At 36.5% G+C, this 144179-nt stretch overlaps 1 pseudogene; it reads right to left on the reverse strand.

Moving 5' to 3' along the window:
- Positions 1–60824: 60824 nt before the first annotated feature.
- LOC136380061 (cytokine receptor-like factor 3) lies at positions 60825–113371 on the reverse strand (annotated as a pseudogene).
- Between the last annotated feature and the right edge of the window lie 30808 nt (positions 113372–144179).

Below are 144179 nucleotides of genomic sequence, written 5' to 3' on the forward strand. Positions count from 1 at the left end.
TTTCAACATTGCTTTTAGTCATACACATACATAAATATGTAAGGTCATAACAGAGACTAGAGTGATAAAAATGTATAAGAATTGAATAGTTCTGCATGTGCCATTTTAGTTATTATTATTATTATTTTAATATGAATTTATTCTAGATTCTTAACATAATTGTCTTAGTTCTGGCTATAAAATCAAAAGCCCTATTTTATCATTTCTCTTGGAGAACCTATTTACTCTAATGTAATAGTATTTTGTGTACACTAACCTGACATTTTAGAGGTGATACATAAAACTATTATCTTCCCATATAGTTACAGTAGGTTTGATAAATTATCTTCATAGCAGTATGTATAAAACACAGCTGTTAATCACATAAATGTCCATATCGCAGATATAGTATCAAATACCACCTTAAGAACAATACTTACCCTCTCTAAATTTCATTCTTCTTATGTATATAATAGTCATACTAAGTGACATAAATGATGAGAACATTAGCAAATGTAATGCATCTAAATCATATGTACATAATTAATACTTAATAAATGCATCATTTACAATATTAGGAATTATTTTCTAGAAAAAATGTCATTACTAATAGATGCATAAATTTACCAGAAATTACAACTGCTCTTTTGCTATTCCTCTTGGCTGCCTAACCCCACCTTTAATTACTAACAATCGCCCCTGGGGCAGAGGGGTTCCAGGAAGCTGGTCAATCACCCCAAAGAAGAGTATTCCAGAAAGTCGAACATACCAGCACACCCTTGCTCAAGGCTATCCCCAACCCTATAAAGTTTTACCTCAGTCTGTTTTGGGGGACCTTCTTTTGGAGAAGTGCCCTGGCCTGTCTTTCTAATCTAATAAAGCCTGCACACTTGGAGTTTGAGAGCCATCTCATTCTTACATCTGGTGCCAAAACCTGGGACAGGGGACTAACTGCTTGGATGATTTCCTTGCCAGCTGAACTTACAACCAGGGAAGCAGTGGACTGCTGAGTGCAGTTAAGTGACCGGCAATCTGTCCCTGTACCTACCCACTTCCAGATCAGGAGGTAAGGAGTTTCTCCCTTCCCTCTCCCAGTTGGCTTTAATTCAGTCTATAAGTCCCTGATCCATTGTCAAATGGCTTTCTTCAGTCAGCTTCACATTTTGAGGGGTTTCCCATTTTTTTGTCTCAGGAGACGGCACATTCCAAAAGTCTAAGCACTTAGTCAACTCCCTCCACATTCACTTTGAGCTCCTTCTTAGGTGGTGACAACCCCAAGCAGGATGACTCCACATTCCCAGGAAAGCTTTCTCCTTTGAGATTGTGATTGGAGGTGGGGAAGCCCTCTCTAAATCACTAATCTCCACATTGGGCTCTTTGGAGTCAAAGCTGTCTGACCAAACCCCATTGGGCTGTCTTCTACTCATTTTATTTTGCAATACTGCCTGGCCATAATATACAGTAGACAATGACTCCCATGGGCCTGAAAACGAGACATTCGATTACTATATTCTGCAAGACCTTGACAACTTTTGCCACCGAATGGGGAGGGCACCTGAGATTTCTTACATGCAGGCCTTTCTTCTCCCTTCTCTCCTGTCCTTAATTTCTGTACTGCTTATTCTACACGCAGGCCATTTTTTTGGCCAAAGAAATCTCACCTAAAGCATCCGCCCCTAATCTTTCCTTCTCCATGGACTCTCAACTCTCTCTCCCTTTTGCCTGACCCCCAGGGGCACCCCTCTATCGAGACCCCTCTCTGGTTCCTCTGCAAATCTCTTCCACTTGAGTCTCTTCCCTCCAGATAGCTCCCTCCCCTCTCTTCACTGAATTCTGTTTCTCATTCACTTGCAAATACCAGTCTCTCTCTCTCTTTCTCATTCCCTGCTGGCCAGGGGCCCTTCACTTCTCCACTGTATTCTTAAACCCACCCTTCACAGGCTGCAGTTCTGCCTGTGTCTCCTTGGTCCCCTTCCCGCTCCTTAAAAGCTGCTGTTCCAACAGTAGTGCCTGTCTCTTTGTCCCAAACTCCCTCTGTCCTCTCCAATCCCTCCTCCCTTCTTACAAACTGTGACTGTGCCTCTTTCCTCCTTGCCCCCTCACCTCTCCTCAGAGTTCTAAATCTTCTTGACTCCTCTAACCACATGGCGCCACCACCCACACTTCAACCTCCTCCTCTTCCTGCAGATTCTAACCCTCTTTCTTTTCATCCAGCTGCTCACACTGTCCATCCATCTGCTTTCTCTCTTTCTCCTCTCTATGGTGGCAACTTCCTGCTATGTCAAAAAACATTAAAAAGCAGAATTGTATATTAAATTATGTGAGTAAGTAATCTGTCTTGTCTCTTTGTTTGTCAGAAAATATCTCTATTATAATTTGAATTGAAACACATAAAGTGTGCTCATTTAAATTCCTAAATTTATAATTTATTTGTGAAATCTTTGTTTAATGTGTAACTGTGTCTGTTTCTAAGGCCTAAAAGCAATAATTACCCATCTCTTAAATCAAGGCTTACTCATCCCCTGCAATACCCCTTCCTTCCTGTTCAAAAACCTTCAAAGGCTTATTGCTTCATACAAGCCTTACACCTAATCAATGAGGCAGTAGTTCCCCTCCATCCAGTAATCCCTAATCTCTAAAAGTAACTGTCACACATTCCCTCAAGCACCACTCACTTCATGGTCCTAGACCTCAAGAATGTCTTCTTTGCCATTCCTCTACACCCTGACTTTTAATTTTTGTTTGCCTTTACCCAGACATTAATGCAGCCTAGCATTTATGTGGACTGTCTTACCCCAGGGGTTCAGAAACAGCCCACACCTGTTTGGGCAGGCACTAGCTCAGGATTTAGCAACATGCAATCTCAAAACTAGTACTCTCTTACAATACATAAATAACCTACTCCTCTGCAGCCCCTCCCTGCCTGCCTCAAAGAGACACACCACCACCCTTCTTAATTTCCTCACCATAAAGGTATATTATGTCTTCTCTAATAAGGCTCAACTTCACTCTTAGTCCGTAGTCTATCTGGGCATTGCCTTAACCCCCACCACCTGAGGTCTCACCCTAAATCAAACTCAGACCCTCCACAGTCTCCAACCACCTACCACCACAAATCAAATTCTTCCTTTTCTTGGTAATAGGCTTCTTTAAACACTGAATTCATAATTTTCCTCTTAGTCAAGCCCCTCAGTGAGATCTTCTGAGCATGGCTTTTAAGGTCTATAATGGCCAAGGAAGTAACAGAAAAGGCAAATAAGGCCCAAAAGGAGCCAGGAAATACCAGCTTTTGACATACGCTCTTAAAGGCTCCAGTGCTCTAAAGGACTTTATAGAATTCCATCAGGGCCCTGCTCCAGAGTGGAAAGAAAGGTCATTAAACTGAAGCCTGCCAGGCTTCCCGGCCCCATCAAGGGACACATCATTACTGTGGAAAGAGGGACACGAGAAGGTAAGTTGCCTCCTTGCTCCATGGAGGGAGGGTTTAGTCTCTTCTAGCCCTGCTCCAGCTACCTGTGACCTGACCTTGCCTAGCATGCTGAAAATGACCACTGAATGCCCAAGGACATTGTTAACGAGCCTAAGGTATTTCTTCCAAGTAACAGATAAGCTGATCTCATTTCCTGTAAATACAGAGGCCATCTACTATGCCTTGCCTAAATATTTAAATTTTATTTATTCCTCAAAGATCTCTACTATGGGTATTGACAGTCTACTTTTATTACTTTATTTAATGTATAGTGTCTCCTTTATTCTTCTTGTCTCAATGCCCCATGCCTATTGTAGGCTGAGACCTGCAGCTAATTCCAGCTAGAAGCAGTGGTCACTAGGACTTAAACTCTAACTATAAAGTGTAAAAATGTAACCATCCTTTCCCCAAGTACTTGCAGAATTTACAGGTTACTCAACAAACTGTTCAAAGACTGTCCAAGAGGCATTTGCAGCATTACATCACCCAAGGACTGACTTTCATGTGGACAGGTCCATGCACCATGATCCTGACCACTCTCACTGCTGCTAAGGTAGAAAAACGGTGTGCCTTACCCAAACCACAAACCAGAAGCTAGTTAGTCTACGTATGGTGAAGGTATAAAAAACTCACTAAGGACTTCTTTTTTTTTTTTTTTTTTTGTATTTCTGTGAAGCTGGAAACAGGGAGAGACAGACAGACTCCCACATGCACCCGACTGGGATCCACCCAGCACGCCCACCAGGGGGTGACGCTCTGCCCACCAGGGGGCAATGCTCTGCCCCTCTGGGGCGTCGCTCTGTCACGACCAGAGCCACTCTAGCACCTGGGGCAGAGACCAAGGAGCAATCCTCAGCGCCCGGGCCATCTTTGCTCCAATGGAGCCTCGGCTACGGGAGGGGAAGAGAGAGACAGAGAGGAAGGAGAGGGGGAGGGGTGGAGAAGCAGATGGGCGCTTCTCCTGTGTGCCCTAGCCGGGAATTGAACCCGGGACTTCTGCATGCCAGGCTGATGCTCTACCACTGAGCCAACCGGCCAGGGTCACTAAGGACTTCTTTTTATAGCCAACTTAATTGTCACTAAAGGTTAAAGATTTTTAAATCAAGAATTCTGACTAGAAAGGAATTGTATGGTTTTGATAATAGAAGATATAAGGTATGGAAATACTTTTGAAAGAAAAAAGAAAAAGCAAGTTGTCATGAAGGCCAGTTATTTCTGGATAAGAAAGTTTATGTAAGTTGTAGAAGGTTTATGAAAGTTGTAGGAGGTTTGTACAGAGAAAAAAGAATTTGTACAGTCAGAAAACTGGTTTTCAAAGAATGTTTAATTAATCACCATAACTAACAATCCTTTACTCTCTGTATTTATTGGGGTGACTCTTTCCTCCACCCTGATCATCTGGAGCTCAGAAACAGAGAAACAAAACTGACCCCTTGTCCTTCTATTCTCTATTCACCTCTCATCCTGTATCAACCAATCAGGGGCTTTCTACTTGTGTGGGACCAACACCCATATGTGTCTCCCTACTAATTGGAAAAAAACCTGTATCCTGATCTATCTTACCTCAAATATCAACCTAATCCCACCCCCTGAGCCTCTTCCAGTTCCTAGTACACTACCCGTCAATCTAAGGACCAAATGAACTATACAGGTAATTCCTCTTCTTGTTGCTTTAAGAATTTCTATAAAAATAGGTCTAGGGGTAGGGAGACTGGCCACTGCCCTGTATTACTCTCTCTCTCTCTCTCTCTTTCTCTGAAGCACAGCAAATTTGTAAACATGAAATCAGTGGTTTTGCACAAACTGGGTGTCTTGACTATTGCCTTTCATTGTTCCACTCACTCTTATTTATTTATCTAACTTTTGGACCCCACCTCTTACATTTATTCACTTGTTTTTTAAAGAACCACATGCAGACCTTCACCAATCAGAAAATTGGAAAAATCTACCTAACCCTACACACCAACCCTAAAACCTGCCCTCATGAAACAGAAAAATTTGGAACCCTGTAAATACACCCCTACTCTCAACCTTTCTGGCTAGGACTCATCAAGCAGGGCATCCAAGTTCTCAACTTCACTTCTGTATATAATATTTCTCACTGCTTTCTCTGTGCCTTTTTAAACAAGCCTCCCATTACTGCAGTTTTTTTACCCTACCCACTCAACACCACCACAATTGAAGAACATTTTTCTCTCTCTGGAGTTTCTCTCTTCCAAAAAGACCTTCTCAATTTGTTACACCAACTGGCCTATGCCATTATGTAGTAAGACTATCCCAATCAAAACTTCTCTAACCAGCCCTAACGGAACTCATTTTTTTATTTTAATGGAACTCATTTTTGGTGCAATGGAACCATTCTAAAATCCTTAAACACCTGTTTCCCCCTCCCTTATGTCCCGGTAATAGTTGCACCACAACTAACATATTATGGAGAGGATAAATTTTCAAACCAGCTAAGAACAAGCAGGAATAAATGGGCTGCCTTCCTCCTGGTCCTCCTTGTCCTTACCCTTGCCACCTCTATATCGGCTATAGGGATAGGCGGGGCTGGCTTAGGCCATAGTATATGGACTACTAACCAACTAAAGGCAGACCTGGAACAGGCCCTTGATAACTCAGCCATCTCTCTAGACTCCCTCCAGAGACAACTGACCTCTCTAGTTCAGGTCACCCTATAAAACTGGAGGGCTTTAGACCTACTAACAGCAGAGAAGGGCGGTACTTGCCTCTTTTTACAGGAACAGTGTTGCTACTACATTAATGAGTCTGGCCTTGTTGAGGAGAATATCAACTCTCTCCAAAAACTTCAAGAACAAATCCACAGTGGCCAGGCCAGTACTGAACCCTACTCTGAACAATGGTGGAAAAACCCCTTGTTCTCCATGCTAGCACCAATTATAGGACCAATCCTAATTTTATGCCTAATTTTAATGCTTTCCCCCTTCTTTATCAAGTTCCTACAGGCCAGGATGCGAGAAATCTCTAGGATGACCTACAATCAAATGCTCCTACACTCCAATTTCTCAATATCCCAAGGAGAACTTCACAAGAAAAATATCAAATAGGTAAAGATGACAGCAGGAAGAAGCCACCCTTCAGCCTGAGAAGTTCCCTCTTGAATGTTCTCCAAACCCCCTTCCTTTTAAACCACACATAGTCAGTCCTTCTAAAACTTACACCAACAGGTTCCCTGTCTCTAAAAATCTCCACATGTCCTCCCATTTGAGAGGAACCAGAGCAGCACATCTCATGAGGCTCATCCAGGAGACCATGTATCACCATGTCACCCTGTTCAATCGACACTCGCAGCAAGCAACTAACAATTATTACCTCCCGAATTTTTTTACTTCCTCACTCAGGTTTTCAAAAACATTGCCTGGTTGTTTGACAAGGTTCTCTTCTTGAGTTCTCTCCAGAAGAAACAATAATTTTTCAATTTTTTTCTCCTCTTTCTCCTCATCACCCCTCACCATATATTATAAAATTAATAACTGCTTTTCTTTTATATGTAACCACAGAGTTGAGAAATGATAGATGCATGAATTTACCAGGAATTAAAACTGCCCTTTTGCTGTTCCGCTTGGCTGCCTGACCCCACCCTTAATTACTGGACAATCGCCCCTGGGACAAAGGAATTCCAGGAAGAATTCAATCACCCCAAAGAGGAGTATTCCAGAAAGCTGAACATACCAGCACACCCTTGCTCGAGGCTATCCCCAACCTTATAAAGTTTTACCTCAGTCTGTTTTGGGGGCCCTTCTTTTGGAGAAGTGCCCTGGTAGGTCTTTCTCCTCTAATGAAGCCTGTACACCTGGAGTTCGAGTGCCATCGCATTCTTACAATTACAAATAAAGAATTAAGCCTCTACAAAGTAAGCAAATTAAGTAAGAGCTTTGCTCTGGTTCATTGATTGATTGTTTGATTGATTGGTTGATTTTAAAGAGTGAGAAGAAAAAGAGAGAGAGAGAAACATCAATTTGTTGTTCTACTGATTTATGTATTCATTGGTTGATTCTTGCATGTGTCCTGATCAGGGATTGAATTCACAACCTCAGGTGTCAGGATGATGCTCTAACCATGTGAGTCACCATGTCAGGACTTTGCTTCATTTTCAGTGAGTGATACTCCCTTCAGAGAGACTAGACTCCGAGTGAGATGAGATTCCAATCATGTACTCTCTGGTATAAGAAAGAAGTCACAATATTATATAAAAAAAAATTTTCTTGACTATCCAAAAAGAAAAACTTGGGAAATACCAAATGTTAAGTAGTAACTATGTCAAAAAGACCAATACAGATCACAACTGAAAGGAAAATGTGAACCATACAAGAATTAAAATCATTTTTATAAATTAGTCTGTAAAATCATTTCTATAAATGTAGCTCTTATTAAAAGTCTTTTTTATTAAAAAATTAATACTGAGGCTAATAATTATTAGAATTAATACAGTGTTTACTTAAAGAATAAATTATTAATAACAATAGAGGCATCTATGTTAAACCTAAAATATGTAAAACCTTACAGATCAAATGAAAAAAATTCAAAAAGTTTAAAGATAATGTAATTATATGGCCCTTATTAATTTAGGTTTTCTCTGGTATTTTTGCTAAAAGATGTGACTCTTTCATGTAATTCTCAAAAGTTCAACAATAATAATTTCAGTATTCTTCACCTGTTCATATATGAGAGTAACATTTTTAAACCACTTTTATTATTTAGGAGACATTTAAAGAAAAATAACATACAGTTGTCTTTTCCTTAGATCATTAAGATTTTCTTTTCTGCTCTGGCCAGTGGTGCACTAGATAGAAAATAGTCCCTGAGCACTGAGGTCTTTAATTTGGTCCTGGGCTCACTGGCATAAGTCTGGGGTCACCAGCTCAATCCTGGGGTCTGCTGGCTGGATCCAGAGGTCACTGGCTTCACCAACAAGGCACTGGTTTGAGCCTTGGTCAAGACACATTTAAGAAGCAGTCAATGGTACAAATAAGTGGAACAGCAAATAATGCCTCTCTCTCCTACCAACCCAAATAAAAAAAAACAATTAAGAATCTTAAAAAATATATGTATTTGCTTTTTATTTTCCTGAACAGGTTTTGTTACACACAGAAGGGATGAGGATCATCTCATTTTGGCTGCTGCTCTCCTCATGGTTACAAGGACATTGCTCAGGTCTTGTCTCTTCTTAGCAAGGTATTTGCCCCTACCCATTTCTTGATCAATTTCAGAGTTTCCTTGTCCTTGGAGACCTGGAGCAGCAACATGGCACACAGTGTATGGAGGTCAAACCTTTCAGATCATGTCTTGCACCAACTTGGTGTGCTTGATGAGGCCCCATGGTGGTGGCTATGCCTAAACTTGCTTACGTTTTTGGTTACCTTTTGGCCTTTGTTGAGGCCCATACCATGAGGCAGCACAGAGCCATGCCTCTTAATGGTTGTTGCAGTAGAAACTTTAAGGTTTTCTAAAGCAAATTATCTAATAAAATTTCTTTTTCTGTTTCTTCTTCAGCATATCTTTTCCAATTTTTTTTCTTTAAAACAGGTATATTTTCTAAAAAGCCTTAATTAATCAACTCATTTTACCTCCTTGTGGTTAATTTGGCATGCTTGGCAAACTAATTTTATTGCGGTTTAAGGAGCAAAATATTTTAAAATTATTTTTCAATAATGTTATCCAATCATATGTTATATATAAAGAAAGAAGTAGATTTATGCACAGTAATACTCTATATTTCAAGTTATTTTTGTCAACTTGACAAATGAGAATATAGTAATTGAGACTGTTTTATAGTGAGCGAACTTATTAGTCAAAAGAACCATAAAGATCAAGTAAATGAATATAAATTATCCAAATAATGTTTTCTAGTTTCAAAATAGATCATAATCAGCATTGAATTATCCTTAGCTTTTAAAACCAATTAATTTCAAGAATTTCATATTAATTATTTTTCTGAGAAAAAAAAAATCTCTTTTAAATTTGGAAATATCTGTTCAAGCAACTTCAATAACCATAGAGAAGAAATCAGTAACACAGCTAATTAACTGTACAAAATTTCTCGATAAAAATACCTTTCTCTCACAACTAAAGAACAGATGCACTGCACATTAGGAGCATTGGTAATTGTATTGCTGGTATAATTAACCAATATGTTAATCTCCGATGATAAGGGAAAAGGAAGGTAAAGCCATCAATCTTGTTACTAAAGATCAATGTTCTAAAAACTGTGATAATTAATAGATGCATTAGTACTGCTTTCTTCACATCCTAAAATATTAAGACTAATAATGTCAAAATGCAATGCCATACAATAAAATCATAGAGAAAAAACACATGAAAAAGCAAATAAGACTAGAGAAGAAATCACAACAACTAGAATTTATAGAAACTACTCATAGATATTTCTTTGAAATAAGACAAATATAATTATTTATTACACACATACTAGTTTAAATGTAATAATTGTTAAATGTGCTTTAAGCACTTATAAAGTGTGGAAAAAGCACTAGCAATGATTAAATATATATTTTTATGTAGTCTCAGCCTTTACAATGTTGAGAACATGCTCAGAAATCCTCTGAGTTAAATTTTGGAATTTAAGGCATCAGACCCATTACAATAGATGGCAGTTATATTGTACAATGTTTATGCTTCAGCTATCTTGAAATTACCTTGATCACCAGCTCTACGGAAAGCTGGTTATTATCCCATTCACTCTCAATCCCATTTCTACACTGAAATAAGCACCAAATTCCTTCTCTCAAATCCTCCCACTTCTTCCTGTCTCTATAACTAATACCCAGTTTCAGGCCACCATAACTTCACTGACGTTCAAATGAATTTCTGTGTCAAACTCTTAATCTAAGTACTATAGTCTAATCTAACAAAACCCAATCTATTTTCCACACTTCAGTTAATATACTCTTTCTAAAATACAAATGTGATGAACTCACTACTGCTTAAAACCCTTCAGTAGTCACTTCAGTATCCTTGTGGGGTAAATTCTAAAGCATCTTATAATTCCCCAGTGATTTCCTTACAATCTGATCTCAACTGATGTACAGAACCTCTTTTCTTCCCAGATACGTTTATGCTCTAGTCAGAGCAAAATGCTCTCAATTTTTCAAATGCACAGTGTTCAGCAACCACATTTCTTCTTTCTCTAAGTCATTACACTTGCTTTTTTATCTACGATCTTATTCTTCCCTTGCCCACTCTTTATTTGGCTGATCATGACTCATTCAGTTCACACTTTTTCTAGCCAGCTTGATCTGACCTCTTGAGAGCTTTAGAACACTTTTATGCTCCTGTCTAATCTCAAATTTACTCTTTTCCTAGCACATATTTGAAAATTTGAAAGAATTGTATACTAAGATTTGAGTTTACTAATCTTGGAGACTGTGTTTGTTTTCTTAATTATTTATTAGTTCTATCTTTGATATATTCACTGTAGCAAACTCAGAACTTTGTATTCAGTCAGAACTCAATGCATATTTATTGAAACAATCTGAGCAGTGGCAAGCTACTTAACCATAGAGCATGTGTAAGAAAAGAGGGTGAGATAACTGTCAATTCACACTGCATTGTTGTCTAAATGAATCCATACATTTTTCTCCTCAAAACTTCTAAAAATATTTCTCTCCTAAATGCAGAGAAGGATGTATCTAAATAAACATCTTAGAGTCATGGTTTTCATTGATTTGTTGGTGCCAGGGCAAGGGGTTATTAGTCCATGAAACTAGGGGTTTTTTTTTTGTATTTTTCTGAAGTTGGAAACAGGGGTGGGGGCAGTCAGACAGACTCCCACATGCACCTGTCTGGGATCCACCCGGCACGCCTGCCAGGGGGCGATGCTCTGCCCATCTGGGGTATCGCTTTGTTGCAACCAGAGCCATTCTAGTGCCTGAGGCAGAGGACACAGAGCCATCCTCAGCACCCAGGCCAACTTTGCTCCAATGGAGCCTTGGCTGCGGGAGGGGAAGAGAGAGAGAGAGAGGAAGGAGAGGGGGAGAGGTGGAGAAGCAGATGGGTGCTTCTCCTGTGTGCCCTGGCTGGGAATCAAACCCGGGACTCCTGCAAGCCAGGCTGATGCTCTACCACTGAACCAACCTGCCAGGCCCATGAAACTAGTTTTGATTTCAGCTGTGTCATCGTTTGTCTGGTTTTGCTGCTTTTTTGGGCCTGGAGGTGAAACATAACTGAGACCTAGATGTATCTCTAGGGCTTAATGCTTAAGAGAGAGGTCATGCAAGGGCTTGTAAAGGTTTTATGTGAGGTTATTTTCCTGTCCCTTGTTCCAAATTGCATGACCAGTGATATGAAAGACCAAAGGGTTTATACTGCATGACCAGCTAAAAAAGGAAAGGTCGCATTGGAGGGTAAAATCTTTGTTTTCCCAGTTTTGCTTATTGCTAGGCCTTGAGACTTTCTGCCCTGGTGATGTTCTGTCTTTGCTCTGTTTATGTCTAACTGCCTACCACACTACCAAGTTGTAGGTGAGAAAATTGTTGCTTGGAAATGTTAGATTATCATATCATGCTCCTAACTAAATGCTGATAAAATGTGAAGTGTTATTTCAAAATTATGTCTAAGTATAATTACATTTTATAGGTATATTAAAATACAAACAAATAAATACTTATGTTGCTTCATACAAGTGATAGACAATAGTAAAACAAGTAAATTTGTGTTTATAAATTTTATGGTAAGAATATCCACATCTAAATTGGAAACAGTATTTGAAAGGTAAGTCATAGCATCATGACATTTTAGTGACTGTCCATAAGCTTCTTTTCACCCAATCAAGACATGTCAGGATAGGTTTCACCACAGGAAATTGAGTAGTTGATTAGGTTGAGCCAGGTCTAGCCAATTCCTGTTTTACAATAAAAGAAAACACTGTGATTTTCTTAACTTAAGTGGATATTGACTTCTGCTATGGTGAAGATCAAGATTTATTATCTCAAATGATAGCCAACAGACTGGCTGACAACTATTGGCTTGGGATAAATCACAGCAAGCCACTGAACCAATGAACCTGAAGAAAGATCTTCTATGTCTCTCACAGCAGGATAAGGCCAGTCTTATTTCAAGAAGATAGACCTCTCTAGAGATAGAGGTCATTAAAATATATATTTTTATTAATTTGGTTTGTGATGTTTCTTTAATATTTCTCTGCACATTTAAGACTGAGAGCAGTTAATTGTAGCATTAATGAGTCAAAGATAAAAATGTCTACAATGGTAAGTCTTATTTCTTTAGTAAACATAGTGCTTTATCAGTCATTCAAAATGTTCTTAGTTAATATTGATATCCCAATTTCTAAAACTTGGAGATTCAATCATACATCTTTTAAAGCATTCAATTACCAATATTATCATACTGCTTCATAAAAATATCAGATAAAAAGCTATTTTAAATGAAAACAATTGTTTAAAATTCTGTTTTAGAAAAATAACAAATTATTTATATTTTATTTCAAAATATTTTGGAGATAGAATATAAAGTAATAAATAACATGTAAACCTCTTGTTGTAAGTCAGCTTATGTACAGAAGCTGTCAAAATTTAGGCAAAAAATAAGCCACAATGAAGCAAGATTAAGTAAACACTTTCAGCCTATTCTGTCTTTTGCTGAAGGAAAACAAAAGCACAAATTAAAAAATACCAGAAAGTAATCCATAAACTGTATGACAAAAATTGTAAAATGAATAAGTACATGAGCACCAGATAGAGAAAGTGTAAAACAAAATGGGTATGGTAGGCAGAATCCTAAGATATCCACCAAGCTTCCTTCTTATTGATATACACTCACCTTCTTCCAGTCACTCAGTCAAATACTATTGTGCTGTTGTGAATAGATTTTTATATAATTAAGACAGTGATTTTCAACCTTTTTTGAGCCATGACACATTTTTTACATTTACAAAATCCTGGGGCACACCACCTACCAAAATGACACTCTAACACAGTACATATTATATATATAGTTAATAATATAGTTTCTAAATGTATTTATACTCAGTGTGAAACCTGGGCCTGTTTCAATGAACACAAAAGGGATATCTTGGCAGGAATGGTAGAAAGACACACACTCTTCCTCAACAGTTCTCAGTCTCTCTCTGTTTTTAGTTTTTATCGCAGTCAAGCTTGAGAAGCTCAGCTCACATAGATAATGTGGTTGAAAATGGGAGCAATGTCAAAATAGCTTTGTTGGCCAGAATGGGGAACTCCTTGGCAACAGATAATCAAAAACTGTCCAAAGGAAGATCAGCAAACTTTAGCTTTAAAGTTAGATAACATTGTGATGCATTGTATATCCCCCTCTGCGGGGGCCTCTTTTAAAAAGAAAAGGGTCAAATATCTATATACACCATCAGGATAGACATAACCAGCTGAGGCTGAAGCTTCATCTAGTGGTGGCAACATTTACATCTAGTCCTGACCAGGATTAGAAATCGGGACCATGGGGAGGAGTAGCAGCTTCAACTACTTGCTGCGGCCACACAATGACAAGTGCGCGGCAGCCTGAGTGGGGACCTTCCTGGGTGTGGATGAGAGGCAGCCTACTATTGGTTCATTGCTAGTGGTCGGGATGAATCCTAGAAGGTGATTGGTCAGTGAGCGTTCCCTGTGCCTCCACTCTTCCTGTCGCTGATAGCTGGAGGGATTGTGAGGGGAATGTTTATGTTCAGATGGAGGCGACTGGCAGTGGGCCGGATAAATAGCCTCCGCGGGCCATATCCAGCATGCAGGCCATAGTTTGGGGACCCATGTTTAATTTCCCCACGGCACACCCGACCATGTCTCATGGCACACTGGTTGAAAAACACTGAATTAAGATATTAAGATCCCAACTCGGTTGACTTTAAAATAGAGAGAAGAGTCTCAGTGGAACTGTGATAGGCAGTTAGACAAACTTGAGCAGAGCAAGGACTATAAGCAAGCCAGGAACAAAAGGCCATCAGGGAAGAGAGTCCTAGGTGCCTAGAACTGGGGAAAACTGGGAAAATAAGGACTTTGCTATCAGGGTGAACTTTTCTCTCATAGCTGGTCGTGTGGTTTAAACAATCTGATTTCATATCACTAGTCATGTAGTGATGATGCTCCCTTGAGCTTTCCTCCTCTGGGTTATAGTTAACCATGCAGGTTAGACCCCCTAAGACGGGTAAGTAAACAGAGGACCTGAGTTTGGAGAATTGCTCTTGAGCTTTAAGCCCTAGATTTAATATATAGGTCTCAGGTCTAGAAAAGCAGCAAAAGGAGGTTAAGGGAAGCCACAGATGACCCTAGGATCAACTGCATTGACTAATGACTCTCTTCCCTGGTTCTGACCAATCAGTGGGGACCATATTCTAAAAGGACACACCTGGAAAGCTGATAAATATATTATTGAGATCCTCCCCTGGGACTTCACATAAGATCTCCACCCAAAAGACCTTAGGATGGAGAAACCAATATTTTTTCTCTTTCAGGAGCATACCAGTGCCTTTCCCATTCTCCTTTTTCTCCTCTTCTTCATCTCAGGCAAATTATCACTACTGCTGTGTTTTTCCAAAGCTCTAAGGGACCCTATAAGACTTGAAAGCAGGGGAGCAGTGAGTAGTGGCAGCTTGTCTTGACTAATACCCTGAATCTGTGTCCAAGGACCCCTTTTCCCTGACTTCCTTCTTGCACAGCCAATAAATTCTTACTTTACTTGCTGCTCTTTGTTTCTTGATTAAATTCCTTCTCTCAAGAAGATAAGAATTAAGGTCTTGTTGTTTCACTGAGTATAGTAGTAATAATTATGCTATTGTTGTGGAATTAAATGTTATATAAGTTCTAAATAATTTTAGGCAAAGGACTTTATAAGAGGCATATAATAAAAATAAATATTTGTTTAATGGGGTTTAAATTCCTCATTCACTTAGTATGCATAGATGGAGTTGACAGGAGTATCACTTACCTGACATTCCAGATTGATAAATAATCAGGATGTCTTATCAAAGTATTTTATAGTAACCATTATCTTTTTAATTCCTAGTTCCAAACCAACCATATATTATAGTAATTGATTTTTTTAATTTAAATTATCTCATTGTTAATGTAAGAAACATCTAAACCCTGTAGAGTATTTTTATGAGTATTTGAGACAAATGGCCAACAATAGCCATGAAGCAAAATCTCAATTCTCTGAATAGACTGCTCCAGAGAATAACAGTTTTGTACCTTATTTTATACATTACAATCAAAGAAGAAGACATAAGGGGTTACTTAAAATTCATTAGTGGTAGGTTAGGAAAGCAGGGAAAAACAAATCAAGAAAATTTCTGAGATTGGATAAAAAGTAAAATGAGGAGACAAATACTTCTTTTACATTGGTGGGTATAAGATAGCTAACAATTAACATATACAGCACATAGAGATGATATGCCTGTCAGGATAACAAGATAATAATAGGATTCTGTGGTCTCCAGAAGTAACAGGAGTTTGTGCCCTTGAAGGGTCTAATTTCTTGGAAAGTCCAATCGTATGTTATTGTAGATGTAAAATGACAATAGACAGCTCAGTTAAAGTAAAGATTGACCTTTGTCAAGAAAAATAATGGCCTAGGACATGACTACCCATTATGACACACTTTTAGATAGACAATTTTAATGTAAGACCATCCTATGTGCTTATTTTAGGTCTCTCAGTTTGTAGGGTCTACCATGCAGGCCTCTCCTGAGCTTGTCAGGCTTAGTATTTGTCCCATTTTATATCCACATTATTAGAGACATCTTTGTACATTATAGACAGTTATTTTTATTTCTGTAATTGTTGTAATATATTTAAACTTTTACTCTGCTACTCACACCTTTCATTTTATATGTCTAGGTTTAGCCAAAACAATATTTCAAGAACAAGTATTTAGATTTTTATAGACTAATGGTAGCATCTGAGACCCATATTTCTTCACTCTCAAAAAACACACACATCAAGGAAAAATGTAAAAAAAAACTATTCATGTCTTATACCTATTGATAGTAGGAGGATATTATAAAATAATAAAGAATACTTTAGAGATCATTTCAGAAATGGGTTAAGAAGAAATTACATAAAAAATAGAAAGATTGATTTAGCATGATATTATAAGTGTTGAGATCTATAATAAAACATTGAGAAAAGAGAATCCCATATTATATAAGAAAATATTCAAAATAGGTATACTACCTAGAGGTTCAATATTGGCAACTAAGGAATCAAAATGAAGAGTTGAATTTGAAGAGATATCCTTTGGAGGTTTGATGGCAAAAGAAAAATAGAAAACAAAAGATGAAAATAAAATATCTGAAACAAAATAAAATCACAAAAAATCAAAAGACATACAAATTCTACTAATCAAAATGGCACAGCTCTTTAAAGAAACTGCACTTTACCCACAAAAGGAAGTATTTTGAAACTAAGAAATATAGTAAGCAAATTTACTAGTAATCCTGTTATTGTTACTTTTGAAAATACTACATGTCTCCATCAGATTTTGACTATTTCTTCATTTATTTATTTATTTTGGTGGAACAAGATGTTCCAGATTAATCATGTCCTTTTCCTGCCCAAGGTCAAGAATCACCCATTTCTCCCTAGATGAAAATCATCTTTAAAGACCAACAAAGAGAAGAGAAACACTGAAAGAATATATTGTAACCTAAATTATTAAGTGAGAAAGAGAAAGAGATAGACAGACAGATAGGAAGGGAGAAAGATAAGATGCATCAATTCTTTGTTGTGGCACCTTAGTTGTTCATTGATTGCTTTGTCATATGTGCCTTACTGGTGAACTCCAGCTGAGCCAGTGACCCCTTGCTCCAGCCAGCAACTTTGGGTTGAAGCCAGCAACCTTGGGCTTCAAGCCAGAGACCTTTGGGCTCAAGGCCAGTGACCGTGGGGTCATGTCTGTGATTCCACAATTAAACCAGTTACTCTGCATTCAAGATGGTGAGCGCATGTTCAAGCCGAATGAGCCCACACTTAAGCCAGCAACCTAGGTGTTTTGAACCTGGGTCCCTTGGGTCCCTGGTCAATGTTCTATCCACTGCACTACTACCTGTTCAGTCTAAATTATAAATTCTTGAACAACTATTTACAGATATTCAATAATAAAGCAAATTAGAAGTCTAAAAAGTCAGAAAAGATATGTACACACACAACATACAGATACACACATACAAAAATAAAACAAGCTTAATGTAGAATAAGTGTTAAATTAATCTGTAAAATAAATTATAAAGAACATAAGTAAACCTGGAATGAAGACTAAATTACAAGTTTCTCAAGAAATAATACATCAGACTAGAATTATAAAAATCAAAATTTTCCAAAAAGTGAAAATAAAATTAAGAAATAAAAGATGCCAGATAGAAAATGAAAAATAAGTCACATAAAAATACCTCATATATGTAAAATTGGAGTACTGATAAAATATTTTTTAAAGTTACTGTTTATCATAATATTGGCTTGGAATGATCAACTGTCAGACTAGCTGAACTATTAAATGTTAAAGATAAAAATAAAATATTTTGGTCTTGGACTCCAGGTAAAATAGATTAAGTCTAATGAGGAAAATACTATCAATTTATCCTCAGCTTTCTCTTCAACAAGCAAGGATTGTTTGAATGAATATTTTTTAAGAAACACAAGGAAGAAATGGTAATAAATCATTTTATACTCACTAAACTGTTCTATAAGTATAACGACTATACAGAAGCAAACAAACATTTATAAGTGTGTATGAATTCAGGAGAAACTATTGATAAATTTATAAATCCTTTCTGAATACAACCAGAAAAAATTCTTCACTAACTAGAGTGGTGTAATTTGGCAAAAAGACTGAAAATGAAGATTAAGTAGGTTTTATAATAAATTTAACACTACAGAAAGAAATTTCCTGGAATAGAAAAGGAAGAAATGGGACAGATCTTATATCCAAGGTCAAATAACTAAGGATAATAAAACACTTTTTAAGAAGTGAATAAAATTTATCTCAGTATTTGACTTGAAAAAAAAGAAGAAAACATAAATCACTAGAGAAAAAAAGGTGGGGAGGGATGCTCATCAACAAGAGATTCTATATGAAGGATCAGAAACACTGATATTTTTTGCTTCTGAATAATCAATCAAAAATCCAATGTGCCATTGGTTTCACAGGTCAGAGAACTGATATAAAAATTGTCCAGCCCAGGGGCTAAATCGGTTACAGCATGCTCCTAGTACACCAAAGTTGTGGACTCAATCCCCAGTCTGGGTACAAATAAGGAAATCAACCAGTTGATGTATGGATAAGTGGAACAATGAATCAGTGTTTCTCAACCTTTCTTAAATCAATACATGTTAAAAAATAATTTAAAACTTGCTTTATTAAACACAAGAAAGTCTGTCCCTGATAGTGAATAATAGTTATCCATGTACCAAAGAACTATTCTAATATTTTAAGTCAGGGGGCTCATTGATAGAAGAGTATTTGTCTTTTCCAACTATTTGTGTGCTTTAAACTTTAAATTTTTTAATTTGTTCTCTATAATAAAGATGTGGGAAGGGGGTTTAGGCAGATAAAGATAAAATTCTTATTTTACACAGAAGAAAACAATTAAGATTCATGAATCAGGCAGCATTCCATATAGAGAGTAGATGGGAATGGCCAGAGGTTGTACAATAGACCGTTTTTATAGAAAAAAGAGTCCCCAAGAGAACTATGAACAAGAGAAAAAATAGGATTATTTTTAGACCAGGACTTTTTTTATTGGGAAGTAGGGAATGGCAAGGTTTTTATAATGCAGATTATCTTTTTCTGGGGGATATAGAGGACGGGTGAGATAGGTTATCTCCTTGGGGTTAACCAGGAAATTCTAGACTGATTTGACTAAGATTATATATCTTGGAAAGATTTAAACAGCATTCAAGTTAGATATAAAAACTAGGTTTTTATTATGATGTCATTTTAAGCCTGTGGATTCTTTTTCTACAATTCAGAACATTTTAAAAATAGTCTTGTAAAATAAAATGTATGAATAATAAATTCAGCTTTAAAATTATTAGAAATAACACTATTAGAGATTAAGGAAAGAATGAAGAAACAAAATAGTGTCACTATAATCAAGTTAACAAAAACACTTAAATTAAAATGGGCTGAAATATAAAAAAAAATTATTTTACTTTAACTAACCTGAGACTTAAACTTTTGAACTTTTCAATGAATGCTTAAATGTACATAAATTCTACAGATAACCATCTGAACCAATCCAGAGGCTAAGAAAAAAGAACTAAATATTCTCATTAATATGCTATTTACAATAAAATATCTCAATTTTTTTCTTTAGAGCACTGTATGGGTTTATGCCTAAATCAGTGCTTTTCAGTTAACTATTCTTTGGGATCTTAACCCTTTGAGTAGTAAGTTTTTTTTTATGCTCGCTGACCCCCGGGAGTGAGGTTGTTTTTTTTTTCTTCTTTTTTTTTTTTTTTTTGTATTTTTCTGAAGCTGGAAACGGGGAGACAGTCAGACAGACTCCCACATGCGCCCGACCGGGTTCCACCCAGCACGCCCACCAGGGGGCGATGCTCTGCCCATCTGGAGTGCTGCTCTGTTACGACCAGAGCCACTCTAGCACCTGAGGCAGAGGCCACGGAGCCATCCTCAGCGCCTGGGCCATCTTTTGCTCCAATGGAGCCTTGGCTGCGGGAGGGGAAGAGAGAGACAGAGAGGAAGGAGAGGGGGAGGGGTGGAGAAGCAGATGCACGCTTCTCCTGTGTGCCCTGGCCGGGAATCGAACCCGGGACTTCTGCACACCAGGCCGACGTTCTACCACTGAGCCAACCGGCCAGGGTGAGTTTTTATTTTCAAAAAATAAAATTAGTTCCAGTTCCAGTTTTATTAACTTAAAATCATGTTTCTTTGTAATTCAATTTACAGAAACAAGAAGAACATACATTTGCTTTTTTTAATGTTGCCTTACACATTTTTAAAATAAATTGATTGTATCCTGGATGGTCCGGAGGCAGGAGGACATACATGAAGTTCCTACTACTCAAAGGGTTAAGTAAACGATTATTCTCTCTCATTTTGTCCTTTTGTTTTTATGTAGACAGTATATTTTCAGGTTTGACAAGAAAGAAAAAATGTTGACAGAAAAATGAGCCACATCTGTTGAGTAGTTTACACACAATTGGAAAATTTTCTGTTGGACAGAATCCAGACAAAATGACTGAAGATGTAATCACATACAAACGTTATTTCTTCAATATCACATTTTCTCCCCTCTTTCCTTGTGATTCGGGCTGGCCTCGTCCAGCCCCCGATTTACCTGCCTACATCTCCCGTGCATGACCATTTCTTAATCATTAAGCCCTGAATATTATGAAGTTCTGGTCAGTGTCATATCATTTTAGAAACAAAGCTTGGGTCTGCTGACCAAAGAGACAGTTTCTATCAAACTAGAGATGCCTCTAGGCCTGAGTTGTGTATAACTCCAGGCCTCTAGGCCATGGCTGACATCAATAACAAAGGCACTGATCACAGACCCCTTATCCTAGTGTTGGGCAAACCAATGTGTTACAAGTGTGTTAGGTTTGCTCACATGCCCTTTGCCTAATTGGTGCATTAGCATGGGCAGTGCCATGTATGTATAGTTCATGTAAGGCTGCCTGCGGGTGCTTGCTCTCAAGGGGCAGATTGCAAATTGTGATTGCCTGCTTGCTTGAGAGGGGCCATTGTTTGCAATTGTTTGCTAGAAAAGGGGTTTTTCCACGGGCCTAATTTGCTGGGGAGTCCAGAAAGGGAGGGAGAAGCAGTTTTGCCCTGCCTGCTTGCTTGTCTGCCTTTGCGATGTGCAGGAATGCAGAAAGCGACTCCTGAAAGACAAAAGACACTCAGACAACTTGCTTAAGGAATGGGGATTTATTTAGCCTGCAGAGCAACATTACCTAACAGGCTTCAAAACACAAGCTCCCCAAAGTCAAATGTTTTACATCCTATATATCTTTTCAGTGTTCATGCACAAGGTGCATGATTCCTTTGTCTGTAAGCATACATAACCGGCCTCTGTTTTGGGAGGGGAGGAGTGTGAGAAAAGTTTCAGACCATTTGTCTAAACTATTTACAAATTCTGTTTTTCTTGCTTTGTGCTGCAAGTTGTTCCAGGAAGCCAATAAAGGAACTGTAATTAAACTGGCTGACTCAGTCATTCCTGCAAGCTTTTTCCCTCCTCAGCAAGATTCCAAAAACAGAACGGCCCACCATTCTCTGACTCCACAGTCCCTTCACCATCTGCCCAAATCCAATGAGAACCTGCATGGCCACGGTCACTGGCCCTTCACCTAGTATTGACTGCTCAGTAAACATCATGACCCTAAATATGACCCTAGCTTTTAGTCATTATGATTAATGATTTCCCCTTATAAAACCTATCCCCTGGAAGCTGTCCAGGAGCCTGGTCTTTTAGCATTAGCTAACCTGTCTCCTGGTGTAGACCACTTCTCAAAAATAAACCCTTACTTTCTTTGCTGCAAACGCTTGTTTGAGTCTTATGAGCTTTAATGCATATAGGCAAATGGACCCTGTTAGTCTATAACAAAAGAAAAACAAATTTGAAAAAAGAAAGAAGTGAGCATTGTGGTCATAAAAGTAATGGAAATTAGAGTAGAGAAAGAGAGATGCACACCATAATATTAGCAATCATTTTTTAAGTGTACTTTTCACTTTAACACTCCTCTGACCCTTGAAAATGTGGGGGTGCAAAATAGAAAACTTTTCTCCTACCTTCTAAATGCTTCTAGCTGGATATATAATTAAATTAACAGAGAGACAGATTAATAGGAAAAAATGTTCAAAATTTATTTTAGACAATTTACCTGGAGATGAAAAACAAACATTTGTAAACAGGTACTTGCTGGGCAATTTTTAACAATGGGACACAGTTGCTATTAAAGTGTAGTGATCTGAGATGACAGCTCCTTTCCTGGGGCAGGTTCTCTGAATACATTTTTAGGCAGTTAGTAGGGAGGTAAAGGTTTTTTTGTGTTTGTTTTTTTTAAACCACCTTAAAACCCATATCCTAAATTACATATTTTGGGGCTGCAAGCTCTGCTTCCCTTCAGAGTAAAAGAAGAAGAATCAGGATGAATTTTTGTGTGAAACAAAAACAATGGAGGATGGCAGGATAAAAGGGTTTCCTGGAGGGGATACTAAAAACTAGAAAAAGAAAGTCAGATGCTCGTGAATAAGTGGTATTGTTTTGCATTTAATTAAATGTGGTCAAAATGTTTGAAAACTATGTCTTAAATTAGTTAAATAACTATTTTTCCCTAGAAGGTAAATTTCATTATAACATAATTTTGTTTAGCTTCATTAAATTAAACAGCAATAACAAAGTGAGAATAAAAATCCAATTTACGTCTGATATTTTGAAACCTGAGATACTTACTTTAAGTTTTTCAAGAATCTGTAATAATTGCTAACATTTTGGAAATTGTATGACCTTTGGATTACATTTGTTAATACCTCTATTTCTTTTAGGCAGTCATCTGTATGATAAAGTTCAAGTCTCCAAGTATGTCTGGGCATCACATTATTTTCTATATAAAGACTGAAGAAAATATATATATGTCAAAAAAGAAACAATGTGACTGAAAATTACAAAACTCAAAGACATTTTGAATATTTTACAGGATGCAGATGGTAGGAAAAGTTCTGGGAAATATGATACAGATTTCTGTAAGTTAATACCATCAAAATAAAGCTATAATACAGAATTTAAAAACTTGTTTATAAGTCCTGGAAAATGAACACATCTACTCTTATTCCCTGACGGCAAAAAGCATTTTACTCTTGTATAACCTCCATGAGAATATCCATCTAGTCAGACAAAACAACTCTAGAAATCAAAGGGATAACAAATTGTTGCCAAATCAACCACAGATCACAAGGTAACAAGAACAAAGGGTTTCAGGGATGTGCAAGATGATGTGACAACACAGATAAGGATTCAACTGAAGGTATACATTAGCTGGAGGACTGTAAGTTTTCTTGCAAGATAGTCCAGTCACATTTAGTGAGATTGCACTTTATGGGAGCAAAGTAGCAGATAGAAATGAAACCAGTCTGGGAGTCTGCCACCCTATAGCTTGCAATCAGTTGGAAATGTACTGTGTAAATAAGACCAAAGAATAGTTACACAAAACAAATGTTATATGCTTTATACCTATTGTTAGATACAGACAAGGTAGATATTAAATACTGAATACTATTATTAAGAAAGTTTCTTGAATAAGTAAAAAATAAATATCAATAAAAAGGAAAAGGTAATGCATAAGGGAAAATTACTTATACCAAAGCTTGAGACAATAAACACATTAAATTAAAAAAAAAATAAGCCTTTCCTGGGTGACTCTATGAATAAAGCATCATTCTGGTACACTGAAGTCATGATTTGATTCTGGATCAGGACACATACAAGAAACAATCAGTGAGTACACAACTAAATGGAACAACTAAATGAAACAATGACTTGATGCTTTTCTTTCTTTTTCTCTTCCTTCCTCTCTCTGTCTCTCTCTGTCAAATCAATGAAAAAACATTTTTTTTTAAAGTCAATAAGTATTTAAAATAAGAAAACATTAAACATGGAGCCCATATAATAGATAAATAAAAAAATAATCGTTGAGATGATGAGACACAAAGCTATTTTATTGAAGACAATATCAGTCTATGAATTAGAAAATGAATATACTTGACCTGTGGGAGTTTCTTAATAAACTCATACAGGGGCAGGTCAATAGTATTTGCCCAATATACTGCAATATATTTTAGAAGTGTTTTACAAAGTGAGTTGGATTGGTGAATGGAAGTGTAGAGAAATGTAATATTGGTTAGAACTACAAGGTTTTGAGAAATCAACTTCATAGTGATTGTAGGTCAATCACTTTATCTTTGTGGAAAGCTTTGTAGCATTACTTTATTTTATTATATAAGTGAATTTTAAAGACAATAATACCTTTTACACATTTGGAAAACAAAATTAAAATACGGCTTTAATTCCTCTTCCTCACATGCTGATCTCATTTTCCTTTTTGTTCTGTTGTTGACACACATGAACTTTTAGATGGGGATAATAGTAGAGAATAAATCTCTTTGTAATTGTGTGTGTGTGTGTGTATGTGTGTGGAGGGGGGTGTACCATTAGCAATGACCATTTTATTAAAAGGTACTCATAATTAATGGTTAAACATATTTTATAGTCCTAAAATATCTTGGTCATTTATATATTTAATAAATTATTAAAATACTTTTTAAAGTTCTTATATACTAAATTTAAAAAATAATTTTTCAATGTATATTTTTAAATATTTTCAGTTATTTTATTTTGTTAAGTTCTTACAAACAAGTTAAACAGAACCAAGAATACAGATCTCCCTAAATCTCTCTTAATGTACCACCATCTAGTTTCCAAAGAATCTCTACCAAAATTTCTTATGACTTAAAAAGCCTCATGCCGTTTTTACTCTTCTGAACTGTCATTTTATTTATTTATTTATTTATTTATTTATTTGACTTTAAATATTTTCTTTATTTTAATTATAGTTGACATACACTATACTTTTAGTTTCAGGTGTACAACCCAGCGATTACACATTATATGATATAACTTACTAAGTTATTACCTCAATAAAAATTGTAATCATCTGACACTATAAACAAATATTACAATATCAATATTATATTATTTTTAAAGAATATAAAGCCATATTAGGCCTACATATTATTTTATAAAAAAAAGTTACCAGGCAATAACTGAATTGTAAACTCTCATATATGTAAACAAGGGCAAAGTTTAAGGCATATTTTAAATTGCTTGTTCATAGTCCTTTTCCTCTCTATAAGCCACAGGCTTGATAATTAATTTACTACTCCATTCTTCCATTTTCAAACTAAAATAAAAAAAGGTTATTTTTATGTAAATTTGGGGATATTTTCCTGTGAGAAAAAAATATTAAACAAAAAATTTCAAACTAGATCTAAAAAAAATGATAAGAAACACCTTACCAGGCAGTGGTGCAGTGCATAGAGCATCGGCCTGAGAAGCTTAGGACCCAGGTTTGAAATCTCAAGGTCACTAGCTCAAACATGAGCTCACTAGCTTGAGCATGGGTTCAACAGCTTGAGCATGGATCATAGACATGACTTCATGATTGCTGGCTTGAGCCTAAAAGTCACTGGCTTGAGTCCAAGGTCACCAGCTTGATAAAGGCGTCACTGGCTCTGCTGGAACCCTCCAGTCAAGGAACATATGAGAAAGTAATCACTGAAAAAATCAAGTGCTGCTACTATGAGTTGATGCTTCTCATCTCTTTCCCTTCCCGTCTGTCTGTCAATCTCTATCTCTCTCTCACTAAAAAAAACAAAAACAAAAACAAAAACAAAAAACAAAATAAGAAGCCACTGTGATTTTATTAAAAAATTAAACAACCTGTTATTATTTTAAATTTATTAGTTTATGTATCCAAAATTTAGAGAGATCATCTGTGTCACAAAGGTTCAGTTTAACCTATATTATATTTTAACAATGCAAACTGCCAGTTTTTTATGTTTTAGTGAATTTTACAACTCCAATAATGACTATACTGAAGATAATTTATGATTACATCTTTCAAAATTATCAGCATTAAAAAGTGTTCTTCACCGCAGTAATGCTTTCTAATTCTATTAAGTAGAGTAATCCATTTCTGCAGTAAATGACCCAAGATTTTGTCACCAACTTTGTTAATATGGTTTAAGATTTCTTAAAATGTATATATAATAAATTGAGTAGAGTATGTGTGTTTGTACAATTCTACAAATTTTAACACATGTATAGGTTTAGGATACTATTACTATAATCATAACATTGTTTTGAGGTTTTTTTTTTACCCAAAACAACTTTCTCTTTCTACATCTTTACAGTCCATTCTTCTCCTCACCCCAATCTCTCTGACAAACAATAATTTGCTCTCCATCACTGTAATTCTTTTAAAAATATCATAAAAATGAAGTGACAAAATATATAACCTTTTCAGACTGGCTTGTTTCAATCAGAATAATGATCTTGAGATTCATCCTAACTTTTATGCAGGTATCAATAGTTTAGTCAATATTTGGCTGAGTAGAATTTTATTGTATGGCTGTTTCACATTTCTTTTTTCATTTGAGGGGTGTTTGTTTTGATTCTTGTTTTGGGCAATTATGAACAGACTCACTATGTAAATATGTGTTTACAGTTTTGTAACATTAAGTTTTCATTCTTCTATGGGGAATACAGTGTACCTTGAGATATGAACAGACCAACATACAAATTTTTTTAAGATATGAGTTGCAACTCGGTCTATATTTTGTTCAAGATCCAAGTCGTGATTCAGGAAGCTGCTGCTAGTTGGCACGTTGGTTGAGTTGACTGAATTATGAGCTTGGTTACAGAATAAATTAAATTTGTATCTCAAGGTACCACTGTACCTAAAAGTGAGATAGTTGGGTCATATGATAAGTTTAAGTTTCACTTTAAAATAAAAAAAATGATGGCCCTGGCCAGTTTGTTCAGTGGTAGAGCATTGGACTGGCGTGTGGAAGTCCTGGTTCGATTCCTGGCCAGGGAACACAGGAAAAGCGTCCATCTGCTTCTCCACCCTTCCCCCTCTCCTTCCTCTTTATCTCTCTCTTCCCCTCCCATAGCCAAGGCTCCACTGGAGCAAAGTTGGCCTGGGCACTGAGGATGGCTCCATGACCTCTGCCTCAGGTGCTAGAATGGTTCTGGTTGCAACAGAGCAACGCCCCAGATGGGCAGAGCATTGCCCCTTGGTGTGTGTGCCAGATGGATCCCAGTCGGGCGCATGCGGGAGTCTGTCTCTCTGCCTCTCCATTTCCAACTTCAGAAAATTACAGAAAAATAAATAAATAAATTAATTAATTAATGACAAACTGTTTCCTCCAGTAACTGTACCACATTTTATTCCATCAGTAATATATGAGAGTTCCAGTTGTTCTTCAGTCTTGTCAGCATTTGGTATTGACTGTATCTTTCCTTTAGCCAATTTTAATAGATACATACTAATATTTCATAACTTAATTTTATTTCCTAATTGCTAAAATTGTTGACTATATTTTCATGTATTCTTATCATTAATATATCTTTTTTAGTTAAGTGTCTGCTGTTTAATTTTTACTGTTGAGTGTTGAAAGTTCTTTACATATTCTGGGTAAAAATAGTTTTTAAACATTAGATTGGCATGTTTTTTCAGCTAGACTGTGGCTTGCCTTTTTATTCTTCTAGCAATGTCTTTTTTTGTGACAGAGACAGAGAGAAACAGAGAGAGGGCAGATAGGAATGAACAGAGAGGAAGAGAGAGAGATGAGAAGCATCAATTCTTCATTGTGGCACCTTAGTTGTTCATTGATTTCTTTCTCATATGTGACTTGACCAGGGGGCTACAACAGACCAAGTGACCCCTTGCTCAAGCCAGTAACCTTGGGCTCAAGTTGGTGAAACTTATTCAAACCAGATTGAGCCCACACTCAAGCTGGTGACCTTGGGGTTTCGAACCTGGGACCTCTGCATCCTAGTTCAACATTCTATCCACTGCACCATCACCTGGTCAGGTCTTCTAGCAGAGTCTTATACAGGGCAAACATTTTTAATTTTTATGAAGTCAAATTTATTGTTTGCTTATATACATTTTATTTTATTATGAATATGCTTTTGGTGTAATATCTACTAACACTCTGCTTAAGCTCAGGCCACAAATATTTTTACATCTTTCTTCTAAAATATTTAGTTATGCATTTTACCCTTACACTTATGATCCTTTTTTGAATCATTTTTTTATAAGATGTAAAATTTAAATCAAGATTTATATTTTTCGCCTGACCAGGTAGTTGCGCAGTGGATGGAGCATCGGACTGGGATGTGGAGGACCCAGGTTCGAGACCCCAAGGTCTCTAGCTTGAGCGCAGGCTCATCTGGTTTGAGCAAAGCTCACCAGCTTGGACCCAAGGTCGCTGGCTCAAGCAAGGATTTACTCACTCTGCTGTAGCCCCATGGTCAAGGCAACATATGAGAAAGCAATCTATGAACAACGAAGGTGTCACAACAAAAAACTAATGATTGATGCTTCTCATCTCTCTCCATTTCTGTCTGTCTGTCTCTATCTATCCCTCTCTGACTCTCTTTCTGTCTCTGTAAAAAAAAAAAAAAAAAGAAAGATTTATATTTTTCAAAGTGGATGGCCATTTAAAAAGACAGTCTTTTTCTATGTAACTGTTTTATACTTTTGCCAAAATTAAATCACCATATCGTATAGGTATATTTCTGGTCTCTCTTCTCTATTTCATCATTCTATATATTCATCCCTTCACTAAGAGGAAATCAGATGCTGAATTTAAGAACTTTATTCTTTTTCCTCAACACTATTTTGACTATTCTAATTCTTTTGCCTTTTTATATAACTTAAAATCACATTGCCCATATCTATAAAAGTTTCTGCTGAAATTTTGATTAAGACCAATATGTTGGTCAATTGAGATGGAATTGTGATCCTTATCATCTGAATCTGACAAACCAAGAGTATATCAAATTGATTGATTTTCAACCAACTTTTTATTTTACTAAGTTTACACACCTAATGACTCTACAGAACATGGAAGTGACATTATGATTTATATATTTCATATTAACCATTTGATAACAAATTTAAAAGTTGCTCAAAAGTACATGTATTCAGAATAATGAGAGTGTAGCTTACATTCTATCATACTGGATATACTTAATATTTGCTTAGTTTGTACCTTTAAAAAAATATTGACCAAAGTACTTAAAGGTTCAAATTAGTTTAAAACTAAATGACAAGAAGAATAAAATAAAAGAGGGCAAGATCAGCCTTAGCACAGTTAAACATGGAACCTCTTATGTGAGTTAGAAAACTTTAATGTACTGAGATTCAAAAGAATTTTAATATAAATTTCTCTTCTTAAAGATGACCTGAAGACCAAATAAATTAAATTACTTTTCTGAAGTCAATAACAATTCATTGTAAGAATTAGAAAAACTTTTAATTTTCACTACCACCTTATTGTCATTAAACTTTACTCTCCTTTCTTTACTTTACAGATTGTATGGCACCAAAACTACACATCTAGAAATATTCTAAACCTCACAACAAAATGGATATTGTGAAAGTTCACCAAAAAGATGGCATATTTATTTTAAGTGATTATAAGAATATTTGGTGACAAAATAAGCATAGTTCTAAAGTAATGATTTAATTAGGTATGAATGGAATGGTCACTTTTGAAAGATTTGGTTTCTATGAAGATAAATGAAATGTCTAACTTTTCTTGACTGTCGTGGGGAAAGGAAAATTTAAATTTATTTTTAAAGAACCAACAGAATTTTAGAAATAAGTGACTGTTCTTAATAAAATAAAGTATCATGTATCTGCAGTTTGTTCATTTTCATACCTTTTCTTATTTAAATTCATCTCTTCATTTTGGAAAAGACATAGAAACTTAAAACAAAAATTAAAGAACTAGAAAGCAGGAACTAATTTAAGTCTTACTTTATATTTATAAACACTTTTCACATTTTATGGAAGATTGGCTGAAACCCTTATGTTGTTGAATTATGACAATTTTACAATACAAATAACATTTTATTAAAGAGACAAGACATACCCAAGCCCCTTCCCAAGTAAGAAGGTAATTAACTGTAATACCAGGCAATGGTCATTTATGTGGGCAGTGCCATTTTTTTTTTAATAATTTTATTTTTTTTAATGGGGTGACATCAATAAATCAGGATACATATATTCAAAGATAACAAGTCCAGGTTATCTTGTCGTTCAATTATGTTGCATACCCACCACCCAAAGTCAGATTGTCCTCTGTCACCTTCTATCTAGTTTTATTTGTGCCCCTCCCCCTCCCCCTTTCCCTCTCCCTTTCCTCCCTCCCCACAGTAACCACCACACTCTTATCAATGTCTCTTAGTTTCACTTTTATGTCCCACCTACATATGAAATAATGCAGTTCCTGGTTTTTTCTGATTTACTTATTTCGCTTTGTATCATGTTATCAAGATCCCACCATTTTGCTGTAAATGATCCGATGTCATCATTTCTTATGGATCAGTAGTATTCCATAGTGAATATGTGCCACATCTTCTTTATCCAGTCATCTATTGACGGGCTTTTTGGTTGTTTCCATGTCCTGGCCACTGTGAACGATGCTGCAATAAACATGGGGCTGCATGTGTCTTTACGTATCAATGTTTCTGAGTTTTTGGGGTATATACCCAGTAGAGGGATTGCTGGGTCATAAGGTAGTTCTATTTTCAGTTTTTTGAGGAACCACCATACTTTCTTCCATAATGGTTGTACTACTTTACATTCCCACCAACAGTGTATGAGGGTTCCTTTTTCTCCACAGCCTCTCCAACATTTGCTATTACCTGTCTTGTTAATAATAGCTAATCGAATAGGTGTGAGGTGGTATCTCATTGCAGTTTTGATTTGCATTTCTCTAATAGCTAAAGAAGATGAGCATCTTTTCATATATCTGTTGGCCATTTGTATTTTTTCCTGGGAGAAGTGTCTGTTCATATCCTCTTCCCATTTTTTTATTGGATTGTTTGTTTGTTTGTTGTTGAGTTTTATGAGTTCTTTGTATATTTTGAATATTAGCCCCTTATCTGAGCTGTTGTTTGAAAATATCATTTTCCATTTAGTTGGCATTCTGTTTATTTTGTTATCAGTTTCTCTTGTTGAGCAAAAACTTCTTAGTCTGATGTAGTGCCATTCATTAATTTTTGCCTTCACTTCTCTTGCCTGTGGAGTCAAATTCATAAAATGCTCTTTAAAACCCAGGTCCATGAGTTGAGTACCTATGTCTTCTTCTATGTACTTAATTGTTTCAGGTCTTATGTTTAGATCTTTGATCCATTTTGAGTTAATTTTAGTACAGGGGGACAAAATGTAGTCCAGTTTCATTCTTTTGCATGTGGCTTTCCAGTTTTCCCAGCACCATTTATTGAAGAGGCTTTCTATTCTCCATTGTGTGTTGTTGGCCCCTTTATCAAAAATTATTTGACTATATATATGTGGTTTCATTTCTGGACTTTCTATTCTGTTCCATTGGTCTGAGTGTCTATTTTTCAGCAAATACCATGCTGTTTTCATTGTGGTGGCCCTATAATATAGTTTGAAGTCAGGTATTGTAATGCCCCCAGCTTCATTCTTTTTCTTTAGGATTGCTTTGGCTATTCAGGGTTTTTTATAGTTCCATATAAATCTGATGATTTTTGCTCTATTTCTTTAAAAAATGTCATTGGAATTTTGATGGGAACTGCATTAAATTTGTATATTGCTTTGGGTAATATAGTCATCTTGATTATATTTATTCTTCCTAACCAAGAACAAAGTATATTCTTCCATCTCATTATATCTTTTTCGATTTCCCTTAACAATGGTTTATAGTTTTTATTATATAAGTCCTTTACATTCTTTGTTATGTTTATTCCTAAGTATTTTATTTTTTTTGTTGCAATCGTGAAGGGGATTATTCTTTTGAGTTTGTTCTCAAATGTTTCATTGTCGGCATATAGAAAGTCTATTGACTTCTGTATGTTAATTTTGTATCCTGCGACCTTACTGTATTGGCTTATTGTTTCTAGTAGTCTTTTTGTGGATTCTTTGGGGTTTTCGATGTATAGGATCATATCATCTGCAAAAAGTGATACCTTTATTTCTTCTTTTCTGATATGGATGCCTTTTATTTCTTTGTCTTGTCTGATTGCTCTGGCTAGAACCTCTAGTACCACATTCAATAAGAGTGGAGAGAGTGGACAACCCTGTCTTGTTCCTGATTTAAGGGGGAAAGCCTTCAGTTTAGTGCCATTTAATTTGATGTTAGCTGATGGTTTATCATATATGGCCTTTATCATGTTGAGATATTTTCTTTCTATACCCATTTTGTTGAGAGTCTTAAACATAAAATTGTGTTGTATTTTATCGAAAGCCTTTTCTGTGTCTATTGATAAGATCATGTGTTTTTTGTTCTTTGTTTTGTTGATATGGTGTATTATTACGTTAACCGTTTTACGTGTGTTGAACCATTCTTGAGATTCTGGGATGAATCCCACTTGATCATGATGTATTATTTTTTTAATGTGTTGTTGTATTCGATTTGCTAGTATTTTGTTTAGTATTTTGGCATCTGTATTCATTAGAGATATTGGTCTGTAGTTTTCTTTTTTTGTGCCATCCTTGCCTGGTTTTGGTATGAGGGTTATGTTGGCCTCATAAAATGTGTTCGGAAGTATTGCTTCTTCTTCAATTTTTTGGAAGACTTTGAGTAGAATAGGAACCAAGTCTTCTTTGAATGTTTGATAAAATTCGCTGGTATAGCCGTCAGGGCCTGGACTTTTATTTTTGGGGAGGTTTTTAATGGTTTTTTCTATTTCTTCTCTACTGATAGGTCTGTTTAGGCTTTCTGCTTCTTCTTGACTCAGTCTAGGAAGGTTGTATTGTTCTAGGAATTTATCCATTTCTTCTAGGTTGTAGAATTTAGTGGCATAAAGTTTTTCATAGTATTCTACAATAATTCTTTGTATATCTACGGTGTCCGTGGTGATTTCTCCTCTTTCATTTTGGATTTTGTTTAAATGAGTTCTTTCTCTTTTTCCTTGGTAAGTCTTGCCAAGGGTTTGTCAATTTTGTTGATCTTTTCAAAGAACCAGCTCCTTGTTCTATTAATTTTTTCTATAGTTTTTCTGTTCTCTAATTCATTTATTTCTGCTCTGATTTTTATTATGTCTTTCTTCGGCTGGTTTTGTGTTGTCTTTGTTCTTCTTTTTCTAGTTCCTTAAGGTGGGAAGTTAAGTGGTTCACTTGGGCTCTCTCTTGTTTGTTCATATATGCCTGAAGTGATATGAACTTCCCTCTTATCACTGCTTTTGCTGCATCCCATAGATTCTGATATGTCGTAGTGTCATTTTCATTAGTCTGTATATATCTTTTGATCTCTGCACTTATTTCTTCTTTGACCCATTCATTTTTTAAAAGTATGTTGTTTAGTTTCCACATTTTTGTGGGTTTTTTTTCCTCTTTTTTGCAGTTGAATTCTAGTTTCAAGGCTTTATGATCAGAAAATATGCTTGGTACAACTTCGATTTTTCTGAATTTGCTGATGTTGTTTTTGTGGCCCAACATATGGTCAATTCTTGAGAATGATCCATGTACACTGGAGAAAAATGTATACTCAGTCACTTTGGGATGAAATGTCCTGTAGATGTCTATCATATCCGTAGATGTCTATCATATCCAGGTGCTCTAGTGTTTTGTTTAAGGCCACTATGTCTTTGTTGATTCTCTGTTTGGATGACCGATCTAGAACCGTCAGCAGAGTATTGATGTCTCCAAGTATGATTGTATTTTTGTCAGTTTTTGTTTTAAGGTCAATAAGTAGCTGTCTTATATATTTTGGTGCTCCTTGGTTTGGTGCATATATATTAAGAATTGTTATGTCTTCTTGATTCAGTGTCCCCTTAGCCATTATGAAATGGCCATTTTTGTCTCTGAGTACTTTTGCTATCTTGTAGTCAGCATTATCAGATATAAGGATTGCTACACCTGCTTTTTTTTGGATGTTATTTGCTTGGAGTATTGTTTTCCAGCCTTTCACATTGAATTTCTTTTTATCCTTGTTACTTAGATGAGTTTCCTGTAGGCAGCATACAGTTGGATTTTTTTTAATCCATTCTGCTACTCTGTGCCTTTTTATTGGTGAGTTTAATCCGTTTACATTTAGTGTAATTATTGACACTTGTGAGTTCCCTATTGCCATTTTATATCTTGCTTCCTGTTAGTTTTGTGTCGTGTTTGATCCTTCTCTTTCATTTTTCTATATTTCGTTTTTATTTGGTTGTATTCCATACATCTTTCCTCTGTTGCTATCTTTTTTATCTCATGTGCTTCTGTGGTGGTTTTTTCAATGGTGGTTACCTTTGAGTAATGAAAAGGGTCCCTACCCTGTTCATTTTAGCCAACTATTTTGTGAGTACTTTTGCACTCCATCGTCCTTTGCTACTGTTAATCTCCATCTTCTCCCCCCCTTTCTTTTTGTTGTTGTCACAGTTTAAATTTGGTTTTATTGTGTTCTTCTTTTACTTGTGGCTCTGTTTTTTTTTTTTTGTTGTTCTTTGTATCTGATTGGAGAACCCCCTTTAGTAATTCCTGGAGTGGGGGTTTTCTGATGATAAATTCCCTCATCTTTTCTGTATCTGTGAATGTTTTTATTTCTCCTTCATATTTGAAGGATAGCTTTGATGGATATAGTATTCGTGGCTGAAAGTTCCTCTCTTTCAGGACTTTAAATATTGGGGTCCACTCTCTTCTAGCTTGTAGAGTTTCTGCTGAGAAATCTGATGATAATCTCATGGGCCTTCCTTTATATGTTGTATTCTTCTTTTCCCTGGCTGCCTTGAGAATTTTTTCTTTGTCTTTGTATTGTGCCAATTTCATTATGATGTATCTTGGAGTAGGTTTGTTGGGGTTAAGAAAACTCGGAGTTCTCTTTGTTTCTTGAACTTGAGGCTTTAGTTCTTTCCACAGGCTTGGGAAGTTCTCATCTATTATTTGTTTAAGAATGTTCTCCATTCCATTTTCTCTCTCTTCTCCCTCTGATATACCTATTATTCTTATGTTATTCTTTTTGATGGAGTCAGATAATTTTTGTAGGGCTACTTCATTTTTTTAAATTTTTGAGTCTCCTTCTTCTCTCTGTTGTGCCTCAAGTTGCTTGTCTTCTATTTCACTAATCCTCTCTTCTATCTGGCCTGTTCTATTAGCTAAGCTTGTTACCTCGTTTTTAAGCTCGTGAATTGAGTTTTTCATCTCTGTTTAATTTGTTTTTGTAATTTCAATTTCCTTGGACATATATTCTTTGTGTTCATTGAGTTGTTTTCTGAGCTCCCTCAATTGCCTTTCTGTGTTTTCTTGTATATCTCGGAGGATTTTTAGGATTTCTATCTTGAATTCTCTGTCATTTAGCTCCATGGTTTCCAATATATTAAATTTTTTCTCCATAGATTTTTCCTCATGTAGCTGTGTTACCTTTCTTTCTTTTGTATCCATGATATTTGATTTTCTCTTCCTTTATAGCATCTGAGGGTGGTTTTGTTGATAGTATTAATGAGATTTAATAAAGAGTAAAAAGTTAAATAATAAATAATAGAAAAGAGTTGGTTTTTTTAAAAAAAATTAATAATGAAATTAAGAAAAATAAAATAAAATAAAAATTTTAAAAAAAGGAAATTATTCCCCCCTTCCTTTTTTCCTCTCCTCTCCTCTCCCCTCTTTCTTGAGAAAATCTTGTGGTGAACTGTGAATTATAACAAACAATGCCTGTAATGGAGGGCCTGAATTGGGGAAAAGTAATAAAGGGGCAAAAAAAAAAAAAAAAGAAAGAAAGAAAAAAGAAGGGGGTATGGACCCACAAAAAGCAAATAAGAAAAAAATTTGGGTCAAGAATAAAATGATTTGCTTTTAGGTGTTGGTTTACTAAGCGTTATGATGAGAAGAATAAGAGGGAAACAGAAAAATGGGGGGACAAATTAAAAAATTACTATTGTATTTAGTGGAAGAAGAACTACATAAAATGGAGAGCCAGGGATGGGAGCACTGCTAGTGATTTAAAAAGGTGAAGGAAAAACCCCCCAAAATGCCACAAACATAAGCTTGAGTCCCAGATAAGATAATTTGTTTGTTATTGAGGTTTGAATGAGAGGAGATGTAAAGGAGAAAGGAAGAAACTAATATAGAGAGAGAAAAGAAGGAGAGAGAGAGAGAAAAAAGAGGGAACCACTAAAAGAAGAAAAAAGAAAAAAGAGGAGAGAGAGAGAGAGAGAGAGAGTTAAGGGCTTTGGAGTGCAACCCTCATAGAGAGAAAGGAAGAGGAAAGAAAAAATAATGGTAGATGTAACACTTATGGGTAGTGTAGTTCAAGGAGAGGAGAGGGTAAGACCGGAAGAGAGTTAATCGGCCAAATTGGAGGAGGAAAAAAAGTATCAAGAATGAAGATAAGAGAAATAAACAAACAAATATAATAAAATGGGATAGGTTATAAAGTCTGCAGATTATTCTTGATTTTGAGAGGTTATCTTCTTGCTTTTTCTTTTCTCTCCCTCTTCCTGGTCGGTGACTCTGTACCCCGGGTTCTGCCCCTTTGGCATGCTCAGGTAAAGGTGTGCAGTTGCTAAGTCTCTATGGCTATGTCATGAATTGTGCTTTAGTCTCGTTGGCAGTCGAGGCTCATTAGCATTTATAGGCTCTGACAGTGAGAGAGTCCGTGTTCCTGGAGCCTTTCTCCTAGTCTCTCCTTCCTGAATTAGTAGCCTGATAATCCAGCTATGGGGTTGCTGCTGCCTGTGCCTGGATAGTAAGAGGCTCAAAGAGCTGGCAACTCCCCACTCTATTTCCACTCAGCACAGGGTTCTGGGTAAGGCTCAGTCAGTCAGAGCTGCTAGCGTAATCAGGCGGGGTTTCCGCCCACTCAAAGACCTCTGGCTCTGCACTCTGTCTGGTAACACAGGCGGGCGCCCACTCCAGGGGCGCTTGGAGGAAACTCTCACTCACTATCTGCGTGCGCAGACCAGGATATCCGGCCGGCAGTCTCACGCTCTGAGTGAAACCTCCAACCGCATGGAAAAGTTGCAGCGTTGGAATTGGCTCTCGCTCCATCCCCGTGCTCGGCTTTTGCTAGGCACTGGGGCGGCCCGAGATTCCGCTTTGGCCCACACAAAGGCCCCTGACTCTGCCCCTCTGTTCGATAACACAGGCGCACAGCCGAGGCACTCGGAGGAATCTCTCGCTATCTGTGCGTGGAGACCAGGATATCAGGCTGGCCGCATTTCTCTCTGAGTGAAACCCCCACCAGCACGGAAAAGTTCCACCGTTGGAATTAGTTCTCACTCTCTCCCATGTGCGGCTTTCCCAGGGCGCTCTGGTTGCCCAGAGATTCTGCTTTCGGCCCACACAAAGGCCTCTGACTCTGCCTCTCTGTGGGGTAACACGGGCACCCACTCCCGGGGCTTTGGAAGATATCTCTCGCCCACTATCTGCGCGCGCCGACCAGGAGATCGGGTAAAATGGCTGCCCCGCTTGTCTTTCTTTGTCTGAGTTTGGCGCAAGTGTTAGCTTGTATTGCCCAGGTTGCCACAGGAACAGTTTTTTCTCGGCTTGGATCTCCGTGCCACAGCCTGATTCGGCCGTTTGTGCCACGGCCTGGATCTATTCACCCCCTTTGCCCGCCTCAGTTTCTATATTCACAGATCCCAGAGAAAGCCGCCCTGTTTAGGTTAGTGAGGAAGGCGGAGCATTTCTTATTCCCTATTTCCTTCAGGGTTTGGTTATATATTTAGCCAATTTTTCGCTCGACCATACCTTCGGGTGTATTGCGAAACATCTGGAGGCTCCAAGGTTAGTTTTTTCTGTTTCTGGTTGAAGATCTTGTTGAGTTTTGGGGGAGATTTATCAGTATCGCTTCCTACCCCACCATTCCTCTGACGTCATCTCCCCAGTGCCATTTTTAACAATCGAAGTGAGCAAAACCAAATAACACAAATTTTACAACTTATTTGCCCAACACCTACCTTCATCTGTTTTCTGAGAATTTAAACCATACAGCCTGCATAACAGGGATACCTGTCCCTTTTCTCCTTGAAACCAGTCAAAGTTGAGTATCGAAAGGTTGGAGGGAGGGAGAGAGAGGTCAGGAACTGTATTCTCCTAGTTCATTTCTTGAGAAGTTGTTGCATGCTGACTAAATACATTTTGTTTAAGAAATAAGGAGGAGTAAGGAAACATATTCATTTAAAAAAAAATGTAGCAGCGGTACCAGAATCTGATGACCTATGTTATCTGTGAGAGTTGGAAGAAAATGTTTTAGAAGGGATATAGTGGAATGGGATATTTCTTTAAGAATGCATAGTTTCCCTCGCTGGTTAACTTAGTTTGTTGGAGCATTGTCCTGAGACAACGAGGTTGGACAGTTGATCCCTGGGCAGTGTACATACGAGAAACAACTAGTGATTGCTCAAATAATTGGAACAACAAATACATGCTTATTTCTCTCTCCCCTTCCTCTTTGTATCTCAAAAATATATCAATAAAAAAGTAAAAAATAAAATGCACAATTTTGAATTTTAGTCTCATTAATTTTGTACATATTTAAAAATTAAAATTAGTTTTCCCCAAAAAGTTATTAAAAGACCTTTAAGCTAAATGCAAAGAGCAACAAATGACCCCAACTATAATTCAAATAAAGAATATAACCAAATTAAAGAAGAAAAATAAAAAATAACCTTTTCAAAAATAATTTAATTTAAAAATTATTTTGTGTGTATTAAAAGATTAAACAAATTAATACATATATTATGAGTATATATAATTGTGATAAATATATATTACTACATATATTTGTGCTTTTAGGACCCAAGATTCTCACTGGAAGAATGGAAAGAGCTTCAAATATGTAACAGTGGAAGGCAAAAAAAACCTACTGAGTTGGACAAAATTTCTATTGATATTATCAATTTAATATATATCTCTCTCCTCTTTCTCAATATATATGGTATATATATAAGGTTTATACATATTCATTGTATATATATAATGTACATACATATATATGTATGTATTTATATATAGATATATAAATGCATTATATATATATGAAACATTCACAGTAATACAAGGAAAGTCATAATTATGCCTCCTGGTAATCTATAATCTTACTAAAAATAAGGTCAAACTACTGGTTGCAGCTGAAATATACATAGAATATAAAGTCTGTGAAAATGTTGAACTACACTGAGTCTGCATTTGAAAATACTCTGAGCATGGGTAATCAAGTGTCAAAGTACCCAATATCTTCAACAAATAAATTATAAAGAAAAGAAAAAAGTTGGAAAAAGATCTCTACCTTAAAAAAGATTTGAAAAGCATGCTAGCCTGACCAGGCAGTGGTGCAGTGAATGGAGTGTTGACCTGGGACACTGAGGACCCAGGTCTGAAACCCCAAGTTATCCAGCTTGAGCACAAGCTTACCAACTTGAGTGCAGGGTCACTGGCTTGAGCGTGGGATCACAGATATGACCATATGGTTCCTGGCTTGACCCCAAGGTCGCTTCAGGGGTCAGTAGCCCAGCTGGAGCCACCTGTTCAAGGCACATATGAGAAAGCAACTCAACTGCCACAACTCTTAGTTGATGTTCTCATTTTTCTTCCTTCCTGTTTGTCTCTCTCTCTTTCTTGATAAAAAAGAAAACAAAGAAAAAGAAAAAGAAAAGTATGCTATATATGCTATATAAAAAAAATAGCCAAAACAAACTACAACTACAATGTCTTGGGATGAAGCTATAAAAATACACAAGGAAGTTTTTACTATAATAAAATTAGGATTACTTCTGAGGAGAAAGTTAGTTGTGATTTGGTAAAAAACAGAGAAGAGGGTTGGAGAACTTAAAATTCATATCTGCCTATTTTATATGCTGTAAAATATTGATCCTTTGTGTCAATAATCAATAATATAAATTATATTGAGAAGAAGAATGAGTTATTTCAGACTTTACCTTTGGATATATTTTCCATATACTATTGACTCTTCTATATATAAGACATAACATAAGTCTGTACAATACATTTGCTCAAGTAAGTTCCATCTGAATGAAACATAAAATTGAGACATACATAAATTAAGAATTCATCTATTCTGATGCATTTTTTGCCAAATTATACATACTAAAATAACCATATTCCTAGTAGATTATCTTTAGTGTGCAATAGACCACACATTTGAGAAGAGAACCAAAGACATAACTATGCTAATTTATTTAATACATGACAAAACAGAAATCTTCAATGTGTGTTCTTTCACTTGATAAAATAAAAATTGGGAATTGTGACTATTAATTGATGATCATGTTATTAAGCCCCTGGTAGTTTACATTTATGTTTAATATTTTGATTATTTTATAGGGTTATGGAGGTGAATAGAATATAAAGGAATAGAAATAAAAAGAAAGTGTTGTTGTAAACAAGTGCTTTAGGAAAGAAAAGTCTCCTATAAACTTGAAGCCTGGTAGCCATTGTCATGATAAAAGCTACAACAAAATATAAGCTTTTTTATATTTTATTAGAACAGGTACATCTCACACTGTGGACAGAAGACTCTTGTATTTTAACAGAGCCTCATAGAATTGTGACCTTAGATTCCACTGGAACATAACCCCCAATCCCATTTCCTTCCCAAAAGCAGATTAAGATCTAGGACTTTAAATCTGATATTATTATTTATTCTGATATTAATGAGTTTGATAACTGCTGATTTAGTATGTGCTTTTTAAGCTACACAATCCTAAGATTATTTTTTGTGCTCAGATATCTTTTCATGAGAAAGACATTATATTATTTTCTTTAAAATCATTATTGAACTCAAAGTTTAGGCAGTGAACTGTAAACCTGTTCTCAAGAGTGACAAAGGATTCTTAAAAAAGGGCTTTCTGTCTTAAAATTATTTTCAACTTTTCCTTACTACAAAAGAGTCAACAAATATATTTTTTTGATGTTGAGTAAAAACTTTAACACCTATTATGGGTTTAATATATGAAAATAATAGTGAAATTGGTAAGCTTTACAGTGAATCATGATTTATTACAAACAAGTTTCTCACATTATTTCTTGAAAACTGTTTATATAGAACTGTTTAAAACTATTTTGACAAGATGCCAGAAGTATGGAGGACAGAAGATATGTAGTAACAGATGCTGGATAAAAAGAAATATTAGACCAAAATAACAATTCTGATTATAATGGCATATCATACATTATTTCTTTCTTCGTTACTGTGTCATTTCTTCTTTTATCTGAAAATGAAAACTCTGTTTCCGCAGTCCATATCAAGAGTGACAAAATTTATCTCCTACAGCTCTCATCTAACTTTCAATTCTAATAATACCAAAATAGACCTCATTTCCATTTCAAACTTCGCAGCAAAAGATTACCATTTTGGTAATCTTGGGATCAATTAAATAATGCTCAAGAGGACACTGCTGTCACTATATTGATGGTAGTAGGCCAAATTGCAGTGCCTAGACAAGCTTCTAGTTCTCCTTACTATATTTTGCTTCCCTTTTTTTAAGACTTTATTTATTATTCATTTTAGAGAGGAGAGAAAAGTGGGGAGAGCAGGAAGCATCAACTCTTATATGTGCCTTGACCCTGCAACCTCAGCGTTCCAGGTCCACGTTTTCTCCACTGCGCCACCACAGGTCAGGCCTACATTTTATTCTTACTGTCCCTCATTCCACAGCACTTCTTCCTTTATATTTATTACCCAAAAAGTCCAATTGCTCCTCTAATAACTGGAAATGTACCTATCTCTTTCTCAAAGGGAAATATCCTACTGTGATATTCTAATGTGTTATTAGTAGTATAATTTTTGGGGAAGTTATTTCTGAATTCTCTGAGAAAGTAAATTTCACACACACACACACACACACACACACACACACACACATTAAGTGATAGGAGAAAAAATAGAGCAGCAGATCCACCCAACAACCGCCATCTGGGGCTGATGCTGGAATCAACCAAGCCTTCTTCAGCACCCAGGGCTGACTGACCCTCAGACTCATCCAGCTACAGGTCTTGAGAGGGGATGAGAGAGAAAAGGGGAAGAGAAAGGTGAGAAGAAGCTGATGGTATCCTCTCCTGTGTGCCCTGGCTGGGGTTTGAACTCTGGATGTCTGCATGCCAGGCAAGGCTCTACCCACTGAGCCAACTGACCAGGGCCATACACACAGGAGAACTGTTTGAAAGTATCTACTAAAATTAAACATATATATATATATATATATATATATATATATCCAAATAATTTTATTTCTAGGTGTGTGAACCTGAAAAAAAATGTTTCTAATGTGAATCATGAGAAGGAATTTATCGAAATGAACTTGAATTCCCTAAGGTTGACTGGGGTTAAATTGAAGATTAAAATCTAGTGGCCATCTATTGACAGGGGACACTTACATACTCTGTGTGCCAGGAATTGCTGCAAGCTGAACTCTCGGTTTTATACACTATGCCTTGACTGTTTATGCTGCCTGAGTCAACCACTTTGGAGAAGTTCTTTATTCTGTCATTGCCATGTTATCACCCAACTAATAGACCATGACCTGCCCCTACTAATCAGAATTATACAAAATATATCTTTATATGCAATTATGCCAACCAATAGAAACTGTATAATTGGGAAACCTCATTTATTTGAAACAGACTAACATGAAAATTATGCATGGGAAATTTTCTATAAAAAATGACTGTTTTGTCTTGATAGAGCACACTTTGAGTTTCTACCAGAGGTTGTGTCTCCTAGTTTTCCAACTATTATTTATGTTAAGCTTCTTCTTTTCCATGTCAGTGCCTTTTGTTGGGTTTGTTTACATATATACAGTATATGCAACAGAAATGAGATCATAAAATGAGTGTAAGATGTTTAGAAAGATATTAGTCATAAATTACAAAATCTTAGAAAACACCAACTATTGATCAAAAATAGAATAAACACATCATGCTATATTAATATAATAAAATATTATTTTATAATAAAAATTTATAAACTTCTGCTCTACACAAAAACAATTATATATTTCATGAGCATAATACTGGTCAAATAAATGAGACACAGAAATGGATATGGTATTTACCTATAAGTGTGTACATAGTTTATAAGAGGAAATCTAATGTAAGATGATAGAATCAGGATGATAATTTCAAGGAGGACAGGAGGAAAAGAACAATAGTTATAGGAAATGCTTCTGGGCTTAATTTTGATCTATTTTATGCAAAAAAGGAAAAAGCAGCTCTTGAATTGATTCTACCAGCTTTAACCTATTTAGATGAATGAAAAACCTTGATATTTTCTCAGCAAAGTTACAGATAAATCATCAATTTTTATGGAGTATGTAATATTCAAATAAAAAATCAACCAAGTAGGAGAATGTTTAGGTAATATGCATTAGAATAGATCAACAAACTTTCCAAAATTATAATTTTTATAACAATCCTTTTAGTCTAATGTTATATTCTCTTATAATCCTTATTAATGGGAAATCATAGACAAAACCTTTATAAAATGTTTGCCACCACCACCACCACTTTCAAAAACTAAACATCCAGCTTAGAAGCTTGTTCAGAAACAGATATTTTAAGTGTTCATAATAGCATCACACTTTTAATTTTCTATTACACAGACTTAGGTCATATCAAATTAATAAACACATTATTCATTTGTTGGAAAAAAATGTCAATCAAATTGTAAAAAATAAAGTAGTAGTGGAAGATTAGAAAGGTATTAGGAAAGACATTATTAGATAGCTTATCATGTGAATATATTGCCAGAAGAAACATTTTCAGCAAAACTATAAAGCAGTCTTTTACCCAGAGGACCATAAATAGAAATTCTTCAACCCATTTACAACGGTGTAAAGGAAATAAAATAAAGCTTTTTGAAAATATAATAAATGAAAAATCTATTGGCTTATCATACACCCAAAAAGAGATCATTTATACATCAATATGGAGGTAGGGCATTGAGGGAAAAGGGCAGAGTAAGCCCTGAGAAATAATACAACAGCATGTCAAAGATATAACTGATTGCTTTCAAATGCACTCACCAGAAATTTTTAGATAAAAGAATACCACAAAATTTCTATCTATTATCTATCTATCTATCTATCTATCTATCTATCTATCTATCATTATCATTTATCTATCCTTTATCTAATTTTTCTTTTTTTCATTCTGAGTACTTTGTAGGAGATGAACAAGGCAGGTTGCAGTGCTCTAATTAATTTCTGCCCTTACACAATATAAAATATGTATTATTCAAATATTAAAATAACTAGGTAAATACTTAGATACTATTCACAGGATGAACAAAGATTTCTTGAACTAACACATTGAATTAAAAAATAAAAACTCAACAGATTTTTAATGGGCTTACCAAATACAAAAGAAGGTCATGTTTCAGAATATATAACTTGAATTTAAATAAATCTTAATCAATTGGACAAAAAATAATGACTAAATTATTTTCAGAATTTAATTTAAATCCTAGAGATATTTCAACAGAAATCAACTTCTATGGATTTCATTCAATGTCTTGATCTCAATTGTCTGGGAACCTTTCTCAGGAAATACTAGACTAAGAACTTTTCCAAATCTAAAAGGTTTTCTCAAGGCCACTAAAGAGTGTATGGAATAAATTTTTCTGATTATTTTTTAACAATAATATCCTTCTTAATTTAACTTTAAACCTTAATAATTCTACTGTTTGTTGTTAGGCTGAAAACATTTAGCAGATAAAAATATATCTAAGAAAATACAAGAAATATTTTGAAAATTTTTACTTATCAAATTCTCTGGGATATTGAGTGGAAACAGAATAAGACCCATGCTTTAAACTGCCTGTCATATTGTACTGACATCACCTTAATATCAATGAAGAGTTAGATAAATCTCCAAACACAAGAAAGTTTAAACATATACTATTTAAGTAAATAATTAAAAACCTCAGATTTAGAGTGAAGGCAATCTGATACAATAGAGTATTGTGATTTAATTAAAATAACAAATATCAATAACATGGGGAAGATGGGAATTCTTTTTTCTTTGATATTGAGACAAGAGACTTTTTAAAATTGGATTTATTGGGTTTACATTGGTTAATAAAATTACATAGGTTTCAGGTGTACACTTCAATAATATATCATCTGTAAATTGTATTGTGTATTTACATCCCAAAATCATGTCTCATTATATCATTTTTATTTCCCCTTTATCTTGTTGTACCTCTCCTCACTCCCCTTTCCCTTTGGTAATAACCATTTGTTGTCTGTGTAAGTTTTTATTTTTGTCCTTAATCCCTTTACCTTTTTCACCCAGCCTATCTATCAACCCTTCTCCCCTCTGATAGCTGTCAGTCTGTTCTCTGTATTTATGAGTCTTTCTATTTTGTTTGTTAGACCGGATTTCTTAAAATATGATGTGACATGCAAATGAAGTTACCAATGGAATATATATTTAAAACAATGGTTAAATCTGTGTTAGGTTACATTTGTATTTTAACTGAATAAAAAAAATGGAAGACCTAAAAATAAAAATAGATCATATTTTAATTTTTTTTCTGATTTTCTCTAATTTTTTATCAGTCTATTGTGAAGACAACAGAACCCACACTATGTATTCAAATTATAGACTGTCTAAACACTTTAATTACAAACTTGTGCTGAAATTTCTATTGGAGCAAAGGTCAGGGATATTCTCACAGGAAGTCTCTACTTGAAGCACAGAATCAACTAATGGTGAAGAAGCTTACCTAGCCAACATCATATTTACCATCTTTCAGTTCAAGTGACTGCCTTCAACCACTTAAAAGAGTAATACCCATTTATTGAAAAGATGTAGTCATAATCTCTATGTAAAAAATAAAATTCTGGAGATTTAAAACTCCTGGTCCTGGCAGCTTTCTCCATTTTCTCCATATTTCACCCCTTTCAATATCCAGTGCCCACCCCACCCCCCACTAGCTACAAGGGAATTTATTTTGCTATAATTTGTTTCCTGAGTTCATTTCTTCTACAGGTCACATCTTCTACCTCTGTGATTTTCTAAATAAGCTTTCTTTTATCATTTGAAATAAATATATACATACATACATGCACACACACACATTAATATATACATATAGAAATATGTAAATAAAATAAAAGCTGCTGGTCATGGTTTCTTTTCTGTAAACAATGAAACTTAGAATTAGTGGCATTGATGTCAAATTAATTGAAGATAAGACTATACAAACTGTACTGAATAATAAATATAGCACTATAACTTCAAGCAGTTCAAGGCAATAAAAGAAAAGAGAACTTAGATTATGGAAACCATCAGCTTTTGGCATCCCAGTTGTCAGACTGATACAATTGTGAACATTGATTATAAATCCTTAACACTATAGATAATTTTAATTAATTAAGACTTTATTGAATAGAGAGATTTCTTAAATGCTTTTTCTATTTATATTAGTATATCATATCTCATAATAACCAATGACCTTGATTGTAAAAAATCCATTAGTTTTATAAACAATAAAATTTGTTGTCAATAAAATAATTATATACCAGTCATGATTAGATGGATGTTATGTTTACAATATTAAAAGGTGAAGAACACATTCTTTTTAGGATCAATGGAATTCAGTACAATTATTCTAAATCCAAAAAGAACAATGGCGTGAAAATATATATTATTGTTACCTTCATATTAGCAATGTACTGAGATATTCTGTGATTATTTCTTTGCAAACAACAAGATTCATGCCAGTATTCTTTCCTGAAAGGTATAGAGACAAACTCAATTCTTAATGCCTCTACATTACTACTGACTTAAGTCAGTCCTTGTCCAAAATATGAATTCAAATATCATTCTAATTTTATAATTAATTCAAAGCACATTACTGATTTTAGACTTCTGTGTAAATTTAGTTTTTAGGTACTAATAATCAACATAAAATTCCATTTGAAAATATCTAACTATCAAAGATTTGAAACAAATAAAAACAAAGCACTTGCTAAATACTGTGATAAATACAAACATGAATAAAAAATGGCTCCTCCTCTAAGGAAAATTACATAATAATAATTTGAATATTACTACTTTTTCTGTTTGTTTTTTAACCCTACTAGGTCTTAATTCCCTATTTGAGTAAACATGATCCCTATATGAAGAGTGTTACATAGGGCTGAAGGAATATATTGGACAAAAATAACATTCATTAAAAAACATTTTCAAAGGCTAAGTGTTTTTGTTTGTTTTATATTCTTAGGTTAAGAACATTAAATATTTATAGAAATAGTTGTTTTAAAATACAATTAGGGATCATGGAATAGTATGGGGAAAAATCACTCTTCAAATATTAACAATGTGATTTTTGCCAAGTAATTTTATCTTTTCATGCTTCAGAATTTTTAAAGTTATTCATGTTAGAAAAACTAGCCAAGGAAATAAATTAAATATATCTCATTTGCCACTGAAAAGCTTTAAAGCTGTACAATCAACATTTGTAAATTCAAATCAGCCTGTTACATTCCATTCGTATTTGACAGATTTTATGTCTTTTCCTTTCCATAACACATAAGTTTTCAGCTTCCCTGATCTGTTTTAACCCTTCCTTGTAAATCAGTGGAAATCTGGTATCAAAGCATGAAACACTATGGTAAAATAAATCTAAAGATAGAAATGAAGTTTCTTCTGTTTCTGAAAATGCAAAAAGCAGTAAGATATTATTTGTATAATTTTTCTTGAAAATATTATTTAATGACAAAAAAGTCTTAAAATAATCTATACTTTAGAAATTGTAGTTATTCCTTGTGAGTGTAATTTATTACCTCTGTTAAAAAGAAACAACAGGCTCACAATGGAGTCACCTGTGCTAAGTCCATATAACCAAACTGCAAATAAATATCTAACTTAATTAGAGTTTCAACTCTGTCCAGGAGTATAATATTAACCAGTCAGTCTGCATTTCCTGGCCAGCATGAGGGAAGTACTACACCTAACAGATGAGTTTTGTCCCTAGATGACCTTGCCAAAATAACCCTTTTTGTATTTGTTTGTGACTTCCATATCCCACTCTCTCTCTACCTTTAAAAGCTTCTTCTTTCCTGTAGGTCTTTGTTGCTCCCTTCTGTTTCTTAGATGGTATGTTATCTGATTTATGAATCACTGAAAAAGCCAATTTGATTTATAAATTTCTTCAGTTGAATTTTGGTTTTTTAACAGATTTGGTGGCAGCTATGGTGGGATCCAAAGCAAACCTCTCACAGCATTTGGGAACAACAAAAAACAGGCATGGTACCTACATACCTCTTTTGAGTTCTGTCCTTCTCTCTGTTTCTGAAGGCTAGGGATAAGTTTTTCTTGTTCTGAGTTCCATTATTTTTTTTTCATTGAGCTCCTGATCTAATTGACTTTTCAATACAGAGCATGTCAGCTTGAGCTGGCAGATGGTTTTGACCATAACCCAAGACCCTAGTCATTATTTCACATGATAATTCTCATTTAATTTGTAGAAATGCACAATCCTTATTTCTGTCACAAGATCCACATAACTAGTAATAGCAGTTTCCTGTTTCTATTATATGGAGCTCCCAGTTGAAAGTCCCCTTTGTTGAGATCTGCTGTTTGAATCCTTTCCCCAGTCTAAGGTTCAATGGTAGGAATTGCTGGTGGTATGTCAAAAGTCTTCTCTTAGCCAAGACACAATGTCATCTCTCAGATACTGAAGATATAGTAAGGTGCACATATTTATTTATTTTGTTTTATGTAGCTAAATGTGAATTACTAATGGGAGTATCGCAAGTCAAAAAAGTCACAAAAATTGGTGAGCATGAATTAAGCATTTAAGAGCTATTTAAGCTCTTGCTATCTAAATTTTATGTTAGGATAAATTGGTCATGAAACAGATGAAATTGACACCAGCTCACATACTAATCTCAAGAAAGTTTTTATGCACCTAGGCACACTGTAAAACACCACAACTCCCTGACCAGTGGCCTGTCTTCTGAGGTAGTTATTTCGCTAAAAGATACTCAAGGCTTAGATAAAAAAAATGGGATCCTCAAATTTTAAAGAATTGAATATTTCATTGTTATGCATAAATGCTTATTTTATGTCTAAGAACTATGGTTCTGAAAGCTGTAGATGTCTATAAAAATGGCAAAATCTTACTAAGACACACCTAGAATTACAATGACTATTGTAGCAAATATTCCAATTAAACAAGATTGTTCATTTAAGAAGTACACTTGAAAGCAAAAGTGTACAAATCAACAAATAGAATGGGATGCTTATTTTAATTGGTATGCAAAATCATCCAAAAGAGTTGAAAATTCCAAAACTGCTCCACTGAAGGATTCATTGTAAAAAACTAATGAAAGAGGAAGGACATAGAAATACCTAAAACAGAAGACTGATGTGACCCTACTATTTCACTCTATCTTTCTGTACCTGAGTACTCACAGTCTACTAATCCTCTATCTTAATTACTGTTTCATGCTGGAGACTACAAGACCATAAACAAAATCTGTCAAGTTAGTGGCCTTAAAACTTTAATAGTTTCAAGGCCAGGAACCTAAAACCCATTGCACCTTCCTACGGGTCTGTTATCAAGACACTGGCCCGCAAATCAATGTCTCATTTGCAATCAACTGAAACAATACAAAAAAGATTTTCCTCAAAAGTTTTGAACAAAATATGGGGCAATGACTTGAACACCCCCATATCTACTCTCAAAGGATATGATACTCTCCAAGATTGGCATGCCTTTTAGAGATTCTCAATAAAAAAAAAGTTAGATTGCTGAAGTCAATAACAGTAATGTAGTTTTTGATAACCAGATGAAATTAAGACATTGAGAAGAATAACACTGGGGAAAATTTTTTTTTATTTTCTGTTGCATGAGGTTTTAGAACTGTTTTTATCTATTTCTGTATTGCTGATTCCAAGTCTGAACCCTGTTTTTGGTGCATGCTCTATTTTTTAAGCAATTTTAATTTCTTTTTGTTACAATTAATGGCATGCATTAGTTTTTAAATTGGAATTAAAGGGCAAAGACTCTTGGATTGAATATAACCCAAGACAATTAATGTTTTACCAACATCACTTTTACATAATTGTAGTTATTTTTAAACGTAAAAAATTATTATCTGATAAAAACACCCTCTTATTTTGTTTTAAGATTGAATTGCGGCTTCTTCAAGTAAGTGTAAATGTAAAAATAGTCCTGACACCTTCTGTTATATATGTGGCTGTTACACACTTAAACGTCAAAGGCGCAATATTTCATCATTTGTGACATGTGCATATATTGCCTATTTTCAAGTTCCCCTTGGTGATCAAGACAAGAATTGGGCTCCTCGATTGTGTGTCATAATTGTGAGAAAATGCTTCATGACTGGACAAAAGGAAAACACAAAGGAATGCCTTTTGGTATTCCCATGGTTTGGGGTGAACCTAAGGACCACAGCAGTGACTGTTATCTCTGTCTGATTCATACAAAGTGCATCAGCAAGAAAAAATGGCATATGATCGCATATCCTAATATTCCGTCAGCAATACGACCTATCCCACATTCTGAGATACTGCCAGTTCCAGTTTTCAATGGTGTTATTTCTTCTAAGGACAAAGAAAGGGAACATGGTGATCAAGTGCATTTTGACAAGATGCATGAGGAAATGGTTGTAGAATCTGAAGGGTCTACTTCTGATGCCAAGCAGTCATTAACCCCTCAGCAGTTTAGCCAACCTGAATTGAATGATGTAGTAAGAGATTTCGGCCTATCAAAGAAAACAGCAGAGTTATTAGCCTCCAGGCTTCAAGAAAAGAAGTCACCAGTCAGCTAAAGTATCCCATTTTAGGAAGCATGAATAAATTTTTGTGGACTTTTTTTTACTAAGACAAACACTTTGTTTATTGTCATCAGTAGTCTTCTCAGCCAGCTTGGTGTTACCACTTACAATCTAACAGAATAGCGGCTATTTCTTGACAGCTCTAAATGAAGTCTGAAATGTGTTCTCCTACACAGTGGTTCCAATTGATTATTCAACTCATCTATCAGAAGATTATAATGACATAAATATTGTCCTCGGCCCTGGCCGGTTGACTCAGTGGTAGAGCGTCGGCCTGGCGTGCGGGGGACCTGGGTTTGATTCCCGGCCAGGGCACATAGGAGAAGTGCCCATTTGCTTCTCCACCTCCTCCTCCTTTCTCTCTGTCTCTCTCTTCCCCTCCCGCAGCCAAGGGTCCATTGGAGCAAAGATGGCCCGGGCGCTGGGGATGGCTCCTTGGCCTCTGCCCCAGGCGCTGGAGTGGCTCTGGTCACGGCGGAGCGACGTCCCGGAGGGGCAGAGCGTCGCCCCCTTGTAGGCAGAGCTTCACCCCTGGTGGGCGTGCCAGGTGGATCCCGGTCGGGCGCATGCAGGAGTCTGTCTGACTGTCTCTCCCCGTTTCCAGCTTCAGAAAAATACAAAAAAAATAAAAATAAAAATAAAAAAATAAATAAATAAAAATTGTCCTCAACTTTCTGAAGTATGAGGAGCATAACTGGATCATTTGTGTAAATCTTAAAATGGTAAATTTTCTGCTAGGACAACAGAGAAGTTTCACGAAGTATCCTTGCTTTCTGTGTTTGTAGAACAGCCAAGCTTAGGAGAAACACTGGACACAGAAGGAGTGGCTGAAACATGAAACTCTGGAAGTAAGGATGCAAAATATTGTGAATGAACCTGTAATTAATCGAGACAGGATCCTTTTCCCCCCCTTCACATCAAACTTGGCTTAATGAAGCAGTTTGTTCAGGCTTTGAATAGAGAAAGGGAATGCTTTCAACATATTATTTCTGCTTTTCCTGCCTTGTCTTTTGAGAAGATAAAAGCAGTTGTATTCGATGGATCTCAAATTCGAATCCTCACACGTGACAAATAATTTGCCAGGAAGATGAATAAGGAGGAGAAAACAGCATGGCAGTATTTTGTGGCAGTTACAAAAGAACTTCCTTGGCAACAAAAAAGCAGAAAACTATGAACTTCAGGTTTAAAGGATGCTGTTGGCTTTCCGCGACATTGGATGTAAGATGAGCATTAAGATTCACTTCCTGAACAGTCACCTTGATAAGTTTCCCGAAAATCTTGGAGCTGTTAGTGATAAGCAGACAACTAATGGAGCATCAAATGAGATTGTCCTCAACAAGTACACAAAGCAAGAGCTACAAATGCAAAATTTTGCCTGAATAGAATTTAAATAAATTTTGTGCAAACTTTATGATTAAAATAAGTGTTTTAATATGTTCTATTTTGAAATTGTAGACAAATTCTGGTTGCAATCATATCTTTTAGTGTATTAGTATATTTACTGCAGTATATAAATTATTATATTTTCACAAAAATGATGCCCAAGAAGATATTCTACTTCATTATGTTAAACTAAATGTTGAAAATTTTATAATAAGATGAAAACCTAAAATCTTGAATTGCAAAAAAAAAACTGTAGCTTACAGAGAAAAACCAATGTCACATTTGAGATCAGCACACTCGAATTAGGAAAAAACAAGTGTTTTTGTGGGTACAACAAAAATTTTGTTCTCCAGTGTAATAAATTTAGACAATGATTGAATGAATAAATTTAGAAGTTTGATTTAAAAGAAAATACTATATGAAACACAAACACACACACACATGCACATACACTGTCTTTAGAGAAGCAAGAACAAAAATTTCGTAATAGAAAATATCTTAGAAATAGGTAAGTTTCTCACTATAATATAAATGAGAGAACTAATGTCTGAGACTCTCTCTGCTAAATCCTGGCATTTGTCTTCTTTACACGGATGTCAGATCTGCCTCCAGGTGTGAGGCTCCTTTCCTTCCTCCTCTCTCTCTCACACAGATTTTACTCATTAATAAATCTTTCCCAATTCTAATTATATCTCAATGTTTGCTTCCAAAAGACCCAAAGACATAAGAACTTTAGAGAAATCTATGCACAGAATTTGACATAATATCACACTGATTGCCATCTTGTCAGTCAAATCACACCTAATACAGTTCTTTTTCACCATTACCATCTATGAGTCATTTGTACTATTTTGCTTTTCTGGTTTATTTGGAGACTATTGGATGCTGTTTTTTGTTCATTTATTTATTATGAAACAACTCTAAGAATAGCAAAATAATGAAAGTAACAAATTGAAAGTAAGTTTATCAAAAAAAAATTAGAAACTGATATTTTTTACAGATCAGTAATTTGGCATGTATAACAATTATTGTGTGATTAATCCAAGATTTATTTAAGTAACATAAAGAAAACATTAAATCACAGTTTACAGTTGAAGGATTTAATGCAAATATGAAAACTTTTTTTTATTAGTATGTACCCTTGTATTACAGAATTTTACAGTATTTTTTCTTTGGGTACTAGTTATCAGTATACTCTTTTCTCATATGGCAAATTATATCACTATAGAGAATTCCTTGCCCTGGCCGGCTGGCTCAGTGGTAGAGCCTCGGCCTGGCGTGCGGGAATCCCGGGTTCAATTTTCGGCCAGGGCACACAGGAGAGGCGCCCATCTGCTTCTCCACCCCTCCCCCTCTCCTTCCTCTCTGTCTCTCTCTTCCCCTCCTGCAGCCAAGGCTCCATTGGAGCAAAAGTTTGCCGGGGCGCTGAGGATGGCTCTGTGGCCTCTGCCTCAGGCACTAGCATGGCTCTGGTCGCAACAGAGCGACGCCCTAGAGGGGCAGAGCATCGTCCCCTGGTGGGCATGCCGGGTGGATCTCGGTCGGGCGCATGCGGGAGTCTGTCTGACTGCCTCCCCGTTTCCAGCTTCGGAAAAAAGAAAAAAAAAAAGAAAAAAGAAAAAAAAGAGAATTCCTCACATTTGAGAGTAAAATAATTTGTGCTATGTAAAGAATGATTAAGGTCTATGAAATAAATTGGTGTTAACACTACGCACTTTTGCAAGTATTTTAGCTTTCATTAGAAATGCAATTTTATGTAAAATATGGTCATAGTGATGAGAGAAAAAAATCCACAACTTGCAATAGTATTAAATATGGTACATATCTGTAAACAGGGTAACAGATAAAAAAATGCAATGCTCTTATATGCAAAGGTGTAGTTTTGATCCTCAGTCAGGGAACATACAGGAACAGATTGATGTTTTTATCTTTCTCACTCTCTCCATCTCTCTAAAAAATCAATATATACATTTAAAAAAAATTATAATTTCTTATAATAATCAAATCATTTTCTAATATCATTTTAAAACATATTTTCTCATGTAAGTATAAAACCAAATAATCAGAAAAATTCTATCTCTTCAAAAGCAGATCTACAATAAATTTTTATAAGTGTCTTAAATTCTCCTACTAGAAAATATATATATTATATAATTCTAGTCTTGTTTATAATCATAAAAATATGAAACATTTTTATAAACATAAAAAAATGCAGCATTTTTAAAAAGTTTTTTAATATTATGGTTGTATAATATGGTTACATATGGTTATATAGTATAACTAATATAATATTAACTATACCTCAAAATACTTATTAATTGGTATAGTTTATATATATTTGGGCATGCAACATTCAGTAGATATATCAAGTGAAAATATTTAATTATCTGATATAAATATTTCTTTGATTTTTAAGAAAATGTTTATAAATGTTTCTCTTCTTTTTCTTGTTTAACTATATTTCACATCTGTCTGACCAATATAAAAATCATATGAAGTATAAACTTTCATATTATAAAGTTTTTAAAATTTTATTTCAGTTATAGCTGTAATATATTGACCTTTTAACTTAATTTTCCTGTGGTCTGTGAACTATATAAACTTCTGTTTGTTTTTATTACTTATTTTCAGATTTTATTTTTATTTTAGTGTTGATAATGATTCCACCTTTTGTAACATATTACTCACTTAATAAATTAACTGTATTTTTTATTTTAAATACAATTTTATTTAGCAAAATCTTAACATATTTTTTAACCAAAAACTAATGTCATATATCAATAATTAGTAAACATTGAAATATGCACAGTGAAATAAAAGTAATTATATTATAATTTTCTTTTAACTTAAATTTAGAGGGTCAATTAGAAAGATCTGTATTTGGTAAAAGTAATCTCAATATTTTATGTTTCTTCAGCTCAAGTTTTCTTCAGAATTGCTGAATTCGGTAGAAAAAAACCTAATGTCAGTTTATTTTTGTCCTAGGAGAAATTTATTTAAATAAATAAACCTTAAAGTAAAAATTACTTGAATTTTGCAACATGATCTTCAATTATGCATTAGGTAAGTCACTTTCTAATCATTTCCCACTTCTTGAGAGAAGACCACTTGCTTATTCTGGTCTAGCAACAATAGTCTGCTTGCTTTTCTTCAAACACTGAAGGCTGTCTCTCCTGTGGGATTTGTCAACTAGCTGTGCTGTGTGCCTAAAATGCTTTCCGTGGATAACTCCTTTATTTCTTTCAAGCTCTGATCTAAGTGTTACTTTTTTTTTAATTTAATTTTTTTTTGACAGAGACAGAGAGAGGGACAAACTGGGACAGACAGATAAGAAAGGAGAGATTTGAGAAGCATCAGTTCTTTGTTGTGGCACCTTAGTTGTTCATTGACTGCTTTCTCATATGTGCTCAAAGTGGGGAGCTACAGCAAAGCGAGCACCCCCTTACTCAAACCAATGACTTTGGGCTGAAGCTAGAGACCTTTGGGCTCAAGCCAGCAACCATGGGGTCATGTTTATGATCCCACACTCAAGCCAGCAACCCTTAGTTCAAGCTGATGAGCCTGCACTCAAGCCGGATGAGCCTGTGCTCAGGTTGGCCACCTCGGGGTTTTTAACCTTGGTCCTCCGCATCCAAGTCTGATGCTCTATCCATTGTGCCACCACCTGCTCATACTTAATTTAATTTTTCAGTTAAAGTTTTCACTCAATATTATTTTGTTTAGTTTCAGGTGTGGAACATAGTGATGAGATAATCATGTACTTTAAAAATTTCCCCCTCAATATTTCTAGTACTGTTTATAGTTATAAAATTGTTGACTATATTATTTATGCTGTAATTGATATCCTTGTGACTATTTTGCAATTATTAATCTGTACTTCTTAATTCCTTCACCTTTTTCACCCAGTCCCCCAGTTTCCCTTCATTCTGCCAACTGTCATTCTGTTCTCTGTATCAATGAGTCATTTTCAATTTTGTTTGTTTTGTTCTTTAATGTCCACATGTATGTGAAATCATATGACATTTGTCTTTATTTGACTTATTTTCTTTTAAAGAACTAAGATAAAAATCTGCAACAAATTTCAATGTGAGTTCTTGGAGGGTAAGAAGAATTCTAAAAATTAAAGATTTTTCTGCAAATATTATTTGATTCCTGCATACTTCTTCAAGGTAGTCTAAAAATAGAACTCTTCTACTTGTCTCACTGTGTTGATGACAATATATAATTTAAAAATCAGAGTATGAACCAGAATCAATTGTTCTAAGTGTAAATGACTTAAACTGAAGTATATGCTGTAGCACAAAGAACAAAATCTGAGGGGTATTAATATAATGTAATCTTTGTAGTTATCAATTTCAGGTAGGTAATGGATGGAAGCATTAGAGAACTCTAGGAAGTATGAGTGAAAGGGAGAATTGAACATCTGGACATGCAGAAATTTGAAAGTCATAGGATATAGTGTGGAAGAATAGTAAATGCAGAAAGTAACAGAAGATAGAATTGACCTTTCACCTTAACTGTTATCCAGACCATGTTTCTCTATTCCTTCAGAAGCTGTCAACACATCATGAATTGTTGTAGTGTTTTCAATTCTATTATCTCTACTGTTGTTGCTGATTCAATTGAAAATGACCCTCCTATTTCTTTAATTGAGCCCCTTCCTTATTGAAGTAAACCTCAAACAGATGACTTTTGAAATGAAATGTGAAATGAAATGCCAAAGCTTTATTCTTTGCACCTCAAGTTCCTGTGGGTTTTCTCCAAAGAAGTTTTCCTAAAGATATTTTATTTGTGTTTTTGTTTTGTCATTCTTCAATCTGAAGATGTTGGAACCTCTCCCAGCCCTGGAGGCTAATAGAGTCTTAAGAATTAAAAAAATAGCCATCTAGGAACCAAAGCCAAGTTTTGTATGTCATCCAAAATAGCAGAAAGAAAAATAAAGAGACTTCACAGATCAAGATATAAAATAAACAGTGGACCTCAATTTGCCAGTGTGAGAATTGATAGAAAATTTGTCATAACAGATATGACTTTGTTTTAATAAATATAATAGCATATTTCATAGTTGATTTAATGTGTAACATTATGCAGAATATAGATGATTATACTTCTGGAGTCATTCCTGTATACAGAATATCTTTACCTAAATCAGATGGTATATGAATTTAGATGATAGATCAATATCTATAAATTTTAGCAGAAATATGGTCCTATTGTTGGCAACAAAGACACACAGCTGAGGTCCAGATTAATTTATTTGTTGTTTAAGTGCTTTAAGCTACATTAAGTGAGTGACAATTTGGAAAGTCATGTCACTGAAGAGTCAACTATCACAAAAATGATAATTCAGGAGATAATTCAAAATTATTGTAAAACACTAACACGTAAAGAGATTAGATGATATTTTTAGCTCCACAAAGTAGGCTCAACTTTTTTTTACATAAAATATTTTTAGAGTACTGATGCATTAAAATATTAGCAACATTTAATTTATAGTGACTAATGCAGAGTGACTTTAAATATATGAATATAAGTAAATAGAATGGGCATACTTACAATTTATAAACATAAAATTAAATGTTACTAAGAACATAAGGCTAATTTTTATTGAATTTACCAACATAGATATAGAAAAGTGTTTTTATTTTCTTGCCTGCAAACACTTACTCTAGGGAGATTATAAATTTAATTACTTTACACTCCCTTTACAAGCAAAACAATAAGGTTTCATATCTACACACAATTGTTTCTCTGAGATTTGTTTGACAACTTATTTGTTTGTGATTACTCAATTGGATGTTAACAGTTTTCAACAAATAGACCATTTGGACACTAAACAAAAGTTAGATGCCTCACTTAATATTTGGTTCAGAAACAATGCTAAGGCTTTCATACATGCAGCAACAAAATATGAAAGGTTCTCTTACATATATAGTGAGGCTTTTCGTGTAAAGCTGGACAAGTTCTCATGCTGACCAAAAATGGTTTGAGAGAACAGGGGAAGAGATTAATTCCAGGAGACTATTTTATAACTACCAATGTGTACTTCTCAATCTCTTCATCTTTTTTACACTCAGCCTCCCAACCCCCTCCTTTTTGGCAATCATCACTTTGTTCTCTATATCTATGAGTCTGTTTCACTCTGTAATTTTTGGAAAGCCTTGTAACCTAAACTTCAGTTTCCCATCTCTAATATGGAGCTTTTTAACCTCTTGCAAACACTTAATTAACTATATTATTATAAGTTTCAAATATACATGTAGAGCTATTTAAAAAATATAATGTGTGATATAACTAAAAATAATGTTACCTTTGCGCAATTTCAATATATCTGAAAATTTGTCAAATATTCATGTTAATTTTGTCTTTGAAATATTTTGTAGAACTAAAAACAAAGAACCAAAGAAGAATTTGTTTATTTTGCAGTTATTCTACCTTTATATTTGTCTACCTTAAATGTACTCAGCAGAGAACACATCTAAAAATATAATGATCAGAAGTATATATCTAACCATTCTCACTACTAGAATAAGAAGGATCATTGTTCCAAAATATTAAACTTGCTTTTCTACTGTTAGAAAAATAATTTACATTAAAAAGTCTGTAGGCTGGTATATAGCAAGTTAAGATAATCATTTTTAAATACTACAGTAAGTCCTTCAAATAAATATTTTTACACAAATTTAAGCTTTCAAAAAATAGGTCAAGTATTTGCCCTGTATTTGTTTTGTCCCTTAAAAGACTATCTATAAAACTGAAATCAGTTATTTACAATAGCCAAGATTTGGAAGCAGCCCAATTGCCCATCAGTAGGTGAGTGGATAAAAAAGCTGTAGTACGGTTGAATGCTACTTAGCCATAAAAAAGAAGGACATTTTGCCTTTTACAACAGCATGGATGGGCCTGGAGAGGATTATGCTAGATAAAAGAACAGGCTGAAAGCTGTCAAAGGGGATGGCTGCTTAGGGGTCTGGGTGAAAAAAGGTGAAGTGTTAAGGGAGAAAAAAAAATTAAAAAGAAATAAAGCTCATAGATACAGAAAATAATATGGTAAATACCAGAGAGAAGTGGAGGTGAGAGAAGTAGGGAGAGGTAGAAGAGAATAATGGGGGGGATCAATGGTGATAGAAGAAGACCTGACTTGGGATGGTGAACACACAATACAATATACAGATGATATGTTATAGAACAACAAAAAAACTGACATTAAACTGGACTGCAGCTTGTACCCTAAAAATTAGTAATAATACGCATTATCACTGCAGCTGAGTATGCATGTGTACATATTACACACATGTAAAGTGGCTAGCAGTGCTGTCCATGCTACCTTCACAAGTAGTTTTATCCTGGGGAAATCCTGCCTACCATGAATGAAATTGCAAATAATAATAATAATAATAATAATAATAAAATTAAATAAAAAAAATATAGAGAATGTTTTGTCTATTGTAGACATTTACTCAGTTATTACAAAAATGACCATGCTTTTGGGTCATTAAGAAGACTGAACATGAGATATGCAATACTGCTTACAAATACTGGAATATGAAGAGCATATTCAAAACTCATGGGGAGCTCACAGAGTAAATCTGGCCTATTCCTATTGTTTTATGCTAAGGTCTCACATACTTTGGATCCTTAAAAGATAAAGATTTAATAAAATAATCTTAAATTAGGTTTTTCTGCTCTAATAATCAACTTGAATAAGTACAGAAAAGGGCTTTCTGAATGTTATTTATTTATTTATTTATTTATTTATTTATTTATTTATTTATTTTTAGTGAAAGGAGGTGAGGCACAGGGACAGACTCCTGCTTGCACCCCAACCAGGATCAACCCAGAAAGCCCAATAGAGGGCAGTGTTCTGCCCATTTAGGGCTGTTGCTCCATTGCTCAGCAATGGAGCCATTTTTTAAGTGCTAGAGACAGAGGTTAGGGAGCCATCCTCAGCACTGGAGGACAACTTGCTCACTCCAATTAAGCCATGGCTATAGGAAGGGAAGAGAAGGCAGGTGGAGCAGTGGAGAAGCAGATAATCACTTCTGTATGCTCTGGTCAGAGATCCAACCCAGACATCCACATGCCCAGCCTATACTCTACCACTGAGCCAATTGGCCAGGGCTCTAAATATTCTTATATTTTAAAAGCCAGTTTGATTTTTATTGTGATATGATATTTTAATTAACATTATACTAAAAGTAAAAATGACTGTGTTATGGTTTTGTCCACAATATTCAAGTCTTTTATTATTAAAATATTCCAAAATAAATTCAGTAAAGAATTTTCATTTTCAATGGCTTAACTGAAAGATAAATCTACCAAACTTCTTTGTTTTTTTTTCCAGTTATAACTAAAGTGGCCTGAAGACAGGTACATTAAAACCTTGCAAACCAAAGCCAATCATTCAAAAATTTAGAACACCAACACTTTCCATCCAGGTTATAAAATGAGCAACCAAAGAAAACCACAAGATTGTTTAAGGAATCAATCAAGGAGCATTTCTCTGTTATTTGAACAAACAGTTAAAGCTTGAAATTTCCACCTTCATTATTATTGGTAGTTTCTAGAGTCACAGCTGCAATGTCATATGTGACAGAGGATGCAGAAGTAATGGCTTGCAACTGATTAGCCGTATCTTTTTCATTTACAAAAACTGTACCATTTGTCCTAATGCACACTGCTTGGTCTCACTGCAGAGTCACATCTATTCTATTTTTCTGCAAACACTCTTATACTATCTCTTCTGTCTGGTTGTCCCACAGGTTCAAATCTGAATGTTAATGTTTACCCACAGAAAAAGATTGCAACATTAAAATAGAAAGCACCTGAGGATTCCAAACATTCTAGAGTGCTATATTTCTTACTGCTCAGACTGTACCCCTTAAAGTCAGCTGTGTACTCATGAAGCACCAATGTGGAATGACATACCTGGGGGACGCTCCAAGGACTCCAGTCCTGTCAGCCATCTTCTTGAGTACAGAATCTGAACTGATAATCAACATCAAGGTCTATGTGTAATACTATTAATTCAGTTTCAGAGGCTACACATATATCTTCAAAATGATTTAAACTATGTTTATAGAACTGCAGTCTGTAATCTTGGGCTGTAAAGTTATCATTCAACTTACATCATCTCCAGATGATAACTTCAGCTTCCTCTATTAGTTCTTCTCTTTGTGTTAGTGGGCAAGATGCTACCCATTTTATGCTTATAAATGTGGTTCTTCACTATGTTAAGAATTGAGTCATCCAACTGAGCAGATAAGCGAGGCACACCAACCAGGAAAAACACTTCTGATAAACTGCCCAACCAAATGTGTGAGGCCTTTTTGGTAAAGCCCCACAGTTTTTCATGCTGTGTTACACCCCCAAGAATGGCAATTTCACCTTCTTGGATGAAGTCCTCTGCTGTGTTAACTCCTTGCTTTGTGAGGTCTAGTAGTTTAGTAGTCTCTTGTTAAGTGGTGTCCACCTCTTATAAAAAGAATTAGCAATTGCTCATCCACAAGCTTCCCAAAGGTTTCCTAACTGTTTGAGGACATCTTTTGGCTGGTCCACTCTCTCCAATCTGCCTCTGCGCCTCCCACAGCTGTTCTGGCAAGTAGCTCTGTGCTGCATCTTTCAGGCTTCCTGCAACTGCAGCTCCAACTCCAGGTCCACTGACCCCTCCTCTGGGCACCTGGCTGGCTATTCCAGGCATGATTCTCACTGTCCTGGCCTAGTGTGGCTGAGCTGTAACATTCCTCTTTTATTATTGTAAGGCCTGGGGCCACCACCATCATGGCCATTCATGTGCAGATTCCCATTAGATTTGGGCAGACAGTAAGGAAACAGTGGAGCCAAAAAACGGTGGGCCATCCCTTTAATCCTAGCTTGCACCCAGCAGGTGAGTAAAACACACAGGGCTCCAAAACCAACTTATTCAGAGCTCACAAAGCTACTGACACATCCGGGTTTTCCTCGAATCAAAGGCCCCCCACCAGTCTCAGTCACCTCTTGTTCCCCATATTCACACCTTTTCTCTTCTCATCTCTCCACAAACTGGTTTCTCCTTCAGCACCCTGCCTTCTCTCTGTCCTCACTCTGCAAAAACATGGTCTTCCTCTTCTTCTCCTTCTCTTTAAAACCTTTTGGCATGAAAACCCCTCCTCCAGCACACATTAACATAACAATGGTTATTCCCTAGCAGGAAGGTAATTAGCAACTTCACCTGGGCAGAACCATTCACGTGGGCAAAGCCATTTTTAACAATAAAAATGAGCAAACATAAAAATCACATTTTACAAACTTATTTGCCCAACAACTGTTGTTGCTTTCATTTATCCAACTATGTCCAACACTTAAGAAAAACAATTATATTTTTTGAATTAGTGTTATATTTATGGAACCAAAAAGATAAACTATAATAATTACTGATAGGTGTTAAAATAATTGTTTTACTGCTAAAAGAACAAAGGGCTTATTTGGAAGTGCTAGGCCTAAAAAGAATGACTTTATATATTTTAAAGATTATGTAGCTTGAGGAGGATCTAGTGTACATGACATCCCATAAAATCATTCATTTTCATAACACACATTTACACTTAAATAAAAAAAAATATGAATAATTATTACTCAAAAAACTTACAATGTTTTTACTTACAATGCATGTTTCTGGTGCACAATGAACACTTGCAAATATGCATTTAAACACTCAGTGAAAATATCTACTCAACTCTTTAAATTACAAGTATAAATGGTATTCAACTATCCATATATTTATACAATATATAGTTAATATATGTGCTTAAAGAGACTACATTGCTGTTGCTAAGCATTTCTCTATATTTTTGAAATTGATTTTCCTTGCAAAGGAGAAATGTGAATTGCATTTGGAGAAAATCTATGCCTTTGGGGCATTGTATAATGAATGACTTGGCTTTTTTTATGTGTGAAAGTGCTTGTACTATTTTCAGAAATGGATATACAGTAGGATAGTTACCAGCAGTTTGCTTTGTTGTAATTTCTCAAAAACAGCTTCCTGTGTTTCAGAGAATAATTGATTTTTTAAAATACTACTCTCTTAGCTATAGGCTTTATATTATATGTATATCATTTTTATTATTGCTTTTTAAAAACAGATGTTTAATCACATATTACAACATTACTGAATTATGTTTCACAGTTGTATTTAGTTATTTTAGTTTAATATTTTAAAATATTAAAGGAAAATGAAGTATTAATGATAAATATTTTTAGTATAAATTAAGAAAATTATTAAGTATTTTCAATTGCAATATTTTATAAAACATTAATTATACAAAAAGCTGTGTCATAATAAAATAAATATGACATTATCACAAATTGAGAGGATCTGGAATTTAGTAAAATTAAAAACACTAAAAAATGATTATATTGAATTGTAGAGATATTTTAAAGAAATTAAAATCAATTGAGCTAAAAGTTTAAATTATATTTACATTGTGTTTAATATTATTTAAAAGTATTTTATATATAAATGATAAACTATATTTTGCTATTTACAAGAGAGAAACCGTGTCTTATATATATTCATTATTTATTATAAAAAAAAGATAAACTACACAAAATTAAAAATTAAGCAAGGATGAAACCTGATAAATTATGTATTAAACAAAAGCATTGCTGAGATCCTTAAGGCAATCAGAATATGGTATACAGGGCTATAAATACTATGTTGCTGTTCTTTAGTCATTGTTATTCTGCAGATATTTATATTCATAAATATTTCCCTGACTACTCTATCAGTTACTGCAAAAAAATTAATTGATTCTTGTCATGACTGCCTTTTTTTCCCCCTTTTTCCCCTTCCTATAATGTTTGTCTTTTTTCTTTCCTTTTGTAATGTATTCTTTATTTTACTTTACTTTATTTTATTTTTAATTTTATTCAGTGAGAGGAAGGGAAGCAGAGACAGACTTCTACATGTGCCCTGATCAGGATCCACCCAGAAAGCCCACTAGAAGTTGATGTTCTGGCCCATCTGGCATGTTGCTCTATTTCTCAGCAACCAAGTTCTTCTTAGCACCTGAGGTGAAAACCATGGAGCCATCTCAGTGCCCAGGGCCAACTTGCTTCAATAAAGCCATGGCTGCAGGAAGGGAAGAGAGAGAAAGAGAAAGAGAAGTGAGAGGGTGAGGAATAGAGAAGCAGATGGGCACTTGTCTGTGTGCCTTCACTGGAAATTAAACCCAGAATATCCACATGTTGGGCTGATGCTCTACCACTGAACCAATCGGTCATGGCCTTTATTTTTTTCAACAGATAAATCTTCATTTCTGTGGTGTTTTGATCAAGCTATATACCAAATAATACAGGGATTTTATCTAAACACTATTTACAAGAAAACATTTGTTTTATTAATAAAATGTATGTTCATAAAAACCAATTCATAGAATTAAAGCAATTTTTTTGATGTCACCTCTCTCTTCTTGAGGACTCATCTCTATTACTCATAGTCAATAATCTCAGTTAACTAGCATTCTATGTTAGACTTCAACTGTAATAAAGGGCAACAACAAATTCATATTACTTATCTCTTATAGATATTTCACCTTATTTCATGCTTTCTGTATGTTTACAGAAGTTGCTAATTTTGACCTAGTTATCCTATTATGAATTTAAATGTTTCCTCATCTATATAATGTTCTCTATAATTTATAGTAAGTTAAACTACTAAAATTTTGTAACATTTCTATTATTCACTATATTACTTATATCTCTATTTTAGAGTAAACCTAATTTGATGCATATAATTCCATATTAAGTAGTTTTGTAAAACAACTGACAGAAAAAAAAAAACTACTATAAAGTTATGACATCATACTACTGTGATTATGATCTTCAAATTTGTTTGTGGTCCTTAAATATATTGTTGTAGGACCAGTAGTCACAGCTGGTACACAGTCACATGGCCCATGAAGGTTTGCATTTGATTTGGACAGACAGTAAGAAATCAACAAAGCCAAAAATTAGTGGTCCATTTTCCTTTAAACCTAGCTCACAACTGGTGTGTGAGAAAATACACACAGCACAAAAACAACTCCCTTTCCAAGAAGGGCCCCCAAAGCCACTGACTCCTCCAAGTTTTCCTAGAATCAAAGACTCCCACCTCACCTGTCTTATTCACCTCTGTTTCCCATCTCCTTCTCTTGCACAAACTGGCTTTTCTTTCACCATTCTGCCATTTTGACTTCCTTCTCCACATAGCATCTCTGCCTTGCTACACCATGGGCTCTTCCTCTCTACAAGAATGTGATCAGAGGACATGATGGTGATGGAGTAGGTGGATGTACCAACTTCCACCTCCCAGAACCAAAGTGGATTATAACTTAATTTTAAGAACCATCACCTGAAAAAACCAACTTTGGACTAAACTAACAGGACTCTTTAACCAAGGAACACTGAAGAAGCCACACTAAGACTGGTAGAAAAAACAGAAATGCAGAGAGGGCTGCCTAGCTCCCCAGAGCAAATGGCAGCCCAGAGAGACTCGTGTGGTGGGAAGTGAGTTTAGCAGAGAGGGGAGGGTCCTGAGCCCCAGGAACAAAGCCCCAGCCTTTAGACCCAGAGCCTAGAAGAGGTGTATGGACAGTATTCAGCTGGAAACAAGTCAGAATACAGTGTGAGAAAGAGACTGATTTCTCACACCCAGGATTCTTCATAAAGAGACCACACAGAAAACCTCTCTCACAACCACTCACCCAGATATCCGGGAGAGAGAAGAGGACCAGAGCAGTTGAAAGAGAGTGTAATATAGGAGGCACAGGGAGAAACATTTTGAGGGTCAGCTACCCTAATCCCTGGGCTGAGTCACTCCCCAAATCTGAAGTGAATATTTCCTCTGGAAACAGCAATACCAGCAAAGAGAAGCAGGACACCAGTCAAACAAGTTCTCCCACATTACTTAGCACAGAGTCGTTTAGAAGGAGGAAGCTTCAGGGACTACAGTATTGAGTGTTAGAGTCTGAGCTACAATGCCCTCACCCACATGGCTGAGGGCTCACCCGAGGGTGGGCAGTGATGGGGCCTGGAAGCATGGTTCTATAGGCAAGGGTGGAAGCCAGCTGGCCACAACTGAGGCCCACGTGTGAGCTCAGTCTTACCGGGCTGAGGCAGAGGGGATGCACGAAAGTGGTCAAGCCCAGCTGCAGGCCACCTGCCATCCAGCCTGTGGGGGAAGGGCAGAAGCCTCGGAAGGGGCGAAGACACGCCCTTGAGCAAGGGAGCAGGAGCGCAGCATCTCCCAGCTCATGGGAACTGATGCACTATCTGGCTCCTCCCATGGGGGTAGAGCAAAAACCCAGAACAGGCAGAGTCCTGCACCTTAGTGGGGCATGCAGCCCCGTCCAGACCATGGAGCCAATGCTTGCAGCCATCCAGTGAGGGGGCTCTTCCCACAGTGGCAGGGTGAAAGCCCGGAATCAGACAGAGACCAGCAGCTGAGAAAAGGTGCTGACCTCTGCCCACAGGGCCAAGGCTTGTGGCCAGGTGTGGCACATAACCCAAACTGTTGAGGTGGGGTAAAGGCAGAGGCCACCAAGACTTTAAACCCAAGCACGTGATCACAGCCCCACCCATGAATGAGAGGCAAGAACCACAACAGCCCCAGTGGGCTGGCACCAGCAACCAACAGTCATGAATGCCCTAGACAAAAGCAGCAGAGGGGGTGGCGGGCCTGCAGACAGATCAAACCTAGGGAACACAGAGGCCACATACAGTGGACTCCAGTGGCCAAAACCTTCTTTAACACAGACAAAATGAGAAGGCATAGAAATGCAACACAAATGAATCAAGAGAAATCTTCAGAAAAGGACCTGAATGAGTCAGATATAACCAAATTACCAGATGCAGAGTTTAAAACAACAATTGTTAGGATGCTCAAAGATATTATAACAACAATACATGGTCATTACAAACACCTAAATAAAGAGTTGGCAAATATAAAAATGGACATTGAAATAATAAAAAAGAATCAGTCAGAAATGACAAATACAATATCAGAAATAAAGAACACAATGGGAGATATTAAAAGCACAATGGATAAAGCTGAGAATCGAATCAGTGAGTTAGAGGATAAGATAAATGAAGGCACAGAAGGAAAACAGAAAAAAGGAAAGAGACTCAAAAAGTCTGAGGAAACTCTAAGAGAGCTCTGTGACAACATAAAGAGAAATAACATCTGCATTACAGGAGTTCCTAAAGAAGAAGAGAAAGAACAAGGGATAGAGACTTTGTTCAAACATATCACAGCTGAAAACTTTCTAAATTAAGGCAGGAAAATGTCTCACAAGTTCAAGAAGCTCAGAGAACTCCATTAAAGAGAAACTCAAAGAAAACTACACCAAGACATGTCATAATTAAAATACCAAAGCTTAGTGATAAAGAGAAAATATTAAAAGCTGCTAGAGAAAAAAAGGCTATCACCTACAAAGGAGTCCCCTTAAGGATGACTTCCAACTTCTCAACAGAAACACTTGAGGCCAGAAGGGAATGGCAAGAAATATTCAAAGTAATGCAGAACAAGAGCCTACAACCAAGACTACTTTATCTAGAGAGGTTATCATATAAAATTGAAGGAGGAATAAAAAGCTTCCCAGAAAAAAAAAACACCTCAAGAAACTCACTACAACCAAACCAATGCTGCAAGAAATGCTAAGGGGCCTGTAGTAAACACATCAAAGGGGAAAATGAATATAATAAAGAGGAATACAGTTTTAAAGAATAAATTGGCAATAAAAAACTACATATCAATAATAACCTTAAATGTAAATATATTAAATGATCCGAACAAAAAAAAGAGTAGTTGCATGGATAAGAAAACAGGACCCATACTTATGCTGTCTATGAGAGACACACCTTAAAACAAAAGATGCACATAGACTGAAGATAAAAGGATGGAAAAAAATATTTCATGCAAATGGAAATGAAAAAAAAGCTGGGGTAGTAATACTTATATCAGACAAAATGTACTTTTAAAAAAAGGCTATAGTAAGAGATTAAGAGGGTCACTACATAGTGATAAAAGGAGCAATCCAACAGGAAGATATAACCGTTATAAATATCTACGCACCTAATATAGAAGCACTTAAATATATAAAGCAGACTTTGATGGAATTAAAGGGCAAGATCAACAGCAATACTATAATAGTAGGAAATTTCAATACCCCACTAACCTCACTAGATAAAACCTCAAGAAAGAAAATTAACAAAGAAACAGCAGACTTAAAGGACATACTAGATGAACTCAATTAAATAGATATCTTCAGAACCTTTCACCCCAAAGCAGCAGAATATACATTCTTTTCAAGTGCTTATGGTACATTCTCTAGGATAGAGCACATGTTAGTGTACAAAAGCAGTATCAACAAATTTAAGAAGATTGAAATCATATCTAGCACTTTCTCTGATCACAATGACATAAAACTAGAAATCAAACAGAAAAGAAAAACTGAAAAATACTCAAACACTTATAAACTAAATAGCATGTTATTAAATAACAAATGGGTTAACAATAAGATCAAAGACAAAATAAACAAATTCCTAGAAAAAAACAATAATGAGCATATATCAACTCAAAATTTATGGGACACAGCAAAAGCAGTCCTGAGAGGAAAATTCATAGCATTCCAGGCATACTTAAGAAGCTAGGAAAAGCTCAAATAAACAACTTGACCCTGCATCTAAAAGAACTAGAAGAAAAACAGCAAATAAAGCCCAGAGGTAGTAGAAGGAGGGAAATAATAAAAATCAGAGAGAAAATAAATGACATAGAGGCTAAAGAAACGATCAAGATGATCAATGAAACCAGGAGCTGGTTCTTTGAAAAGGTAAAAAAGATTGATGAGCCTTTAACCACACTCAACAAAAAAAAAAAAAAAAAAAAAAAAAAGAGAGAGAGAGGACTCAAATAAATAAAATTAGAAATGAGAGTGGAGAAATAAAAACTGACACAATAGAAATAAAAAATATTGTAAGAATATACTATGAAGAACTGTATGCCAAAAAACTAGACAACCCAAATAAAACTGAGAAATTCCTTGAAACATATAATCTTCCAAAAGTCAATCTGGAAGAATCATAAAACCTAAATAGACTGATTACAACCAATGAGATCGAAACACTTATCAAAAAACTCCCAACTAAGAAAAGTTTTGGGCCTGATGGCTTCAAAAGTGAATTCTCCCAAATATTCAAAAAGAACTAACTCCTACACTTCTCTACCTATTTCAAAAAATTCAAGAGTAAGGAATACTTCCAAGCTCCTTTTATGAGGTGAGCATAATTCTGATTCCAAAACCAGGCAAAGACAACACAAAAAAAGAAAATTATAGGCCAATATCCCTGATGAGTTTAGATGCTAAAATCCTCAACAAAATATTAGCCAACTAGATCCAGCAATATATGAAAAAAAATTATACACCATAATCAAGTGGGATTTATTCTTGGGAGGCAAGGCTGGTACAATATTTGCAAATCAATCAAGGTGATTCATCACATAAACAAAAGGAAGGAGAAAAACCACATGATAATTTCAATAGATACAGAAAAAGCATTTGATTAAATCCAGCACCCATTCATGATAAAAACTTTCAGCAAAGTGGGAATAAAAGGAACATACCTCAACATAATAAAAGCCATCTATGAAAAACCCACAGCTAACATCATACTCAATGGACAAAAATTAAAAGCAATCCCCATAAGATGAGAAACAAGGCGGGGTTGCCCCACTCTTATTCAACATAGTTTCGGAAGTCCTAGCCTCAGCAATCAGACAAGAAAAAAAATTAAAGGCATGCAAATTGGAAAAGAAGAAGTAAAACTATCATTATTTGCAGATGATATGATATTGTATATAGAAAACCTTAAAGTCTCAGCCAAAAAATTACTGGACCTGGTAATTGAATTCAGCAATGTGGTAGGATATAAAATTAATACTCAGAAATTAGAGGCATTTTTATACACTAACAATGAACTTTCAGAAAGAGAAATTAAGGAAGCAATCTCGTTTACCACTTCAACCTAAAAGTAAAGTATCTAGTGATAAATTTAACTAGGGGAGATTAAAAACTTGTACTCAGAAAATTATAAAACATTGATAAAAAAAATCAGGGAAGATACAAACAAATGGAAGCATATACTGTGCTCATGGTTAGGAAGAATAAACATCACTAAAATGTCTATATTACCCAAAGCAATTTATAAATTTAATGCAATACTAATTAAAATACCAATGACATACTTCAAAGATATAGATAATATATTCCAAAAATTTATATGAAACCAAAAGTATACACGAATAGCCTCAGCAATCTTGAAAAGGAAGAATAAAGTGGAAGGTAATTCACTTCCTGATATCAAGTTATACTACAAGGCCATTGTACTCAAAACAGCTTGGTACTGGCATAAGAACAGGCAAATAGATCAATGAAACAGAATAGAGAACCCAGAAATAAACCCACTTTTTTAGGAAAAAACTGATATTTGACAAAGGAGGAAAGAGCATACAATGGAATAAAGACAGCCTTTTCAACAAATGGTGTTGAGAAAATTTGACAGCTACTTGCAAAAAAAATGAAACTAGACCACCAACTCATACCAATCACAAAAATAAACTCAAAATGGGTAAAAGATTTAAATGTAAGCCAGAAAACCATAAGCATCTTAGAAGAAAACATAGGCAGTAATCTCTCTGACATCTCTTGCAGCAATATATTTGCCGATTTATCTCAAGTGAAATAAAATACAGGATAAACAAATGGGACTATATTAAACTAAAAAGCTTTGCACAGCTAAAGACCATAAGAACAGAATAAAAAGACAAACTACAGAATGGAGAACATATTTGATAATACGTCTGATAAGGGGTTAATAACCAACATTTATAAAGAACTTGTAAAACTCAACACCAGGAAACCAAACAATCTAATCAAAAAATGGGCAAAAGAAATGAATAGACACTTTTCCAAAAGGACATACAGATGACCAATAGGCATATGAAAAATGCTCAACATCACTAATCATTAAAGAAATGCAAATTAAAACCACAATGAGATATCACCTCACACCAGTCAGAATGGTGCTCATCAACAAAACAACACAGAATAAGTGCTGGCAATGATGTGGAGAAAAGGGAACCCTCCTGCACTGCTGGTGGGAATGCAGACTGCTGCAGTCACTGTGGAGATTTCTGTGCAGCATGGAGATTCCTCAAAAAATTAGAAATGAAACTTCCTTTTGACCCAGCTATCCCACTTTTAGTATTATACTCCAAGAACACCATAGCACTGTTTCAAAAGGAGAAATGCACCCCCATGTTTATGGCAGCATTGTTCACAATAGCAAAGATCTGGAAACAGCTCAAATGTCTGTTAGTTGTCGAGTGGATTAAAAAGCTTTGGTACATATATACTATGGAATACTACTCAGCCATAAGAAATGATGACATCGGATCTTTTACAACAACATGAATAGACCTTGATAACATTATACTGAGTGAAATAACTAAATCAGAAAAAACTAAGAACTATATTATTCCATACATAGGTGGGACATAAAAATGAGACTCAGAGACATGGACAAAAGTGTGGTTATGGGGGTGTGGGCGATGAGAGGGTTGGGGGAGGGGTGGGGCACAAAGAAAACCAGTTAGAAGGTGAAAAAAGACAATTGGACTTTTGATGATGGGAATGCAGCATGATCAAATGTCAGAATAACCTAGAGACACATTTCCCCTGATTTGTCAATGTCACTCCATTAAAATAAAATAAAAAAAAAACCTGAGTGAGAGCTCTAAAAAAAAAGAACGTGATCACTCTCCCTTTAATGGGCTCCTAGCTCCTCCTTTTAAAACCTTTTGTTGTTAAAGCCCTCCCCAAACACACATTAGTATAACCAAGCTTCTTCCTAAGCAAGAAGGGTATTTAGCTGTATCACGTGAGAGCATAGTTATGTGAGTGGAGCATCCATCTTTAATATAGTGAGCAAAATATAATTTATCTGCCCAAAAATTGTGATATGTTATATGCATTAAATACATGTTTTATCCATCTTGCCACATTCAACTCATGTATAGTCATCTATATCAGTGATTTGATATAACTTATTTAAAATAACTAATTATATCAATATCAATTCTTTACTTTTGAGATTACAAGGATCAAAAGTTTTCACTCTATTAGTTATAATCCATAGAATTTAAAAAATTTTGTGGAGTTCATTGTAGTCCAACTTTTTACCAGATAAGAAGATTGAATGACAAATAAGACATATTTACCCATGATGTTTTAAAATGTACATTAACTTCTAACTTCATGATTAGTGATAGATATGTGTATTCCAAACTGGCCTCTTGATGTTCTGCTTATCTGTCAGACCTCACCCTTACTGGACTATCGCCCCTGAGACAAAGAAATTCCAAAAAGCTGACAAGCTGCCCAAGGAGGGGCTTTGGACATACCAGGACTTTTAATTCAACACCCACATGCTCAAAATTCTTCTTGACCCCATATAATTTGTCCCCTTAGCCTGTACTGGTGCTCTTCTCCCCATGGGAAGTGCCCAGCAGGGTTCCTTTCTTCTTTTCAATAAAGCCTGTTACTCTGGTCTTTTAGACTCCCATAGATTCCAACATTTGGTGCCAAAACCCAGGACAGGGTACTAACTTCCTGGACAATCCCTCTTTGCTGTTCAAACTTACAACCAGGGAAGAAATGGGCAGTGGCAGCTCATCTGGGGCTTACTCCCTGATTCTGTTTGGATGTGTAATTGTAGGTTGATTGGCTGGCAGTCTAACCCTGTCCTGAACCCCTGCTGGACAAGAAGGTAAGGAGTTTTTCCCTTCCCCTTCCCCAGTTAGCCTCCAAATTTCTCTCTAAAAACACCTCTTTCTGGTTGAATGGTTTTCTCTGACATGCCTCACATTTTGAGGGGTTTGACTTTCAGTCTCAGTGGACTGCACAGAAGACTAAGTATCTAGCCAAACCTCTCCACTCTCTCGGACTTCTCATCCTTGGAGCTCCCTGACAGGTGGTGACAATCTCTATTAGGGATGACTCCCCCCCCACAAAGATTCTTTCCTCTTGGGACAGTGACAAAAGGCAGGGACATCCCCTCTTGTCTCCACGGCTAACCTGTCTCCACAGCTCTTCAGAGTGTAAGCCTTTCAACCAGATCCCTCTAGGATGTCTCATAAAACACCTCACCAAACTAGGTCTCTCAGACCTCAAACTTAAGAAATTAATCTTCTTCTTTAACATGGCATGGCCTCAGTACAGACTAGACAATGACTCCCATTGGCCTGAAAATGGGACATTCTATTACAATATCCTAAGAGATCTTGACAATTTCTGCCACCGAACGGGGAGGGCATCAGAGATTGCTTACATGTGGGCTTTTCTTCTCCCTTCTATCCTGTCCTTAATTTCTGTGCCTTCTGTTCTACACGCAGGCCGTTTGGGCCAAAGAAACCTCACCTAAAACCTCCACTCCCAATCTCTTCTTCTCTGTGGACTCCCAACTCTCTCCCTCCTGCCTGACCCCCAAGGGCACCCCTCTCTCGGGACCTCTTTCTAGTCCCTCTGAAAATCTTTTCCACTCGAGTCTCTTCCCTCCAAGAGCACCCTTCCTTCTCCACTGTGTTCTTCATCACTTCCCCCTTCCTTAGAAGCTGTGGCTCTGGCTGCAAAGCCTGTATCTTATCTGACCCCTCCTCCCTCCTTATAAACTATGACTGTGCCTCTTTTCTCCTCGACCTCTCCTCTCTCCTCAGAGCTCTAATCTTTTTTGACTCCTCTGACAAAGTAGTGCTTTAATCTCCTCCTCCTCCTCTTGCAGTTTCTGACCATCCTCCTTTCCATCCAGCTGCTCACACTGTCCATCTGTCTGCTTTCTCTCTTCCTCCCCACTATGCTGACAACTCCCTGTCATCTTTGAAAAAGTTTTAAAAAAAGCAGAATTATATATTAAGTTATGTGAGTAAGTACTACATCTTGTCTCTTTGTTTGTCAGAAAATATCTCTAGTATAATTTGAATTGAAACAAGTAAAGTGCACTCATTTAAACTCCTCAATTTATAATGTGTATCTGAAGTCTTTGTTTAATGTGTAACTGTGTCTATTTCTAAAGCCCTAAACCAATAATTACCCACATCTTAAACCAGGCTTACTCATCCCCACAGACTCTCCCTGCAATACCCCCATTCTTCCTGTTTGAAAACCTTCAGGGGCTTATCACCTTGTACAAGACTTACACCTAATCAATGATGCAGTAATTCCCCTCCATCCAGTAGTCCCTAATCTCTACAAGTTACCATCACACATTTTCTCAAACACCGCTCACTTCAGGGTCTTAGAACTCAAGATTGCCTTCTTTACCATTCCTCTACACCCTGACTCTTACTTTCTGTTTGCCTTTACTTGAACTGACCTGGACACTAATGCAGCCCAGCAATTTACATGGATTGTCTTACCCTAAGGGTTCAAAAACAGCCCACATCTGTTTCAGCAGGCACTAGCTCAAAATTTAGCAGCATGCAATCTCAAAACTAGTACTCTCTTAAAATATGTAGATAACCTATTCCTCTGCTTCAAGGAGACGCACACCACCCTTCTTAACCTTTCACTGTGAATGGATATTGTGTCTTCTCTGCTAAGGCTCAACTTCATTCTCAGTCCATAGTCTATCTAGGCATTGCCTTAACCTCCACGATCTGAGGTCTCACCCTAAATCAAACTCAGACCCTCTGCAGTCTCCAACCACCTACCACCACAAATCAAATCCTTTCTTTCCTCAGTCTAATAGGCTTCTTTAGATATTAAATTCCCAATTTTGCTCTTTTAGTCAAGTCCCTCAGTGAGATCTTCTGAGCATGGCTTTTAAGGTTTATAATGACCAAGGAAGTAACAAAAAAGGCAAATAAGGCCCAAAAGAAGTCAGGAAATACCAGCTTTTGGCTCCAGCACCCTAAAGGGCTTCATAGAAATCCATCAGGGCTCTGCTCCAGAGTGGAAAGAAAGGTCATTGAACTGAAGCCTGCCAGGCTTCCAGCCGCACTGGTTGACACACTTGTGCTGTGGAAAGAGGGACACAAGAAGGTAAGCTGCCCCCTTGCTTCATGGAGGGAGTGTTCAGTCTCTTCTAGCCCTGCTCCAGCTACCTGTGACCTGACCTTGCCCAGCATGCTGGGAATTGCCACTGAAGGCCCAAAGACATTGTCCACAAGCCTAAGGTATTTCTTCCAAGTAGCAGATGAACTGATCTCATTTCTTATAAATACAAGGGCCATCTACTATGCCTTGCATAGTAAATAAATTTGAATTTTATTTATCCTTTGAAGATCTCTACTGTGGGTATTGAAAGTCTAATTTTGTTGCTTTATTTAATGTATAATATCTCCATTATTCCTCTTGTCTCAATGCCCCATGCCTATTGTAGGATGGGACCTGCTGCTTATTCCAGCTAGAAGCAGTGGCCACTAGGACTTAAACTCTAACTGCAAAGTGTAGAAATGTAACCACCATTTCCCTAAGTACTTGCAGGATTTACAAGTTACTCAGAAAACTGTTCAAAGACTGTCCAATAAGCACTTGCAGCATTACATCACCCCCAAACTCACTTTCACATGGACAGGTCCACACACCGTAATTCTGACAACTCCCACTGCACCTCTCCACCTACCTCACCCAATCAGGGACTTTCTACTCATGTGGGACCAACACCTATATGTGTCTCCCTACTAATTGGATAAAAACATATACCCTAATTTATCTCACCCTAAATACCAACCTAATCCCACCTCATGAGCCTTTTCCAGTTCCTAATATACTACCCGTCAATCTAAGAGCCAAACGAACTATACAGGTAATTTCTCTTCTTGTTGCTTTAAAAATTTCTATAAAAGCAGGTCTAAGAACAAGGGGACTAGCCACTTCCCTGTCTTATTTCTTCTCTCTCTCTCTCTCTCTCTCCCTCTCTCTCTCTGAAGCCCAGGAAATTTGTAAACATGGAATCAGTGGTTTCACACAAACTGGGTGTATTGACTATTGCCTTTCATTAGTCCACTCACTCTCCTATCTATTTTTCTAACTTTTGGACCCTGCCTCTTACATTTGTTTACTAGTTTTTTACGGAACTGCATGCAGACCTTCACCAATCAGAAAATTGGAAAAATCTACCTAACCCTACACACCAATCCTGAAGCCTGCCTTCATGAAACAGAAAAATTTGAAACCCTATATCAGCAAACCTCCTAAATTCTATCTTTTAACCCCTACAGGTCCCCGAACACTAAAGCTCTCCCACATCCCTGAAGAACTAGGAGAATAAATAACATTCACCTCTTAATACTTCTCAGTCTTTTTACCCTTCACATAGTAAGGGGACAAGACAACTGAGTCTTCTTGGCTGAAGAGGAGCCTACAAATGGACATGAAACATATAAGGCCAGAGGCTGCCATCGTGGCCATTCACATGCAGGTTCCCATTGGATTCGGGCAGACGATAAAGAAATGGCGGAGTATGGCGGAGTCAGAGGATGGTGGGCTATCCTATTTATTGGTGTCTCACCAAGACAGGCAAACCACAAAAGAAGACAAGGGAAAAGCAGAAAACCAGCTTTTCCCATGAAGGGCAAGGGATCAGGGAAGCCCTTGCAATTGTGATAGCAGGAACTGAGAGAGCAAGCTCCTGGTCTGTCCCACATTATAGTGTAAAAAACCAAAAACCCTTAATCCAATGTACAAACAAGAAGTCTCTGATACAAAGTCACTTCTCTGAGGCATAATTGGATTCCTCATGGGAGTGCACCACCCAGATCATACAATCAGTCAAGGGTGTGGGGAAAAGCTTAGTCTTAAAACTAAGCCTTAGGCTACAACGACCTGGCCTGCTTACAGCCTGTCCCCCACACCCAACATAAATCACAAGCGAGCAAACATATATATTATATTTACAAACTTATTTGACCAACATTCCACCCCTTTTGCTCGCTTCACAATCTAAACCACAGGTATCTTCCATGATGGTCACTGTGTAAGGAGTGGGATACATTGCATAAACAGAAACAGTACCAACTACAGCAATAGGATTAACAAATCAAAAGCTATGAGCAAAATGAGAGAGCTGTCAGCGGCACCAAGAGAGGCAAATCTTTTCCCTCTGGCAGAATACAGCCAGAGTTTTGTCTGCAGATAGCACCATAGCTGGCACCAGAGGCTGCCCTGAGTGGGCATACCAAACCTTATTGGCCAATACACCAGCATCTGCTGGTTCTATGTGTAGTAAAATAAGAGAACTCTTATTGCCCATAAAGAAATTACAAAGGTGCCCTTCTTAATGCTGTCCCACTGAGCACTCAAGGGGTAATACACTTCTACCTTAGGTGGCCAGGTGCTGGTTGCCCAAGGAGTTAACTGGAGGTCCAACTTTAGCCCCTTCCCCCATGGTGCCAATGAAGCCTCCCATCTCAGATGAGGGGCCTGTACAGTCTAGGGCCAAGTCCATTGAAGCCATTGGCCTTTAAGAAGGGCTGTTGGGGCAGGCAAGAGCACATTTTCCTGCTCTCTGAAACCTGGCTTGAGTAAAATGTCCTTGGTGCATATCTGCAACTGAATGGGGGCAGCTTCCTGATGCAGGAGGGCCTCTACTGGAGCTGGGCTCCCCTGTCAAGGTCGTTCATTCAAAATCCGGAGCACTGTCCTTAAGCGGCGTGTCCATCTAGTAAGGGAGCCGGTGCCCCCCTCCTGTTGCAGTCCCTGCTTTAAGAGTCCATTATACCGCTCAATGATACCAGCATCCTGGGGGTGGTAGGGGACATGCTACTTCTGATCCACTCCCAGATTTTGAGCCCATTGCCTCACCATTGAACCAGTAAAGTGGGTACCATTATCACTTTCAAGGACCAGTGGTCACCCGTATGCAACACTCAGGTGGTCTAGAGCCTGTATGACTGCCCTCTGGTCAGGGTTACAGGCACGGTAAGCAGTAAGCAGACCGGTGGCAGTATCTACACAAGTGACTGCATACTGATACCCTTCTGACTTTGGTAAGGGTCCAATGATGTCTATCTGCCATCGTGTCAGTGGAACATGACCCCTCCAGATCTGTCCAGGTGACACCAGTGGTCCCCGAGGGTGCTCCTTGGAACATACTGCACATTGCTCACATGCACACAGGCAAGTTCCATGCCTTAACCGTAGCCCACATAGTTTTCCATCCCCCATGGAGCAGGCGCCGGTGGAGCCACTGCGCCACATCACCTGCAGGTGGAGTCTCCAACCATCACACCACTGCCAACATATCTGCCTCATCATTCCCAGAATGGGTTAGAGGAGCATGCCCCGTGACATGATATACTGTCACCTGCTTTTGGTGTCCTATTTCCCATAAGTCCTGCCATATGGCCTGACCCCATAGTGGATGATGCATTACCATCCACTGGTTAATGTGCCAAGTAGCAATCCAAAGGGTCAGTCCATGATAGACAACCCAGCTGTCAGTACAGATCACCAGAGGTGAAGGTTGATTATGGGCAACTAGCCAAACAACTCTTAATTCTACCCATTGGCTGCTTTGGCCTATACACATGTCCATTCAAATAGTCTCAGTGGCTGGATGGAAGGCGATAGCCATCCATTTGGCAAATTGGCCCCTGCTGGAACCATCAGTATACCAGGCATCCTTGGGGATGGGCACCTTCCCCTCCTAGTAGGGCCTGACTTCAGGTTCTGCCTTCTGAACCCCAGTTGCACCTGACTCTAAGGTTGCATTGGTGACTGGACCTAAGACTTCCTGCAGTTCTGCCCTCAATGGGCTGGTGCTAAGAGCACAGCATTTTTGCAGGTAGGCACCCCACTTAGCCAAGTTGGACATTTGGGCCATACCATTATGTGGTTTGGTTGCCCAGTCTCTCAGCCATCCAGCTATAGGGTATGTTGTCTCAACTGTAACTGGTGTTGTGGTTGTAAGACTCTCAGTGGCCAGGAGGGAAGCATACATAGCTGCCAGCTGCTTCTCCACTAATGAGTAACAAACTTCAGCACCTTTTCACAATTGGGACCAAAACTCAATAGGTTGCCGTAAGTGCTCTGTCCGCTGTCACAAGCCCCATCCAAACCCTTCCGAGGTTACATGAACATCCAGCTCACAGGGCCTGGCAGGATCAAACACATTGAAGGCCTGTGCCACCTTGACAGCTCTCTTAGCTGCTGCAAATGAAACTTGTGCCTGCTCAGTCCAGTCCCAACGAACCCCCTTTCGAATAAGGTAGTACAAGGGGCATAGTAACTGAGCCAAATGTGGTATAAATGCTCACCAATACCCCAACAAACCTAAGAATTCCTGTAACTGTATTACTGTAGTGGGCATGGGGTATGCTTGAATCTTATCTATAACTGTGTCAGGGATAGCTTTTGTCTTACCAGACCAGACAACTCCCAAGAATTTAACAGATAACTCAGGTCCTTATAATTTGTTCTTGTTGACTGCCCAGCCACATGCTTTCAAATGGGATAGCAGGGTAGGGACTGCTTGCTCCAATTCTGGAAGAGAATCACTAGTTAGCATAATATCATCAATATAATGGTACATGTGAACTGCCTCTGGCTGTTTTCATTTAGCCAGGTCAGCAGCCACCAGCCCATGGCACAAGGTGGTGAGGTGGTGCTATGCAAATAGACCTGGGGTAACACTGTAAAGATCCATTGTCTCCCTTCCCAACTGAAGGCAAATTGGTCTTGACTCTGTGCAGCTATATCAATAGAGAAAAAAGCATTGGCCAAGTCTGCCACAAAGTGATATGTTCCCAACTCATGGCTTAGCTGATCCATCATGTTAGCTATCAAGGGAACAGCAGTGTGCAAAGGGGGAACAACTTTATTAAGTTCCCTGTAATCTACTGTCATTCTCCAGGTTCCGTCTGGTTTATACACAAGCCATACTGGGGAGTTGTAAGGACTGTGTGCTTGCCGGATGATCCCCACATTTTCTAGTTTGAGGATTGTCCCTGTGACTTCTTCATAACCACCTGGCAGGCGGTACTGCTTGGTGTTAGTCACACACCAAGGGATGGGTAATTGCAAAGGGGAATGTGATGCTGTATGTCCCCACAATACAGCCTTCACAACCCTGACCCACAGACAGAACTTCTCAGCTGTAGTTTCCAACCACAGTCCTTGCAAGACATCTACCCCCAAAATATATTCAGGAATAGGAGATACATACACCTTATATGGCTTAGGAGGCAGTCTTCCTATCCCCAATGGAATAGTTATTGGCTTCACCAGAACAATCTGGCTCCCATAACCATCAGTGGCCACTGGGTTCCCAGCAAACCGCTCTGGGTTCCCATAGAGAAGGGAACATTCTGCACCTGTATCCACCAAGGCCAACACCCATTGTACAATGGGAAGGGACCAATAGATAGCCAGTTTCACATGTGGACTCTGGTCCCCACCCATCCCCATTAGACGGGTCCCTTGGCCCTTTTCTTATTCAAATTGGTACAATGGGTCTTGGGAGTTCTCTCCCTCAGCCGTCTCTATCATGTAATCTTTTAATCGAGCTACCTGGGCACCAAACGTTTTATTAGTAGCTGCTGGGGCCTTTCATCTCAGTGGCTGGAACTTCTGTTCTGGTTTAAGCTGCCACCAAAGCTCCAAAAGAATTTTATTAGACTGGCCATCCAATTTCCCCTTATCTGGTCCAGCCGCAATCAAATCTACCCACATATGCATTTGGGTAACTTTTACAGGCCCATTTCTCTTGTTAGTGGGGGGGGGGAGGCAACATAGGCAGCAGCCCTCACTGCTTTATGATCCCGAGCAGCCTCCAGCTCTCCCAAATCTGCTACCATCTGTGTAACTGCATTGATGAGCTGCCTTACATAGGGGCCCAAGATAGCCACAAGTGACCCAAAAAGGGCTGATGGGGCACTAGCAAGGACAAATTCCCTCATTTTTTTTTTTTCCCAAAGCTGGAAACGGGGAAAGACAGTCAGACAGACTCCCGCATGCGCCCGACCGGGATCCACCCGGCACACCCACCAGGGGCGATGCTCTGCCCACCAGGGGGTGGTGCTCTGCCCCTCCGGGGCGTCACTCTGCCGTGACCAGAGCCACTCTAGCACCTGGGGCAGAGGCCAAGGAGCCAACCCCAGCGCCCGGGCCATCTTTGCTCCAATGGAGCCGTGGCTGCGGGAGGGGAAGAGAAAGACAGAGAGGAAGGAGGGGGGGGTGGAGAAGCAAATGGGTGCTTCTCCTATGTGCCCTGGCCGGGAATCGAACCCGGGTCCCCCGCACGCCAGGCCAACGCTCTACCTCTGAGCCAACCGGCCAGGGCCAAATTCCCTCATTTTTGCCATAAACACTACCTAGTCTGGCCCATGGGACTCAGGGTTGAAAACAGCATTCTTCATACCTAGTTCCCAAAGGACCTTTACTAACTCACTGTAGCACTGCCACTGACTCATTGCCCCTGGCAATTCTCCAGCATTCTGCCAGACCATACTAATGGCGGCCATCACCCATTCTAATAGGGTATGGTCTCCTGGGTTGCCATGGCAGTTCTGAAGATGCTGCCTCAAGGAGGAGTGTGTGGTAATGGTGACCAATTTCTCCATCTCTGTTCCAGAGAGCATGATGCCATCCACCCCTATATCGCAGGCTACAAGGGATTCAGTAGGTTTCTGCCTAAATTGTGCCCCCAACTCCATCAGCTCTGCCTGGGTATAGGGCTGGTCCACAGAGTGTTCCATTACCTGAGCAGGAGGCTGTGGCTGCCCCTGAGGGACTCTTTGTTGCTGGGCTTTTACCTTCTTGGCGACCACTTGTCAGGCTCTCAGTGTGCGTATGGCAGCTTCAGCCTGAGCCTTCTCATCCTCAGAAGAGGAGTTGCAAGTGCTTGCTCCTGCTGACTCAAAGCCAATCCACTGGCACAGATGCTGCTGCTCCTTTGGTGACTGTTTAGGCTCCTGTGGCTGCTGACTTTTGGCCAGAAGCTGAGACTCGAGCTCTTGAATCTGCCGGTGCAAATGTTCATCTTCCAGGGCAAACTGCAGCTCATAAACCAAGAATTCCTTCTCCAGTGCTCGCTCCAATTCCAGCCTTTTCTGCTGTTCTATTTGCAGTTCATACTGAAGCTTTTGACCTCAGACAGCTTCTCGCACAGAACTCCTGGTTTCCTCTTGAGTAAAAAACACATAGCCCATGGCCCCTAAAAGGACAGCCATGAAAAGCCAGAGCAGCAACCAGTACTCTACCCCAACCATCAAGGGTGGCAGCCACATACTGATCTCTGAATCCTGCCTACTACGCCAGTTGTAAGGACAGGAGCCATGATCGTGGCCATTCACATGCAGGTTCCCATTGAATTGGGGCAGACAATAAAGAAATGGCGGAGTCAGAGGATGGTGGGCCATTCTATTTATTGGTGTCTCATCAAGACAGGCAAACCACAAAAGAAGACAAGGGAAAAGCAGAAAACCAGCTCTTCCCATGAAGGGCAAGGGATCAGGGAAGCCCCTGCAATTGTGATAGCAGGAACTGAGAGAGCAAGCTCCTGGTCTGTCCCACTTTATAGTGTAGAAAACCAATATACAAACAAGGAAGTCTCTGATACAAAGTCACTTTCCTGAGGCATAATTGGATTCCTCATGAGAGTGCACCACCCAGATCATGCAATCAGTCAAGGGTGTGGGGAAAATCTTAGTCTTAAAACTAAGCCTTAGGCTACAATGACCTGGCCTGCTTACAACCTGTCCCCCAAACCCAATATAAATCACAAGCGATAAAACATATGTATTATATTTACAAACTTATGTGACCAACAAAACATTTTTTTTTAACTCAAGCTAACTGCTCTCTCCAGGGCTGCCAGGAAAGAATATCTTTAACTTTACCATGGAAGAACTTTCACACCCCACTATACAACCCTCCTTATCTCTGCATTCCTGATCTTCAAATACTTGCCCCCTTCTTTATCAAGTTTCTATAGGCTCAAATGAGAGAAATCTCTAGGATGACATACAATCAAATGCTCCTATACTCCTATTCTCCAATACCCCAAAGAGAACTTCATGAGGAAAATATCAAATAGGTAGGGGTGACAGCAGAAAGAAGTGGCCCCTCAGCCTGAGAAGTTTCCTCCTGAATGTTCTCTAAACCCCCTTCCTTTTAACCACACATATTCAGTCCTTCTAAAACTTACACCAACAGGTTCCCTGTCTCTAAAAATCTCCACATGTCCTCCCATTTGAGAGGAAACAGACCAGCATTTCTCATGAGGCTTGTTGGGCAGATAAAATGTATTATGCTCACTTTGTTGAGGATGGTGGTGCCCATGTGAGGCCGTCGCCTCAGTGATATTAATGTGTGTTGAGAATCCTTGTAGCCTGGGGCTTGGTTTTGAGCCTTTCCCACCCTTTTTGATGTGGAGTGGTACAATCCAATCATGCCTTGGAGAAGTGACTTTGTATTGGAGACTTTCCTATTTTGTATATTGGATTAGAGGTTGTGAAGCTACAATATAAAATGGGGGCAGGACGGGAGTTTGCCTCTTGGTTCCTGAGATTATCATTAGAGGAGAGAGCAGAGCAGAGAGCAGAAGGAGGCCACATGGAGGAGGCCAGGAAAAGCATCCAAGATGGCGGAGTGCTGAGTGAGAGGCCAGTTTGTGCAGTTTGACGCTGGAGAAGGAAGGAGATGGGGAACTGAGGAGAATAAGGCTGGTGAGCTAGAAACCTTTGATTCTAGGAAACTCGGATAAGTCAGTGGCTTTGTGAGCACCGAATGTGAGTGGGTTTTGGAGCCCAGTATGTGTTTTTACTTGCCCACCAGGTGCAAGCTAGGATTAAAGACTATGGCCCACCAGTTTGTGGCTCCGTTGTTTCTTTACCGACTGTCCGAATCCAATGCGAACCTGCACTGGCCAGGCTGCTCTGATGGTGGCCCTGGCCCTGGCTTCTGGCTTTACAAGGCTCATCCAGGAGACCATGTATCACCATGTCACTCTGTACTTGGCACTTGCAGCAAGCAACTAACAATTATTACCTTGCAAAATTTTTTTACTTCCTCAGGTTTTCAAGGACATCACCTGGTTCAGACCTTACAGCATGGAAATTGATGACCTCCTTAACTGGATGGGGAATGTAAAGCCAGTAGGCATGGCTGCCACTATCAAAGCAGCCTCCTGGCCCATGCAGGTCCGCATTGGATTCAGACAGTCGGTAAAGAAACAATGGAGCCAAAAACTGATAGGCCATTTTTTTAAATTCTAGCTTGCACCCGGCGGGCAAGTAAAAATACACACTGGGCTCCAAAACCCACTCACATTCAGTGCTCACAAAGCCACTGACTTATCCGAGTTTCCTAGAATCAAAGGTTTCTAGCTCACCAGCCTTATTCTCCTCAGTTCCGCATCTCCTTCCTTGTCCCAGATACAAACTCTGCAAAAACTGGCATCACACTCAGCACTCCACCATCTTGGCTGCTTTTCCTGGCCTCCTCCACGTGGCCTCCTTCCGCTGCTGGCTCTACTCTCTCTGCTCTCATGCTAATCTCAGGAACCAAGAGCGGAAGCTCCCGCTTTGTCCCCGTTTTATAGCGTAGAAAGCCAAACCCTTAATCCAATATACAAAATAGGGAAGTCTCTAATACAAAGTCACTTCTCTGAGGCATGATTGGATTATACCACCCCACATCAAAAAGGGTGGGAAAGGCTTAATCCCAAAACCAAGCCCCAGGCTACAAGGATTCTCAACACACATTAATATCACCTGGGCGACGGCCTCATGTGGGCAGCACCATTTTAACAAAGTGAGCATAATACATTTTATCTGCCCAACAGGGAACTTGGCTTAGCAAGGTTCCCTTTTTGAGTTCTCTCCAGAAGAATCAATAATTTCCAATTTTTTCTGCTCTTTCTCCTCGTCACCCCTCACTGTATATTATAAAATTAATAACGGCCTTTCTTTTCTATGTAACCACAGAGTTGAGAAATGATAGATATGTGTATTCCAAACTGCCCTCTTGTTGTTCTGCTTATCTGTCAGACCTCACCCTTACTGGACTATCACCCCTGCGACAGAGGAATTCCAAAAAGCTGACAAGCTGCCCCAAGGAGGGGCTCCGGATATACCAGAACTTTTGATTCAACACCTACATGCTCAAAATTCTTCTTGACCCCATATAATTTGTCCCCCTAGCTTGTACAGGTGCTCTTCTCCCCATGGGAAGTGCCTGGTAGGGTTCCTTTCTTCCATTCAATAAAGCCTGTTACTCTGGTCTTTTGGACTCCCATGGATTTCAACAGTTAGCTTCTGGAAAACAAATGACAAAGTACATCTTTCAACTAGTTTTATGAATATTTAGAAAAACAAATGAATAATTAGGATACATATTCATTAAATTTGGGTTTCCAATAACCTTTTTTTAAATTGAATTTTTGAGAAAGGGGTTGGGGAAAGACAGAGAGAGTGTAGAAGCCCTGAATAGGGACTTAAAACAGGGACAGAGTTCAGTGTCCTGAGGAAAAGGCCACAGGTGGCTTTACTGACACACAGCACAATGGGAATAGAATTAGCAATTCTGATTAATCCATAGGTGGGGACATTTGAGCTCCTTCACTTGCCCTTTAATCTGCTATAAAGAAGTTCTGCTTCCTGACTTCCTCCTTCTCTTCTCAATCTCTTCTCTAAATTCTAACTTCCTCATTGCTTTTATTTATGTGTATCAATAAATACCTTTTAAGACTGGGGGAAAGGGCCTATCTTAAAACCTGTATAGAGAATTGTGAAGCAGTCTCCCCCAGGGTTTCTCAATGCACACCAGGTTGTCTTGAGTAGTCATCGTTTCTGCGAGGACAAGAGAGAAACGTTAGTTTTTTGTACCACTTATTTATCCACTCATTGGTTGCTTCTTGTATGTGTCCTGATCAGAGATCAAACCCACAGCCTTTCTGTTTTGAGATAACACTCTAACTAGCTGAGCTAACTGGCTAGGACCCAACAAACATTTAAATGAATAATTAGTAATATTCTATAAAGTACTGTAAGGACAGGAGCTGTCATCATAGCCATTCTTATGCAGGTTCCTACTGAATTCTGGCAGACAGTAAAGAAATGGTGGAGTCAGAGGATGGTTGGCCATTCTGTATATTGGTGTCTCACCAAGACAGGCAAGCCACAAGAGAAGACAAGGAAAAAGCAGAAAACCTGCTTTTCCCTTGGAGGGCAAGGGATGAGGGAAGCCCCTGCAATAATGATAGCAGGAACTGAGAGAGAGCAAGCTCCTGGTCTGCCCTACTTTATAGTATAGAAATCAAAACCTTTAATCCAATATACAAATAAGAAAGTCTCTAATACAATGTCACTTATCTGAGACAGTGAAGTGGGTACCATTGTCACTTTCAAGGACCAGCAGTCACCCATTTGCAGCACTCAGGTGGTTCAGAACCTGTATGACTGCCCTCTGGTCAGGGTTACGAGTGGGGTAAGCAGCAAGCAGCCCAGTGGCAGTATCTACACAGGTGACAGCATATTGATAGTCTTCTGACTTTGGTAAGGACCCAATGATGTCTATCTGCCAACATGTCAGTGGAACATGACCCCTCTGGATCTGTCCAGGTGACACCAGTGGTCTCCAAGGGTGCTCCTTGGCATATACTGCACATTGCTCACAGGCTGAAAGTACCTCTGCATAGGACACAGGCAAGTTCCACCCTTTAACCATAGCCCACTTAGTTTTCTGTCCCACATGGAGCAGGCGCTAGTGGAGCCACTGTGCCACATCACCTGCAGGTGCAGTCTCCAACCATCGCACCATTGCCAACGTATCTGCCTCATCATTCCCAGGATGGGCTAGAGGGGCATGCCCCGTGACATGATATACTGTCACCTGCTTTTGGTGTCCTATTTCCCATAAGTCCTGCCATATGGCCTGACCCCATAGTGGACGATTCATTACCATCCACTGGTTAATGTGCCAAGTAGCAATTCAAAGGGCCAGTCCATGATAGACAACCCAGCTGTCAGTACAGATCACCAGAGGTGAAGGTTCATTGTGGGCAACTAGCCAAACAGCTCTTAATTCTGCCCATTGGCTGCTTTGGCCTGTACCTGTGTCCATACAAATAATCTCAGTAGCTGATGGAAGGCTATAGCCATCCATTTGGCAAATTGGCCCCTGCTGGAACCATCAGTATACCAGGCATCCTTGGGGATGGGCACCGCCCCTCCTGGTAGGAACTGACTTCAGGTTCTGCCTCCTGAGCCCCAGCTGCACCTGACTCTAAGATTGCATAGGTGACTGGACCCAAGACTTTCTGCAGTTCTGCCCTCAACGGGCTGGTGCTAAGAGCACAGCGTTGTTGCAGGTAGGTATCCACTTGGCCAGGGTGGATATTTTGGTCATACCACTACTTGGATTGGTCGCTCAATTTCTCACCCATCCTGCAATAGGGTATGTTATCTCAACTGTAACTGGTTTGTGGTTGTAATACTCTCAGTGACCAGGAAGGCAGCATACACAGCTGCCAGCTGCTTCTCCACTAATGAGTAACAAACTTCAGCACATTTCCACAATTGGGATCAAAACCCAATAGGTTGCCATAAGCACTCTGTCTGCTGCCACAAGCCCCATCCAAACTCCTCTGAGGTTACATGAACATTCAGCTCACAGGGCCTGGCAGGATCAAACGCATTCAAGGCCTGTGCCACCTTGACAGCTTTCTTAGATGCTGTAAATGAACCTTGCGCCTGCTCAGTCTAATCCCAATGAACTCCCTTTCAAATAAGGTTGTACAAGGGACATGGCAAACATTTAAATGAATAATTATTAATATCTATAAAGTACTGTTAGGTCAGGAGTCGCCATTGTGGCCATTCACATGCAGGTTCCCATTGGATTCGGGTAGATGGTAAAGAAATGGCAGAGTCGAAGTATCGTGGGCCATTCTGTTCATTGGTGTCACACCAAGCCACAAGAAAAGGCAAGGGAAAAATAGGTTTTCTGCTTTTCCCATGAAGGGCAAGGGATCAGTGAAGGCCCTGAAATGGTGATAGCAGGAACCGAGAAAGCAAGCCCCCAATCTGTCCCCATTTTATAGTGTAAAAATAAAACCTTTAATCCAATATACAAATAAGGAAGTCTCTGATACAAAGTCACATATATGAGGCATAAAGAAGAATCCTCATGACAGTGCACCACCCCCTTTTTATGCAACAGTCAGGGGTGTGGGGAAAAGCTTAGTTTTGAGAAGACTTTAGTATTAGAAGAGAGGGAAAGACTTAGTCTTAAAACTAAGCCTTAGGCTATAATCACTTTGCCAGCTTACAGCCTATCTCCCATACCCAAAGCAAGTAAACATATATGTCATATTTAAAAATTTATTTGACCAAGTACATATTTCTAAATAATGTCTAATTTTCTGAAAAGTTGTAAATTGATTTTTTTAATTTCTTATTTTCTTGAATATATAATCCTTGCTGATTTATGAAGAAGATAAAAAGAACATAGTTTACATTTTTCTAAGGATTTGTAAGTTGTAAAGTATTTAATTATATAGTATTATTTAATGACACATTTTTTTAACTCTAGAGATGAAGAACATAAGGTTCAAAATACTTTTTTTTTTTTTTTTTTTTTTTTTACAGATACTGAGAGAATCAAAGAGAGGGATAGATAGGGACAGACTGACAGGAAGGAGAAAAAAAGATGAGAAGCATCAATTCTTTGTTGCGGCACCTTAGTTGTTCATTAATTGCTTTCTCATGTGTGCCTTGACCAGGGGGCCACACCAGACCGAGTAACCCCTTGCTCAAGCCAGTGACATTGGTCCCAAGCTGTTGAGCTTTGCTCAAACCAGATGAATCCACACTCAGGCTGGTGACTTCGAGGTCTTTAACCTGGGTCCTGCATGTCCCAGTGTGATACTCTATCCACTGTGCCACCACCTGGTCAAGTTCCGAATACTTTTTAAATTGTTGGGCAGATAAAATATATTATTCTCAGTTTGTTAAAGATGGTGCTGCCTACATGGAAGCCCGTCACCCAGATGATCATATTAGTTGCCCTTCTTGTTTGGGATGGGCATGATTAATTAATGTGTGTTGGGGGAAGACTGTGGGCATGCAGGATCCTTGTAGCCTGGGGCTTAGATTTAGGACTAAACTTTTCCCACCCTTTTTGCTGCAGGGTGGTGCACTCTCATGAGGAATCTCATTATGCCTCAGATGAGTGACTTTGTATCAGAGACTTCCTTGTTTGTATATTGGATTAAAGGTTTTAATTTCTACACTATAAAGTGGGGCAGACTGGGAGCTTGTTCTCTCTCGGTTCCTGAGATTAGCATTAGAGAGAGGAGCAGAAAAAAGCCACATGGTGGAGGCCAGGAGAAGCAGCCAAGATGGTGGAGTGCTGAGAGAGAAGCCAGTTTGTGCAGAGTTTGTGCACAAGAAGGAGATGGGGAACACAAGTGAATAAGGCTGGTGAGCTAGAAACCTGTGATTCTAAAAAACTTGGATAAGTCAGCAGCTTTGTAAGCACTGAATGAGTGGGTTTTGCAGCCCAGTGTGTGTTTTTACTTGCCTGCCAGGTTCAAGCTAGGATTATACACAATACCAAGTTCCCATACACAACACTAGGCCTCTCACACTACTTCTCCCCCTTTGCCACCTCCACCTACCTCCAACACCACTTTCTATCACTCCACTGTGTTTTCAGTGTGTTTTATGTTGTTTATTTCTTAATTTTTTCACCTTGTTTTATCCAGCCCCCAATCCTCTTGGCTTCTGATAGCTGTCAGTGTGTTACATGTATTCAAGCCTCTGTTTCTATTTTGTTTGTCAATTTATTTTGTTCATTATATTCCACATGAAAGTGAGTGAGATCATATGGAATTTGTCTTTCTCTGACTGGCTTATTTCACTTATAATAATAATATTCAGGTCCATCCATGTAGTCTCTAAAGGCAAGATTTTCTTTTTCATTATGGCCAAGTAACATTCCATTGTGTAAATATACCACATGTTTTTTTATTTACTCATCTACAGATGGACACTTTGGTTGCTGTTATCTCTTGGCTATTATGAACAATATTACAGTGAATTTAGGAATGCATATTTTGTTTTAAATTAGTGTTTTGGGTTTCTTCAGATATATTTCCAGAAGTGGGATCTCTGGGTCAAAACAGTTTATTTTTAATATTTTGAGGTAACTCCATACTCTTTTCCATAGTGAATTCACCACTCTGCCTTCCCACCAGCAGCATCATTTGCACTTGTTTATTATTTTATTGATGATAGCCATTCTGACAGGTGTGATGTAATATTGGATTGGGGGGGTTGACTAGCATTTCTGAGATGATTAGTGACATTGAGCATCTTTTCATATGTGTATTGGCCATCTGTACGTCTGCTTTGAAGAAGTGTCTATTCAGGTCCTTTGCCCACTTACCAATTGGAATGTTTGTATTCTTGGTGTTGAGTTGTATAAGTTCTTCATATATTTTGGAAATTAGCCCCTTAAGAGATGCTCTCCCATTCAGTGGGTTCCTTTTTATTTTGTTGTCTTCTCATAGGAGTTTCTCTGGGTTGGGGATACCTAAGTGGGGCTGAAACTCCAGGTTCTTGTAAAGAGGGTGTTTTTCAGCTGAGATATTATCCCTCTGGCTTTTCATCCACTACAAGTGGATTCAGGACTCAGCCCTTTCTTTGTCTCTGCCCTTCTTATCAGTTTCTATGAGGCTTTGTCTATAAAACCTCAGTTATAATATTTTAGTTCAGCTAGTCTTCAGTTTGTTATTCAGTATGATTGCCCCATAATTTAGCTATAAATCTAGTTTGTTGCCAGGAGGAGGTCAGTGTATGTTCCACCTTGAATTCTCCTTGGTGTGTATTTTATGATCTACCGTACTCTCTAGAATTCATCATTCAGATAAATAATTGAGAAACATAAGGTATTATACTTGTGATATTTTAAAATATCAGATATTTATTTTTGAAAACATTTCCTGGGTATAAAAACTTTAAATTTTGCCTCCGGTACGTTTTGATGACCCTTAATTACCACTCATAAATTTTTCATACAATAAGATACACACATTAATAAACATCCTATAAGAACAAAATTTAACCTTTAAAATAAGACACTGTAAAAGAATTTTGGAAAGATGGAGGAATTAGAAACCCAAAAATTAGTTTTCTCAATTAGATAAAAATGGCACTGGCAGAATTTGATTTAACAATTTTAGGACTCTAGAGTCTATTGAAAGGTTGTGATTTCCAGGAAAAGAAATGAATTAGACACTGCAGTTAATTTCAGTCAACTTCAGTTCTTGTCCTGTCTTCCACCCTCAGCCCAATGGGAGACAGTTGTACATTTATTCCTGGAGCAGCCAGCACACAACTCAGCTTGAGGGAGCCAGGGTGGCAGAAAGGACTTGATACTTCAAATATCAGCAATCTGTACTCTCCGAACATTAACTGATGTTTCTGATCACAGAAGTGTAAAGAGGCTGATGGTCATTGTTATTGCTCCATTTTGTCCTACCCCCCAACTTTAGTTGTTATAAGTCCTTTCTCTTAAGACTGAAATAATATTCAGGGAACTTAAAGAGCTACAACTCACCCTTTATTTTTTTATTTTTGGGGGAGTCATATATTAAATACTAAGATGGTAAAAGACAATTGCAAATGGAGCAAATTAGAATGTGACCATGATGTTCAGAAAAAGGCTCAGAAACCACTTAAGAAGATCTGTCGGGAGCCGATCCACAACTGCTGGCTGACAAGGTCACAGCAGAAGAAGACCCACAACTGCTGGCTGACAAGGTCATAGCAGGAGAAGACCCACAACTGCTGGCTGACAAGGTCACAGCAGAAGAAGACCAAAAACTGCTGATTGACAAAGTCACAGCAGAGAAGACCAATGGCTGCGGGGTGACAAAGTCACTGCAGTGAAGACCAATGGCTGCGGGGTGACAAAGTCACCACAAAGGATAGGCACAACGATACTTCCCCCTTTGACTTTTTGAATTAATCTGGCCTTATATCCCCCCTTTTCTGGGTGTGTGCTATTATTTGTGGCACAGGGATAATAGTACTGTGCTTTCTCTGTAGATTTGTAGTGATTTCTTTGGAAATGAGACAGAGGGTGTGAATTCCACAGAAAAGCCTGCAAGCCCCTTGAACTGGGCTCATAGACATAAGAGGCTGGCTATGATATCCCTCGTAAAGGGTTAAGTTTGTAGGAGAATTCCTTCTTAATCATGTTAAAAAGAATAGATTGTGACTTGTGAATGGTTAGGAGGCAGTGGCTGTGCACAGAGCACCCTTGGCCTTCACTTAACATTTTTCCTCCCTAGCCTTTTCATGTGATAAGTAGAGAAACATTCCTTTCTTCTTTGATCTGCAAATAGTGGTATATTCTGAGAAGAATAGAGTCAAAACTTAACTAGTGTTTAAATATAATAAATAAGTAATATTTGACTAGACAATAGTATCTTAGGTAAGGTATAGTAATGTTTTACTAAAAGAATTGTCTTTTGACTAAAGGCAATTGCTAGGCTTTCTCAATGAGATGTTCTCATGAGATTTAAAAATGTAGGGAAATCCATGGAATGTCTTGTGTTGCTGCTGGGCTATCTTGCAAGTGCACTCTGCATATCTTTGGGTGAAAGCTATCCTTAATGTTATGTTAATTTCTTTAGAGGCAAGCCTTTCAGAATCTTGTGAGAAAAAATAGGACACTGCATAAACTCAAGGCCATCTACCTGAGCAAGCAGTGGTCCATTGTTAGTCGTCTGCTAAATCTCTCTCTGCCCCTTAACTCACAACAGACTAATACTTTAAAAGCTTTTACTGATGTTGTTATCGCTTTCAAGTTATTTTGAATGATTTGCTACCTGATTTGTGACTCATAGATGTAAATTAACTGTTATCCGGAAACATGCAAACATAGTGAAAACAAAAATAATAATTAACACCATGTGATTGTAACTCGGTGTGTGTGTATAAAAAGGGAGCTATACTAGCATTTGGTAGAGATGCCTGGCAGTAAATGCTAACCAGAGAATAAAGAGAAAGAGAAGAATTCGGCTCTCACTCCATTTTCGCCGACGCCGTCTCCTCCTGTGGGACCCCTGAATCCCCCCCGGGGCTGGACCCTGGCAAAGATCTTAAGTTTATACCTCAGGTTAATGTTCAGCCTATAGAAACAAAATAAACTAAAATAATAAGAAAAAGGAGGAAACCCTGGGCAAGACAGAAAGTTTAATTTCTAGAGTTACCACATTATTAGATTCAAATGTCTATTACTAACACACACATAATGGAAATATTTAAAAAAATTACTTTAGGAATTCAAAGGTAGATTTGAGCAGGCTGAAGAGAGAATTAGGCAGTTCAAAGACAGCACCATGTAAATCAGTGGTCCCCAACCCTCGAGCCATGGACTGGTACCGGTCCCTGGGCCACTGGTACTGGTCCACAGAGAAAGAATAAATAACTTCATTTCCGTTTTATTTATATTTAAGTCTGAATGATGTTTTATTTTTAAAAAATGACCAGATTCCCTCTGTTACATCCATCTAAGACTCACTCTTGATGCTTGTCTTGGTCATGTGATACATTTATTCATCCCACCCTAAAGGCCAGTCCATGAAGATATTTTCTGACATTAAACCGATCTGTGGATCAAAAAAGATTGGGGATCACTGATGTAAATAATTGAGTATAGAGACAGAAGTAAAAAGGTTCAAAAAATAGAAATAAAACTTAAAGGGCCTGAGAAGCCCTGGCCACCTTGCCTTTGATTATTATAAAGGCAGAGGCCTGCACCAGTCAGCATTCTCTCTTTCTAGTTCTATCTTTCTGTGTGGCTCTTGAGTGAGTCATGTACCCTCCAGGATCTGGGAGTAATACACTTTGTTTTTTAAAATTTCCCTAATTTTTGTTGCTCTGTTGTGTCTTGTAATCATAGTAAGAACCACAAAGCCAGTCCATCCATGGAATTAATTCTGGTGAAGGAAATGTCTGTGGGGGCTTGCCACAAGTCATATGGGCCCTCAAGAGCAACCTAGTCTCATTTCTAGCTGATAACATTACTACAGATCAGATGAGACTAACACAGAAAATGGGGGAAATGTGTAAGGAAGTGAAAATACAGTATTGTAATGTTAAGAATAATGTCATAAATTACACATGAACTCATATATATTTAATGTGGACTGTGCTAAGTCAGAGACGTGGTTTAAACTCAAGTGACTACAAATGGAAAAAAAAGATTTTATTATTACTAAGTGAATGAAGATGAAATGAAAAACCAAAAACTACTCAAGTAATCCAAAATAGGAAATGAAGAAATAAGAAATATAGAAGAGATCAGATAAATAGAAAACAAATCAAAAGTTGATATATTTAAACCATATGAAGTATAACTTTACTAATCATTGCATTAAATGTAAATTAATAAATAATTAAATTGAAAATTTTTGTAGTGGAATTAAGACAACTATATTTTATATACAAAATTGCTGATAAGGCTGTCAAATTTTCTGTATCTTAGTGCATTTTTAATTGCTTCTTCAACTAATTACTGAGAAAAAATTGATGAGATCACCAATTACAATTTTGTATCACTTATTTTTCATTGATTTGTGTCAGTTATACCTTTTTTTTGGAGTATAATAGTATGCGTACATATATACATATACATAGTTGTTTCTTCTTAATAAATGTATTTTTTATATGTAATATCTCATTGTAATTGTAAGGTCCTTTTCCAAATAATACTTTGTATAATATTAATAGAGTCACTTTTTTTTAAATGATTTTTATTTATTGATCTTAGCAAGAGAGGAAGGGAGAGAGAGAGAAAGAGAGACAAATAAAAAATAAGCTCTTCCTGTATGTGTCCTGACCAGGGATAGAACAGGCAACTTCTATGCTTCAGGACAATCCTCTAACCAACCAAGGTAACTGGCCAGTGTCACTTTAGCTTCCTTATTATTACCACTAAGTATTTGAATTTTCTCATCTTTCTACTTACCTGTCCACTTTTGTATAAATATGCTTATTTTTTTTCATTAATCAACTCTACTGTTTTATTATAAAGTTTTTATTTCATTTCTATTTTTTACTTAATTTTCAATCTTTGTTACAATAAAGCATTTGTGCAATGTTGTGTTGCTTTAAATTTATATCCTATGGCAAGACATAGTTTCAACACATAAAATAATTAACAAATAATAAAAATATATATGAAATGATATTCATAAAAATGCACAAATTTAAAAAATATATATATAAAAATAAACTACAAGAAATAAATTACCTTATTCGTAATAAAATACACAAATAAACCATGATATAATACTCACTTTCTATTTGACTTTAAAGACTAAATATCTAGTGAGGACAGTAACTCAAAAAAATGAGCAGTCTTTTATATATGTAATATAAATCTCAAAATTTACAGCATTTATATTAAAAGTTACAATTGTGATCATGGACTTAGTACTAATACTATATATTATTATGATTCTAAAAGAAAAAATAAGGATGTGAGTAATAGTTAAATCATAATAAATTCATTATGGATTGTTTATCTTTGTTAATTTGGATACAAAACTAAATGGCCAACATCAGGAAAACATCTGATTAATTTAAGGTTTTCTTAAAATAATATGTATAACATCTTTAAAATATTGTTGTGTTAGTGTAAAGCTGAAACAAAATAATTTAAAATCAGTGTTTTACAAGTAAAAAAATAATGATTTATAACAGCCTGTTTTAAAATTTTTAATTTTAGAAATAATTTATTTATATAATAAATAAACATAAGTAAAATAAAAATGTTAGAGGGTTTTTTGTGGTTGAAATTAAGTTTTACTAATGTGTTTATTACTGTTTTCTTTTTATTTCTACACAAACAATAGCTATTTAAATTGTTTTATCAAATAAAATCTCACAAAATTGTTTTGAAACAATTAACGAAATACTATGTGCATTTCATTGTTCAACTCATATACTATAAAATACCTTCACTGTTGCATTTCAATTAGTTGTATTACACTCAAAAGATAATAGTTTAAATCTATAAAGAAACCTTAAAAATATTTCAAATTAAATACAAGTTCATTTCTAATTCTTCCAGATAGAATGGACAGATTTTATTATTATCTTAATAATATTCACTTATTCTTATATGTGACTGGCCTTAATATTTTGGTATAATTTTTGAACTTCCAATATTGATAATTTTAATTTTATTGTATAGTTTCAAATTATTTTTATTGACTTTAATTGGTTGATTCTTGTATGTGTCCTGACTTGGGTTTGAACCTTGATTTATCAGAAAGACACTCTAACCGAATGAGCTACCGGGCCAGAGCCTGGCTTCATATCTTTTCTAATATGAGTTCATAAACACTGTTTAGTGTGTATTGCCTTCTGTATAATAAATCCTACCAAGCTATGTGAAAGCACTTATGGAATATGAGCATTTGTTAGAAAAGTGTTGCTTTATGATTAGATTATTGTAAGGATTATGAGTACCATGGTTGTGAACACTAAATTTAACTTGGGAGACAGAGCATATGCAATTAATTCTGACTAACAGAACCTTACCCAGAACACTGTGCTGCGTGGGAATAGAGTGGGGATTTGCCAGCTCTTTGAGCCTCTTACTCTCCAGGCAGAAGCAGCGGCAACCTCATAGCTGGATCATTAGGCTGCTAATTTAGAAAGGAGAGACTAGGAGAGAGGCTCCGGGAAAATGGACTCTCTCATTGTTGGAGCCTACAAATGCTAGCAAGCCCCGACTACCAATGAGACTGAGACCTAATATATTACATCGCCATAGAGACACATCAAGAGCAAATCTCTACCTAAGCATGACACAGGGCAGAGACTGGGGTACAGAGCCACCAATCAGGAAGAGGGAGAGAAAAGAAAAAGGAGGAAGAGAACCTCTCAAAATCAAGAAAAATTCAGTCTTTAAAAGTCTTTATAAGTTTTTCAACTTTTTTTTGTTTCTTTCATATTCTTATCTTTATTTTTCTCTCTTCTTCCACCTTGACCCTTTTATTCTCTACTCATCTTATTCTTTTCACTTCATCTTGAACTACATTACCCATAAGTGTTACATTTTTCATTTTTTTCATTTCTTTTTTCTTTCTCTCTAGGAGGGTTATACTCCAAAAACCCTTAACTCTCTCCTTTTTTTTCTTCTTTCCCTTTTTCATTTTTCTCCCTCTCTCTTAGTTTCTTCTTTTCTCCTTTACTTTTCCTCTCATTCGATCTTCACTCATGAACAAATTATTTTATTTTGGATTCAAATTTTTTTCTTGTGGCATTTTGTGTGCTTTTTACTTTGTTTTTAACTCATTAGCATTTTCCACAACCATGGCTCTCCATTTTATGTAGTTTTTTGTTCAACTTAATAGAGTAGTATTTTTTTTGTTTTCCTCTTATACCTTTAACTATATTTCTCAGTCAACCATCATTTACAAGCAAATTATTTATTTTTGATCAAATTTTTTTCTTTTTTTGCATTTTTTGGATTTCTACCTCCCTTTTGCACCTTTATTACTTCTCTCCAACAAAGGCCCTATGTTATAAGTAGTTTTTTTCCCCACTTAGCACAATATAATTCTCAGTTTTTCATGATATTCTCAGAGAGGAAAAGAAGAAAGAAAAAAAGAAACAACAATAATTTCTTTAATTATTTTTTTTTCAGTTTTTTTTTTTAATTTATTCATTTTTTTTAGAGAGAAGAGAGAGAGGGCAAGAGAGAGACAGAGAGAGAGAGAGAGGAGAGAGAGACAGAGAGAGAGAAGGGGGGAAGAGCTGGAAGCATGAGCTCCCATATGTGCCTTGACCAGGCAAGCCCAGGGTTTCGAACCAGTGACCTCAGCATTTCCAGGTCAACACTTTATCCACTGCGCCACCACAGGTCAGGCTTTAATTATTTTTTATTGTTGTCTTTTCTTTTACTTTTTATTCTTTATTAATTCTCATTAGTGGTATTAACAAAACCACCCTCAGATGCCATTAAGGAAAAAGAAATAGAATATCATAGTTACAAATGACAGAGATGTAGCACAAATAGATGAGAAAAAATCTATAAAAAAAATTTAACAGATAGGAAAGCTTGGAGTAAAATGACAGAGAATTTAAATTAAAAATCCTAAACATACTCAGAAATATACAAGAAAACACAGAAAGAATATTTAGGAAGCTCAAAAAACAATTCAATGAACACAAAGAATATATTACCAAGGAAATAGAAACTATGAAAACAAATCAAACAGAGATGAAAACTCAATTCATGAACTGAAAAACAAGGTAACAAGCTTAGCTAATAGAACAGGCCAAATAGAAGAGAGGATTAGTGATATAGGAGACAGGCAACTTGGGGCACAACAGAGAGAAGAGAGAGACTCAAGAATTAAAAACAAATGAGAAAGCCTGATAGGAATTGTCTGACTCCATCAAAAAAGTAACATAAGAATAATAGGTATATCAGAAGGAGAAGAGAAAGAAAATGGAATGAAGAACAAATTCAAACAAATAATAGATGAGAACTTCCCAAGATTGTGGAAAGAATTAAAGCCTCAAATTCAAGAAGCAAACAGAACACTGAGTTATCTTAACCCCAACAAACCTATTCCAAGGCAAAACATAATAATATTGGAACAAACCAATGACAAAGAAAAATTTCTCAAGGCAGCTAGAGAAAAGAAGAATACAACATATAAAGGAAGGCCTATTAGATTATTGTCATATTTCTCAGCAGAAACTCTACAAGCTAGAAGAGAGTGGACTCCAATATTTAAAGTTTTGAAAGAGAGGAACTTACAGCCAAGAATACTATACCCATCAAAGCTATCCTTTAAATACAAAGGAGAAATAAAAAAATTCACAGATAAAGAAAAATGAGGATATTTTTCACCAGAAAACCCCTACTTCAGGAAATACTAAAGGGGGTTTTCCATCCAGATACAAAGAAAAAAACAAAACAAAACCACAAGTAAAAACTCCACCAAGAACACAATAAAACCAAACTTACACTGTGACAACAAAGACCAAAAAAGGAGAGAACAGGAAGATTAACAGTAGTAAAGGAAGATGGAATGCAGAAGCACTCATAAGATAGGGTACTGCAATGAACAGGGTAGGTACCCTTTTCATTACCTAATGGTAACCACCCCTGAAAAAACCACCACAAAAGCACATGACTTGAAAAAAGAAGTAACAGAAAAAAGAAGTATGGATTACAACCAAACAAAAACAAATATTAGAAAAACAAAAGAGAAGAATCAAACAAGATACAAAACTAACAGAAAGCAATATATATAATAGTAATAGGGAACACTCAAGTGTTAATGATTAAACTAAATGTAAATGGATTAAAGTCACCAATAAAAGGACACAGAGTAGCAGAATGAATTAAAAAAGAAAATCCAAGTGTATGCTGCCTACAAGAAACACATCTAAGCAACAAGGATAAAAACAAATTCAAAGTGAAAGCCTGGAAAACAATACTCCAAGCAAATAACATCCAAAAAAAAGCAGGTGTAGCCACACTCATATCTAACAATGCTGACTACAAGACAGCAAAAGTACTCAGAGACAAAAATGGTCATTTCATAATGATTAAGGGGACACTGAATCAAGAAGACATAACAATCCTTAATATATATGCACCAAACCAAGGAGCACCAAAATATATAAGACAGCTACTGACTGACCTAAAAACAAAAACTGACAAAAATACAATCATACTTGGAGACCTCAGTATGCCGCTGATGGCTCTAGATCGTTCATCCAAACAGAAAATCAATAAAGAAATATTTGCCTTAAATAAAACACTAGAGCAATTGGATATGATAGACATCTACAGGACATTTCATCCCAAAGTGACAGAGTACACATCTTTCTCTAGTGTACATGGAACATTCTCAAGAATTGACTATACGTTGGGCCACAAAAATAATATCAGCAAATTCAGAAAAATTGAAATTGTACCAAATATATTTTCTGATCAGAAAGCCTTGAAACTAAATTTCAACTGCAAAACAGAGGTAAACAAACCCATAAAAATGTGGAAACTAAACAACATACTTTTAAAAAATGAGTGGGTCAAAAAAAAAATAAGCACAGTGATCAAAAGATATATACAGACAAATGAGAATGACAATACGACATCAGAATATCTGGGATGCAGCAAATGCAGTAATAAGAGGAAAGTACATATCACTTCAGGCCTACATGAACAAACAAGAGAGAGCCCAAGTAAACCACTTCACTTCACACCTTAAGGAACTAGAAAAAGAAAAACAAGGACAAAACAAAACCAGCCAAAGAGAGAAAATAATAAAAATCAGAGCAGAAATAAATGAATTAGAGAACAGAAAAACTATAGAAAAATTAATAAAACAAGGAGCTGGTGCTTTGAAAAGATCAACAAAATTAACAAACCCTTGGCAAGACTCATGAAGGAAAAAAGAGAAAGAACTCATATAAACAAAATCCAAAATGAAAGAGGAGAAATCACCACAGATATCAAAGATATACAAAGAATTATTGTAGAATACTATGAAAAACTATATGCCACTAAACTCAACAATCTAGAAGATATGGATAAATTCCTAGAACAATTCAACCTTTCTAGACTGAGTCGTGAAGAAGCAGAAAGCCTAAACAGACCAATAAGCAAGAAGGAAATAGAAAAAACTATTAAAAACCACCCCAAAAATAAAAGTCCAGGCCCAGACAGTTATACTAGTGAATTCTATCAAACATTCAAAGAAGACTTGGTTCCTATTCTACTCAAAGTCTTCCAAAAAATTGAAGAAGTAGCAATACTTCCAAACACATTTTATGAGGCCCAAATAACCCTCATACCGAAACCTGGCAAGGATGGCACAAAAAAACCCACAACTACATACCAATATCTCTAATAAATACAGATGCTAAAATACTAAACAAAATACTAGCAAATTAAATAGAAGTACATATTCAAAAAATAATACATTATGATCAAGTGGGATTCATTGCAGAATCTCAAGGATGGTTCAATATATGTAAAACAGTTAATGTAATACACCATATCAAGAAAACAAAAAACAAAAACCACATGATCCTATCAATAGATGCAGAAAAAGGCATTCGATAAAATACAACAAAATTTTATGTTTAAAACACTCAACAAAATGGGTATAGAAGAAAAATATCTTAACATGATAAAGGCCATTTATGATAAACCATCAGCTAACATCATATTAAATGGCATAAAACTGAAAACTTTCCCCCTTAAATCAGGAACAAGACAGGGTTGTCCACTCTCTCCACTCCTATTTAACATGGTGCTAGAAGTTCTAGCCCGAGCAATCAGACAAGATATAGAAATAAAAGGCATCCATGTCCGAAAAGTAGAAGTAAAGGTATCACTTTTTGCAGATGATATGATGCTATACATCGAAAATCCCAAAGACTCCACAAAAAGATAACTAGAAACAATAGACCGATACAGTAAGGTTGCAGGCTACAAAATTAATATACAAACATCCATAGCCTTTGTATATGCCAACAACAAAACATTAGAAAACAAACTCAAAAAAATAATTCCCTTCATGGTTACAACAACAACAAAAAAATACCTAGGAATAAACATAACAAAGAATGTAAAGGACCTATATAATGAAAACTACAAAGCATTGTTAAGGGAAATAAAAAAAGATACAATGAAATGGAGAAATATTTCTTGTTCTTGAATAGGAAGAAGAAATATAATCAAAATAACCATATTACCCAAAGCAATATACAAGTTTAATGCAACTTCCATCAAAATTCCGATGACATTTTTTTAAAGAAATGGAACAAAAAATCATCAGATTTGTATGGATCTATAAAAAACCCCAAATAGCCAAAGCAATCTTAAGGAAAAAGGACGAAGCTGGGGGCATTACAATATCTGACTTCAAAATATATTATAGAGCCACATAATCAAAACAGCATGGTATTGGCAGAAAAATAGACACTCAAACCAAAGGAACAGAATACAAAGTCCAGAAATAAAACCACATATATATGGTCAAGTAATTTTCAATAAAGGGGCCAACAACACAAAATGGAGAAAAGAAAGCCTCTTTAACAAATGGTGCTGGGAAAACTGGAAAGCCACATGCAAAAGAATGAAACTCGACTACAGTTTGTCCCCTTGTACTAAAATTAATTCAAAATGGATCAAAGACCTAAATATAAGACCTGAAACAATAAAGTACATAGAAAAAAACATAGGTACTAAACTCATGAGCCTTGGTGTTAAAGAGCATTTTATGAATTTGACTCCAAAGGCAAGAGAAGTGAAGGCAAAGATAAATGAATGGGACCACATCAGACTTAGAAGTTTTTGCTCAGCAAGATAAAACTGACAACAAAATAAACAGAGAGCCAAGTGAATGGGAAATGATATTTTCAAACAACAGTTCAGATAAGAGCCTAATATCTGAAATATACAAAGAACTCATAAAACTCAACAACAAACAAACAAACAATCTAATAAAAAGTGGGAAGAGGACATGAACAGACACTTCTCCCAGGAAAAAGTACAAATGGCCAACAGATATATGAAAAGATGCTCATCTTCATTAGTTATTAGAGAAATGCAAATCAAAACTATAATGAGATACCACTTCACACCTGTTAGATTAGCTATTATCAACAAGACAGGTAATAGCAAATGTTGGAGAGGCTGCGGAGAAAAAGAAACCCTCATCCACTGTTGGTGGGAATGTAAAGTAATACAACCATTATGGAAGAAAATATGGTTGTTCCTCAAAAAAGTAAAAATAGAACTACCATATGACCCAGCAATCGCTCTACTGGGTATATACCCCCAAAACTCAAAAACATTGGTAAGTAAAGACACATGCAGCCCCATGTTCATTGCAGCATTGTTCACAGTGGCCAAGACATGGAAACAACCAAAATGCCGTTCAGTAGATGACTGCATAAGGAAAATATGGTACATATATACTATGGAGCACTACTCAGTCATAAGAAATGATGACATTGGATCATTTATAACAAAATGGATGTATATTGATAACATTATATGGAGTGAAATAGGGAAATCAGAAAAAACTATGAACTGCATGATTCCATACATAGGTGGGACATAAAAATGAGACTAAGAGACATGGACAAGAGTGTGGTGGTTATGGGGGGGGGAAGATAGGGAGCAAGAGGGGGGAGGTGAGGGGCACAACAAAAACCCAGAGGACAATTTGACTTTTGGTGATGGATATGTAACATAACTGAATGACAAAATAACCTGGAGATGTTTTCTTTGAACATAGGTACCCTGATTTATTAATGTCACCCCATTAAAATTAATAAAAATAGGACAAGGAACATACTGACCTGCAATCTCTGTTCTGAGAGCCTATACAGTTCTGTTACTAAATCTTATCCTGCTACTTTGCTGTTCCCAGCATGTGCTGTTTCCACTATGGGTCAGAGAGGCCCCTGGACTCTCATCTACTCAAGGCTTTCACTCAGGTGCTTTGCTGTCTCTAATTGTTGTCCTACCTCTGCATGTTTTTAGAGCATATTCCTGCATATTCCCCTGTTTTGTTTTAATAAAGATTAACAGAGAGTAAGATGGTTAGGTGGTTGCAGTGGAAGGTGAAAGGCAAGTGAAGAGAGAAACAGGTTTTTAGGGGTACAGGCATGTCTGTATTTTTGCAAAGTTCTTTAGCATGCCTGATTAGATGTTTCAAAGTGTCCCAGGTGATGTCAGTTGCTTCCTGAGTGCTTGGGAGTGAGCTAGGTGTCCTCCTCTTTTTCAAGTTCATTTTTGGAGGTGGATTCACTATCAGCTTCTGGATCTCTGGAACTGGCTTGCTTTCTAGGTGCTGATTTCCATTTATGATAAGGCTTCAAGTTCCTTGCTGTTATCTAGAGGACCTGTTGATGACAAAATTGAAACATACTTTCACCCCCATTTTAGCAATTTGATTAGATTCTGCTACTCAGGGCCAGCTAATACACCTTGATACAACATGAGAGGCTTAGGCTGTTGTTCGGCTGGCATAAAATGCTTCTCTGCTGCAGGAAGTTCTGATGAGGAAATGTTCAAAAACTTAAAAAAAAAAGGGTCTTGTACAATTGTTTTGTAGGGTGATTCTCTCCTCCTGATTCTCCCATTTTTGTTTAGGTAATTGAGGCTTAAGAAGGCTATTGGATCTTTCTGTAATACCTGTAAGATAAGGTGAATTTCTCAAGCTCCTGAGGCCCATAGGAATGTTCTAATGTTTCTTTTTTTTTCCTTTTAGAACAATCTTCTTTCTAAAGTCCTTTCTTTTTTCTCTCTCACCTTTGTCTACATTCTTAGTTCCTTCTCTTTGTTGTTTCTCTGCATAAAACTTCTACAACCTGCATAAATCTTCTGCAACTTACACAAATCTTCACCATTCAGAAATAACCAGCTTTCAGAACAATTTACTTTCTTTTATTTCCTTTTAAAAGTATCTCTATTCCTTATACCTTTTATTTTAAAACCATACAACTTCTGATTAATCAGAATTCTCAACTTCTAAAAACCTTAACTTTCATTGAGGTCTAAGTTAGTAATTAGAATTTTAGATTGATACTTTTATGAACATATTTTATGACCTTTAGAAACAGTTCTTTTTTTATTAACATACATAACATATTTTTAGAGGACTTAACAGAAATAACAGGAACTTTAGTACACCTAGGCAAAGCAAGCATATTTTTTTGTTAAGAACTTCAAGAAACATTAATTAAATTAAACTAGTAGTGATATCAAATGTATTTGTAGACCACTTGGTTTAAAAATTTGGAATAGTTTTCTATTTTACAGTATTATTAATAATTTTACTATTGCTCTCAGCATTACAGTTGTTCTCAGGTCTCCAGGAGAAGGCTTTAAGATATTTAAATTACTTGGTTTCTCTGGGTTTTTTTCTTCCTAAAATTGCCTTTAGTTATTTATTTTTTAAGCAGTCACATTAAGATTATCCTAGTTACTGTATTAAGTCTAGTTTAAACTTATCCTGAAAATTTGTATAAACACAATAAGAATAGTAATTGATCATATTGGCCTTTTACAATCTGCTTTGCTAGAACTTATAGGGAATTTTTAGGTAGAATTTTAATTAGTCTCTCAGGGTACACACAAAAACCAAGCTACATAGTTGGTATTAGGCTCTGCCTATAATCTTCCTGAAAATGTCCTTTGGAACAGTTGTAACAGGGTTGTGGCCTTGGTCACAGGCTGTCTTTCTTTCTCAAATCTCAGGTTCCTCCTAAAGGCCTTTTTCCAAATACACTCTCCAGAACCTTCCCAGGGTGGTGGAGTTGCTTAAGGGGAGAAAAAGTTTGTGTGAGACAGATCTGAGTTTTTAAAGGGGTTCTGGATTTAAAGAAACTCTTGATCCAAACCTAACATTCCAGCTTTTTGTTTTTTAAGAAAAAGGGGTGATGGTCTCTTTTTGTAGCTACTTCCTGCTGTTTAGGGTCGGTGAAATATCTGGGGGAGGGGCTGGTCTGAGGTTCGGGCTAGGTGGTAAAAATAGTTTTTACAAACCCTTTCTACTCCCAAGGGATCATTTTATATCCCATCCCGATTGCTTCAAATATCCCCTTGGTAAAAGTCCTTTCCCAATCTTTTAAGCGTAACTTCCTTCCTTCAGATACCAAGGGCACTGTTGTTGGATCATGAACAAGATGGAAGTTAAATTATAATATGATACACTGCAGCTCTGAGTCCTGGTAGCTGTTAACTTGAGACTCTGCCGCTTAGCAGAAAGGGAATTTCCTGTGATGAAGGAGGGATGAAGGAAAAGAGAAAGCCCCTGGCCTAGTCCCTAAAAGTGACCTCATTGCAAGCATTCAAGGGCCTTTCCCCTGCTGCTTGTACCCCTTACAATTGGAATGAGAAGACATCCTTCTCCTTTGCCAAGCTTTGGGAAGTCATTTTTTTCTGGTTCCTCAAGTGGGGAACCGCTTGTCATTGCAACAATTGAACTACTCAGAGTAGCAAACCTGTCATTTGGTTCCTGTTCCTCACAAGGGCACCACTTGTTGTGATGACAATGAATTATTTGCAGACCTGAAGGAATGCTCCAAGGGGCTTAGGTGAGGCAACAGCACCAGTCAGGAGACCAAAGGACTGAAGCCCCATCTCCAGCCTTACTCAGATATTTATTAGCCAGTACTAATAACTCAAGGGAACAGACAGCAGAAGTTTTCAAGGTGTGAGGTAAAGGACAAGGAACATGTTGACTTGTAATCTCTGTTCTGAGAGCCTATACAGTTCTGTTACTGAATCTTATCCTGCTGCTTTGCTGTTTCCAGCATGTGCTGTTTCCAGTATGGGTCAGAGAGGCCCCTAGACTCTCATCTACTCAGGGCTTTTGCCCTAGGGTTCTTTGCTACCTCTGTTTGTTGTCTAACTCTGCATAATTTCAGAGCATATTCTTACACATAAGAGATGTTGACTAAAACTTCTTTCAGCTATAAAGTTTTATCAATATAAGGTAGCTATGACACATTGAACAACAGCATGTTGTGGCACTCAGGATTCAATTACTAAAGAAGATTCACAGTACACAAAAAGACAACCCATACAAATTTACAAATAATTGCAGGGAAAGGATATAATATAGCTGAAGCATTTAAAGTAAAGATATTCATAAATCTGAGTCTGCTACATAAAAGGGACTCAAAGAGGCCACTGGCTTGAACTGAGCTTAATTGACCTTCTTCTAAGAGTTTTACCAGGCCACATTCTATTCTCTCAGTTTAGATCCAACAAGATATGCACAGAACACATTGAAATCAGGGGACCCAAAATGAATACTTTGCCAGGGTTTTTTATATTCTGCTGATGATGTCTGAATGTTTTTTTGCTATATAACCAGTCCTCCAGTGATCCCTCAATAAAAATGTATAAATCACCAATCACACTGTTATAAATAAATAATGTTGACAAGTTTCTACACAAAGCCCTAAAATTTCTTTCACACAGTACATTTTGAGCCTTGATCAATGGCCAATCTTCTGATGGTCCATTTCTTACTTATGAACAGTTTAACCCATTCTAAGTCTGCTGCAAGCACTTTCATAAGACACATAAAAACAAATAACATCATGTACACAGTGACACTAAAAATAAAAGAGTAGAGCATCAAAACCATTAGTCATTGTCACCATTGTGTGTATAACAAAGAAAAAAGGAGGAAAATATTGTTACAGCTGCAAAAATGTATGGATCATTTAAAAAGCTCTTCTGATTCCAAATTATCTATATACATTACTGTAATCAATTTATTAAGACTGTGAGATGACAGGCAAAATGTCTTTTTTGATTAATATTGCTATGACAAAACAGTAACAAAAAAACTAGTACTGAAACTATGAAAAACAAAAACTAGTATTACTTCAACTCTGAATTTTTGGACTATAAGTGTTATGCTTTTTCTTCTACCAGGTAACTATATTTATGGAGGTATACAAATTATAAACACTAAAGAGTCAAGATGGTATCTTATGTTAATTTGACTTAATTCAAAAAGATTTTAAATATGTACCATATGTCAGCCTACTTAATCTATTTACCAATAGATTCCAAAAAATGAGAGATTTTCAAACAATGTGATGAAGCAGGCATACTAATGAGTCATATAAATTTTTAAAACATACAATACCTGACTATTTAATCAAGGTCACTGACCTCTTTTCCCTTAGATTGTCAAATAAAAAAATAACAACACAAGTGAATGCTACCAAATATTCAAAAAAAAAAACCTAACTCCTATCTTTTTCAAGATATTTCAAAAAATTCAAGAGTAAGGAAGACTTCCAAGCTCCTTTTATGAGGTGAGCATAATTCTGATTCCAAAATCAGGCAAAGACAATGCAAAGAAAGAAAATTATAGGCCAATATCCCTAATGAATATAGATGCTAAAATCCTCAAGAAAATATTAGCAAACCGGATCCAACAATATATGAAAAAATCATACACCATGATCAAGTGGAATTTATTCTGGGGAGGCAAGGCTGGTATAATATTCACAAATCAATCAATGTGATTCATCACATAAACAAAAGGAAGGAGAAAAACCAAATGATAATTTCAATAGATGCAGAAAAAGCATTTGATAAAATCCAGCACCCATTCATGATCAAAACTCTCAACAAAGTGGGAATACAGAGAACATACATCAACATGATAAAAGCCATCTATGACAAACCCACAGCCAACATCATACTCAATGGGAAAAAATTAAAAACAATCCCCTTAAGATCAGGAACAAGGCAGGGGTCCCCCCTTTCACCACTCTTATTCAACATAGTCCTGTGTTTTAAGGTGTGTCTCTTGTAGACAGCATATATACAGGTCTTGTTTTCTTATCCATGCAGCTACCCTATGTCTTTTGATTGGATCATTTAATCCATTTACATTTAAGGTTATTATTAATATATAGTTGTTTATTGCCATTTTATTCTTTAAACCTGTATTTCTCTTTTGCTATATTCTTTTCCCACTTTGATCTGTTTACAATAGGCCCCTTAACATTTCCTGCAGCATTGGTTTGGTTGTAATGAATTCCTTGAGTTTTTTTTTTTTTTTTTTCTGGGAAGCTTTTTATTTCTCCTTTAATTTTAAATGACAGCCTTGCTGGATAAAGTAGTCTTGGTTGTAGGTTCTTGTTATGCATTACTTTGAATATTTCTTGCCATTCCCTTCTGGCCTCAAGTGTTTCTGTTGAGAAGTCGGATGTCATCCTTATGGGGGTTCCTTTGTAGGTGATAGCCTTTTTTTCTCTAGCAGCTTTTAATATTTTTTCTTTATCACTTAGCTTTGGTATTTTAATTATGATGTGTCTTGGTGTAGGTTTCTTTGGGTTTCCCTTTTAATGGAGTTCTCTGTGCTTCTTGAACTTGTGAGAGTTTCTCCTGTCTTAATTTAGGGAAGTTTTCAGCTGTAATATGATTGAACAAAGTCTCTATCCCTTGTTCTTTCTCTTCTTTTTCAGGAACCCCTATAATGCAGATTTATTTCTCTTTATGTTGTCAAAGAGCTCTCTAAGAGTTTCCTCAGACTTTTTGAGTCTCTTTTCTTTTTTCTTCTCTGTTTTCATGCCTTCATTCCAGTTGTCCCTCCAACTCGCTGATTCAATCTTCAGCTTCATCCATCCTGTTTTTAATTTCTTTCATTGTGGTCTTTATTTCTGATATTATTTGTCATCTCCAACTGATTCTTTTTTAATATTTCAATATCCATTTTTATACTTGCTTTTTCTTTATTTAGGTGTTTGTAATGATCATCCATTGTAGTTCTAAGATCCCTAAGCATCCTTACAATCATTATTTTGAACTCCACATCTGGAAGTTTGGTTATTTCCATAGCACTCAGTTTATTTCCTGGATGTTTCACTTGTGGTTTCCATTTGGATTGCACTTCTCTGTCTTCTTATTATATCTGTGTGTTTGGGTATTTTGTTTGTAGAGTTGGTTGAGTCTAGGCTTAGTGTTGTCTGCCTCCAGTTTTCAATTCTGTTATTTCTAGGTCTTTTTGGGTTGGCATCAGCTATTATTTGTAATCCACTTTCGGATTTGGGCTGCTTTGAAGTCTTGATTTGTTTGTTTTCTTTACAGGTGATTGCCTTCTTTGCTGATCTCAGTAGAGGGCTTATTTGAAACTGTATCCAGGAATGTGGTGGGTGTAACCTGAGGCTCTGAAGTCCTATTCTGCCAGTTACTCTATCTGGGGGCGGGTTGCTTTCTCAGCTTCAATAGGGGGAGATGTATCTCAGATCTCAATGGAGACCTGAGTTACTGCCCCTCCTCCCCACTTCTTGTTTTCAGCTGTGTCTTCTTGCGCTGATTGGAGCTGGAGAGATGTCTGGAGATCTGTGACCTGGAAGCACTTTGACTTTTGTTTTGTGGAAGGATCAGCCCCCCCCCCAGCTATGACTGGCTCCAGCACTGGATATGTCAGCTTTTCAGGTTGTCCCCTGCATTCCTCTGCCCCTCACCATCTGTCTCTCTCTCCCCCCTTTCTTTTTGGAAGACAAGCCAGCCCTTTCAACACACCTCGTTTCCTGCTCGCCAAGCAAATGGCTGTGAGCAGTATTTACTGATCTTTTCCATGGAGTGAGATCCCTTCTGGACTCTATATGACTGGAGGAGAGAGTGCACTTCCTCACCTCAATGTGGTAGCTTAGATAGGTCACCTTAGAGGTGCAGAGTTGTGCCTTCTTAGCTGACATTTGGTACCCTAGAGTCTGCAGTGTTTGTAAATGTCCGTCAGTGGCTGTGGAGCAGTTCACATCCATTTCTGTTGCTCAAAGAAAATCATCTATGTACTGTAGCAGCATGCATTCTGGATGCTCCTGGCGGAAGGCAAGCAGGTCCTGATGTAGAGCCTCATCAAAGAGAGTTGGTGAATTCTTGAAGCCCTGTGGGAATCTGGTCCACATTAGTTGTCCTGAAGTGCCTGCTTCTGGGTCATTCTACTTGAAGGTAAAGATGGACTGACTTGCAGGGGCCAAGGGGATACTGAAGAAAGCATCTTTCAAATCTAAGACTGTAAAATTTCAAGTCCCGTGACAACAGGTTCAAAAGAGTGTAGGGGTTAGGCACAGTTGAGTGTATTGTCTCAACCCATTTATTTACCTCCTGTAAGTCCTGGGCTGAACAACAGTCTTTGGTGCCTGGCTTCTGGGAAGGCAGTAAGGGAGTATTTCATTGGGATTGGCAAGGAACAAGAATATCAGCTTCTAACAGTCTTTTAATATAAGTACTTGCTTCCCTGAGACCACTCTGAGGAGGGCAGTGAGAACAGAGTGAGAAGCTCTAGTGTTAGTGAGGAAATCTACTGGTAGCCCCCTACTTTTAGACAGTCTTATTTCTAATGTCCTTCTTCTTTACAATAAGTGCACTGATTTCTGCTTAACTCAAGTTTCCCTTTCTTCTTATTCTGGTGTTCTAAAACAATTACAACTACCTTTGTCATTTTCTTAGTGTGTTTCTCCTCGAGGGTATCTCTGTTATTATAAACTTTCTGAGATATATCTAGCAATTGGGAAATTACCATCCCCGAGAAGCCTTCTAAATTTTGTAGCCGCCTCCTGATATCTGGAGCGAACTGTGACACAAAAGCTAAGTTAACTGCCCTAGCATTGTCTGATGCTTCAGAGTCTAGAGGTGTGTAGACCCTGTAAGCTTCTTGCAGTCTAATAAAGTTGAGGGAGTTTCCTGGGAGCCCTGAATAACCTCCTACACCTTAGACAAATTCATGGGTTTCTTAGCAGCTCCCCTGATCCCAGCTAACAGAAACTGGTGAAAAGTGTTCAAAGCTTCCCATTTTGCAATAGTGCTAGGGTCCTATTTAGGCCAGACAATGGGAAACATTTTATTAAGGTGGTCCTGATTGTCCTCCTCAGAGCCATTTCTCCTCAGCATGACAGCTTTTCTTGCTTCTGATTTGATTTGTTCTCTCTCTTCAGTAATAAACAAAGTAACTAAAAGCTTCTGGCAAATTATCCTAAGTGGGGCAATGTGTGTACAGCACAGATTCCAACAGTACCCAGTCCTGTTAGAGCTTGAGGCTTCTCCGAGAAAGGGGGATTCTGAGCCTTCCACTTATACAGGTCACTAGAGAAAAAAGGGATGTAGACAAGATAAGGCTCATCTCTTTCCCTCCCCTCTGCTAATGGAGCTTTTCTTAAGGGTAAGAGGGGATCTGCTTCCTTTTTCTCTTCTTGCCTCCTAGTCCATCTAGGTACAGGCTCTGGGCTTTATGAAGCAGATGGAGCTGATGGAGGGGAAATATATGGATGGGGTAATTCTGAATCTTCCTGAACAACTTGTAAAACAGTAACCTTCTTGTCTTATTTTGGGGCTGTTGCTAGCAAAACATGATGACTATTTCTGACAGCACAGCCTTTCATCCAGGGAGGGGGATTCTCTACTAGAGCCCTCCACTGATCTATATATGGGAACTGGTCTGGGTTTCCTGGTGGGTTAGCTATTACATTCCATACAGCTCTGACATCTCTTAGACCTAATGAGCCCTGTTTTTGTGACTTTACCTTAAAGAATGGCCATTCTAGTTCACAAAGAGTTTGAAGCCTCCTTCTGCTTAGTTTTACACCATAATCATCAGAAAACCCTTAATAATTTTGAAATTTTTAAGCATACAATCAAGAGGAGTTTTACTCTTACTTTGCCCTTCCCCCATTGTTATAAACAATATGAGTACAAATGAACTTCCTAAGATCACAAAAGGGATCATGAACCGAGGTTTGTGCCAGTTTTCTAAAATGTCCCCCTTTGGATCATATCCTGGAGAACCAAAGGACAGAGAACTTTCAGATAAAATGGAAGGGGGTGATTGTGAAGAGCCACAACTGGAAACTCAGGCTCAGCTACCTGAGCTCCTTATTCACATATTTACTCAGGGGTTTTCAACACAGAGACAGAATAACAAAACAAAAGTGAAGAACGTCATCTTGGCAGAAGTAAAATCAGAGAGGGACCCTTGAAAATAAAGGTCCTATATCCAGTAAAAAATGCAGGAAGGAGATCTCAAAGAGGGACCAAACCAGGAGATGTCTCTGTAAAAATAAACAGAAGTGGCAAAACAGACAGAGGGCAGACACATGAGAGCAAATCCAAATGTGTCCTGGAAGATTGAGGTGAAATCTAATCCCAGCAACTCTTCTCCCAAGAGCACACAAATCCCTCTTCCAAATAATTCTCTGACAACATCTTGGTAGTGGAGAGTCTAAGGTGTGAGTTTGGTTGCATCCTATCCTCAATCACAATTACAGATGGCTAGTCACAAACAAACAAACCATAAACTAAGCAGATTACAAATCTGCTCTGCTTACCTCCGGAGGTTTTCCTGATGACTCCAAATGGGTGGCTGGGCATGCTGATTGTCTGAGGCTGACTGTCAGGCAGACAGAAAAGACCAGCAGGGCCCTGGAACATCTAGGTGGCACCTCCACTACTGGGTTTCTGCTCCTGGCAGTCAGGCCGAGGAGTTCAGCCACTCCTCTTGTGTTGCAAAGACAAAAAGACAAATGTGTCCAGAGGGTACTTATCTCACTGGGGCCTCCATTTGTTGTAATGGAACAGCGAGAAACAAACATCTTGCCACACAATCACTGAGCCAAATTAAGTAATTAGGGAGCCTTTATTAGTGAGCTATACATGCAGACCACATGAAGGCCAAAGCCTTTCAAATCAATGGATATCCATCTGCAGTTTGGAGTTAGGTTTTATAGGCAGAATTACATACTGCTTGAGGAATGGGGAGGAGAGAAAGCATAGCAGTAAAACAGAGCAGTGACACAAGCTTTCTTACAATGTTTATATATAGGGTTAATTCAGAAAGAAACATTCTGAGAACACCTGCAACTTTGTAAAGCTAGTCAAAGGCCACAGTCTGGGAAACCAGCCTCAAGGCCAGGAATAAGGAGTCTTTTCAGAAAGGGTAAGTTCTACTAAAAGTCTGTTTGTTTTAGAGAAAGTAAGTTTTGCCAAAAATTATTCATGTTAAGAGCTTTTCTTTTCCACACTTCAAAACAACCCTGAATTTAAGTCTTCTTGTATATATTAGAGAATTAAAGTAACAAGACAAAATGATGCTTTGAAAACTGGAGATATTTAAATACAGAGAATCACAACATATTGAGCATAGAAAGCACTGGGACCTAACTGTCATTGACTAAGTTTTGGAAGCTGAGCATGGACTAGCTTAAGAATTAAAATTTCTTAAGGGATCAGTCATATGGTTGCTTCCATGTCTTTATAGGTTTTGCATATAAGAGCTCCACAGTTTCTCATAGTGATGATCAGAGAAAAGTGTCTTCTGGCTGTTAGTAGCAAAAGGAAAAAGTATCATTTTAACTCTGCCCAGAATATCTATTCTCAGTAGCAAGATTCTGTCCTCAGGGGAGATTTGCTTTACTAGAAGCTAACATGTTGTAGGAAATAAAGCAATTATATAACTTGAGACTTTATACCTTCCCGTCACACACATGGAGAGGAAAAATCCTATGAAACTCATCTGAATGTGACATCCCAAAGACATTTGCCCATGAAAAAAAAAACTAAGATTTAATCATATGATTATGGAATATTTTCTCTCCTCTGTACTTTACCACCTTATACAGGACTCCAGTGTTACAATGGATTACAATTGAGAAGATATTAGAAAAAAACTACATGTCAAAGAAGTTTCTAGAGAAATCTTAAGGTAACAGTAGAGACATCAATAAAGACACTAGAGGAAACTGAATATATAGCGAACATTAAACATGGCCTGACTTTTAACAGATAAATAGAACAGCTCCTGGGAAAAGCCCTTTTATCTCTTTTGCTAATAATCAACAAATCATATTCAGCTTTCTTTCTTTTTTTTATATTTCTTTCTTTTTTTATAATAATTTTATTTTTTTAATGGGGTGACATCAATAAATCAGGATACATATATTCAAAGATAACAAGTCCAGGTTATCTTGTCGTTCAATTATGTTGTATACCCATCACCCAAACTCAGATTGTCCTCTGTCACCTTCTATCTTGTTTTCTTTGTGCCCCTCCCCCTCCCCCTTTCCCTCTCCCATTCCCTCCTCACCCCCGTAACCACCACACTCTTATCAATGTCTCATAGTTTCACTTTTATGTCCCACCTACGTATGGAATAATGCAGTTCCTGTTTTTTTCTGATTTACTTATTTCGCTTCCTATCATGTTATCAAGATCCCACCATTTTGCTGTAAATGTTCCGATGTCATCATTTCTTATGGCTGAGTAGTATTCCATAATGTATATGTGCCACATCTTCTTTATCCAGTCATCTATTGACGGGCTTTTTGGTTGTTTCCATGTCCTGGCCACTGTGAACAATGCTGCAATAAACATGGGGCTGCATGTGTCTTTACGTATCAGTGTTTCTGAGATTTGGGGGTATATACCCAGTAGAGGGATTGCTGAGTCATACGGTAGTTCTATTTTCAGTTTTCTGAGGAACCACCATACTTCTTCCATAATGGTTGTACTACTTTACATTCCCACCAACAGTGTATGAGGGTTCCTTTTTCTCCACAGCCTCTCCAACATTTGCTATTACCTGTCTTGCTAATAATAGCTAATCGAACAGGTGTGAGGTGGTATCTCATTGCAGTTTTGATTTGCATTTCTCTAATAACTAAAGAAGATGAGCATCTTTTCATATATCTGTTGGCCATTTGTATTTCTTCCTGGGAGAAGTGTCTGTTCATATCCTCTTCCCATTTTTTTATTGGATTGTTTGTTTGTTTGTTGTTGAGTTTTATGAGTTCTTTGTATATTTTGGATATTAGGCCCTTATCTGAGCTGTTGTTTGAAAATATCATTTTCCATTTAGTTGGCTTTCTGTTTATTTTGTTATCAGTTTCTCTTGCTGAGCAAAAACTTCTTAGTCTGATGTAGTCCCATTCATTAATGTTTGCCTTCACTTCTCTTGCCTGTGGAGTCAAATTCATAAAATGCCCTTTAAAACCCAGGTCCATGAGTTGAGTACCTATGTCTTTTTCTATGTACTTAATTGTTTCAGGTCTTATGTTTAGATCTTTGATCCATTTTGAGTTAATTTTAGTACAGGGGGACAAACTGTAGTCCAGTTTCATTCTTCTGCATGTGGCTTTCCAGTTTTCCCAGCACCATTTATGGAAGAGGCTTTCTTTTCTCCATTGTATGTTCTTGGCCCCTTTATCAAAAATTATTTGACTATATATATGTGGCTTTATTTCTGGACTTTCTATTCTGTTTCATTGGTCTGAGTGTCTATTTTTCTGCCAATACCATGCTGTTTTTATTGTCGTGGCCCTATAATAGAGTTTGAAGTCAGGTATTGTAATGCCCCCAGCTTCATTCTTTTTCTTTAGGATTGCTTTAGATATTTGGGGTTTTTTATATTTCCATATAAATCTGAAAATTTTTTGCTCCATTTCTTTAAAAAATGTCATTGGAAGTTTGATGGGAATTGCATTAAATTTGTATATTGCTTTGGGTAATATAGCCATCTTGATTATATTTATTCTTCCTAGCCAAGAACAAGGTATATTCTTCCATCTCATTATATCTTTTTCGATTTCCCTTAACAATGGTTTATAGTTTTCATTATATAAGTTCTTTACATTCTTTGTTATGTTTATTCCTAAGTATTTTATTTTTTTTGTTGCAATCGTGAAGGGGATTATTCTTTTGAGTTCGTACTCAATTGTTTCATTATTGGCATATAGAAAGGCTATTGACTTCTGTATGTTAATTTGGTATCCTGCAAACTTACTGTATTGGCTTATTGTTTCTAGTAGTCTTTTTGTGGATTCTTTGGGGTTTTCGATATATAGGATCATATCATCTGCAAAAAGTGATACCTTTACTTCTTCTTTTCCGAAATGGATGCCTTTTATTTCTTTGTCTTGTCTGATTGCTCTGGCTAGAACCTCTAGTACCACAATAAATAAGAGTGGAGAGAGTGGACAACCCTGTCTTGTTCCTGATTTAAGGGGGAAAGCCTTCAGTTTAGTGTTATTTAATATGATGTTAGCTGATGGTTTATCATATATATCGCCTTTATCATGTTGAGATATTTTCCTTCTATACCCATTTTGTTGAGAGTCTTAAACATAAAATTGTGTTGTATTTTATCGAAAGCCTTTTCTGTGTCTATTGATAAGATCATGTGTTTTTTGTTCTTTGTTTTGTTGATATGGTGTATTACGTTAACCGTTTTACGTATGTTGAACCATCCTTGAGATTCTGGGATGAATCCCACTTGATCATGATGTATTATTTTTTTAATATGTTGTTGTATTCGATTTGCTAGTATTTTGTTTAGTATTTTAGCATCTGTATTCATTAGAGATATTGGTCTGTAGTTTTCTTTTTTTGTGCCATCCTTGCCTGGTTTTGGGATGAGGGTTATGTTGGCCTCATAAAATGTGTTTGGAAGTATTGCTTCTTCTTCAATTTTTTGGAAGACTTTGAGTAGAATAGGAACCAAGTCTTCTTTGAATGTTTGATAAAATTCGCTGGTGTAGCCGTCAGGGCCTGGACTTTTATTTTTGGGGAGGTTTTTAATGTTTTTTTTCTATTTCTTCTCTACTAATAGGTCTGTTTAGGCTTTCTGCTTCTTCTTGACTCAGTCTAGGAAGGTTGTATTGTTCTAGGAATTTATCCATTTCTTCTAGGTTGTAGAATTTAGTGGCATAAAGTTTTTCATAGTATTCTACAATAATTCTTTGTATATCTACGGTGTCCGTGGTGATTTCTCCTCTTTCATTTTGGATTTTGTTTATATGAGTTCTTTCTCTTTTTTCCTTGGTATGTCTTGCCAAGGGTTTGTCAATTTTGTTGATCTTTTCAAAGAACCAGCTCCTTGTTCTATTAATTTTTTCTATAGTTTTTCTGTTCTCTAATTCATTTATTTCTGCTCTGATTTTTATTATCTGCTTTCTTCGGCTGGTTTTGTGTTGTCTTTGTTCTTCTTTTACTAGTTCCTTAAGGTGGGAAGTTAAGTGGTTCACTTGGGCTCTCTCTTGTTTGTTCATATATGCCTGAAGTGATATGAACTTCCCTCTTATCACTGCTTTTGCTGCATCCCATAGATTCTGATATGTCGTATTGTCATTTTCATTAGTCTGTATATATCTTTTGATCTCTGCACTTATTTCTTCTTTGACCCATTCATTTTTTAAAAGTATGTTGTTTAGTTTCCACATTTTTGTGGGATTTTTTTCCTCTTTTTTTGCAGTTGAATTCTAGTTTCAAGGCTTTATGATCAGAAAATATGCTAGGTACAACTTTGATTTTTCTGAATTTGCTGATGTTGTTTTTGTGGCCCAACGTATGGTCAATTCTTGAGAATGATCCATGTACACTGAAGAAAAATGTATACTCAGTCACTTTGGGATGAAATGTCCTGTAGATGTCTATCATATCCGTAGATGTCTATCATATCCAGGTGCTCTAGTGTTTTGTTTAAGGCCACTATGTCTTTGTTGATTCTCTGTTTGGATGACCAATCTAGAGCCGTCAGCAGTGTATTGATGTCTCCAAGTATGATTGTATTTTTTTCAGTTTTTGTTTTAAGATCAATAAGTAGCTGTCTTATATATTTTGGTGCTCCTTGGTTTGGTGCATATATATTAAGAATTGTTATGTCTTCTTGATTCAGTGTCCCCTTAGCCATTATGAAATGGCCATTTTTGTCTCTGAGTACTTTTCCTGTCTTGTAGTCAGCATTATCAGATATAAGAATTGCTACACCTGCTTTTTTTTGGATGTTATTTGCTTGGAGTATTGTTTTCCAGCCTTTCACATTGAATTTGTTTTTACCCTTGTTACTTAGATGAGTTTCTTGTAGGCAGCATACAGTTGGATTTTCTTTTTTAATCCATTCTGCTACTCTGTGCCTTTTTATTGGTGAGTTTAATCCATTTACATTTAGTGTAATTATTGACACTTGTGAGTTCCCTATTGCCATTTTATATCTTGCCTTCTGTTAGTATTGTGTCTTGTTTGATCCTTCGCTTTCATTTTTCTATCTTTTGTTTTTATTTGGTTGTATTCCATACATCTTTCCTCTGTTGCTATCTCTTTTATCTCATGTGCTTCTGTGGTGGTTTTTTCAATGGTGCTTATCTTTAAGTAATGAAAAGGGTTCCTACCCTGTTCATTGTAGTGAACTATTTTATGAGTACTTTTGCACTCCATCGTCCTTTGCTACTGTTACTCTCCATCTTTTATCCCCCTTTCTTTTTGTTGTTGTCACAGTTTAAATTTGGTTTTATTGTGTTCTTCTTGAAGCTTTTACTTGTGGCTCTGTTTTTTTTTTTGTTCTTTGTATCTGATTGGAGAACCCCCTTTAGTAATTCCTGGAGTGGGGGTTTTCTGATGATAAATTCCCTCATCTTTTCTGTATCTGTGAATGTTTTTATTTCTCCTTCATATTTGAAGGATAGCTTTGATGGGTATAGTATTCATGGCTGAAAGTTCCTCTCTTTCAGGACTTTAAATATTGGGGTCCACTCTCTTCTAGCTTGTAGAGTTTCTGCTGAGAAATCTGATGATAATCTCATGGGCCTTCCTTTATATGTTGTATTCTTCTTTTCCCTGGCTGCCTTGAGAATTTTTTCTTTGTCTTTGTATTGTGCCAATTTCATTATGATGTGCCTTGGAGTGGGTTTGTTGGGGTTAAGAAAACTCGGAGTTCTGTTTGCTTCTTGAACTTGAGGCTTTAGTTCTTTCCACAGGCTTGGGAAGTTCTCATCTATTATTTGTTTGAGTATGTTCTCCATTCCATTTTCTCTCTCTTCTCCCTCTGATATACCTATTATTCTCATTTTATTCTTTCTGATGGAGTCAGATAATTCTTGTAGGGCTACCTCATTTTTTTTAATTTTTGAGTCTCCTTCTTCTCTCTGTTGTGCCTCAAGTTGTTTGTCTTCTATTTCACTAATCCTCTCTTCTATCTGGCCTGTTCTGTTAGCTAAGCTTGTTACCTCGTTTTTCAGCTCGTGAATTGAGTTTTTCATCTCTATTTGATTTGTTTTTATAATTTCAATTTCCTTGGACATATATTCTTTGTGTTCATTGAGTTGTTTTCTGAGCTCCCTCAATTGCCTTTCTGTGTTTTCTTGTATATCTCGGAGGATTTTTAGGATTTCTATCTTGAATTCTCTGTCATTTAGCTCCAAGGTTTCCAATATATTAAATTTTTTCTCCATAGATTTTTCCTCATGTAGCTGTGTTACCTTTCTTTCTTTTGTATCCATGATATTCGATTTTCTCTTCCTTAATAGCATCTGAGGGTGGTTTTGTTGATAGTATTAATGAGATTTAATAAAGAGTAAAAAGTTAAAAAATAAAAAATAGAAAGGAGTTGGTTTTTTTAAAAAAAATTAATAATGAAATTAAGAAAAATAAAATAAAATAAAATTAAAAAAAAAAGGAAATTATTCCCCCCCTCCTTTTTTCCTCTCCTCTCCTCTCCTCTCTTTCTTGAGAAGATCTTGTAGTGAACTGTGAATTATAACAAACAATGCCTGTAATGGAGGGCCTGAATTGGGGAAAGTAATAAAGGGGCAAAAAAAAGAAAAAAAAAAGAAAAAAGAAGGGGGTGTGGACCCACAAAAAGCAAATAAGGAAAAAATTTGAGTCAAGAATAAAATGATTTGCTTTTAGGTGTTGGTTGACTAAGAGTTATGATGAGAGGAATAAGAGGAAAACAGAAAAATTGGGGGACAAATTAAAAAATTACTATTGTATTTAGTGAAACAAGAACTAGATAAAATGGAGAGCTAGGGATGGGAGCACTGCTAGTGAGTTAAAAAGGTGAAGTAAAAACCCCCCAAAATGCCACAAACATAAGTTTGAGTCCCCGATAAGATAATTTGTTTGTTATTGAGGTTTGAATGAGAGGAGATGTAAAGGAGAAAGGAAGAAACTAATAAAGAGGGAGAAAAGAAAGAGATAGAGAGAAAAAAAGAGGGAACCACTAAAATAAGAAAAAAGAAAAAAGAGGAGAGAGAGAGAGAGAGAGAGAGAGAGAGATTTAAGGGTTTTGGAGTACAACCCTCATAGAGAGAAAGGAAGAGGAGAGAAAAGATAATGGGAGATGTAACACTTATGGGTAGTGTAGTTTAAGGAGACGAGAGAGTAAGACCGGCAGAGAGTTAATCGGCCAAATTAGAGGAGGAAAAAAAAATATCAAGAATGAAGATAAGAGAAACAAATGAACAAATATAATAAAATGGGATAGTTTATAAAGTCTGCAGGTTATTCTTGCTTTTGAGAGATTATCTTCTTGCTTTTTCTTTTCTGTCCCTCTTCCTGGTCGGTGACTCTGTACCCCGGGTTCTGCCCCTTTGGCACGCTCAGGTAGAGGTTTGCAGTTGATAAGTCTCTATGGCGATGTCATGTATTGTGCTTTAGTCTCATTGGCAGTCTAGGCTCATTAGCATTTATAGGCTCTGACAGTAAGAGAGTCCGTGTTCCTGGAGCCTTTCTCCTAGTCTTTCCTTCCTCAATTCGTAGCCTGATAATCTAGCTATGGGGTTGCTGCTGCCTCTGCCTGGATAGTAAGAGGCTCAAAGAGCTGGCAATTCCCCACTCTATTTTCACTCAGCACAGGGCTCTGGGTAAGGCTCAGTCAGTCAGAGCTGCTAGCATAATCAGGCGGGGTTTCCACCCACTCAAAGACCTCTGGCTCTGCCACTCTGTCCAGTAACACAGGCGGGCACCCACTTCCGGGGCGCTTGGAGGAAACTCTCACTCACTATCTGTGCGCGCAGACCAGGATATCCGGCGCGCAGTCTCACGCTCTGAGTGAAACCCCCAACCGCATGGAAAAGTTGCAGCGTTGGAATTGGCTCTCGCTCCGTCCCCTTGAGCGGCTTTTGCAAGGTGCTGGGGCGCCCCGAGATTCTGCTTTGGCCCACCCAAAGGCCCCTGACTCTGCCCCTCTGTGCGATAACACAGGCGCGCACTGCCGAGGCACTCGGAGGAATCTCTCGCTCACTATCTGCGCGCGCAGACCAGGATATGAGGCCGGCCGTGTTTCCCTCTGAGTGAATCCCCTACCAGCACGGAAAAGTTCCAGTGTTGGAATTAGTTCTTGCTCCCCCCCTTGCGCAGCTTTCCCAGAGCTCTGGGGCTGCCCAGAGATTCCGTTTTCGGCCCACAGAAAGGCCTCTGACTCTGCCTCTCTGTGGGGTAACATGGGCACCCACTCCAGGGGCTTAGAAAGAAATCTCTCGCCCAATAGCTGCGCGCACCGACCAGGAGATCGGGTAAAATGGCTGTCCTGCTTGTCTTTCTTTCTTTGGGTTTGGCGCGAGTGTTAGCTTGTATTGCCCGGGTTGCCACAGGATCAGTTTTTCCTCGGCTTGGATCTCCGTGCCACAGCTTGGTTCGGCCGTTTGTGCCGCGGCCTGGATCTATTCACCCCCTTTTCCCGCCTCAGTTTCTATATTCACAGATCCCAGAGAAAGCCGCCCTGTTTAGGTTAGTGAGGAAGGCGAAGCATTTCTTACTCCCTATTTCCTTCGGGGTTTGGTTATATATTTAGCCAATTTTTCGCTCAACCATACCTTCGGGTGTATTGCGAAACATCTGGAGGCTCCAAGGATAGGTTTTTCTGTTTCTGGTTGAAGATCTTGTTGAGTTTTGGGGGAGATTTATCGGTATCGCTTCCTACCCTGCCATTACTCTGATGTCCATATTCAGCTTTCAACAAAAACTCTATAAAATATGCTAAAATCCAAGAAAAACACAGTTTTTGCATATAAGAAGAAACAAAGGTAACATTAAAACCACAGTAATATTTTTTAAATGTTCAGACTTTCAATTTAAGATAATTATGAAAGTATGCTGTGCTCTCTATTGAAAAAGCAGATGATATTCAAGAACACATATAACAAAAGATTAAGGGAAACTCTGAGAATAAATCAAAAGGAAATGTTAGAAACTGAACACTGTAAAAGAAACAAAGAATGCCTTTGATTGTCTCATCAATATACTATACATATTTGAAGAAAGAACCAGTGAGTGTGAAGATATGTGAATAAAAGCTTCTAAATCTGAAAAGCAAAAATAGAAATAAGAATAAAATAGAGCATAGAATATTCAAGAAGTGTGAAACAATGATAAAATCTGTTACATATACATAATATAAATACTAAAATGAGAAGTGAGAATGGACCGGCAGAAATACTTGCAGTAATTATGACTAGCATTTTACAAAATTGTTGGCAAATATTAATACACAAATACAAAAACTCTGAGCAAAGCAAGGTTAAGTAGAAAAATCCAGGCATAAGCATATCATAATCAAACCACAGAAAATCAATAACAAAGAGAAAATATTGAAGGAATTTGGAAGTGGAAAGATTTTACTTATAGAAAAACAAGGAAAATAATTACATTGGCTTTCTCTTCAAAACCATGCAAGTGACAAGAGAGTGGCATTAATAAAGTATTGAAAGAAAATAACTCACCAACTTAGAATTCTCTATCCAGTGAAATTCTCTTTCAGAAGTGATGAACAAAAAAGACTTTCTCAGGCAAACTAAAAATGAGAGATTCTATTGCCAGTAGGCCTGTCACACAAGAAATGTTAAAATAAGTTCTTCAAACAGAAGGAATAATAATATGTCAGAAAATCATATGTACATTAAAAATAACATTACAGTAGGACTAAAAAAAGCTAATATATTTTTTCTTTTTTCTTTTTGTTTAGTGTTTTAATAGAAAACTGTTCAAAACAATAATAGTAAAAATATTTTGGTAATTATAGCTTATCTATAAGTAAAATGAATGACATCAATTAAATAAAATATAGGAAAAATAATTAGGAACACTTGATTATAGGCTATCTAAACTATGTGTAAAGTAATATAGTGTTATTCTAAATTTGATTTAGATTAGTTGTAGATGTACATTGCAAAATTCAAGACAATAATTAAAATTAATTTTCAATAAAATACAGTTAATGTGCAGAGACAGGAGAGAAAATAGAACCATACAAAATAGTTAATATAAGAAAAAAAAGAGAGAAAAAAAACCTTGAGGGAACTAATAAAAGAAAACAAGTACAATGGATAGAAAACAATTACCAACATGATAGATAGTAATTCAAAAAAAATTAACAATCCCTTTAAATGTGAATGGTCTAAATTCACCAATTAATAGTTCGACAGTAGACAAAACATAACAAGAGCCAGCTATATGTTCTTTATAACATATCCAGTTATTAAAAGGTACAAATTTTATTAAAAGTAAAGGAATAGAGAAATATATACTAGCTAATATGATCTATATAAAACGTTGGAGTTAGCTATATTAATTCAGAAAAAGCAAAGAGATTTCAAATGGAGAAAAAATATCAAAGTAAAGAGAGATATTATGTAATTATAAAAGGCTCTATTCTGCAGGACATACCAATATGTATGTTTATGCAATTAACAACAAAGCATTAAAGTTTGTGAGGCAAAACTGATAGAACTGTATTATGTTTTGAAGTATGTCCCCTAAAATTTGTATGTTGAAGTCCTAATTCTCAGTTCCTTAGAACATGACTGTGTTTGAAGATAGGTCTTCAAAGATGTAGTTACATTAAAATTAGGTCATTAGTCTGTGTCCTAATCCAATAAGACTGATGTCATATAAAAAAGAAATTATACCATAGACACACACAGAGGAAAGACCTTGTAAAGACACAGGGAGAAGGCAGCCATCAGTAAGCCAAGGAAAGATGCCTGAGAATAACTCAACCTTGTTGACACCTTGATCTCAGACTGCTAGACTTCAGAATTGTGAGAAAGTATATTTCTGTTGTTTAAGCCACCTAGTCTGTGCTACTTTGTTACCCTACCACACTAATGCACACTGCAAGGAAAAACAGTCAATCAATATTTTAGGTGAAGATTTCAAGATCCCTCTCTCAACAACTGACAGATTCAGCAAGCAGAAAAACAGTAAGCATAGAGTTGAACTGAACAGCATCATCAATCAGCTAGATCTAACTGATATTTATAGAGCATTTTATTCAATATGAACAGAATCCACATTCTTCTCCAGCTCATGTGAAACATTCACCAAGACTGACATTCTTGGCCTCAAAATATATTTTAACAATTAAAAAAAAAGAAATTATGCAATGAATATTCTTAGACCATGATAGAATTAGATTAAAAATAACTAAAAAATAGCTGGAAGATCCCAAATTGTTTGGAAAATAACACATTTCTAGAAAATGAATGGATCAAAGGCATCTAAAGAAAAACTGAGAAATAGGTGGCTTTAGGTTCAAATCACCAGTTTCTCCAAGTATAGCATGAAAAATCAGAACAAGATGCCATCTTTCTTTCAGGGTTGTAGAGAAAATTAGAGACAAATAAATTAATTCAGTTTAAAGTTTGAGGTTTTTTTTTTTAAGATAACAAATCAATGGCAGCTTTTATAATGTAACACTTTAAACACATTATGCCACTAATTATTTCTAACTGAGGAGGGGCTCATGGGAATCGTTGGTTTGTAGCCAAGTCAGAAAAAAGTGTGAATCACTTAGGGATCCACTTTTTGTGATTGGTATATGTAGTTGAAGCAAGGCGTGTGGAGCTGAGCCCTGAGTCTGTGAGGTCTGTGCTAAGTCCAAGTAGTTAGTACTATAACTGAATTGCAGGACACCCAACTGGTGTCTGGGGAGTTAGAGCATTAGTTGGTGTTAAAAACTAGGCATTTGGTAACAGAAGTGAAGTGTTCTCTGAGTGTAAAAGAAAACAGGCATTTTTTTTCTATTAGAAACAGTATTTTCAAAAGCAGTAGGCATCCAATAAATGTGAAAGAGATGTTGAATAAATAAATTAAAAATATATTTCTTGCATCTGAAGTTTCTTAAAAACTAATGTTTTGGGAAAAAAAAGGTTTTTCTACTAAGTATGACAATGGTATCTTTCTACTAAGTATGGCAATGGCTTCATTGATCCATCCATTCATATTTATGTACTATTTTAGGCACAGGAAGATATAGTGAAGAAAATACCAAAATCCCTTTCTTCATGTAGCTTTTTAATTCTTATATATGGACAGACATCTAAGTCCCTAAATGAGATAAAATGGTGTCGTGTGCCATGGAAATGTTAATACTTAAACGAAGTCTTGTTTCACCCTTAGGCTGAGGTCTCTATTACCTGCTGTCAGATAAAACTGCGCATCTTTTCTTCTTATTTCTTAGCAAAATTAAATTATTAGTTGTGCAATTGTTATAATTAAAATAAAATTATTTTACTAATATCTGCCTCACTGTAGACTCCATGATACTAGAAATTAAAATGTCATTGTCTCTCAAACAAAAATAAGCAAAGAAACACTTATTTAGTAAGTGAATGAATGAATAAATAAATGTATAAAATGGTTTTTAGACTTCAAATCTGTGAGCTCAGAATAATAAAAGATTGCATGTCATAGAGCTAAGACTAAGAACAATTAACTTGTTAAAGCCATTTGAGTGACAAGACCAACAAAAACACCTGGCTTTTCTAAATAGTGATATAATTAATTTTCACATGCCACACAGATTTACTATGTTAAAGAAAAAAAATTAAAAAATTAAATAAAAGTCTACAAACTTTGTGTATTATATCACAGTTAAAGCAGAAGAAAAATAATGAACTACATTAAAAATCCCTGCTCTTACAACATGCCATCGTCTTCCTATCATAGTATTTCCTAAAGCACTATTTCCTAAAGCACATTGTGTTAGTAGTCATACTATTTTGATAATATCAATAGATCTGAAAAATATTTATGTAAAAAATGGTTTATTCCCAACTCCCGAATAGTGAAAAACTGTACAAATGTTAAAATAACTTTAAATTTCAAGTTTCATGTAAAGTGTGTGGTAATGATATTCTGACAGTTTTATGTATATAAATCTTAAGTAAATGAGAAACAGTCCAACAAACATAAATATTTCTCTGTTTCCATCTTCTAAAGTTGTGTTTTTTTTCCTGCCTATACAATAGGATGCCATTCTCATGTTTTCCTATTGATGTGTTGTTTGATCTAATTTTTATGTGGTTTTGGCTGTCTCCAGCTTATATCTTCCTGCATATAAAGAATAAAAAAGCTGAATTTATTTTTCCCCATTGATTAAAAACATTACAATAAATTTCAATGATGTTGGGTCTTAGGGATATTTGATTTATTGGTTAGCCAGGCATTTAGCAGACATATTCTTCATCTAAGAAATCCTGTCGATATTCATACAAAGTTGAACAAAACCATGTGTCTATGTGGTTTGAAAAACTAAAATACAAGTATTTCAACTCACCTGCTATCTAGTGATACATGTTGCAAAGAAAGCTGCAGGTTGCAGGTGGTGTACTAACCAGAAAAGTAATAAAATAAAATTAAAAAACACCATCCAGAAATGCTACTTTCAAATAAGAATATTTACCTTTAAAAATAACTTTTTCATGTAAATAATATCAATTCTTAATAAAGAAGCTTATGGAAGTTTCTGTATTTTTAAAATTCATAGTTTCCTTAAACAATGACTCCCTATAAAAATACTACAAGAAGACTAAAAATATAGCAAAGAATTAGAGAATTCTGACTGATAAATACCATATTTCTTTTTGTATAAGATACACCCTTTTTAGAAGAATTTGGGGTCTAAAACCTGGGTGTGTCTTATACAGTGTTTGTGGCATTTCAAACGCCTTAGATGGAACTGAGGACGAGGCAATATATGAAGACAGTGATTCTTCATCAGACACAGATGAGGACAAGCTAATGGATGCGAGTTTTGACAGTGATGAAGAGTTGTATGAATTTTATGATGAATAAAACTTGAGTTCAATAAGTTTATGTAATAAATATTTTTTCAAATTTTGGTCCCCAAAATTAAGGTGTGCCTTATACATGGGAATGTCTTTATACATGGGGAAATATGGTAATTTGTCAAATGAAAACAGTTTTTGTTAAGGAAAGGCCTACATTTATCTGGTCTAGCATTCCTTCCTCATTTATATGATTTTTACTGTCTTCCCAGTTGATCAGTTGTTTACATTGCTTTTGCCTTTTGAGGGTCACTTACAATGTGCTTCATTCCCCACTCATGTATTTCTCATGTACAATCCACTACAATTTGTTCTGTGTCACATGTCTTTAGGCCTTGTTGAATAGCCGGCTGCTTAAGCTGGTAAAACTGACCAAATTACAAGTTTATGATTAACAACGATGATATCCAAATGTTTTAAACAAACATATTTCAGATTTTATAAATTGAATGATATGCCTTAGTTTGAGATGCCTGAGAAAGGAGTAATAAAATGAGAATTGTTTAGAGAAGAAGATGTTATCAAATTTTGCACATTACACTATATATATAGGTCATTAATAGTCCACCTACTCAGACTAATTAAACATCAGCTTTATGGAAAACATTTTATTTTTTTCTTGAATTGTCAGTTCATAATTCTAGTTTATGTCAGAACTATTTATCTACAAACAACAAAATACATCAACACTACTCTCTTTAATAATGATGAATATTTTTATATTAAAAATAATCAGACATTAAGAGTTTGTTAGTACTTAGCACATACCTGTTTTTAAACTGATCAATGGCAAGGAGAAGGAGATTGCCATAGATGCTTATCCAGTCATGAGTCACTTTTTACAGCTATGTTTGAGATCCACTTCATCTGGTCTTTGACAGATATCTGAACAAAATTGGGATTACCTTACTAAAAATGATGAGGAGAATAAATACATTGTTAGCTAAGTAATAATAATATGTTTTTCTTTGTATGAGAGGAATCACTGGTATCCTTTATTCTTTCTCCTTTTCAATAGTAAAAATACAATAAAGTAAGGAAGCAAAACCACTTAGGTTTCCAATTTTCTTAGCTGTTCTTTACTTTTTAGCCCATCAACTGCACATTTAAATAGTAGAAAATTGTGAAACTAATCATGCCAGAAAATGTATAAATTTAATCAATGTTGTTATGAGTGATGTGATTATAGAGAGGTTGTTTATTTGTGACTCTAAGTTTAGTATAGACTAAATCAATGTCTGTTTTCCACATGCAAATCAGAGTTCTCCTTCTGGTTGAATCATCACAAAATCACAATGTCCATTCTCACTATATATTCTTTTCCCTTCCCTCTCTCTCTCAGCTACATTATCAAGTGAAATTTTAGTGAATATATTGTTAATTAAACCTAAAATTTCTCTGTTATCCTCAACATTTTAAGCAATAAGAGCTCTTATAGTATCAAAAATGTGCTCGTCACAATTGATTTTCTTTTAATTCATAAAATAAAGGTTAAAATGAATTATGATTGATATTTATTCTTTACCTATTATATAAAATATTGTATTAAAGAGTAGATATGTACATATACTAATAATTGTAAATATAAGTCTTTTAAAATATATGCTCTGCCCTGGCCTAATAGATCAGTTGGTAGAGCATCATCCCCAAACACCAAAGTTGCAAGTTTGATTATCTGTCAGGGCACAAACAGGAATCAATGATAAATAAATAACTGGAACAACCATCAATATTTCTCTCAAATCAATAAAAAATTAAATATATGCTCTAATAAAAGTTAAGATATATACAAAAGAAAAACTTTAAGCAATTATAATTAAGGAAATTTAAACATTTTTAGTAAAAAGTATGCAAATTTGATTACAACTTTAGAGTTAAGATATATTAGTGACGATATCTCATATCCTCATTCAGTAAGTAAGTAAGTACACTGCTCCCAAAAATTAGGGGATCAGGGAACTTGAGATACTCCAGCACTTTTAGCCTTTTGTACAGTGCATTTTCACCAATGAAATAAAAGTTGGTTTTGCCTCTCATCTGCATAATCAACTTTCTTTTACTTGTCATTTGCTTTTCTGATGTTTAGTTTAATAAAAAGGAGTCAAAACTTTTTTTTTATTGTTTCATGTTTATTTTGAAATATTTTCTAATTTTTGGGAGCAGTATATATGTAACAAGTTGACTTCTCATAATGCTTATATAGCAACATATGTGTGATACCATTAAAAACTTGTTACTTTAAAACATATATACTTGTTTAATTCTCACAATAATATGAAACAAGTTATTTAGAAATGATTAAAGTAAGTGCTTTATTTTGAGAGAAAGAAATAGACAGAAATGGAAGAGATGAGAAGCATCAATTTGTAGTTGCAGCACTTTATTTGTTCATTGATTGTTTTCTCATATATTCCTTGATGGGGTAGGGTATCCAAGCTGAGCCAGTGAACTCTTACTCAAGCCAAGGAGCTTGAGGTTAAGCCAGCAAGTTTGGACTACAAACCAGCAATCTTTGGGCTCAAGCCAGCTACCATGGGGTCATGTTTATGATCTCACGCTCAAGCCAGCAGCCCCATGCTCAAGCTGGTAAGCCCTCACTCAAACACGATGGGTCTGTGCTTAAGCCAGCAGCTTCAGGATTTCAAACCTAGGTCTTCAGCATCACCAGTCGATGCTCTACCCACTGTACCACCACCAGTCAGGCTAAAGTTAGTAGATTTAGGTCACTTTTTATTAATTCATTACCCTAATATGCATGTAGGTAAAAATGGTTAGACATGCTAATGCATTGGAACTTGAATGTTATGAAAAGTAAAGAAAATTGGGACTAGAGTTATAAATTTAACAACTGAGTGAATGGTGATGGTATTTTACTGAGACTTGGAAGGCTTGACATGGGGAACTAAATGAGGAATTGTGTTTATTAAAGATAAAAAATAAGGCCCTGGAAAGTTGGCTCAGTGGATAGAGCAGCAGCTGGGAGTATAAATGTCCCTGGTTCAGTTCCCAGTCAGGGCACACAGATGAAGCAATCATCTGCATCTCTCCCCCGCCCCCTTCCCCTTCTCCCCATCTTCCCCTTCTACAGCCAGTGGCTGATTGGTTGGATCATCAGTCTGGTGCTGAGGATAGCTTGTTTGTGTCAGTGTCAGACTAAAGTGCTAAAAATAACTCAGTTGATTTGAGCATCGGCCCCAGACAGGTGTTACTGAGTGGATCCCAGTTGGGGTGCATGTGAGAGTCTGTTTCACGATCTCTCCTCTCACTCAAATAAATAATAAACAAACAAACAAACAAACAAATAAATAAATGACTTCATATCTCTAAATGACTCTTTTGCTGGATTAAGAATAAAAATGGGCAAAACAACAATCTTTAAAGCATTTAGAGGAAGGGATGTGAATTAAAATTCATAAGAGAAGCACAGTACCATAGACTAATAGATTGTGGCTGTCAGTGGGACTCAAATGGGGGAATTTAAAATTTATTAAGTGTTGAATAATTAACCAATACTACTTATAATAAAATTTATAGTAAACTATGGTCAAAATATTCAGTGGTAGATATTTTACTTTAGAAAGGTGTAGAGATATTAGAAGGAGGTTAAAACTGAACATTCGGAAGGTCAGAAAGAACACAACAGGACCTAGACTCTCAGTGTTAGTGGAAATGTTTGTGTTCCATATAACTAACCATATCAGTGTTCTTCATTATAGTTCAGATTTATAAATTATTAAAATCCATCTGTTCTTTCAGGAAAAAATAAACTTCATAAAGGCCAAAAGGCACATTAACTTCCTTGGAAGTCAAAAAAAAATTAATTCAGATACAAACAAATAGCGTTTAAATTATTTATTTAAGAGAAAAAATTGACTAATTATGGCAGGCCTGACATTCCAATTACAAGTTTTATTGGTGTTTAAGTCAAAGCTGTCATTTATATTGTCTTATGCTTAAATTTTTGACATGAAGTCATTTTCTATTTTAACTTGTATTTTATCAATTTGGAGATCTTAGAAAGGAAACATAAAAAATTGTGGGGAAAGCCCATTTTGACCTTTCTTTACTTTCTACAGCCCTAATTTTACTTATCTGTGCTGTATAGAAAGGCTTTAATCATAAATTATTTGGGTTTTCTTTTTAATTCTTAACTTGTATTCTCTACATTCAATTAAATTCTTTTTTTTTTTTTTTTGTATTTTTCTGAAGTTGGAAACGGGGAGGCAGTTCGACAGACGCTTGCATGCGCTCGACCCGGATCCACCCGGCATGCCCACCAGGGGGCAATGCTCTGCCCATCTGGGGTGTTGCTCTGTTGCAACCAGGGCCATTCTAGTGACTGAGGCAGAGGCCACAGAGCCATCTTCAGCGCCTGGGCCAACTTTGCTCCAATGGAGCCTTGGCTGCAGAGGGGAAGAGAAAGACAGAGAGGAAGGAGAGGGGGAGGGATGGAGAGGCAGATGGGTGCTTTCCTGTGTGCCCTGGCCGGGAATCGGACCCAGGACTCTTGCACATCAGGCCAACGCTCTACCACTGAGCCAACTGGCCAGGGTCAATTATTTGTTTTTTTTAAATAAATAGCTAAAAATTATTTGAGTTATTAGTTTAAAATACTCTTAAAGTTAATTTGATAAGATTTCAATATTTTTAATTTCCTCTATCCCAAACATTATGAATTTAAATACTATATTGAAAGTCTGGGATCTTATGATTTTAACAGTTTGGTTTCCTTTATCTATTTTAGTGTAAAATTATCAAGGCTGTTGACATTTCAATTTATGTTGGTAATGAATGGAATTGAATAATATTTAATTTTATGAATGTATGTGGAGGCTGCTGGTGTTGGTAACATTATCCTTAAAAGCTAAGCTTTATTTGGTAATGATGATCTACATGAAAGAAATAATCTGTTCAAGCTGTTTGAAAAGTCCCAGGGTTCATAGGGGTCATGTCTGAGTATGTTAGAAGGGATAATCATGAGAAAAATGTAAGCTATATAAGTATAAAATAAAAAATCTTAAACTGAGTCATTTTCTTTCTCACTTTCAAAAAGATGGCACTTAGTGTCTCAACTCTGATAAAATACTGGGTATTGTCAGTAAGGGAATCACTTGTCTGTAAGAACTGAGAGAGATTCCTGTGATAGGTTTAGTCTCACTCTTTTGCCTTATCTAAAATATGTCCTATCTGACCAAATTTTCTTGCCAGTGAGTGTTTCAACCACATTTTTTAGGCAAAAGTTCCACACATTTGAAAACATTGCTATAGGAATTTTGTTCACATTTAAACTGTAACAGACTAAGCCCCATTTTCCAATCCTGTATCTAAAAATGTCTTCATAGAAGGTTTTCTCTTCACACATTTTCCTACTCACTAAAATGCTTAATGCAAGAGAGAGTATTTGGTGTACAAATTCTCAAATATGTATTTTAGCCCATAATTGTGATAGTATCACTTAACATTTACGAACTGCAATCTGCTTATACTCACTCACTCCCAATACACTTAACCTTGAAAACAATCTTGGTGATATCAGAAAATCATTTACGTATCTCTTTTCAGAGAATTCCATGCTACGATATTTGTGTATATAACTTTGACATCAATAAGAAGTGGGCATTTTAATGAAGTCCCTGACATTTTGAATCTTTCTGAGATATAGTTTTCAATACTCTTTAATTATTCTTAAATATTTTCAAATTTTGTTTCCCAATTATGTGCTAGGATCACATCTTCTAATAGAATCTTAACCCTAAAGTCAGAAATTAGGAGCTATTCTGAGTCACTTAGTTAGGTCCAGGGGATAATACAGTGCCTCTCCCTGCCTGCTGAAGCTAGTTTTTCTTTTCAGAGTCCTCTAATGTCCTTCAGTCTAACTTGAGCACTGGTGCCTGTTTCTGCTTTCCAAAGGCATACCCTTTAACCACAGCTAAAATCATGTCATTGGATTGTATCTTTTGATTAGAATGAAATATTTTCACTGATTTATTCTCATAGATTTTAATCTCTTTCATAGGCTTTACATTTTTATGGATATACAAAAAGTATGTATTTATTTACTTTTTTCCTTTTGGTATCACTAAAGCAAACATTTAAGATTATGTCTTAATTTTTATATTACATTAAAAATGTGTAAAATTTTACCTATTATATATTAATGTATATTTTACCTAATATATATTAACAATACATAAATTTACTGAAATAATAGGAATTCTGACTTGGGAAAAAATATTCTAAATGAGAAAAATAAAAGAAAACTAGCTTTAAATCATTTGAGGAATTTTTATAAGCTTGGAATAGAATGAAATGCTGAAATGCATGGAACACAGGTTTTATAATTTAGGGGGGCATGAAAACATCCAAAATCATTTTAAATTATATTTTACCAGTCAAATTTGAAGCAAAAATGAGTAGCTAACAAGTATAAAAATTATAAGTAAAGTTAGGATTATTTTTTCCTTTTGCCTTAGCCTCTAATAAGACTTGGGATGGGAATGAGTATACTATGGTGTAAGTACCAAGGAGTAGTAATCAAACAGAATACCATGACAAGTAAAAAGTACAAAAATACAGAAAACATGCAAAAAAACAAAACAAAAAATACCCCAGTTATTACATTGGTTACTTCTATGTTTCCTCAGTTTTACTAATTTGAGCAGCTCGCATTTTATACATAAAGAGAACAAATGCATGATTTTACTTTGGGTTGTTGTTTTTAAAAGAAAAAGAAAAATTGAATTTGCAATAGACCTAAAACAAAATCAGTTTCACAATAACACCAAGTTTGGAAAATATAAAGGAAATTTCATTCATTTGTAAAATTGTTTTCCATTTTGTCACTACAGATTTTATATATTTTGTTCATCTAAACAGCATTTCTGTTACTGCTCAAGGTGTTGTTTTTTACCTTTTTTTTTCTTTAGTTATTTTTGGTTAATCATGTTTCTAGGAACCATAATCACACATTTAAAAATTTTTTTATGTAATTGGAATGAATGTTTTTTTATTTATTTTTTTAATAAATTTTTATTAATGATAATGGGATGACATTAATAAATCAGGGTACATATATTCAAAGAAAACATGTCTAGGTTATTTTGTCATTAAATTATGTTGCATACCCCTCGCCCAAAGACAGATTGTTCTCCTCCTCCCTCTATCTTGTTCTCTGTGCCCCTCCCCCTCCCCCTAACTCTCTCCCTCCCTCCCTCCCATGTCCTCCCTCCCCCCACCCCTGGTAACCACCACACTCTTGTCCATGTGCTTAGTCTCGTTTTTATATTCCACCAAAGTATGGAATCATGTAGTTCTTGTTTTTTTCTGATTTACTTATTTCACTCCGTATAATGTTATCAAGATCCCACCATTTTGCTGTAAATGATCTGATGTCATCATTTCTTATGACTGAGTAGTATTCCATAGTGTATATGTGCCACATCTTCTTTATCCAGTCTTCTATTGAAGGGCTTTTTGGTTGTTTCCATGTCTTGGCCACTGTGAACAGTGCTGCAATGAACATGGGGCTACATGTGTCTTTACGTATCAATGTTTCTGAGGTTTTGGGGTATATACCCAGTAGAGGGATTGCTGGGTCATAAGGTAGTTCTATTTTCAGTTTTTTGAGGAACCACCATACTTTCCTCCATAATGGTTGTACTATTTACAGTCCCACCAACAGTGGATGAGAGTTCCCTTTTCTCCGCAGCCTCTCCAACATTTGCTATTACCCGTCTTGTTGATAATAGCTAATCTAACAGGGGTGAGGTGGTATCTCATTGTAGTTTTGATTTGCATTTCTCTAATAACTAATGAAGCTGAGCATCTTTTCATATATCTGTTGGCCATTTGTATTTCTTCCTGGGAGAAGTGTCTGTTCATGTCCTCTTCCCATTTTTTTATTGGATTGTTTGTTTGTTTGTTGTTGAGTTTTATGAGTTCTTTGTAAATTTTGGAGTCAAGTTCATAAAATGTAATTTAAAACCCAGGTCCATGATTTTAGTACCTATGTCTTCTTCTATGTACTTTATTGTTTCAGGACTTATATTTAGGTCTTTGATCCATTTTGAATTAATTTTAGTACATGGGGACAGGCTGTAGTCGAGTTTCATTCTTTTGCATGTGGCTTTCCAGTTTTCCCAACACCATTTGTTGAAGAGGCTTTCTTTTCTCCATTGTGTGTTGTTGGCCCCTTTATCAAAGATTATTTGACCATATATATGTGGTTTTATTTCTGGGCTTTCTATTCTGTTCCATTGGTCTGAGTGTCTATTTTTCTGCCAATACCATGCTGTTTTGATTATCGTGGCCCTATAATATAGTTTAAAGTCAGGTATTGTAATGCCCCCAGCTTCATTCTTTTTCCTTAGGATTGTTTTGGCTATTCGGGGTTTTTTATAGTTCCATATAAATCTGATGATTTTTTGTTCCATTTCTTTAAAAAATCTCATAGGAATTTTGATGGGAATTGCATTAAATTTATATATTGCTTTGGGTAATATGGCCATTTTAATTATATTTATTCTTCCTATCCAAGAACAAGGAATATTTTTCCATCTCATTGTGTCTTTTTCTATTTCTCTTAATAATGCCTTGTAGTTTTCGTTATATAAGTCCTTTACATTCTTTGTTATGTTTATCCCTAGGTATTTTATTTTTTTTGTTGCAATCGTGAAGGGGATTATTTTTTTCAGTTCATTTTCTAATATTTCATTGTTGGCATATAGAAAGGCTACGGACTTTTGTATGTTAATTTTGTATCCTGCGACCTTACTGTATTGGTTTATTGTTTCTAATAATCATTTTGTGGAGTCCTTCGGGTTTTCGATGTATAGGATCATATCATCAGCAAAAAGTGATACCTTTACTTCTTCTTTTCCGATATGGATGCCTTTTATTTCTTTGTCTTGTTTGATTGCTCTGGCCAGAACTTCTAGCACCACGTTAAATAAGAGTGGAGAGAGTGGACAACCATGTCTTGTTACTGATTTAAGGTAGAAAGTCCTCAGTTTTATGCCGTTTAATATGATGTTGGCTGATGGCTTATCATATATGGCCTTTATCATGTTGAGATATTTTCCTTCTATACCCATTTTGTTGAGAGTCTTAAACATAAAATTGTGTTGTATTTTATCGAAAGCCTTTTCTGTGTCTACTGATAAGATCATGTGTTTTTTGTTCTTTGTTTTGTTGATATGGTGTATTACATTAACCGTTTTACGTATGTTGAACCATCCTTGAGATTCTGGGATGAATCCCACTTGATCATGATGTATTATTTTTTTAATATGTTGTTGTATTCGGTTTGCCAGTATTTTGTTTAGTATTTTAGCATCTGTATTCATTAGAGATATTGGTCTGTAGTTTTCTTTCTTTGTGCCATCCTTGCCAGGTTTTGGTATGAGGGTTATGTTGGCCTCATAAAATGTGTTTTTAAGTATTACTACTTCTTCAATTTTTTGGAAGACTTTGAGTAGAATAGGAACCAAGTCTTCTTTGAATGTTTGATAGAATTCACTAGTATAACCGTCTGGGCCTGGACTTTTATTTTTGGGGAGGTTTTTAATAGTTTTTTCTATTTCCTCCCTGCTGATTGGTCTGTTTAGGCTTTCCGCTTCTTCATGACTCAGTCTAGGAAGGTTGTATTGTTCTAGGAATTTATCCATTTCTTCTAGATTGTTGTATTTGGTGGCATATAATTTTTCATAGTATTCTACAATAATTCTTTGTATATCTATGATGTCTGTGGTGATCTCTCCTCTTTCATTTTGGATTTTATTTATTTGAGTCCTGTGCCTTTTTTCCTTGGTGAGTCTTGCCAAGGGTTTGTCGATTTTGTTGATCTTTTCAAAGAACCAGCTCCTTGTTTTATTGATTTTTTCTATAGTTTTTCTGTTCTCTATTTCATTTATTTCTGCTCTGATTTTTATTATCTCCTTTCTTCGGCTGGTTTTGGGTTGTCTTTGTTCTTCTTTTTCTAGTTCCTTAAGGTGTGAAGTTAAGTGTTTTACTTCGGCTCTCTCTTGTTTGTTCATATAGGCCTGAAGTGATATGAACTTTCCTCTTATTACTGCTTTTGCTGCATCCCAGAGATTCTGATATGTCGTATTTTCATTTTCATTTGTCTGTATATATCTTTTGATCTCTGCGCTTATTTCTTCTTTAACCCATTCATTTTTTAGAAGTATATTGTTTAGTTTCCACATTTTTGTGGGGTTTTACCCTCTTTTTTGCAGTTGAATACTAGTTTCAAGGCTTTATGATCAGAAAATATGCTTGGTACAATTTCAATTTTTCTAAATTTGCTGATATTGTCTTTGTGGCCCAACATATGGTCAATTCTTGAGAATGTTCCATGTACACTAGAGAAAAATGTATACTCTTTCGCTTTGGGATGAAGTGTCCTGTAGATGTCTATCATATCCAGGTGTTCTAGTATTTCGTTTAAGGCCACTATATCTTTATTGATTCTCTGTTTGGATGACCGATCTAGAGCCATCAGCGGTGTATTGAGGTCTCCAAGTATGATTGTATTTTTGTTAGTTTTTGTTTTAAGGTCAATAAGTAGCTGTCTTATATATTTTGGTGCTCCTTGATTTGGTGCATATATATTAAGGATTGTTATGTCTTCTTGATTCAACTTCCCCTTAATCATTATGAAATGACCATTTTTGTCTCTGAGTACTTTTCCTGTCTTGTAGTCAGCATTATTAGATATGAGTATTGCTACACCTGCTTTTTTTGGGGGTGTTGTTTGCTTGGAGTATTGTTTTCCAGCCTTTCACTTTGAATTTGTTTTTATCCTTGTTGCTTAGATGTGTTTCTTGTAGGCAGCATATAGTTGGATTTTCTTTTTTAATCCATTCTGCTACTCTGTGTCTTTTTATTGGTAAGTTTAATCCATTTACATTTATTGTAATTATTGACACTTGTGGGTTCCGTACTGCCATTTTATAAATTGCTTTCTGTTAGTTTTGTATCTTGTTTGATTCTTCTCTTTTGTTTTTCTATCATTTGTTTTTTGTTTGTTTGTGTTCCATACTTCTTTCCTCAGTTGCTACCTTTTTTCAGTCAAGTGTTTTTGTGGTGGTTTTTCCAAGAGTGGTTACCATTAAGTAATGAAAAGGGTACCTACCATATTCATTGTAGTACCCTATCTTATGAGTATTTCTGCACTTTATCGTTCTTTGCTACTGTTAATCTCCATCCTCTCCCCCCTTTTTTTCCTTTGTTGTCACAGTTTAAGTTTGGTTTTATTGTGTTCTTGGTGGAGCTGTTACTTGTGGTGTTGTTTTCTTTTGTTCTTTGAATCTGGTTGGAAAACCCCCTTTAGTATTTCCTGGAGTGGGGGCTTTCTGCTGATAAATTCTCTCATCTTTTCTGTATTTGTGAATGTTTTTATATCTCCTTCATACTTGAAGGATAGCTTTGATGGGTATAGTATTCTTGGCTGAAAGTTCCTCTCTTTCAGGGCTTTAAATATTGGGGTCCACTCTCTTCTAGCTTGTAGAGTTTCTGCTGAGAAATCTGATGATAATCTAATAGGCCTTCCTTTATATGTTGTACTCTTCTTTTCCTTGGCTGCCTTGAGAATTTTTTCTTTGTCATTGGTTTGTGTCATCTTTATTATGATGTGCCTTGGAGTGGGTTTGTTGTGGTTAAGAAAACTCGGTGTTCTGTTTGCTTCTTGAATTTGAGGCTTTAGTTCTTTCCACCGGCTTGGGAAGTTCTCTTCTATTATTTGTTTGAGTATATTCTCCATTCCATTTTCTTTCTCTTCTCCCTCTGATATACCTATTATTCTTATGTTATTCTTTCTGATGGAGTCAGACAATTCCTGTAGGGCTTTCTCGTTTTTTATTATTTTTGAGTCTCTTTCTTCTTCTCTCTGTTGTGCCTCAAGTTGTTTGTCTTCTATTTCACTAATCCTATCTTCTCTCTGGGCTGTTCTGTTAGCTAAGCTTGTTACCTCGTTTTTCAGCTCGTGAATTGAGTTTTTCATTTCTGTTTGATTTGTTTTTATAGTTTCAATTTCCTTGGTAATATATTCTTTTTGTTCATTGAGTTGTTTTCTGATCTCCCTAAATTGCCTTTCTGTGTTTTCGTTTATATCTCTGAGTATTTTTAAGATTTCTATTTTAAATTCTCTGTATTTAGCTCCAAGGCTTCCAATATGTTAAGTCTTTTCTCCATAGATTTTTCCACATCTATTTGTGTTACCTCTCTTTCTTTTGTATCCATAATATTTGATTTCCTCTTTCTTATTGCCATCTGAGGGTGGTCTTGTTGATAGCACACAGGAGCACTCACTCCGCGGCTTGAATGAATGTCCCTGCGGTAGTTAGCTGCTTCCACACCCTCGTCTCTCAGATTCAAGTGATAACAGTCCTTTCGCTTTCAGTTTGTGTGGAACTCCGGAATGCTCCGAGGATAAATTTTTCTGTTTCTAGTTGATAAATTTGTTGTGATTTTGGGGAGATCTGTCGGATGCGCTGCTCACGGCGCCATTTCCGTGACGTCACCTGAATGTTTTTTATAGTCATAAAATAGTAAAGTTATTAGGATAATTTATTAATGGTATAGAGTAAGGTATTTGTTCTACTCCTTTAATGTTTTCTCCCTCTACTCTCTCATTTTTGGAAAACTAGGCATTAGAGCAGTTAATGGACTGCATTTATAGTCCATAAACTATTCAGTAATATGTGTGAAACCAGTTAATATTATTTTAATATCCCAACACTTTCATTCCTACTGATTAGGAAGTTACCATTACTTCTTCTTATCAAGGTGAAATTTCTGAAAAAATCATTAAATTATGGTCCCTTATATGAATTATTGAATTTCATAAGGGTTTATTGCATTTTACCTGAAGGAATTTTAATTACGCACTGACATAAACTTAGAGCAGGAGTTATTGGAGGGTGTGAGAAGCTGAAAGAGTCTGAAAAATAACGAGACATTGGCCTGTGTTGTTCTGCACGCAAACACACAGCAATCTTGGAGGCATGCCACAAGCAACAGATGACTTGTTTATGATTGAGGCTACCTAAAACATTTGTCCTGTCCTTCACCTAGTGTTCTGGGAGAAATGGAGAAGTGCATGATTTAAAGATTACAGTCAATATTTCAGAAAGAAAAATAACATAGTTAGACTGGTGCAACCCCACTGTATGTTAACCAATAAATACGCAAAGTGAACTATGTTCAAGGCTGATTCCACCTCACGAGTTTCAGTCCTCTGCTTTCTTTCATCTGTCTCTGACTTTTTCTTTGTGTCTGCGTTTATAAAAAACAACAGTACCAGGGGATATACTTGTTTTAAAGCCAGAAGGCATAAATTATAAATGCTAATGTTTAAATGTGATTGTGGTTAAGCCATCTGGTCCCAGACTTTTGTTTTTGGGGAGGTTTTTGATAGTTGTTTCTAGTTCCTCCCTGCTTATGGGTTGTTTTAGGTTTTCCACTTCTTCATAAATCAGTCTAAGGAGGTTGTATAGTTCTAGGAATTTATCCACTTCCTCTAAGTTGTTGAATTTGGTAGCATATAATCTTTCATAATATTCTACTATGATCCTTTGTATATCTGTCACATCTGTGGTAATTTTTCTTCTTTCATTTCAAATTTTGTTTATATGAGTTCTTCCTCTTTTTCATTAGTGAGTCTAGCCCAGGCATGGCCAACAGTTTTTGCCCCCGGGCCAGATTAGAAAAAAAACTTTTTTCATGGGCTGGACAAAATATTAAAATTAAAAAATGTTAAATTAAAAAATGATTCATTTAAGGAAACAAAATTTTATTATGTAATTTGTTTATGAATAAATGTGAGTGAAAATATTTTAATATACAATATTATTTTAATAAAAATATATTTTAATAAAATATAATTACATACCATATAATTATCCAAACGGTATCACAATCAAAACAATATTTAATTAATAGAATGAGCTTGAAGGGGTTATATCACAAATAAAACAATTATTTTATTTTAAAAACAGCCTGGACATGTTTTCAGTTATCAACTGCAGCTATTGTCTATGCTACAATGCCACTTGATTCAGCACACTTGATCACAAAAATAACGAATTGTTTGACCTTGGGTGCGCACTGGCAAACTACGCCTAAAAGAATGTAGGTTTCACATTGCCATTAAACATCAAATAGTTCATATCTAGAACAGACAAGTACAAAAGTTGTAAATCTTTATAATGGAATTTTTTAAAAAAAATAAAGAAGTATCGTGAATCCATTCAACCAATTATTAGAAGTTAACCGTAGTTTAGTCACAAGCAGAATTCTTTTCCACGTATCACTATCTTCTTAAATATCTCAATTTCCAATAATCAAAGACGCTTTCGCTTCTGAGTACCTAAGATTTTAAAGTAGCAGAGAATATTAAAAATGTAATCTTGGGCTGCATAAACTCATTTCGCAGGCTGGATCTGGCCCACAGGCCGTATGTTGGCCATGCCTGGTCTAGCCAATGGTTTGTCAATTTTATTGGTCTTTTCAAAGAACCAGGTTTTTGAAATATTAAATTAAAAATATTAATTTTTCTATAGATTTTTTTATTTCATTTATTTCTGCTAGAATTTTTACTATTTCCCTTCTTCTGATGACTTTGGGATACAAACTTTGCTCTTATTACTGCTTTTGCTTCATTTCACAAATTTTGATATGTCATGTGTCATTTTCATTTGTCTGTATATATATTATGATCTCTGCTTTTTTTTTTTTTCTGAAGCTGGAAACGGGGAGAGACAGTCAGACAGACTCCCACATGCGCCCGACCGGGATCCACTCGGCATGCCCACCAGGGGCGACGCTCTGCCCACCAGGGGGCGATGCTCTGCCCCTCCGGGCCGTCGCTCTGCCGCGACCAGAGCCACTCTAGCGCCTGGGGCAGAGGCCAAGGAGCCATCCCCAGTGCCCGGGCCATCCTTGCTCCAATGGAGCCTTGGCTGCGGGAGGGGAAGAGAGAGACAGAGAGGAAGGAGGGGGTGGGGTGGAGAAGCAAATGGGCGCCTCTCCTATGTGCTCTGGCCGGGAATCGAACCCGGGTCCCCTGCACGCCAGGCCGACGCTCTACCGCTGAGCCAACCGGCCAGGGTCATGATCTCTGCTTTTATTTCTCCTTTGACCTAGTCATTTTTTTAGAAGTATGTTGTTTAATTTCCACATTTTGTACATTTCTTTACTTCCTTTTTTACAGTTCAATTCTAATCCAAAGCCCTCTGAGCAGAAAATATGCTTGGTATAATTTCAATCTTCCTGACTTTGTTGATGTTAGTTTTGTGGCACAATAGATATGGTCTATCCTTGAGAATGTTTCATGCACTCTGGAGAAGACTATGTCATCTGATGTTTTGGGATTTTTTACTTGCCAAATGAGGGGTTTGGAGTATTTTATTTCTAATTTTTAAGAGCCATATAATATATTGTAAAGGCGGGAGATATTACCTTTCTCCAAAACTTTAGATATATAGTCACTTGGGTATCTAAAGTAATTAAATATTAATTGAAATATAAGTAAATATCTTATGTAATCTTTACTTTCTTTACCATTATGTAGTTAGCACCATATTACCAGGGAGTGTGACCATATAACAACATATAAACTGACTCAATCAATTACCTTTTTAAACAAAGGCTCAAACTTTCCATTAGCAGCAGAGAAGTCTATTTTCAAGGCTCTGCTTTTAAATTGAAATATAATTGACATATAACATTATGTAAGTTTAAGTTGTACAACCTGTTGATGCAATTATATACATTGCAATATGATTAGTACCTAACATTAGTTAACACCACAATTATGCCACATAATCATCATTTCTTTATTTGTGGTGGGAACAATTAAGATCTAGTCTCTTAAGCAACTTTGAAGTTTATATATAATACTGTTGACTATAATCACTATGCTGTGCATTAGATCTTCAAAATGTATCTACTAGTTCTTTGTTTTTACCCTTAAACATTTCCTCAATCCCTCCATTCCTTATTCCTTAACAATTCATAGAAACTGTCTGTTTTTATAGGTTCAGTGTTTTTAGATTCCACATATAAATGATATCATGAAGTACTTGTTTTTCTGTGACTGACTAATCACACTTAACATAATACCCCCATGTTCCTTGCATGTTGTCACAAATGGCAAGATTTCTTTCTTTCTTTTGACTGAGTAATACTTCATCTATATCTATCTATCTATCTATCTATCTACCTATCTATTATCATCATCATCTATCTATCATCTATCTATTTATCTATCATCTATCTATCTATCATCTATCATATAATACATATAGATGTGTGCATGTATATATCACAGTACTTTATTCATT

Source organism: Saccopteryx leptura, chromosome 8, assembly GCF_036850995.1.
Source record: "Saccopteryx leptura isolate mSacLep1 chromosome 8, mSacLep1_pri_phased_curated, whole genome shotgun sequence".
NCBI classification, from domain to species: domain Eukaryota; kingdom Metazoa; phylum Chordata; class Mammalia; order Chiroptera; family Emballonuridae; genus Saccopteryx; species Saccopteryx leptura.